General features: G+C 36.0%; 4 protein-coding genes across 8 annotated transcripts; 2 read left to right on the forward strand and 2 right to left on the reverse strand.

Moving 5' to 3' along the window:
* Positions 1 to 15,799: 15,799 nt before the first annotated feature.
* On the reverse strand, positions 15,800 to 38,230 carry aldh1a3 (aldehyde dehydrogenase 1 family, member A3). The gene is made up of 13 exons (XM_006628660.3): positions 37,639 to 38,230; positions 36,555 to 36,659; positions 35,299 to 35,439; positions 31,364 to 31,493; positions 30,101 to 30,162; positions 27,731 to 27,859; positions 27,280 to 27,393; positions 26,868 to 26,970; positions 26,382 to 26,566; positions 24,387 to 24,551; positions 17,857 to 18,014; positions 16,964 to 17,038; positions 15,800 to 16,470 (listed from the first exon to the last, which is right to left on the reverse strand). The coding sequence occupies exons 1-13, from the start codon at positions 37,732 to 37,734 to the stop codon at positions 16,398 to 16,400; spliced, it is 1,536 nt and encodes a 511-aa protein (XP_006628723.1). The 5' UTR covers positions 37,735 to 38,230; the 3' UTR covers positions 15,800 to 16,397.
* Positions 38,231 to 65,689: 27,459 nt separating this feature from the next.
* On the reverse strand, positions 65,690 to 81,349 carry asb7 (ankyrin repeat and SOCS box containing 7). 3 transcript variants are annotated; one of them, XM_006628615.3, is made up of 5 exons: positions 81,097 to 81,349; positions 79,163 to 79,265; positions 78,698 to 78,957; positions 74,251 to 74,856; positions 65,690 to 70,549 (listed from the first exon to the last, which is right to left on the reverse strand). In XM_006628615.3, the coding sequence occupies exons 3-5, from the start codon at positions 78,906 to 78,908 to the stop codon at positions 70,410 to 70,412; spliced, it is 957 nt and encodes a 318-aa protein (XP_006628678.1). In that variant the 5' UTR covers positions 78,909 to 78,957; positions 79,163 to 79,265; positions 81,097 to 81,349; the 3' UTR covers positions 65,690 to 70,409. The 3 variants fall into 3 exon arrangements, with proteins under 3 accessions (XP_006628678.1, XP_015198446.1, XP_015198445.1); XM_015342960.2 differs by lacking the exon at positions 81,097 to 81,349 and adding an exon at positions 80,920 to 81,001; XM_015342959.2 differs by lacking the exon at positions 81,097 to 81,349 and adding an exon at positions 80,443 to 80,754.
* lins1 (lines homolog 1) lies at positions 80,931 to 95,740 on the forward strand. 3 transcript variants are annotated; one of them, XM_015342955.2, is made up of 8 exons: positions 80,931 to 81,017; positions 90,570 to 90,695; positions 91,631 to 92,059; positions 92,382 to 92,471; positions 92,747 to 92,888; positions 93,011 to 93,595; positions 93,988 to 94,177; positions 94,574 to 95,740. In XM_015342955.2, the coding sequence occupies exons 3-8, from the start codon at positions 91,688 to 91,690 to the stop codon at positions 95,376 to 95,378; spliced, it is 2,184 nt and encodes a 727-aa protein (XP_015198441.1). In that variant the 5' UTR covers positions 80,931 to 81,017; positions 90,570 to 90,695; positions 91,631 to 91,687; the 3' UTR covers positions 95,379 to 95,740. The 3 variants fall into 3 exon arrangements, with proteins under 3 accessions (XP_015198441.1, XP_015198443.1, XP_015198442.1); XM_015342957.2 differs by lacking the exon at positions 90,570 to 90,695 and having other exon boundaries at positions 80,935 to 81,017; XM_015342956.2 differs by lacking the exon at positions 80,931 to 81,017 and having other exon boundaries at positions 90,415 to 90,695.
* A 79-nt stretch (positions 95,741 to 95,819) lies between these two features.
* Positions 95,820 to 121,662, forward strand: cers3a (ceramide synthase 3a). The gene is made up of 11 exons (XM_006628662.2): positions 95,820 to 96,650; positions 103,753 to 103,935; positions 104,357 to 104,474; positions 105,477 to 105,595; positions 105,844 to 105,901; positions 107,346 to 107,396; positions 110,836 to 110,928; positions 111,377 to 111,505; positions 112,071 to 112,177; positions 113,834 to 113,987; positions 119,498 to 121,662. Exons 2-11 carry the CDS (start codon positions 103,763 to 103,765, stop codon positions 119,633 to 119,635), a joined length of 1,140 nt encoding a protein of 379 aa, XP_006628725.1. The 5' UTR covers positions 95,820 to 96,650; positions 103,753 to 103,762; the 3' UTR covers positions 119,636 to 121,662.
* The last annotated feature ends 234 nt before the right edge of the window (positions 121,663 to 121,896 follow it).

The raw sequence follows: 121,896 nt of genomic DNA on the forward strand, positions 1-121,896 counted from the left end.
AAACACAACCAAGGCATCCCAAAATGTCTAGGTGTTATTTTCAACCTAACCCTAACCCTAGCCCGGACACTACTTGACAGGCGCGCGGCTTAGAAAAAATCACAAAATTGGGCCAAAATTCTATTTCGAGGAAACAAGAAAACAACACTCACCCAGAATTTCAAATGCAACCCTAAACACAACCAAGGCATCCCAAAATGTCTAGGTGTTATTTTCAACCTAACCATAACCCTAGCCCGGACACTACTTGACAGGCGCGCGGCTTAGCAAAAATAACAAAATTGGGCCAAATTTTATTTCGAGGAAACAAGAAAACAACACTCATCCAGAATTTCAAATGCAACCCCAAACACAACCAAGGCATCCCAAAATGTCTAGGTGTTATTTTCAACCTAACCCTAACCGTAGCCCGGACACTATTTGACAGGCGCGCGGCTTAGCAAAAATCACAAAATTGGGCCAAATTTGTTTCTCGAGGAAACAAGAAAACAACACTCACCCAGAATTTCAAATGCAACCCTAAACACAACCAAGGCATCCCAAAATCTCTTGGTGTTATTTTCAACCTAACCCTAACCCTAGCCCGGACACTACTTGACAGGCGCGCGGCTTAGCAAAAATCACAAAATTGGGCCAAATTTTTTTCTCGAGGAAACAAGAAAACAACACTCACCCAGAAATTCAAATGCAACCCTAAACACAACCAAGGCATCCCAAAATGTCTAGGTATTATTTTCAACCAACCCTAACCCTAGCCCGGACACTATTTGACAGGCGCGCGGCTTAGCAAAAATCATAAAATTGGGCCAAATTTGTTTCTCGAGAAAACAAGAAAACAACACTCACCCAGAATTTCAAATGCAACCCTAAACACAACCAAGGCATCCCAAAATCTCTAGGTGTTATTTTCAACCTAACCCTAACCCTAGCCCGGACACTACTTGACAGGCGCGCGGCTTAGCAAAAATAACAAAATTGGGCCAATATTCTATTTCGAGGAAACAAGAAAACAACACTCACCCAGAATTTCAAATGCAACCCTAAACACAACCAAGGCATCCCAAAATGTCTAGGTGTTATTTTCAACCTAACCCTAACCCTAGCCCGGACACTATTTGACAGGCGCGCGGCTTAGCAAAAATCACAAAATTGGGCCAAATTTGTTTCTCGAGAAAACAAGAAAACAACACTCACCCAGAATTTCAAATGCAACCCTAAACACAACCAAGGCATCCCAAAATCTCTAGGTGTTATTTTCAACCTAACCCTAACCCTAGCCCGGACACTACTTGACAGGCGCGCGGCTTAGCAAAAATCACAAAATTGGGCCAAATTTGTTTCTCGAGGAACCAAGAAAACAACACTCACATAGAATTTCAAATGCAACCCTAAACACAACCAAGGCATCCCAAAATGTCTAGGTGTTATTTTCAAACAAACCCTAACCCTAGCCCGGACACTATTTGACAGGCGCGCGGCTTAGCAAAAATCACAAAATTGGGTCAAAATTCTATTTCGAGGAAACAAGAAAACAACACTCACTCAGAATTTCAAATGCAACCCTAAACACAACCAAGGCATCCCAAAATGTCTAGGTGTTATTTTCAACCTAACCCTAACCCTAGCCCGGACACTACTTGACAGGCGCGCGGCTTAGCAAAAATCACAAAATTGGGCCAAAATTCTATTTCGAGGAAACAAGAAAACAACACTCACTCAGAATTTCAAATGTAACCCTAAACACAACCAAGGCATCCCAAAATGTCTAGGTGTTATTTTCAACCTAACCCTAACCCTAGCCCGGACACTACTTGACAGGCGCGCGGCTTAGCAAAAATCACAAAATTGGGCCAAAATTCTATTTCGAGGAAACAAGAAAACAACACTCACCCAGAATTTCAAATGCAACCCTAAACACAACCAAGGCATCCCAAAATGTCTAGGTGTTATTTTCAACCTAACCATAACCCTAGCCCGGACACTACTTGACAGGCGCGCGGCTTAGCAAAAATAACAAAATTGGGCCAAATTTTATTTCGAGGAAACAAGAAAACAACACTCATCCAGAATTTCAAATGCAACCCCAAACACAACCAAGGCATCCCAAAATGTCTAGGTGTTATTTTCAACCTAACCCTAACCGTAGCCCGGACACTATTTGACAGGCGCGCGGCTTAGCAAAAATCACAAAATTGGGCCAAATTTGTTTCTCGAGGAAACAAGAAAACAACACTCACCCAGAATTTCAAATGCAACCCTAAACACAACCAAGGCATCCCAAAATCTCTTGGTGTTATTTTCAACCTAACCCTAACCCTAGCCCGGACACTACTTGACAGGCGCGCGGCTTAGCAAAAATCACAAAATTGGGCCAAATTTTTTTCTCGAGGAAACAAGAAAACAACACTCACCCAGAAATTCAAATGCAACCCTAAACACAACCAAGGCATCCCAAAATGTCTAGGTATTATTTTCAACCAACCCTAACCCTAGCCCGGACACTATTTGACAGGCGCGCGGCTTAGCAAAAATCATAAAATTGGGCCAAATTTGTTTCTCGAGAAAACAAGAAAACAACACTCACCCAGAATTTCAAATGCAACCCTAAACACAACCAAGGCATCCCAAAATCTCTAGGTGTTATTTTCAACCTAACCCTAACCCTAGCCCGGACACTACTTGACAGGCGCGCGGCTTAGCAAAAATAACAAAATTGGGCCAATATTCTATTTCGAGGAAACAAGAAAACAACACTCACCCACAATTTCAAATGCAACCCTAAACACAACCAAGGCATCCCAAAATGTCTAGGTGTTATTTTCAACCTAACCCTAACCCTAGCCCGGACACTATTTGACAGGCGCGCGGCTTAGCAAAAATCACAAAATTGGGCCAAATTTGTTTCTCGAGAAAACAAGAAAACAACACTCACCCAGAATTTCAAATGCAACCCTAAACACAACCAAGGCATCCCAAAATCTCTAGGTGTTATTTTCAACCTAACCCTAACCCTAGCCCGGACACTACTTGACAGGCGCGCGGCTTAGCAAAAATCACAAAATTGGGCCAAATTTGTTTCTCGAGGAAACAAGAAAACAACACTCACTCAGAATTTCAAATGCAACCCTAAACACAACCAAGGCATCCCAAAATGTCTAGGTGTTATTTTCAACCAAACCCTAACCCTAGCCCGGACACTATTTGACAGGCGCGCGGCTTAGCAAAAATCACAAAATTGGGCCAAAATTCTATTACGAGGAAACAAGAAAACAACACTCACCCAGAATTTCAAATGCAACCCTAAACATAACCAAGGCATCCCAAAATGTCTAGGTGTTATTTTCAACCTAACCCTAACCCTAGCCCGGACACTACTTGACAGGCGCGCGGCTTAGCAAAAATAACAAAATTGGGCCAAAATTTTATTTCGTGGAAACAAGAAAACAACACTCACCCAGAATTTCAAATGCAACCCTAAACACAACCAAGGCATCCCAAAATGTCTAGGTGTTATTTTCAACCTAACCCTAACCCTAGCCCGGACACTATTTGACAGGCGCGCGGCTTAGCAAAAATCACAAAATTGGGCCAAATTCTATTTCGAGGAAACAAGAAAACAACACTCGTCCAGATTATAAAATGCAACCCTAAACACAACCAAAGCATCCCAAAATGTCTAGGTGTTATTTTCAACCTAACCCTAACCCTAGCCCGGACACTACTTGACAGGCACGCGACTTAGCAAAAATAACACAATTGGGCCAAAATTCTATTTAGAGGAAACAAGAAAACAACACTCACCCACAATTTCAAATGTAACCCTAAACACAACCAAGGCATCCCAAAATGTCTAGGTGTTATTTTCAACCTAACCCTAACCCTAGCCCGGACACTACTTGACAGGCGCGCGGCTTAGAAAAAATCACAAAATTGGGCCAAAATTCTATTTCGAGGAAACAAGAAAACAACACTCACCCAGAATTTCAAATGCAACCCTAAACACAACCAAGGCATCCCAAAATGTCTAGGTGTTATTTTCAACCTAACCATAACCCTAGCCCGGACACTACTTGACAGGCGCGCGGCTTAGCAAAAATAACAAAATTGGGCCAAATTTTATTTCGAGGAAACAAGAAAACAACACTCATCCAGAATTTCAAATGCAACCCCAAACACAACCAAGGCATCCCAAAATGTCTAGGTGTTATTTTCAACCTAACCCTAACCGTAGCCCGGACACTATTTGACAGGCGCGCGGCTTAGCAAAAATCACAAAATTGGGCCAAATTTGTTTCTCGAGGAAACAAGAAAACAACACTCACCCAGAATTTCAAATGCAACCCTAAACACAACCAAGGCATCCCAAAATCTCTTGGTGTTATTTTCAACCTAACCCTAACCCTAGCCCGGACACTACTTGACAGGCGCGCGGCTTAGCAAAAATCACAAAATTGGGCCAAATTTTTTTCTCGAGGAAACAAGAAAACAACACTCACCCAGAAATTCAAATGCAACCCTAAACACAACCAAGGCATCCCAAAATGTCTAGGTATTATTTTCAACCAACCCTAACCCTAGCCCGGACACTATTTGACAGGCGCGCGGCTTAGCAAAAATCATAAAATTGGGCCAAATTTGTTTCTCGAGAAAACAAGAAAACAACACTCACCCAGAATTTCAAATGCAACCCTAAACACAACCAAGGCATCCCAAAATCTCTAGGTGTTATTTTCAACCTAACCCTAACCCTAGCCCGGACACTACTTGACAGGCGCGCGGCTTAGCAAAAATAACAAAATTGGGCCAATATTCTATTTCGAGGAAACAAGAAAACAACACTCACCCAGAATTTCAAATGCAACCCTAAACACAACCAAGGCATCCCAAAATGTCTAGGTGTTATTTTCAACCTAACCCTAACCCTAGCCCGGACACTATTTGACAGGCGCGCGGCTTAGCAAAAATCACAAAATTGGGCCAAATTTGTTTCTCGAGAAAACAAGAAAACAACACTCACCCAGAATTTCAAATGCAACCCTAAACACAACCAAGGCATCCCAAAATCTCTAGGTGTTATTTTCAACCTAACCCTAACCCTAGCCCGGACACTACTTGACAGGCGCGCGGCTTAGCAAAAATCACAAAATTGGGCCAAATTTGTTTCTCGAGGAACCAAGAAAACAACACTCACATAGAATTTCAAATGCAACCCTAAACACAACCAAGGCATCCCAAAATGTCTAGGTGTTATTTTCAAACAAACCCTAACCCTAGCCCGGACACTATTTGACAGGCGCGCGGCTTAGCAAAAATCACAAAATTGGGTCAAAATTCTATTTCGAGGAAACAAGAAAACAACACTCACTCAGAATTTCAAATGCAACCCTAAACACAACCAAGGCATCCCAAAATGTCTAGGTGTTATTTTCAACCTAACCCTAACCCTAGCCCGGACACTACTTGACAGGCACGGGACTTAGCAAAAATAACACAATTGGGCCAAAATTCTATTTAGAGGAAACAAGAAAACAACACTCACCCAGAATTTCAAATGCAACCCTAAACACAACCAAGGCATCCCAAAATGTCTAGGTGTTATTTTCAACCTAACCATAACCCTAGCCCGGACACTACTTGACAGGCGCGCGGCTTAGCAAAAATAACAAAATTGGGCCAAATTTTATTTCGAGGAAACAAGAAAACAACACTCATCCAGAATTTCAAATGCAACCCCAAACACAACCAAGGCATCCCAAAATGTCTAGGTGTTATTTTCAACCTAACCCTAACCGTAGCCCGGACACTATTTGACAGGCGCGCGGCTTAGCAAAAATCACAAAATTGGGCCAAATTTTTTTCTCGAGGAAACAAGAAAACAACACTCACCCAGAATTTCAAATGCAACCCTAAACACAACCAAGGCATCCCAAAATGTCTAGGTGTTATTTTCAACCAAACCCTAACCCTAGCCCGGACACTATTTGACAGGCGCGCGGCTTAGCAAAAATCACAAAATTGGGCCAAATTTGTTTCTCGAGAAAACAAGAAAACAACACTCACCCAGAATTTCAAATGCAACCCTAAACACAACCAAGGCATCCCAAAATCTCTTGGTGTTATTTTCAACCAAACCCTAACCCTAGCCCGGACACTATTTGACAGGCGCGCGGCTTAGCAAAAATCACAAAATTGGGCCAAATTTGTTTCTCGAGAAAACAAGAAAACAACACTCACCCAGAATTTCAAATGCAACCCTAAACACAACCAAGGCATCCCAAAATGTCTAGGTGTTATTTTCAACCTAACCCTAACCCTAGCCCGGACACTACTTGACAGGCGCGCGGCTTAGCAAAAATCACAAAATTGGGCCAAATTTTTTTCTCGAGGAAACAAGAAAACAACACTCACCCAGAAATTCAAATGCAACCCTAAACACAACTAAGGCATCCCAAAATGTCTAGGTGTTATTTTCAACCAACCCTAACCCTAGCCCGGACACTATTTGACAGGCGCGCGGCTTAGCAAAAATCACAAAATTGGGCCAAATTTGTTTCTCGAGAAAACAAGAAAACAACACTCACCCAGAATTTCAAATGCAACCCTAAACACAACCAAGGCATCCCAAAATCTCTAGGTGTTATTTTCAACCTAACCCTAACCCTAGCCCGGACACTACTTGACAGGCGCGCGGCTTAGCAAAAATAACAAAATTGGGCCAATATTCTATTTCGAGGAAACAAGAAAACAACACTCACCCAGAATTTCAAATGCAACCCTAAACACAACCAAGGCATCCCAAAATGTCTAGGTGTTATTTTCAACCTAACCCTAACCCTAGCCCGGACACTATTTGACAGGCGCGCGGCTTAGCAAAAATCACAAAATTGGGCCAAATTTGTTTCTCGAGAAAACAAGAAAACAACACTCACCCAGAATTTCAAATGCAACCCTAAACACAACCAAGGCATCCCAAAATCTCTAGGTGTTATTTTCAACCTAACCCTAACCCTAGCCCGGACACTACTTGACAGGCGCGCGGCTTAGCAAAAATCACAAAATTGGGCCAAATTTTTTTCTCGAGGAAACAAGAAAACAACACTCACCCAGAAATTCAAATGCAACCCTAAACACAACCAAGGCATCCCAAAATGTCTAGGTATTATTTTCAACCAACCCTAACCCTAGCCCGGACACTGTTTGACAGGCGCGCGGCTTAGCAAAAATCATAAAATTGGGCCAAATTTGTTTCTCGAGAAAACAAGAAAACAACACTCACCCAGAATTTCAAATGCAACCCTAAACACAACCAAGGCATCCCAAAATCTCTAGGTGTTATTTTCAACCTAACCCTAACCCTAGCCCGGACACTACTTGACAGGCGCGCGGCTTAGCAAAAATAACAAAATTGGGCCAATATTCTATTTCGAGGAAACAAGAAAACAACACTCACCCAGAATTTCAAATGCAACCCTAAACACAACCAAGGCATCCCAAAATGTCTAGGTGTTATTTTCAACCTAACCCTAACCCTAGCCCGGACACTATTTGACAGGCGCGCGGCTTAGCAAAAATCACAAAATTGGGCCAAATTTGTTTCTCGAGAAAACAAGAAAACAACACTCACCCAGAATTTCAAATGCAACCCTAAACACAACCAAGGCATCCCAAAATCTCTAGGTGTTATTTTCAACCTAACCCTAACCCTAGCCCGGACACTACTTGACAGGCGCGCGGCTTAGCAAAAATCACAAAATTGGGCCAAATTTGTTTCTCGAGGAAACAAGAAAACAACACTCACATAGAATTTCAAATGCAACCCTAAACACAACCAAGGCATCCCAAAATGTCTAGGTGTTATTTTCAACCAAACCCTAACCCTAGCCCGGACACTATTTGACAGGCGCGCGGCTTAGCAAAAATCACAAAATTGGGTCAAAATTCTATTTCGAGGAAACAAGAAAACAACACTCACTCAGAATTTCAAATGCAACCCTAAACACAACCAAGGCATCCCAAAATGTCTAGGTGTTATTTTCAACCTAACCCTAACCCTAGCCCGGACACTACTTGACAGGCGCGCGGCTTAGAAAAAATCACAAAATTGGGCCAATATTCTATTTCGAGGAAACAAGAAAACAACACTCACCCAGAATTTCAAATGCAACCCTAAACACAACCAAGGCATCCCAAAATGTCTAGGTGTTATTTTCAACCTAACCCTAACCCTAGCCCGGACACTATTTGACAGGCGCGCGGCTTAGCAAAAATCACAAAATTGGGCCAAATTCTATTTCGAGGAAACAAGAAAACAACACTCGTCCAGATTATAAAATGCAACCCTAAACACAACCAAAGCATCCCAAAATGTCTAGGTGTTATTTTCAACCTAACCCTAACCCTAGCCCGGACACTACTTGACAGGCACGCGACTTAGCAAAAATAACACAATTGGGCCAAAATTCTATTTAGAGGAAAAAAGAAAACAACACTCACCCACAATTTCAAATGTAACCCTAAACACAACCAAGGCATCCCAAAATGTCTAGGTGTTATTTTCAACCTAACCCTAACCCTAGCCCGGACACTACTTGACAGGCGCGCGGCTTAGAAACAATCACAAAATTGGGCCAAAATTCTATTTCGAGGAAACAAGAAAACAACACTCACCCAGAATTTCAAATGCAACCCTAAACACAACCAAGGCATCCCAAAATGTCTAGGTGTTATTTTCAACCTAACCATAACCCTAGCCCGGACACTACTTGACAGGCGCGCGGCTTAGCAAAAATAACAAAATTGGGCCAAATTTTATTTCGAGGAAACAAGAAAACAACACTCATCCAGAATTTCAAATGCAACCCCAAACACAACCAAGGCATCCCAAAATGTCTAGGTGTTATTTTCAACCTAACCCTAACCGTAGCCCGGACACTATTTGACAGGCGCGCGGCTTAGCAAAAATCACAAAATTGGGCCAAATTTTTTTCTCGAGGAAACAAGAAAACAACACTCACCCAGAATTTCAAATGCAACCCTAAACACAACCAAGGCATCCCAAAATCTCTAGGTGTTATTTTCAACCTAACCCTAACCCTAGCCCGGACACTACTTGACAGGCGCGCGGCTTAGCAAAAATCACAAAATTGGGCCAAATTTGTTTCTCGAGGAAACAAGAAAACAACACTCACATAGAATTTCAAATGCAACCCTAAACACAACCAAGGCATCCCAAAATGTCTAGGTGTTATTTTCAACCAAACCCTAACCCTAGCCCGGACACTATTTGACAGGCGCGCGGCTTAGCAAAAATCACAAAATTGGGTCAAAATTCTATTTCGAGGAAACAAGAAAACAACACTCACCCAGAATTTCAAATGCAACCCTAAACACAACCAAGGCATCCCAAAATGTCTAGGTGTTATTTTCAACCTAACCCTAACCCTTGCCCGGACACTACTGGAGAGGTGCAAAAATCACAACCCTAACCCTAACCCTAGCCCGGACACTACTTGACAGGTGCGCGGCTTAGCAAAAATCACAAAATTGGACCAATCTGTTTCTCGAGGAAACAAGAAAACAACACTCACCCAGAATTTATAATGCAACCCTAAACACAACCAAGGCATCACAAAATGTCTAGGTGTTGTTTTCAACCTAACCCTAACCCTAGCTCAGACATTACTTGACAGGTGCGCGGCTTAGCAAAAATCACAAAATTGGGCCAAATTTGTTTCTCGAGGAAACAAGAAAACAACACTCACCCAGAATTTCAAATGCACCCCTAAACACAACCAAGGCATCACAAAATGTCTAGGTGTTGTTTTCAACCTAACCCTAGCCCTAGCTCGGACACTATTTGACAGGTGTGGGGCTTATTAAAAATCACAAAATTGGGCCAAATTTGTTTCTCGGGGAAAAAAGAAAACAACACTCACCCAGAATTTCAAATGCAACCCTAAACACAACCAAGGCATCCCAAAATGTCTAGGTGTTATTTTCAACCTAACCCTAACCCTAGCTTGGACATTATTTCACAAGTGCGGGGCTTAGCTAAAATATTAAAATTGTGCCAAATTTCTTCCTCAAAGAACCAACGAAACAACACTCTTCCAGAATTTCATATGCAACCTAAAACACTACAATGGTATTTCAAAATGTCTAGGTGTTGTTTTCAATATATCCCTAACCCTAGCTCGGACACTATTTGACAGGCACGGGGTTTAGCTAAATTATTGTAACGCAACGGGTGCTCAGGCGGGCGCCCTTGCCGCATCTGTTCAACCCCTGCACAGTCCGGGGCTCGAACCCGGGACTTCCGCGTCTCTCCTCAGCGACCTAGCCCCGTGAGCTAAAGAGAGATCTCTCCACAGCCCAGTAGCTGTTGTCCTGCTATCACAGGGAAGGGCGGTGACGTCACCCGCTCTGGTACGCTGGCTCTTACACACAGTGCTTGTCGGCCGTAAGCGTTACAATATCAAAATTGGGCCAAATTTCTTTCTCAAAGAAACAACAAAACAACACTCTTCCAGAATTTCAAATGCAACCTAAAACACTACAAAGGTATTTCAAAATGTTTAGGTGTTGTTTTCAACCTAACCCTAACCCTAGCTCGGACATTATTTGACAGGCGCGAGGCTTAGCTAAAATATCAAAATTGGGCCAAATTTCTTTTTCGAGTTAACAAGAAAACAACACTCATTCAGAATTTCAAATACAAACTAAAACACAACCAAGGCATCCCAAAATGTCTAGGTGTTGTTTTTAACCTAACTCTAACCCGAGCTCGGACACTATTTGACATGTGCGGTGTTTAGCTAAAATATCAAAATTTGGCCAAATTTCTCGTGGAAACAACGATACAACACTCTTCCCTTATTTCAAATGCACCCTAAAGTACAACCAAGGCATCCCAAAATGTCTAGGTGTTGTTTTCAACCTAACCCTAACCCTAGCTCGAACAAATCCACTGAGAGCAGAGACAAAGTCATTGTGTTCAATGCAGACTAGAGAGAATGGAATCGAATGGGTACTGTGCTTCAAGAAGTGCCTGCAAGATCTTTTGCATTACTATCAGATGGAGGAGCAGTTGAGAGAAGAAATCACACAGAGTTCCTAAAAACTCCTGACTAGGTTCTACAGTGGCTAAGAGGCCCCACCAGAGAAATATCAGACTCACCTAACAGGACAGATGGAATCCGAGGATGAAGTTTCGGTCAAAATGAATTGTCAAGAGCTCTGTCGGATACCAGATAATGTGCCTCTCAAGAGGTCAGGGAGAACTGTAAAAGCCCCAGAAAGACTTAATCTCTAAATAATAATTAAAAAAAATTCAATATCAACAGATGCTTGTGAAGGGGATTAAAAGTAGAGCACATTTTGACACGTTTGATGTTGTTTTCACTGTGTACTAGGTAATGTTACAGAACAGTCATGTTATATTTTGGATATAGTTCAAAGTTATTATTATTTGTTAATTATTATTATGTTATTGTTTGTTCCTGTATCTGCCATTGAAATATAATGGTTTAAGTGTTCCTATTTCCTTAAATTCAAAAGCTGTTCATTTGCATGTGTGCTTCAGTTTGTCAAAAAAAAAATGTGATATAGCCAAGATGTAAGGATATGAGTTAACATGCACTAAATGATCATCTTGGGTTTCCGTAGGGAGTATATTAAGCAAAGACAGCAACAGAATAAAGTCAGTTACTGAATAAATGCAACATGGCATGATGTGTATAGAACATTACAGTTACCACTAAAGCTTGTCTAAAGGTATTTATTTTATTTTGGTTTTAAATGGAAAAATTAAGAGAGTATAGCATGTAGACAATATGTTTTCAAACTTGATTTTTTTTTTCAAACCTTTCATTTTTAGCTATTTTTGACTGGCATGTGCATGGGTCAGCAAAAACTGCAAAATTGGGCCAAGTTTCTTTTTTGAGAAAACAACAAACCAACACTTTTCCTGCATTTCACATGCATCCTAAAACACAGCAAATGCATCATGAAATGTCTAGGTGTTGTTCAAACCCTATTCTTAGCTGGGACTTTCAGAGAACATTCATCTACAATACCTTCTAAGACATTGACCAAAAAGTTATCCAAATCAGCCAAACACATTTAAAGTCACAATTTTAAAGATTTTTAAATATAGTATGTTAGCGGTGAAAGGGTTCCAGAATTTCTTCATTTGTTTACTTACTGCTGAAATTATGTAAAATAAAAATGTTTTATGCTATTTATGGTTAAGGATTTTGTTTTGGTTTTAAATGCAAAAATTAAGAGAGTTTACCATGTAGAAAGTATGTTTTCAAATCTTTCATTTTTGACATTTGAGTTAGTGGCTGGAGCTTTTAGAGAACATTCATCTACATCTCTGCCTGGTAAAACTGTGGTCTAAAAATTACCCACATGACTCCATATTAGCCAAAAACAACTAAAGTATTTATAGCATTTCTTTTTTGTTAGGTGCTGCTGAAATTACGAGTAAATTAAGCATGTTTGGTGCTGTGTGCTAAACATAATTTTGTTTTGGTTTTAAGTGCAAAGAATAGGAATGTTTATTATGTAGAAAGTGTATTTTCAAACTTTTCCTATTTGACCATTTAGAGAACATGTATCTAAAACACTGCCTTATAAAACTGTGGTCAAAACATTTTTGTTAAATAAAAATGTTAAATAAGAATTGGTTTAATATTTCAGTAGTGGCTAAAAGACAGCAAAACGGGGTACTGTATGCCGCGTCCATGGAGTCATCCACATTCTGCACCACCTCCAATCAACACGGATCGAGGTCCACAGCCTTTAGTACAATGACAGTTGTAGGCAGTGAAAAATTATGACTACAGTAAAAGCATAATACCTCAAATCTTCATGGTCACAAGTGAATTCTAGTTTAATTAGTCTTCATTCTTTCACAGTGTCCTTTGCCTAGCGGTTCCCCCGGAAAACCATCACATTGTCACGAGGGCTCATGGTTTTCCAGAGTAGGGTTTGCTCCTGTGACCAGATCCATGTACATTAGCAATTTCCTACTTATTATTAAAGTTCCTTTTTTCTGTTTAGAGTCAATGTGCTGCTTTTCCTCACTGGCCGTACTGCTTTCAGTCTTCACATATCTCTGCTGAGCAAGACAGCACTTCAATCAGCGCAGAAGTTACAGCCTCAAGCCAGCTCTACAAACCTGTTTGATTCCCTTTTTCTGGAGGGTTGGTATTCAGTTTCTCCTGTACCTTAGGCTCCCTTGTTTTTCCAACCCACCGGCTGTGCAGCTGTTTTCTGTCCTTATATCCATCCGACTCCCTTCTTAGGAGGCTCACCATTCGGTTTCACCTATGCCCGAGGCTCCCTGTTTCTGACTGACGGACTGTGTTTGGCAGCAATTTCGGCTTTGAGACAGCACTTCACTCTGCTAAGCAGTTTTTGCCTTCAAGCCAGCACTTTGTTCTGTGCAGCAAGCACTGCAGCCTCAAGACAGGGCTTTGAATATGTCCGGCTCCCCTCTTGGAAGACTCACCATTAGGTTTCATCTGTACCCGAGGCTCCCTGTTTCTGACTGGCGGACTGGCATCAAGTAAGCCTTCGCTCTGCACAGCAGTCTCAGCAGCCCCTTGCCAATGCTCTGCTCTGCGCAGCTCTCGGTGGCACCCATTGCAGCAGCCCCAGCTCTAGAATCACCCAGCCTATGGGGTCTCAGCTCCTTGCCTGCTCACCACATCACCCAACACAGCAGCCTCAGATTCAAGCCTGCAGTCCATTCCGCATCTACTCTTTTCACTGTCAATCGACTGTCAAGGGCCAGATTGCCCCTTGAACTTGCCAACCTTCAGCCCTGGCACTCTTGAGGGCTGCCTTTCAAGCCCATTTGGTTCCCTTTTCAGGGGTCTCGCTATCCAGTTTCTCCTTTTTTCTGACCGATGGGCTGTGTAGCAGCCCCTTTTTGCCAGGGATGTAGTATGTCAGCTTCACCTGGGATTGTTGTGCCTCTACAATTTTTTTCTTTCCCATTATTGACTAGCCAGGACTGATTAAGCCCCACATGCTAGTACTCAATTATTTCATTATCGTCTTTCAGTTTTCACTCTCTGGTCTCTTGCAAATGAGTTCTGACAAATCACCACTCGCGCTGCTCTATCCAGTTGTAATGTTACACAAAGGCTTACACTTTTCTCCAGATTTAAAATTCGTTCTTTATTTGAAACATATTCTTATACAGCTCACTCTCTTTTCCTTGTTGTTCTCCCGCATCCATATCCCTTCTGTAATCAAGTAAACCGGTTTCTTGGCTTAATAATAATACTAATAATTAATAATAAACATTTAAATATAAAGTGCCTATAAAATGTCTTATATTGCATAGGTGCCCCTTTTAGCGCTTTGAAATGTGCTTTTATTCTCTACCACTGTTGTTCCTGACATATTTTTGTGACTGCAATAGCTTGAACTCCACCTGACTGGGTTCTTGTGGGTTTTTTGTCTGTAGTTACAACTTATGTTATGGCCACTTCCATAGGTTCATTTTATTTAGTTTAATATAGTTATTTTATCAAAATAAAATATAAGAGAAGAAATGGAGAAAAAAAGTTCTCAAGTTTGAACTTTATTTTTCACTAGGGTCATTGTCCTACTGCTGCTACCATCATCCTTTTGGCATGTTGAGGTGGAACTAAGCACATAAAATCCCTTGTTTAATATTGAGAATAATAATAATAATTGCTTACACTTATATAGAGCTTTTCTGGACAATCCACTCAAAGCACTTTACAGGTAATGGGGACTCCCCTGCACCACCACCAATGTGCAGCATCCACCTGGATGATGCGACGGCAGCCGTAGTGAGCCAGAACGCTCACCACACATCAGCAATCAGTGGGGAGGAGAGCAGAGTAATGAAGCCAATTTATAGATGGGGATTATTAGGAGGCCATGATTGGTAAGGGCCAATGGGAAATTTGCCCAGGACGCCGGGGTTACACCCCTACTCTTTTTGAGAAACGCCCTGGGATTTTTAATGACCACAGAGAGTCGGGACCGCAGTTTTACTTCTCATCTGAAGGACCACGCCTGTTTACAGTATAGTGTCCCCATCACTATACGGGGGCATTAGGACCTACATGGACCGCGGGGTGCTGGCCCCACTAACACCTCTTCCAGAAATATTTGTCCATGTATTAAAACATGGAAAAATATTTCTGAAAGTGATAATATGGGGCACAGAAAAAAACATCCCACTATACTCCATGGCAAAATATCACAACCCAACTAAAACCACCCTGACTACCACAAAGGGTGGTTGCACAGTTCAACCACTAGATGTCACCTGAACAATGAAAGTTCACTTAAAAATGGAGACAGACCAAAAATAACTTGTAGCCCTTCTACTGACTAGATTTATTTATATGTAAATGATATCCTGGGTGTGTTATTAGACTACTCTTCATTGGACCAATGACCTGAAGTAGCACATACTGTAAGACTACAGTACTACCTGGCACCTTATGATGTTTCTGTTAGGCTTCATTTTGTCACCTGGGTAGGGTGAAGTGGTTATGAGCAATGGATGTAATGAGTAGTGGAGAAAAGGGGATAAATCATGCACAGGAGAGAGGAAGAGGCCAGATAACAGAATTAAGAATTAAGCTAACTGTTAAATCTATCTTTAAATGCATTACTTAAATGAAACAGGTTACATACCTGGGTCACCAGGATGGAAAATTTGCTGATCAACTGATGCTGGGCTATATCACACTGATTAAACAGGAATTCTATTTGGTGCTAAAATGTTAAAAATGGACCAGTCTTATAATGCGAGTTTTCAGGCATTTTTACTTCTTGATTCTTGTCAATATTTTTAAAGAGGGTACTGATTGGTTACAGTAAATTGAGATAAATTAAAATACATTCTGTACAAAATAAGAATTTATATAACGAAAAAAACAGTTCCATAGCATTTACACTGGAATACCTAGATTAAAGAAAAGAATCCCCGTGAAGGCGGCACATGGTGCTTTTGATAACAGTAGTAATCACAGTTACTTTATGCTCCTTTGTCTTATATAAAGATAAAGAACAATTACTTTAAAAGTCAGCCCTGACATTCCTCAAAATAACCAAGTTAATGTTAAAATTATATCTCAGTTCAGGTCACCCTTCCAGGGTATATACATTTTATATACAAAAATAAAGAGTCTCATGAGCCTATGTGTTTGAAATCAAGAACACTGCTCTGGTAATAGATAACCTGTTATCATACAACCTTCATGATTTCCAAAACGTGGAAATGTATTTTCTTAACATACTGCTATTGTGTCAGTCAGATTGGTATTCCATGTGTCCATATTCCAAAGCAGATTGGAACATCAGTAGTTTTTTCTCCCATCATTCTAGCCATTCTTCTTTTAGGAGAGCTTTTCTGTCAGTTTGATGGTGACTGCTTTGACCTCTGAGTATTCTGCGAGGGCATATTCACCACTAAAAAGAATAAAAAAGAAAATATTCCTAGTGATTTTTAAAATTAAAAGATTTTTATTCTCTTTTCATATTAGTGTATTCATTAGTCAATTATTAGTGTATTCTACACATAAATTACATGGACATTTTAATATCAAAGAACATGCACTGGACAGCCATATAGTGAATGACTGTAAACAGAGTAACAACAGGAGATATTTCTTAGATACAAGAATATTAAGAATTATTTATAATGAATCAATGTCTACATATTGATGTATGTATTTCACATTTGCAAATGTAAGGGTGTGAAGAGCAACTTAATTCCAATTCAGTAGCAACTTAGTAACAACATAACTGAAACAGTAAGAGGTAAATTTAAAGAGTGGATGATGTTAGAATCCAATGTAAAACAGATTGCCTGACATAGTAGATGATTATGAATTATGAATGGATTATGTTATGAAGTTATTAATTAACCAAATGTTTCAAAATTAAAGCAATATGATCTTACAGTTCCCGGCCATTTCCTGACATTTTATAGCCACCAAATGGAGCTTGAGCATGAAGAGCATTATAACAGTTCACCCTGTAAGACAACAGAACAGATCAGAATCATTTCAGTAATTAAGTTAACTACACACATTCAATACTTTCCTCATCAGACATATGCAAATGTAACATTCGCAAATTTATTCTCGATTCAGTCTGGCTGATGGGATCTTGGATGTAAGAACAGAGCTGCACTGCTGACTAGGATCATGAGATGAATCTAGCTACAGTAGTAAGTGAGTGTCTTGCTGCCCCCTGATCATGTAATCATGACCCAATGACCCCATCTCATCATGATCTTGTTTTTGTTTTATAACAAATGCTTCCGGTTCTGTGTTGGCAGTATGAGGAATGTCAGGCTCACTGTCAGTTTTATCACGCTTTTCAATACAGTGTAGCATGCTAATCATAAAGGCAGAGAGAAAGTGCAGACATCCATTGGACACAGAGGAGGGATCGGTGTTGTTTTATTTTAGCTGATTAGTGGGAGTTTGTGATTACTATTGTATATTTGATAATTGTTATGTTCATTAACGTAAAACGAATGCATTAATACTTTAATTATCATATAAGGCAGGGTTACTTGTCTTTTAACCATGCACGCTATACAATATATTGTAGTACATTATGCAATGGTATAGAGGATCACTTGGTTATATGTAAATTTGGCTATTCACATTGGTTACATGTACTGAACCCTCATGAATGTCAAGATCCTATCAAAATTCATATCTTTTATAGACCATGATAGTGGTAGGCAATACATTATTTAACACTTATTTCTAAAAACTAGAAACTTATTGGATATATTTATATGATAAATCAGTAAGATTTAAAATGGAGTCTAAAACCTACCAAATGGTACCTGACTGCAGTGTTGAAGACAGAGTCAGTGCTTTATCCATACTTCTAGTGAATACAGCAGCAGCCAAACCATACTCAGTGCTGTTGGCTCTTTCAATGACTTCCTCTTGGCTTTTAAATTCAAATATGCATTGTACTGGCCCAAAGATCTGCAAAATAAAAAATCATGCACAGTGCTGCTTAGGAGCTGGAGAGCAGTGACAACCAAAACACAAACCCTATTCTCTGGCGCAGCACGTGCCAACTGTCTGGTTGATTTGGAAATGCTATCAAAAAGTTCTTCAAACCTTTTATTTCTCTCTATATTTATTTTATTTGTATTTGATCTGTTAACTGTACCCTCATTTGTATTTTATCTTCAGTTTTGGTAGATTATAAATTCAACATCAGCATTACAGGGTCCCTTGTGTTTCTTTGGATATTTATGACAACCATCATTACAGACTTGTTGATCTACTCAGGTTGGTAAATCCAATAAAGCTCTCTATTTGAATCACACGTCTTCTCCGCCTTGGAGTTTGACTAAACTATTGAATTGGAGTTTAAAACAAAAGTTGGGGAGGAGATCAAACTCTGATGCCCTCTACCGCCTGCCCTAACATTTCTGTTGAAGAAAGATGTGAAGACGGGGGTTTGAATTTAATCCTTTCTGTAGGGGGTATAGACTTCTAAGTCACAAGCTGGGGTTTATGGCAGGAAAGGGGGTTAACTGATAAGGATTGCAGATGCAAGCTAGGAACCCCCCTGGGTGTAATCTTAAACTGACCATTTGTCCAGAACATCGTAAACTGGCCAAATACCATGAACCCCCCTCTTTACCATCAGACCGAGTGACGTTAGAAACGGAGAAGAAAACACTATATAACCCAAAAGTTTGTACCAGTACGGTGAACAATACTTCGGTTTTGTTGTTTCTTGCGGGAAACAAGTCTTCGGCTTTATTGTTCCTTGCATGCAATAAACTCATCTGTTTTACTTCATCTCGGGATCAAGAACATTATTCGTTCTGTTACAACAAATTTGGCGTAGTCGGCGGATGCTCCAGAAGGCGCAGAACTTCCCGTCGGCAGGAGAGATGGTCAGCGCTCACATTACTAAGAGTTAAGGACTCCTCTTTTTAAAAAAAAAGTCCCGACTCTCTCTGACCGATTGGGAAGTCTCTGCTCCCTGCGAGAATCGCCCGAGATGACAGAGTAAACGTGAGTTCCTGTATTCCTCTGGCCCGGGGAAGACACCGGTGTATGTAAGGGGTTGTTTGCTGTAAGCCCAGAATTTTGTCTGGTAGGCGGTCCGCGGTATTGTGTACAGGCATTCGAAGCTGGTGTATGCCTTAATTGCGCATGGAGTTTTTGAACAGGTTTTGGACCCTTACCGCGAAGTTCAGGACTGGTGTGGGCCTTAATTGCGCCCGGAGTTCTGAAGGTCAGAACTGGTTTGGGCCTTAATTGCGCCCGGAGTTCTGAGACTCAGGATCGGTATGGGCCTTAATTGCGCCCGGGGTTCTAGAGCAAGTGGTGCATTAAATGCACGTAGTTCAGGACTGGTGTGGGCCTTAATTGCGCCCGGAGTTCTGAAGGTCAGAACTGGTTTGGGCCTTAATTGCGCCCGGAGTTCTGAGGCTCAGGATCGGTGTGGGCCTTAATTGTGCCCGCGGTTCTGGAGCTGAGTGGTACATTAAATGCACGTATAATCCAGGATTGGTGTGGGCCTTAATTGCACCCGGGGTCCTGAGATTAGCTATGCCTTGATTGTGCACGGATTGGCGTGGCGTGGTTTTTTGTTTTAAAGGAAACGGGAGTAGAAGAGATATATATGTATGTATGTTTTTGGTGTTTTCCTTGTTTGTGAAATACATATACACATGCACGACACTAACATAAACACACCTCATAATAAAAGAGCAAAGCATTAAGTAGCAGGATTTAAAGGAAGTTGAGACCCGAGAATCGCCCTGATTGAGCTCAGTGCGTAAGTCCACCCCGGGGCAAAAGCAGCGATGCTGGCGTTCTGAGGATGGTGAATTACTGATCAAGAAAGGGGGTTTTCGAGGTCTCGTTCCTTACCTGTGAACAGTGCGGTGTAAGTCCTCTCTAAAGTCTCGGAGAGGCATTTAGATCTGGAGGTAACAGACGCCCTTGGCTGAATGAGTGCAGGAATGCACAGGTTTTTCAAGTGAAAGCATCCCCTTACTGTATGAGCTGTTACCTCACACACGACAAAAGTAAAAGAGACCAAACATGTGTGCTAACTGATGGTTTGAGAAAGTGGTGGAAGGGTCCGTTTATATATCGGAAAAGTGTAAGTTGATGGAAAAGAAGGAGAAAAATATGGGAAAAGCTGAGTTTGTCAGAGGGAATTTGGGGCGAAGACGCCTGTAAAGAAAGCATATGAGTATTGATTGGCAAAAGCACAAGCATGTAGCTCCCACCCTGGTGCACGGCCGGCACCAGTGGTGGCAGATACATGAGAGAAAAAAAAAAGAAATTGGGATGTGACTTAAAAGTGTGTTTACGGGGAAAACAAAAACCCGGAAGAAAAGATACTTTACTCGCTACGAAAGAGTATAAACAAAAGTGAAAAGAGGCAGTGCAGGAGAATCGGAAACTAAAAGAAGAATTAGTTCCTGGTCGCATTGCACTAGTTAATGTGTTATATCCTGCTCTCCCATAGGGGAAAAGACAGGCAGGAAATGAAAATAATTGGGATCAATTCCCACAGTGACCATATGGAGACGAGGGGTCTGAGTGGGATGACACCTGGTACGAGAGTGATAGAGACGGAACAGGAACTCCCTTAAACAGAGGGCGCCCGCAGACCTGTACTCTCACCCTAAGTGGGAGAGGGCCTGATGCAGTGGGGGCTGGCGCTGTTGATGACAGCGTCACTCTAAGTGTCTAGCACCCCGTCGAGGGGGTCCACACTCGCACCTACCTTCCCTGATTCCCCCATAAGATCAAACGCAAAACCGGAAGATATTGACCGGTGGGTTAATGCACCGCACCCGAAATTAGAAATGCAGCGAACCTGGAGTGCGCTTCAGGAATTAAAAGGATTAATGTAGAAGTAATACAAGAATACAGCACATTGTAGTACGAAGAGAAAAATATATTCTCGATGTGTATGTGTGTTTTATGAATTTGTGTGCCGGCATTTATGTGTGTAACTGTGAGTTTTGGTATACTAAATGACGGTGTGAGTGTGTTTAGCCAGCGGGACTGGCTAGAGACGTAACTAAAGAGACTTGACGAAAATCAACTTAAGAAGATTGGAAAATATAAGAGCGTCTGAAACGTATAAGTACAGTACAGGTGGACGTAAAAGTAGTTAAACAGTTTTTGTATTTTTATACAATTAGTTGCAATAGTGGAAACAATTTGGTTTTATTCGAATGTCTCGAAACCAGACATGCTGAAACACTGTAGGTTTAGAATCGACACTGGGGAGAATAACGTCTTGTGAGAAGATCTGTTTACCTAACGATTAGATCCTGTAAATCCCTTGTAGCCTCCCTAAGTCTGTCCCAGTCCAGTGGTTAAAAATGTACTGTTAATGGAGTGTTGGTTTCTCTGTTAGGGGATACTAGAGCACTACTGTCATGCTTGTTTCACTCCTCTGTTCAACAGTGTGCTATAGATTAATGTATATGGGAAGACGGCAGGAGGCCACAGGAGTATTGGGACAGCAAGTTGAGTACCAGATTTTAATGGGTGGTTTTATTCCAGATCTATTGGGGTGGAATATTATGCATTACAAAGAATGACTATCCAGAACAGGGTATCACGTGGTTTCAACTGACTGTGATCGCTCAGTATGTTGATGGTATTCTGAGTGCTTCCCCTGACGAGGAAACCCACAAGTCTGAGTTGCTTCAGCTTTAGAGTGTCTAATAGAAGCAGTTATGATAAGGCCCTTTTGTGTCTAGCATTGTGAAATTTTAACAGGGCCTGGGTGCAATGTTTTTACGGGGTGAGCACAACTCTTAACAGATCTGCTTAAGGGGGGAGTGCAGTACAAGGACAAGATTGTCTTGGTTCCCGCAGCAAAAGCCGCCTGTAATAATTTGAAACAAGCTCTCTTACAGGTGCTGAGACTGGGGTTTCCTCAGATGGATCAACCATTCCTTTGTATTATTGCAAGTTGCTGACAGAGGCCACCCAAGGAGCCCGCGAGCAGGTCCTGGAGGCGTGGGGACCACCACCTGAAGGAGGGCACAACCTCATCCCAGGAGAGTGGGTGTGGATCAGGAAATTTCCTTCACAGGTTCTCCAGCCCAGGTGGGACGGACCCTACCAGATCCTGTTGACAACCTAGTCTGCGGTTCGAGTGGAAGGAAAAGATCGCTGGATCCACGTGTCACACTGCCGACGAGCCTCATCCCCAGTTACAGACTCAGAATGAAATCATTTCTGTAAATAACGATAATTGTTGCTGTAGGACTATGTTCCGCAGGGATTAATGATCATCTCTCCCACAAAGGAGAACATGGAATTAATTTCTTTTTAGGCCTCTCCTATCTGACAGCTAAGAAAACCAACCAAAGTGCCTGCTGGGTGTGTGCCGCATTACCCAAATATGTACAGGGAGGACTTCCTATGGGGGCCATTCCTTGGCGTCTCGAGGAAGTCATAGGCATGATCATTTGGAGGGATAATTTAGGAGATTTTAATATGACAAACTATGGGGGTTGCCATAACACGACTTTAACCTGCACAACATTACAATATCTACAGGAGCGAGGCTTAGAGCCCACAGGCTCTTATGCTCCTAAATATAACAGAAGCCATACACCACCATACCTGACTCTAAATAAGGTATGTGAGGGAAACATATGTTTTCAGCACACTAATGGTCTGCACTTGGTTGGATGGAGTCGTTGCAACCTTACCATCGCAAATATATCCACCTCTACCTTCCAAATTCCAGGATGGGATCGGCACACCCCACAATTCGGTATAAGCTTCTTATTTTCAGAGGCATGGGGAGCGCCAAACGGAACATACTTCATTTGTGGAAAACGAGCCTACCCATGGTTGCCAGCCCAGTGGTCTGGCTCATGTTATTTAGGATATGTGGTTCCTCATATCCGTGTTCAAACCCACAGCCCCTTCGGACCTAACCACAGACCACAAAGAAAAACTGGCTGATTAGGAATATTATTTAAGTATAATATTTCCACAAGCCGGCATGAACTTTCTGAGTCGAGAGTTAATTCAAATGGCCTCGACTTTAGAGGAATTAGCAAATTCTACCTCATCTAGTCTGAAGGCTGTTAATGATGAGATGGTAGCCCTTGCTACAGAACAGTGGCCAAGCAGAACCAACTAGCTTTAGATTATGTACTGGCGGCCCAAGGAGGAACTTGTGCAGTAATTGGCACTGAATGCTGCACATATATTCCTGATAATTCTGAGCACATCTCAGATCTGGCCCAACACATTTACAATGAGGACAGAAATATCAGGACTATTATGCTGAAAATTGGGGAATTGGGTCTTGGGTAAAGTCTGTGTTTGGGGCCTGGGGTGGAACCTTTTTACAGTGTTTATTTGTAGGAATAGTATTGTTTATATGTATAATTGTAATCATCACGTGCACAAAAACATGTATCACATCTTGCTATAATCGTGGAACGTACAATGTCATCGCAATACATACCTGTTCGCCAAGAAAGGAAAGATCTGCCCTGACATTGTATGTATAAAAATAGGCTACACTGACGTATGCCATATTTTATAAGGGGGGAATGAAGAAAGATGTGAAGACGGGGGTTTGAATTTAATCCTTTCTGTAGGGGGTTTAGACTTCTAAGTCACAAGCTGGGGTTTATGGCAGGAAAGGGGGTTAACTGATAAGGATTGCAGATGCAAGCTAGGAACCCCCCTGGGTGTAATCTTAAACTGACCATTTGTCCAGAACATCGTAAACTGGCCAAATACCATGAACCCCCCTCTTTACCATCAGACCGAGTGACGTTAGAAACGGAGAAGAAAACACTATATAACCCAAAAGTTTGTACCAGTACGGTGAACAATACTTCGGTTTTGTTGTTTCTTGCGGGAAACAAGACTTCGGCTTTATTGTTCCTTGCATGCAATAAACACATCTGTTTTACTTCATCTCGGGATCAAGAACCTTATTCGTTCTGTTACAACACTGTCTTGCACTTTTTGTTGTCAATTCCCTTCCTCCACCCCATCTGTGCCCTTGCAGCAGCTCCTATTTGCTGTATCGTCACTAAAAATAGGAGTTCTAGCCACTGTCCTTTAAAAGGGTCAGCAAGGTTTCCCCTGTAAAGCACACAGTTCCAATCACCTCTTTGCTTCCTTAATTAGGGTTTTAGCAAACTACTAAAAAGGAGAGATAACATGATCTCTGTATCTGATGTAAGAAGATAGACGCTTTGGTTATTTTACCAGTCCTATGGATGTAACGCATGCTTTTTACAATTATCAGATAACTTAATTTCCTAAAATACTTCATAAATGTTTCATGACACACTTGTAACAAACAGCATACAGTACCTCCTCTTTGGCAATGCGCATGTGGTCTTTAACTCCTGAAAATATTGTAGGCTGAATGTAAAGGCCTCTGTCTCCAATGGCATAGCCTCCATACTCCAACTTAGCACCTTCTCGCTTCCCACTCTCTATCAGCTCCATAATTTTATCAAACTGTTTCTGGTCAATCTGTGATAAACATAAAGAGGAAAAAAATACATTTTCTACCAATTGAGCAAGAAAGTAAAACAGAACTGAGTATAATGTAATACTAATGGTATAGGTTGTCCTAGAAAGAAAATTAACAAACCAATATTCCAACAAAGGCAACTCTTTATTGGAATGCAGAAAGATAAGGAAAATCTAAGGAAATGTTATGCTTTCATTGTTGCATAATACATATAATACTTTTGAAACAAATTAATAAGAACTTGGCATAAGTTGGGGGAATGTTAGCCTAATGTTGAAGATAATTCAGTATAATTCTCTTTCATTTCCATCTTCAAGGAGACACAAAACTGAAATTCAAAGTTTGATTTAGGAAACATGTGGGGACAAACCTATTTAAACTTAAAAATTGTAATTTGGAAACATTGCAAGGTTTTTCAAGGTACTCTATGAATAATAAATAAACCGATCTTGTGTACTCCACTTAAAAAAAGGTTCATCTGCCTTAGTCTTAAGAATGTACTTGTGCCTAATAATTTTCCTGTGAATTACATCTTGCCTCTGTGCAGAGATGAGTTTAATACAAAATAGATTCACTACATGTTGTTTAGCAGGACACTACTTTTTTCAAAGCACTGAATGCTAAAGCACTGACTTAGCATGTTATCTTGGGTATAGCACCATGGTTTCCATAACTATGCACATAATATTTGAATATAAAATTTAAATTTCTAAGAAATTATAATATTTAAATGTTTTTAAATGTTTGCAATAACTAAAGATTTTTTATTGTAATAGCACTGTTGCTGGTGTTAGTTTCCCTTCTTCTTGGAATAAGATAATTTAATTTAGATAATATATTGAAAAGCCTCATAATATCCAAATGAAAACAAAAACATTTTTGAAATCCTTGTTTTTTCTACTTTAAAATAAAACTAAAAAGGGAAATTATTTTAACAGACTGGAAGAGAGTTTTGCCTATTTTTTATGATTAGTTAAAATTGTTATTGTTAAAAACTATAAACAAAGTTACAGTAATAATATGCTAAAATATAAGGGCTAAATCCTTCCCTCCCTGTTTCTGGCTGCCTGGCGCTTATTGATTAAACTCCTGCTTGTATGCACCCGAACATCATATTTGACCACAACCACAGAAGAAACTTTCGAGGAGCCACATATATTTAATGTGTTTGTGTGGGATCCAATGAATCCAAAGATGTAAAAAAGGAATTGAGAAAAATATATCTATGCATCTGTAGGTTCCCTAGACAAGGCAAATAAGAATCAATGATATTTCAGAATTGTATCCCAGAAACTCAAATTCATATAAGTAATTCTAGACAATTTGAATAAATCAGCTACACTAGTCCAGATCCTCTCCTCATAGAATGGACAATTCAGAGATGCAATTACCTACTATCATGTTTTTGGGAGGAGGGAGAAAACCAAACTACCTAGAAAAAACACCGGAAGAGTATGCTCCACACAAAAGAGAGCTTGCCCACAATCAAACCCAGGACCTAAATATATTTATTATGTAGACTTATCTTGCAAACAGAATTTGATTCTTCTTCTCCTTTTTTTACAATGCTGAGAAAAAGTTTCCAAGTATTCAGTTATCCTTTGAGGAATAAAGCATTTAGAAAGATGTGAATATGTTACTATATCTGTTGTCTTATTGCATAATTTAAAGATATTGTTTCTGAATTACAGTTTCTCCACAATATCATACCACATTTTTCAAGAGATGGGTATCGGGATTTTACCTATAAGAAACATTCAAACATGATATGGGGTCTTTAAAATTCTCTAAGAACATCCACCACCTTTAGCCTGCATGTTCAAAATTACCTGTGGTCCATGTGACGTTCTAGGATCAAATGGGTCCCCAACAACAAGTTTCTTGGCATTGTCTACGCTACAACGGATGAACTCTTCGTAGATCTTCTCTTCAACAAAGACTCGTGATGCAGCAGTGCAACATTGGCCCTGGTTAAAGAATGCACCCTGTTGGGACTCCTGCACAGCCAACTGCACTGCAGGGGAACCAGTACATTATCAACTTGGTCTCATACAATGACTTGCAACTGATTGCAGAGTTCAGTGGATTTATCATCATGAAGTTGGTAGCTGTTATATTTTGTGGATGTTAATAATCTGAGACAGATCAATGAAATTTGAATCTGCCTACTCTGGTAACAGTTTTTATTTTATTTTATGCAAGAAATTGGTTTTAAAAATCACCATGTTTTTATCAGTTTAAAAATGTTATAGTATATTTCTTATCTAAAATTGGAATCAAATCTTTCAAATGAAAGGAAAATGAATATTTCTTACAATCAGCATCAGCGTAGACAATGCATGGATTTTTCCCTCCTAATTCCAGGGTCACTCTTTTTAAATTACTTCTAGCAGCTGCTCCTTTGATTAGTTTTCCAACCTGAAATGAAGGCAGTTATTTCCAGTTCTTCCCATACTAAAAACAACACTAAAGAAATCACAAAATAATGTTCTGTGACCACATGACTTTCAAAGGCATCATTGCATAATATGTTTTATTTTGTCAGTAATTAAAGAATAAAATCTGAAACAAATTCAAACGTGCACCTGATTACAATTATTCAAGAGATAAAACCACTCTGCAAGAGAGATTTACTTAAAATATGCCCTAATGCCCTAAACACAGCTGGGAGATTAAAACATAGATATTTTGAATAGCCTGTTATACTATCTGTTAAAATGTACCTACTTCTGTAGATCCAGTGAATGCCACTTTGTCGATATCCATATGGTTAGATATGGCTGCACCAGCTGTTGGCCCAAATCCTGGTAATATATTCACGACTCCAGGGGGGAAACCAGCCTGTTTGGTAGAAAAACAAAATGTGAATCATTAAAACTGAGTAATGGTTTTTGTAGTCATTATGTGTGATTAAAAAAACTAATCAGTTAATAAATCAAATTTATTGACGGGTCATATACTGTAGAAAAATTAAAAATACTTTTTAATGCAGTTATAAGTTATAAGAAATATTAATGATAAACCTACCTCTGTCATAAAGACATAGGATTATGTTAGCTTTTCCTGGCTCTTGGCTTTGACTATAATACACTCCAACAAAAACCTATCCAAGTCATACCTCAAAATAAACAGTTAAATGCTTAATGCTGTTGAGCTTAATACAATAAAGTAGACTCACTTCTTTCACCAATGCACCCATGTGGAGAGCTGTGAGCGGAGTTTGCTCTGCAGGCTTGATGACCACAGTGTTCCCGCAGCAAAGAGCTGGTGCAATCTTCCAGATGAACATTAATAAAGGGAAATTCCACTGCATGGAAAACATATATATATATATTACTGCAATACGAACAATAGCAGGGATGGAAAAACTGAAATATGTCAATTAAATAAGTACTTAGTCATGTGAAAACAATTTTTGATGGAAGCCACTTTAACAGTATTTATATGAGCCAGTCTTTTGAATAAGTCTCTACCAACTTGGTGGACCAACCAGCTTGGTGTAATTTTTGCCTATTTTCCTTGGCAGATTGGCTTAAGCTGTCTCATGCTGCTTGGGGATCTTTTCCCCAATTATCAGTAGGATTCAGATCAGGACATTAATTAGGCTAGTCCAGGACATTAATTTTTTATTCTTAAACTACTCTAGTGTAGCTTTGGCCATTGTGTATTATTATGATGAAAGTTTAATTTTCACCCCAATTTTAAGTCTTTAGCAGATTAAAATAGGCGTCCCCCTAGTTTCTGCATGTACTTTGCTCTGTCCATTTTACTTGAATCCTAAGAAGCTTTCCAGTCCCTGCTGAGGAGAAGTCCCCAAAGCACGATGCTGCCAATACCAACTGTAGGGATAGTGTTGCCTGAGAGATGTACAGTGTTGAATCTAACCAAACACAATATCATAGACCAAAATGTTTCCATTTGGTCCCATCTGAGCACAAAAACCTTTGAAAAAATCTGTAGTCAATTAAAGGCTTGTAATGATTTGCCAGACTGATTTTGCCAAATGGAAATGTTTTGTGGAGTGACTGCTATATTGCTGACTATTATTTTTAAAAGGAACTCATTGTTATAGCGCCATTTTCTACGTGGTGGTATGCTGGGGCTCTAGGATTAAAGCAGTGGATTCTAACAGGCCAAACAAGCTCATCAGAAGAGCAAGCTCTGTCATTGGGTCTGGCCTGGACCCCCTGGAGGTAGAGGCTGAGAGGAGAATGGTGTCCAAACTAGAGGCCATCATGGACAATGTCTCTCATCCCCTCTATGACATGCTAGTGGAAATGAAGAGCACTTTCGGCAATAGACTGATCCATCCACGGTGCAACAGGGAGTACTACAGGAGGTCATTCTTGCCTTCTGCCATAAGACTATACAACGCATCCACTTTGTGTCTGGGCAGAGACAACATTGACAGTGACCTGTTTCTGGACTGAACAGAAAACTGCTACATCTGTTCCTTTTCTTTTTCCCGTTTACAACCGTTTTTGTGGAAAAAAATATGCCAGGGACTTGTGCAATACATTTATATTTATATTGTGCAATACAATTTTTTTGTGTACTGTTCTGTTCTGGTTTGTTCTTTGTGTGTTCTGGACTGTGAGTAACTCTTCTTAGTGCACTTCTCACTGTGCTGATTGTATTGTATGTATTGTATTATTATTATTGTATCGTTCATTACACTGTTGCTGTGTTGTCTGTGTTAAGCTGCTGTTGCACTGCAATTTCCTTCACAGGATCAATAAAGTATCTATTTATCATTGTCAATTTTCATTTTCAATATAAAATACTTCACAAGAGCTTACTGTGTTTCCCCTTCTTAAGTCTTTATGTCAGTACAAGTATTCCTTTGCATGTAGGCTTTTTCAGCCTATGCATTTTGTAAACCACCTCTGGTATGTTTGATGTTCCTGTCAAGTGTCTGCCATCTTCTACAGTTAATAAACCAAAGATTCTGTTACACTGCAGTGTTAATCTGCAGTACAAGGAAACACCTGACCTTGACTCCCCTGTGCTTGCTTTACACCTATGCCACAGTGTGCTTTTAGATAACATCACTCTTATCAGAGAGCGGCCAATAAATGAAGTAAAGAACAATGATCAATGAATTCACAGACTCTGCCTATTGTTCATACAAAGGGAAAAAGGAAGAGATGTTAACAGTGAGATCATAGTCACTGTATCAAATGTTTTTCAACAAGTTAGTATTGTGATCTACCATATATTGGCACTTGCATTTTTGTACACACTGGCAATTAATAAAATGCATATATAATGCAAGATTTTACACTGAATTCACAGCATATTTATAAATTGGAATAAAGTTCCAGTGGCTTCTGAATAAGCCCACATCCCAATGTGTTGAGCTTTACATTCTGACCTGAAACTACCTACTGTATGTTCCTAAAACACAAGCACCCTGTTCCTAGTGATATGCAGCAAATTAATTTCCTCAGAACCTCATCTGAAGCATGTTACATCCACAGTCATGGCATATGCCACTACACTGATCAACTTCAACTTCAGAGAAAGGATATCTTTTACTTATACTTACTGGTATGATTGCACCACACACACCTATGGGTTCATGTTTAGTGAAGCACACAAAGTTGTCATCTGTCAGAAAAAAAACAGAAAAACATTACTTTCTCTTTCTCTATGCAGAATTCACCTGGAAGTGATTCAAGGTACTTTATGGTGATCTGAAGTCTAATTTAATTTTAAATATCTTAATTATATCCTGGGATAAAGTGATAAAGCACACTAGTAGAACACATACTAATGTAATAATTTTGTTTTTTGTAATTAACATCTCGGCATATTTTAGTACTCTGTAAACTCACTGTTTCAATGAATTGGAAATCTAAAAATGGCTGAAGCCTGGAGAAGGCAAATTCCACAAACCAGCTTGTGACTTGCTGTTTCTCCTTAAGATGCAACAGAAAACACAGTTCTCTTCCTCCATCAAAACACATTCTCTCCTTATGCACACAATTTAAGATATGAGATCTAATAATTGAGCACAAAAAATAAAATCATAATGATCCTTTTTTCACAGTTCTTTCAATTTACGTTTTGTAACTTAGTTTTGTCCCTAAATCACTTAGATTATTGTACCACTATTTTCCTATTCAAATTGTTGTCATATTTGTACACCACTAATATATCATACATTAAGTATTTGAGAAATGCAGCATTTTATTAAGAACAATTAAATGTTGAGAAAGATTGCACCTAGTATATAGAAACTGTTTGTTGCATCTTGATTGATTTATTAGATTTTTAGATTAGATTATTTATTTTGCATTGTCTTTTCTACCTGGACCCCAAAACCTGTCTATTGCATATGTTATAATAAATAAAATCCAATATTTCATATACTTCCTAAAGTGATTGTTTCTCTGTGATTACACACTTTGACACCTATACACAATAACTATTGTTTACATGTATTTTCCCATTTCTATAAGTAATCTAGAGTGATTAAAAGTTACAATAAGTATGGAATTCAGGATCAATTTTTGAAACTAACAATTAATCAGCTCAAAATTGTGAAAAAGTACTTTCTATAATAACGTAAGTTTTTCTTATCAGTTCACCTAATTTTCTTATCCATATATTAACTCATCACAAAATATGGCCTCTAAATAAAAATTTCAGGTGAGGTTATCATATGATCAGAAGTTCATAAGATAAAAAAGAAGTTGGTTAACTTCTTCAGATGATCTCCAATCTACCTATGCACCTATAACAGACAGCACAACTCTCTGTATTCTGAATACGGTCTTTATATTCATTTCTAGTATTACAGACCTACCCACTGCCATTGTCTTGCCGTGTATCTTATCAGCCCAGCCAGCATAATATCTCAGAGTTTTAATGCAGCCATCAAGGTCAATGAAGAACGATTGCAGGAAGGGTTTTCCAGTGTCCATTGTCTCCAAGGTCTGCATTAATTTAAAAATACATATAATAAGAACTCTGAATAATAAGAATACTCTAAATTCTTAAAAAATAAAAGATACCATTCATTTGGCCTGTGAAAAAATGTGGGTTCAGTATAATTGGCGCTGTTGTGAATGTGAAAACATGAAGAGGAATTGGAGCTCAAAACTCCAGAATGATGCCAGTCTTTATTAGACCACATCAACACATGCACTTACAGTATATATGGTGGACAATTAACAGACAATTAACCTAAACAGTATGTCTTTGGACTGTAGGCAGAAATTGGAGAACCTAGTGAAAACCATGTTTCCACAGGGAGAACATACAGTATAAACTCCACAAAGATAGCACACACCTGGCAGCAATACAATCTAGGTCCCAAGAACTGTGAGACAACAACCATGGCCACCACACCAGACAATAATAATTAAACAATAACAATAATTAAAATAAAAACTGAGGAAGAACATTCCTGAAGCATCCAGAAGCCTGAGCAGAATCAGCAGCAGCTATACCCTGACAGCAGGGCAGCAGAAAACAGCCTTTTGAACGTGTGCCCAGAAATGGAAAACTAGCTATTGCAATTGAGGAACAGCTCACTTTTGTAAATTAGCAGTAAAGTCTCTGACTCACTCTTGCAGACTGATACACTGTACATACTGTATACTTACTTATTCTTCATATCATGTATGTTTAAGACTTAAGCCAAACAAGTTTCTGTTTTTTACCTTAATATGTCAGTCTATTTATTCAGTAGTTCAGTACAGCAAAGTACTTAAGAAAAAGTACAGTAAATATATCTACTGTATCTTATATATTTTCTACTTTTAATTCAGATACATGCTTTTAGAATTCACCAGCTAAACAGTTATTTTAATACAGTAATCTCTCAGTTTAATTTACAATGGGGTAAAGGAGTGTGCTTTATTGCCAAATGTCTAATAAATCATGATGATATATATTTATATATATTTGAATCTTTTTACTTATTTTTTAACAATTAATATGAGTGATATAGAGTGATTTTAACAATCAGCACAGTCAATATTTTTTTCCTGTGCCATTTTGATAAGAAATACACAAGATTTTTCTGTAATATCATAAATATAATATATAAAAGTTGTTAAAGCACAGAAAACACATAATACAACCATCATAAATAATTATTAAATAGTTATTAAAATTACATACCCCTTATAGGGATCCACTGATAATTCTGAATTTTAAACCCGTAAAATATTTATTTTTACCATGATTTATTATTTGTGTATTTCTCCTAATTATAGGGAAGGTCTGATTTTTCTGATTTTATAAGAGAAAATTACCCTTTAACAGAATCTGTCCATTAAATCCGTAGTCCAGTAAGGCAAAGTCTGTTAAACCAGGGATTAACAATAATACTCTATTTTATATAGTGCTTTAAAAACAACCATCTGAAAGTAATTTGCATTTAATAAGAACATAATTTTAATACAAGGTTAAATATTTTTAGAGTAAGTGAATTTTTACTGAGATATGCAATACTAAAATGAAAAATATATATTTTTAAAGAGATACTGAGTAATTATACAAACTCAGTATAGAGACCAACTTGTCTTTAAAAATACAAATTAAAAGTCACTACAATCAAACACCTAACAGAACAATATCATTATATATACTGTATATATATATATTATTGTCAATCTAAAACACTTTAATGCACTAGCCATTAATGCTATTCTAACAGGTTTTATACATTTGAAAACCAGAATGATAATCCTTTAATTATCTTTATTGTTATACACAACTCACCAAATTAATCAAAGAAAAATAAAAGATACTTTGCAATTAGAATTTACATAAAACTGCATTAAAGCAATGTCAACATTATATTTTGGCAAAATAAGTACAAAGATACAATTCTTTACTATATACATCCCTTACCTGTTGTCTACTTTTATAGGACAGTTTGAGGGGACAGTCTGATCTAGGCAGTGTTTCGAAGTGTCTTTTACTTCTTAATGGTCGTCTTTACCATATTAAGCATCTTTCTTTAAATCCTTCTCCTGAACTGTGTTTTAAATTGTATATATACAATTTTATCCCTTGGTTGTTCTGAGAGCTCCATGACCTTTATGGTTGAATGGTTTTCAAGTCCTTCCATGGATTTTTAATAAAATTCTTTGGTTGAAATTCACTACCTGACTAAGGGGCTTTTCATAGATGACCTATGTGTATATATTGTAAAATAATGTGATTGACCATTATGACACACATGGAGGAGGTCACTCAACTAATTATGTGGCTTGTTAAAATAATTTAATGGACCTGAATTAAATTAGGCTAGTTACAGAAATGTGTTGGAATACTTATGTAATCATGGGTTTTCCATTTTTCATTCAGTTTAACTGTTTACTTCTCTATGCTTTTTCTTTGAATGTGTGGAGCATGTTGTGTATATACACTAATATGAAATGTCCGCAATGTTAAAAACAACAAAATGTGAAAAGTGAGCCAGGCACTCTATACTGCCATGTAAATTTTAGTTTAATGACCAATTACCTGGTTTGACAAGGACTCAAATAAACACTTCCATCTCAGAAATATCACTAGACTACGCCCTATGCTATCACTAACTGTGGCTGAAAAGCTGATCAACACATTTGTGTTCTCTCGAATTGATTACTGTAATGCTCTACTTGCTGGGGTATCTAAATCTACTATGAACAAACTGCAGTATGTCCAAAATTCAGCAGCAAGAATCCTGACCAGGTCTAGTGCAAATGATCACATTACTCCTATCCTGGAGTCCTTGCACTGGTTTCCGATCAAATTCTATGTAGACTTTAAAATCCTCATGCTCACCTTTTAGGCTCTGCATGGCTTGGCACCTCAATACCTGTCTGAACTATTATCACCCTACTCCCCACCTCGCAACCTTCGCTCTTCCAATTCTGCTCTCCTTACTGTCCCCCAAGCCCATCTACATTGTAAGGGTGACAGGGCCTTCTCCTTTTATGCCCCCAAGCTCTGGAACTCTCTCCCCAAGGATATCAGAGAGTCACCTTCTCTAAACACCTTAGAATCCAGACTCAAAACCCTCTTCTTTAGAAAAGCCTTTACTTAACTGGTTCCATTCTTCACCCCTCTGCTTTTCTTAGTACCACCATCCACGGTCTCATCTATATATTGTAATTGTGTTTTATCTTGTGTATTCTTTTTATTTATTGTTGTTGTCATTCTGTAAAGCGCTTTGAGAAGCCACCTTTAAAGGTGCTATATAAAATAAAGTTTATTATAATTATTATTACTTCATGGTTTATGATGTTTTCCTTTGTTTTGATTATTAAAAATATACTTTTAGGTTTTATCGTATAAAAGGACATTTGGGTGACACTACAAGATGTGTTATATTTAGATATGTGTAAGAACAAAACATACAGTGAGGTCCTAACAGGTAACAGAGTAGTTATTTTATGCAAGACATTATGCAAATACCTCTTGGAAGAACAATAAAGAGTTCAATAAAGAAGGAATGCAAATTGCAGTGCCATGCTTTACAAAAACTACCAGAAAAAGTCTACCAGAAAATTCTGACAGAAAAGCAAAACCTAGGAGTTAATAAGTATAGATGGAGTACCTTCAGAAGAATCACTTCTGTCCTTCTTGATGTGTGCTATTTTTAATGTGCTTATTACAAACTGAACAATGTTAACTGCAGGTATGAACACAACCCATGTTAAAGCTAAAAAGCATAACACTTTAACAAAGAAAGAAAGACTGGGAGAAATTTTAAAAAACATAACAATAAGAGGAACTTACAGCAAACACCATTCGTTCCCTTTCAATGAGATCTGCCAGTTTGTTTAAAAGACACCCTCGACTTGAGACATCCATCTTTCTCCATGGAGAGCCCCTCTGCCATGCTGCTCTTGCTGCATCCACTGCTTTATCAACGTCCGCCTGTGGAAGACATGTTACAGTGGACAGCGCTAAGACAGGTACTGTCTCTTTAAGTCAATAGTACTGTATGTAAAGCTTGTTTTAAATACTATGGATATTCTAAGGGGAATTAAACTGCTGTGTTGCAAGATTATTTGGATATGTGTATATTTGGAAAAGGTCTATTTTACATATTCAGAAGAGAAAAAAATCTGGCATTTTTAATGATAAACCCCATTCATGATAAAACAAAAATGTTAAAAATGCCATGCTTCCATGCTAAATTACTTTTTGTGCCAAAATCTAAATCCTGTTAGTTTTGTGTTTTGTTCCAATCTCTTTTTTTGCACATAATAAATTCTGGACATTGGTGTTAATCACTTTACATAAATTGAATAAAATAATCTTATGGTTTCTGTTCTATTTATAAAATATTTTGCAGCTATACTATTTAAAACTATTATATTTTGCTTCATAGCAGAGAACTTACTTAATGTTGATCAGGATGATGTTTGTCATATTAATTTCAAGAATTTACAGCGAGGTATCTTCTTGAGATGTTATTTACAAACTTTGTCACTACAGTAAAATCTAAAAAAACAGTGATAATATAACAACACAAAAACTTAAAGCACAAATATGTGTGTAAGAGGAATAATGATCAGCAGCAGTAACAGATAATTATTAATACAATTTATTTTCCTCTCAAGTTTTGTATCTGTAGGAAGAAAATACATTATTATGCATTATGTTATTTTCTGCATTACCTGTCCTGTTTAAGAACAAATTTGACAGGTTTTCATTACTATATTATTTTTATTGCAATGGCCATTTCTTGAACATAATATTTAATTGCAGATTAGTTTCTTTCCTAACACAATATGCATTTTAACATTGAGAAACATGAATCCTTAAACTTAAAATAACATTAAAAAATTACAATTCTAAGTAATTAACTCAGTAACCGAAATCTTACATATACCGTACTCTGTATTAGCAGACAGGTGTGATTTATAGACTTATGAAGTAGAAGCGTGCCTGTACTATCATGATTTCTACACTAATACTACTTTAAAAAAACAAATTTTAAAAGAAATATTAAAATCTTTAACCATCGTTAAGACAAATTCACATACCTGATCGGCTTCTTCGATGTCGCATATTTTTGCTCCTGTTGCTGGATTGTACGTCGCAAACTTCTTCCCACTCACAGACGTATGCCATTCGTTATTGATGAAAATCTTATTTAACACATAAAAACAGGTTATTTAATAAAATATGAAGTTGTCTTTGTCAGGTTTGAGTATTGTAGCATGACTTCTGCATGTAAATCAATACATGCCAACAATGGAGACGTGTGAATTAATCATGATTTAGTATAACGTCGCCGAACATTACATGTCGCAGTATACAATGTGTAGTTGTTAAAAGCAAACCGGTACATAGCAGGAATTAGCAATCCTAGAATCCTGGAGGGTCGAGGTAAACCGGAGTCTGACCAGGTACTGTAGGAACTGGGAGCAACGATGACCAGGAAAGGACCCTTGTCCATTGCCTGGCGCGAACACGGGGCAATTAATCGACACCAAACGAGTTAGCTTGTGTTTGGCTCATGGAAGGAGACCGGAGCAAGTCGGACTCCAAACCAAAAAAAAACCCCTGAACATTAATAGCCGATACTCCAGAAACAATTCAAAAACAGATACTGCAAACGGCTGCGTTCAAGAAGCCAGACAACTGATTTGCTTATTTTGATACTTACATTACCAGCCTTGGACAAGCTGGCATTAGATTTTTCACGTTAAGCGGTGTATTGTATATTTTCAGAAATGTGACATTAGCAAGAATATAAACCTTTTTGACATTTTAAGGTACAATCATCGGAAATAATTAAAAATACGGTGATTTAAGAACCTTTAAGATACTGACCATACTGTACCTGGAGATGAGTTGACATGATTTATGCACGATTAAGTCTACTAGAAATGAGATACCTGAATAAAAAAACACTCGACCAATAGCTGAGTTTAAATAGTAGATTACATCGCTTTCAAAGTTATAAAATGATTGCTTTAAGATCACCAATTACTAAAATATTTTCATGACCAAAAATAATTGATATTATGTAGCCTATTACATAAATTAAGATTTCGTTTTTTTCTCTTCTTTATAATAGTCAAAGTAAATGATGGTTCACAGGCAACATATGACACACCCTACCTTAGAGTATCTCACTTCTAGATTTTTAATAGGATGGGGAAGTGAAGGATTTTTTCTCTCTGGTTGTCCATTCTCTACTGTCCCGTTCGCTGCCATGACTGAAAGGTTGCTGGATGGCAATGAATCTGCTTGCTCCGGGTCACCGCGCTGTTGTCTGGATGTTTGTAATACAACCAGCGAGCTTTATAAGAAACCTTAGATCCTCCCATCTTAGTGGAAAACTGCTGAGAACATGAAAACTCCGCCCCTATAGCATAACCTTCAGAGTGTTGTTCATTCATACATCTTGGATATAATATTTAAGACTCCGAAGTCTGACGTTTTTTAAAAAGGTATTTGTAGAGCCGTGACTGGTAAGTTATGCTTTTAACACTTTAAGGGTTAAAACACAACAAACAAAACAAATAAACCAAGACGGAAAATGTGCTGTATAAGTTCATTCTTGCCACCTTTTATAGACCTACTTCGAAAGAGTATAAACAATCCATTATAAATGTAATGAAGCTATGAATGATTTGCAGACTAATCTTGCCTAATTCCAGGAAATGGGAAATTTAATAGATTCCTGGTCAAGTACAGTAAGCCTTAGCTCACAATAAATGTCACATATAATGTCAAATGTAACATGAAACGTTATCACACTTTTTTAATTGATACTGTAGGAAATATGATGGAATCCCCAGATGAGAAGAAAAACTAATCGCATAGAACATCTGTACTTGACAAGCAATTGTACATTCATTTGCAGAAACAAGATTACAGCCATATCATGCGATGTAACTTTTTAAAAGTATACTAGTAGTGCTTGCTTATTAGTCCAATACAGTTACGAGGCTGGGAGAAGTAAATCAAATTGTGTATCTGTCCATGGTTTCAGCGCTGTACTCTATCCCTCTAAACCTTCTGCTGTAGGCCAGTTACCAATTATCTTTACATTCTCGTGCTTACAAACCCTTAACATATTCGAGCTTAAAATGGAAAAAAGGGCAGGATTTTCTTTCATATGCATTTACTTAATACGCCTGTGTAGTCGCAAATACGTGTCTATACGTCTATACGTATACAATATCTGTGTTTAAAAACAAAACTGGGAAATGTAAACTCCTATCTTGGACCATAGCCTATCCCTACAGTATTCCTACCGCTAAGAAATAGAAATTGGAGTTCTATGGAACATTTTAACACCAATAACATTCTAGCACACCGCCGTGTTAAAAAAAATAAGGCTGTTTCTAATTAACTGGAATTACAGTCATGTAATAAAAGTAGTAACTGTGAATTTCATTGAAGTATAATATTTATATTGAAATAGACCACCTTTGATCTGTTCCTTGTTGAGGGTTATGAACTGATTAGGAATGACTGGGGACCGTTCATCAGGCACGGAAAGGTGCGAGGAGTTGTGATGTTTTTCGACAAGTTGGTTTTTGCACCTGGGTCTGACAGAGTTTAATAGAGTTTAACATATGCAACCAAATGCTTTTGTTCAGATGGACAAAGACTTTCCCATCTCTGGGCTCATACTCAAACACTGTTGGCATTGTTTCCTCTCCATTGCTTCTTGTCACTCTTCTTGTCAAAGTTTAATGAGGACAACGAGCTTTCGCAGGCATATTTCTCACTTCAGCAACCTCCTAACACTTAATAATGAGATAGCGACTAAGAGTGAGCGAGAGAGTCGAGGAAGTGGGCTGCGAGGGAGAGGCAGAAGGGGAAAGGGGATAATGGATAAAGTAGTCTAGAAGACCGGAACAAATAAAGAATGAAAGAATTAGAATGATTAGAATTAGGATGATTTAACTCTTAAACTAAGGATCATTTAAATTAGCTATAACCATTAAATAATTAATAGAGTCATTAAATAATAGCTGAACACGGTAATATTTCCGTGAAAAAATATCTACAATGCAATCAAATACACTGACCTAACATTATACGCTACTAATAGCATAGATCGATATGAGATTAACTGAGATATAAGAATTAAAAAAATAATTATCCTGTCTTATAAATACCTTAAAACTTTCAATAATTACGATTTTTAAACAAAATTCAACATACAAATACAATGGCTAATTTTTGTTGTTATTGGTTTTAATTTAAAAAAATTAAATGCTATGTTTACACGAACCTATCTCAATATTAGTAAGGGTCTCTTTCCGTGTTTACGTAATGAGTTTCTGAAAATTTCTTTATCGAAGATCTCTAGAGATTTGTCAAAATTAAATGTCTTACTTACCTACCCTGTTTCACAAACCATTTTATCTTTTTTTAAGAATTATGATCGCAATAGCTTCCACCTGTACATAATAATACATTTCAACCCAGTTCAAATGAGAGCTTTTCATTTTCTTCCTTGTTGGGAGAATCAGGCGGTGGGAAAGTTGTGGCGAGGTGTTTATCTGTCAGGCAAGTCTGCGGGCACTAGTTGATTGCTGTTCCGCACCTTTCATTAATGAAGAATAATGCACCTGGTCCCACTCTGTCTCAATACAACGAAATTACTAAAGTAATGAAATACAGCATACTAATAGTAGTAATAAGTTTTGCTTTTGTTTCGCAGACAAACATGCGATTGTGACAAGAATGTAATATTTTGTCATTTGTAAAACAACATCATCATCACCATGATCATTATTTTCTGAAGTATTTTATCTTAGAAGTCCCACTTTAATATTACTTTGACATTTGTAAGCATTAATATTGTATTTTGGTTTCTGTGGTGATATATGATGCTTATATGATAAGCATAAGAAACGTTTTAAGCACCTTTTCAGGTTTTTGTTGGTAACATTACTGTTGGTAATAGTATGTATTTGAAGAAGTATAAGATCAGAAGCTAATTTGAATACACCTTAAATTTCTTAGTTTTTTAAGTTCTTTATGTTATAATTACATAATCTACCTAGTAATCTTATTTTAAGTAAAACTAAGGTGAAGGACAATTGATATACAGTTGCAGATGATACTCCATATGACGATATGGATTCATTAACAACTGAATGTTTTTTAAGAGACATTTAATTTAAGCAGAAATGTGAACTAAACAGAAAAAATGTGTGGGAAGCACAGTGGTTACCATTGCTGCCTCACAGCACTGGGGCCCTGGGTTCAATTCCCAGGGTGCTGTCTGTGTGGAGTTTGCATGTCTACATATTCACATGGGTTTCCTCTGGTTGCTCCAGTTTTCTCTCATAGTCCAAAGACATGCTGGTAGGTTAATTGGATTCTGGAAAATTGTTTCTGTGTGAGTGTGTGTTTGCCTTGTGATGTACTAGCTGCCCATGTATCCTGCCTAGTGCCCGTGCTTGCTACTATAGGCTCCAGTTCCCACTAAAACCATGTATTAGTTAAATTGGTTTAGAAAATGGATGAATGGAAAAAAATTATTACAACTTCTGTGCATGAATGACTTATTGGCTATTGTTCAGCGTATTAATCCTCAGGTGGGTGTTTCACATTAGTGGTGGAGGAGGGGAGTTCCCATTACCTGTAAAGTACTTTGAGGGAAGTGTAAAGATGTTATTGTGCATGGTCATACATCTGTATAATTAATTCTGTAGTTAAAATTTTACAAGATTCTAAAATTTCAGTTTATTGCTTCCTCCAAGTAAAATCCCTTAAGAAATGTAAACAAAAGGTCAAGAAGCTGAAAGATTCTAGGACTGGAGAATATGTTTTCAGAATCTCAATATCTATATGACAATTAATAGAGTGAATAGGGTAATGAATTAATAAAATCATCATCATTATCATCATCATTATCATTATAATTATTGAAATAACCAACATTTGTAAGTTTAAAATACTGAAGAAAATCTCACACACCTGAAGAAGGGTTCAGAGTCAAAACAAATTTGTTCTTTTCCTTTTACCTTTTGGCATTGGATTAAGCTCTGTTTATTCTGTAATACTCTGAGACTCTGGCACTCTGACAGTCTTTCTGCTAATTGAATCAATTTCTGCATACATTACCCAATGCTTCTCTCATCATTAATGCTGTTTTAACATTTGTAAAGTGCATTAATTAATACAAGTGGCAATGGAAGCATTGTGGTGAGCTACCTTGCAGTGCTGGGGCCCTAGGATCAATCCAGGATCTGGTTTGTTAACTGAGTGGAGTTTGTATGACATCCTGGTAGGTTGAAGGGGAAACTGCAGTCCCAATTTCTCGGCTATTAAATAAATAAAAATAAATAAATTCAATGATTATATAGTAAAAAATACAAATTTCTAATTAAGCACAAAACAGTGAACTTTGTGAAAGTACTGTAAGTCGCCTTGTTGTCGCAAACCCCTGGTCTCGCCACCGGTGAGAGCGAGAGTTCCAATGAATTGTGACATGATGCAGCCCTTCCCACTTGCTAGTCACTGTAATAACCAATGTAATGTGATGTACAAGTGAATTAAATATAGGTTGTGCAGCACATATTTCACCACAGAAAGTTTCCAACGTGATTTGCATGCAGAGTTAACAAGTAAGTTCCATTTATCCGCAAAACCATCTTGAAGTCGAAAGCAATAATTCAATTGGATTAAAAGAGATGTATTCACAAGCCTGTTTGTTTACAATGTAATAGGACTGCTTCACATCACCACAAGTTTTGTTGCCTCATTCTGAATCACAGAATATGGTGCTGCGCATACTGTACCTGGAAATCTTGTCTATTTTGTCATGATAATTGGAGGTTTTACAAGTTTTTGTATACATTTTACTTTTACTGTAGTTTGAAATGCACTCATCAATGCTGATTCTTTCTAATCCCGAAATATAAAAATGGAGTTGCAGTTCCCATTTAACTGACTTCTGGGAAAATTAGGCCTGGTGTGAGTGTTCCTCTTTGTGTTTGTGCGTGTCCTACAATGGAATGGCATTCCATCAAGGGTATATCCTGACTTTCTCCTATTGGTTGCTCTGGCTTCCCCACGGCCCTGTATTGGATAAAGCAGTTAGTAAGGGGACGGATGGATTAATTAACACATAGTTGTAAACAGTGGAATCAAGAGCAGCCCACAAAATTAAAATGTTGTCATTCTTTCCTTTGTCCTGCGATGTATGAATCTCTTCAACAGTGTAATAATGGGAAAATAACTTTTGAGAAGATGCTTTGCTTTTTGTGACAATGACAACACTGAGAGATGAAATGCAGTTTTTTGAGGCCAGTGTGATCATATTTGCACTGTTTTACCCTATAGCCCAGACACTATTGAGCGATCTGACTCCAACACAGCTGTAGTGTGATGGCCTGAGAGCACGAGCTAGCCTGAGATAACTCCCACTCCCAGGTGTTCAGAGCATGAACAAAGGCTCTTTTCAGCCCCCTCTGAGGATGAAGAAGCTTCTCATTTGTTGCAAACTACACAAAAAACCTTCCCCAGATGCAAACATACCATTACAGTTAAAAAAAAATCATTTTGAGCAGATGGTGATGGGAACAATATAATTCAATTTTTTTTCTGTAAAAACCAAAAATGAGTTTGAGGTAGCACTCAAAAATGAGTTTGAGGTAGCAAGTAACAACACCAATTGTCCAGTACATTTTCAATTCAGGGAGACTGTAGCTTACACTAAACGTGACAGAGCAGGATGAAGCTCACTGTATATCTTTTTGTACAATGGCAGCAAAGACTTAAGATCCCATTGTGAGAAGAGAGTTGTCTCTATTTAACTACCCCAAGCTTTTATCAAGTGGATGTACAATGTTTTTAGAAAGAGTCTTTTTTTACATTGATAAGCATGTGTTATAATTAAGGAATTATAGATTTCCAGATTCATGGTACTGATTCGCACTGGTACTACATCATATGCATGTATGAAGTAACATCACAGAACCTCAGACAGAGAATGTCTACGACTAGAGCAAGGGACGTAGAAGGCCAATAGCCACCTGTCCACATAGCATATCCCTCGGTTAGAAAAGAGAGTGGTTGGTTTAGGCAATATTTGAAGAGACTGCTCTGAGTGAAAGTAAGTTGAGTAGGAGAGGAGCAAGGGTTAGCTCTTCTCATAAGTAGCTCTCATTAGGTAGGAGCTCCTGTCTTTTATACTGGTTGAAACGAATGTGACTCTTTGATGTAAACTATCCCAGCGCTATCATATTAGGTACAAGGACTGAGAGACCAATAGCATGAAATGGTAGCAAACTCAGTAGCTGTTGTTGGACAGCCAGTTAATTACACGTGATGGTACAGTGGTTCAAGTCAAACAAGACCTACAGAGTAGTGGGTTATACTGCTGTGCGTATACAGGATAAATACAGTTCTCCCCACCCCAGAAGATGGAAAGGTTACACTGGTTATAAATCCTGGAGAGTGTCTGGAAGAGAGAGAAAAGCCGGTGTGAAATATCAGTCTTAGTCAATGCACTCCAGTTTAGGTTTAGAGCTATACCTCAGTTATAGGGTAGACAGACTCCATTATGTATGTTCTGAAGGGTGGTGCCAAAGGAAGGGAGGACTTGTAGGGGGAACAGCATGGGTTTTGAGCTTCAGTCTGTTCCTGTGGATAAGGAAGAAGCACCTCATCAAGGGGAAGCTGTTCTAGCGCCACCAGGTTAGGCACTACTTTTCCCATCAGAAAGAATCAAGACAAGAGTGTGAAATAAGCTATTTCTCTACACTGGAAGGAGATAAGTTAAATTAAATCAGTTTTTGTTTAATTAAACTTAGGATGTGGTTACAAAGGGAGTGTGGGGTAAACAGGGCATGTGTCGTAGGAAGAGTAAGAAAGGGATAAGCTTTCTCAGTCATAAGTCATATGCTGTCAGCATCCCAAAGCTGTGAGTATGTAAGTGAAGGGTTCAGGTATCCTGCATAGGCAAGCCTTCATGTAGTGTGAGGTTGTAACAAGGGAATACTCCTGGTATGAGTTGTCAGGGAAACATGTAGCTCAGCAGGTTTACTGAGCGTATTCCCAAGAAGGATTGATTCTGTTGTAGTAAACAACCCAGACAGGTTAGGGTGTTTACATTCAGTATTTCAAGCTCAATTCCACATTTAGCCCTATGTCTCTATATTCGTATTACTCCCTTCACTCTATGTGCCATGGCATCCAAATGTCACCGACCAGCATAAGCAAGTGCTTAACGGTTGCCATAACATTTCCACATTGGGATGACGAAAGCCAATGCCATACTGTACTTGCTCACTACTCCTTCTGGGTTAGCACAGCATCTTTCACTGCAGGACATTCCTCAGGCCAAGTTTGAATACACTATATTAAGGTCTGTTGTCTCATCACATTAATTAGAATTTGACTGAACTACTGAAATTCAGTTTGTTAACCAAAGCTCAAGAGGAGGTTAAATTTTAATTTTACCTGCTTCTGCTTTCTTGCATATAAATATCTTTTATATGAAATGGTATCTTGCCTATTGATCCACTTTGTGTGCATTCTCAAACCTCTTCCTCTGCCCCATCTTCACCCTCGCAGCAGCTCCCTGACTCATTCCTTCTTCGCGAGTGAGGGGGGTTTTGTCAGCCTTGACCTTATAACCAGTCAGGTGGATTACACTGAATTTCAATACTGTAGCCCTAAAAAGTCTGTTTTTTTCATCTCATTAGTTAGAATATTATCAAAGTATCAAACCATAATTAAATTGTAACCGAAGGAGGCTTGCTCTTCAAATGTTTTTGAGTATACATGTAAACAAATATGAAATCCTTCCAGCCTGCTTTTTGTATCTCAATAAAAAAGCGCAAAGAAAAGGCACTATTTACACATTATAGGCATTATTTTCAAAACATTTAAGTTCTTAAATCTCTGTTGCTTCTTATGGGAGTTTAAGCACCTGAAGGATTTATTAAAATAAGATTATTTTGATAAGCTCATGAATAAAGTACACTTTATTGCCCTTGAACCTTTTATAAAAAGGCCCTATAGGTTTTAATATATGTTTAGTTGTTACATTTTGCTATTTATTGTAATTTTTTCTATTGTGTTTATGTTTTATTTGTGTTAACTATTAAAGTAATACATTTGAAGACTTCCAGAAAGGTTTTATTTTTTAGGGAAGTCTGACTGAAAGAAATACTGTACAGGATTTATCTTAATTACAGATTATGCAGATAATTTAATGAAAGACAAAGTCAAATAGTAACTGCTCCAAATACCTAGAATAATGCTTCCTTGTACTCGATCATTCAGCAGAGGTAATGAGAAGTCTAATTATTCAGTTACATAGACAATTTCATGTACAGTATGTCACAAACTGATCTGTAGTAAACAACAGCCACTGGACACTCTACCTCTATTGAGAGTTTTCAGATCCAGGTGTCAGTTGTGATATATAAAATCATAGCATTTGTGACCACAGTACTCTGTCTGACAAAGACACCTTGATTTCATTATGGCCTAGAATTTTCTTACACCTTTCTGAAACACAGTAAACCTGAAATAAATTTACAAGGAAGGATGTTATAATATGCATTCTTATCAAGATACAACACTCCTCCCTTAAGTACAAAATAAAAGCTGATATTGGTCTTCATTTCTGCAATTAAAATAATAAAACCCTTCAAAGGAATCACGTACAATAATAATGTTTCATTAAGTGTTTTTCACTTTCCCTTTATCTCTTTGCAAGATTCTGACATGGACCTCACATGCCTATAGCTGACAGGTCGGAAGTCACTGCCTTTGATGTTGTAAAGGAGATTTTGTCCCAGGCATCTCTCACCAATTCATTTTGTATTCAGGATAATAGTCTTACAATTAAAAGAGGGAGAGAGTGCTTTGTATTTAAGATCAGAGCAATTTGCAAGCATACTGAAGAACAATACTGAATAAAAGAAATTTAGATTCCATACAGAATCAATCAACACCCTTTACTGCTGGCAGAAGATCAAGTTTCAAATCTGATCTAACCATAAATTGTCCAGACAGCTAATGTAAAATCTAAAGAGAAGCACAATATGTAGTATCATTGCTGGTGAAGGGTCTGAAAAAGACTAAATTTTAAATGTGAATCAAAACAATGACTTTAAAAGTAAGAAACTGGATATACGGAACGCATAAACTTTGGAAAAGTTTGACAGTTGTCTTTTTTACTCTATGATGTTGTACTATGTAAGTTAAAGAATTTATTAACATTTATAAACTTTCATTTATATGATGAGCACCCTTATCTAGTCTAATATACAATATATACAAGGTTTACATTCAATGTAAATACAACATAAATGAGAATATGCAGGTATAGCCAGCCATTATCAGTAAGGCAATGGTAGAGGTTGTGGCAGTTCGGAAACTATACTGGAAATATAGGTTGCAAGGTACAACTAACACTGGACTGGACACCAATCATTCACAGGGTACTTTGACACTGGGACAATACAGAGACACAACTCCACAGAACCAGCTTGTTTTTGGATGGTGGAATGAAACTAAAGCACCTGAAGACAACTCAGGAAAAGTTGTGAAGAACATGCAAACTCCACACAGAATGTGTGTCAATCCAGAGCTCAACCCAGGAACCAAGAGATATGACACAGAAGCATTAACATCCATGCATTCATGCAAGTCCAATGAAATAAAAATACCTTAATAAAATAACAACTAATGAGGTCTCAGAACCTAAGTAAATTTAAACCTGGGTGAGTTTCAGAGAAAACCAGGTTGCTGCTACAAGTGGTGTTGGTGGACCAGTAGATGGTACTTTTCCTTCTGGATTTGAATTTCTTCTGCCAATGTCTACTATGCTGATTAGAGACTAATCTTAGAGACTGATTAAAGGTCCCACTGAATTTTTCGAGTAGTGGCATTCTGGCTAAATTCCACTCTGGGCATGTACTTCATGGCCTTTGTAAATTTCCTCCTAAATTCAGTTATTGAAGCAATTCCTAATTTCTTTACTTGATCTGATGTGTCCAGGTGGGGCTGCACATTGGTGGTCCCTTTGCATTCAAGGGATTATTATCAGCTGTGGAACTCTACAATCATTGGCCCTGGTGCAAATAGTTTTATAGGCACTAACCCCAGACATTACATACTGTAGTAGCCTAAAAACCCATTTAAAATCCGTTCTCTGAACTTTCCATTTTGCAAAGCTCTTTGTCCACTTGTCAGTTGTCCATCAATTATATTTTCCATTAAATGTCCCCTGTTGGTCAGTTATAGTAACTGGAGGGAAGATTAGAATTTAAAATGAATTATATTATATAACATCCTTCAACCATAGGCAGCCCTAACTAGGATTATAGTTTAAGGAAAAATAGTCTGAAGCAGCAGAAAAGCAGATTCTGAGCCACAGTTTAAATGCTAAAACCATCAGGGCAATGCTTACACGTTTGAGGAGATTGTTCCACAATTTAGGGGTCCTGTAAGTAATGATCAGGGCCACAGATTATTGTGGGAATGTGCCATGTTATTGAAACAAATACCCTGGTTTCTTTCAAGAAAGAACTTATGCTTCTTGGATCAGTTACATTTAGCTATTACCAAACAGGCTTTTTTCTATGTTCTTCCTTTGTTCTTATATGTATAATTAATAAATACAATTAAAATATTGAAAAAAGGTATGGAATAAAGACACTATTATTATCCATTTTCAGATAGTGGTTTCTTATACCGTAAGCAGAGAATGGGAGGATTTTCATTACAGCAATCTTAAAGATATTTTGAAATGGAAAATATATATTTAATTTTTATATGTAATATGGACTGTTCCTTACCTGGTCTAGTGAATATAGACATAGCAGCCATGTTAAAAATAGTTTCATGATTAGAATGTTTTTGTGGACGCTCAGGAGGCCTCCTGCAGTTTGATATGTATATAATTAAATAGTATAACAATGGTTTGATTGATTCTCACAGTACTGTTGAGCCAACTCTAAAGAGTAATAGAACAGGCTTGTATATTACAGTCCTACTGAAACCACAAAGGGTGGCACTGTGGTGTGGCAGCTAATTTAGCTGCTTCATAGCTCTTGGCATCCTGGATTCAATTTTGGATTGTGGCTCCTTCTGTGCAGAGTTTGTACATACTGTCCCTGTGTGCTTGTGTGTGTTCTTTGTGATAGACTGGAGTCCCATCCAGTATATAGTCCCATTTTAGAACTTTTGCTTCTAGAACAGGCTCCTTGTTGCTGCCACCTTAATCAAGAAGTAACTTGCTGACAGTAGGCGGATGGAAATGAAATTTTATTGGAACCAAGCTTTAAATGCATTTCAGATGTCTTTGATATATAGCCACAGTGCAATTCAAGTAACGTACATTATATTGAACATTAAATGTTCAAGAAGCTACTGGGACCATGCTCTTTATGCCAGGAGATGTCAAAACAGCAAAAACATTTTACCGGTATTTGAAAAATATATTTTACAAGATGCTAAATATTTCTAAAAATTAGTTTCGATATTTTGTGATCCATAGAGCCTCATAGGATAGATATGAAATATTATTACTACATTTATTTTTCCATCAATTAAGAAATATTTTGTATTTGATGTGATTCCTCACAATGATTACAGTATGTACAAATCTGCAAAGAAAGTATACTTTCTATATTACTATATACTATATAATAACCAATTAATTAATGGTGTTTTTTGACTATTCCAGTGCAATAGTCACATGTGATATTTGATTTTATAAACTAGTAATAAAATTCCTACACAGAATCTACATTCTACTTATATTTAGAAAAAACAAACCTGCTCAAAATGATTAAATCTTCTCTGTCCTGGTGATGAACTAGGATGAACTAGATGAACTTACCATCTAGAATCTATAGAGAATGGATGATTCAGTCAGTTGTTTCAGTCTGAAAGTAATCTGATATCCTGTAAATCATCAAAATAAATTAACCCTCATGGGCAGATTGGCATATGCTGTATGTAGTGGCATGTAATGATATTTACACATCCTTTTTATTGTGAACCTCACATGTAAAGTTAATATACAAAAAACATCACAGAGAAGGTGTAATTTTAAATGTGTGTTTGAACACCTCCCTCCTCAACCATTTGGGTCTGTCTTCTCTGTCCTCTATAATTTTGATAACTTTGAATTTATGCATGCAAAGGGTGGAAAAATAATTCTTTATATACAGTTCCACTCTCCTCAGCATTGTAAACAGCAAGAGTTAAATAATGTGCATCCCCATAATATACATTACATACCATCACAGTGCCTTGTAGGAATAGCAATAAAACTATTTTAAGTTCACAGCCTGGTGTATCACATCACTGCCTAGATGTCCCGTTGTATTAACATGTTTCATTTTAGTTTCACATCCTAAAAAATATAAACTAGTTTACTGTCAAGCATTTTACAGGCCAAATAGTCTAACAAACATGGTGTGGAAGTAATATCAGACCTTTCAGTTGTTAAAAAATCTAGAGTTCTTTATATAATCAACATAGACACTTAATTCATGAGTACATGACGTATTTCCTTTAAATTTGTATAAAGCTCTGAATGTATACATGATTTGTATCTATGTAGACTTTATAAGAATATTTGTTCAAAGGTTTAAATAATAAAACATAACAAACAACAGAAGTGGCAGATGTATTGTTGGAGTGATAAAGCAGGAATAACTATGCAGCTGCACTTGGCTTTGATGTGAGAGAAGTAGGAAGGATGGCACACAATGGTAAGCTCATCAAATGCACAATGCTCTATTCAGTTGAAAGCTATTATTTTTAAGCAGTTGGCTGATTTGGGAGTGTTGGGAGCAGATGAAGGGTAAAAGACTGGTTTTGCTTTCTTCTCCTGGTGCTTGGCTTTGCCTAGAGGGTGGGCTGAATGTGGCATGCCTGGCTGTCACAGTGGCCAATTGTTAAAGTGAAAAGCAGTCTGTAAGATTGTGTGTCACTTGGGAAGTATATCAGCATCCCATCTTAGAAAAGCGGAATGCAACTGCATTGTGAGAGGATGCAGGGATCCTTGTCAAAAGCAGTGCTCTAATGTAGAGGATTGAATAACTGAACAATGTTTACATTTCCCCTTTTGGCCTACGTGGATTGTTAGTGGGGCACCAGGAAAGCTTGAGTGCTTTCAACTGCAAAGTCAATGTCATCTTTTGTTTTACAAAGCACTTAGTATGCACAACTTTGTCTATATTATTACCAATACAAGGGCATGGTTGTAATCTAGTTAAGTTAATATTTCCCTCTGCAGAAAGGAAGGAGAAACACTGCTGCAGTATAACTCTTTCTGAAAAAAGAGAGCCTTTATAATTTTGATGAAATCCAAAACCATGTTTTTTTTAATAAGAAAGGTTGAAAGCTTTATGACATGCCAAGGGATGGTGCCAGTTATTGAAATATCTTCTAATCTCAGAGGATCTCTTTACAGGTTAGTACCACAAGTTTGAATTATGGCACCTAATACGACTCATGAAAGGGTTTACATGATATTTCAGTGTGTAGTTGTAAAGACATTATGGATGCATTTTATGACAGTTTGGAGACTTTTCCTTTTTGTGATTCATCTTTTAAATAAAGTAACTTTTATAATGATATTATTAACACAATCATAACATCTTAAAAACATTACCAAATACAGTGCTGCTCTGTGCAAATGAAGAACTTTTTAGCAAACACCATAGCGTTCTCATTGTCACAGACCAGAGAAAAATTGAAATTTAAATGAATTCAACAATACTCACATATTACAGCCTGAAGGGAAATATGCTTTTCCCAATTGTATTACAATTCTGCTTGAAAAGAGAAAATCAGAAACCATCCTTTAATAATATGCAAAGAATGATACTCTATTCCAGAGAGATTTGCATCATGACAAAAGAATGCATGCCCTAAGCAATTATAAAATTTCCAGAAGCACATGGCCAACATTTGGACATCAGATGGGAGTTGAAATATAGATGTCAGAAAGCACTTGGTACAGTATGGTAATTAAGAAATGCAGGAGAGCTGCCAGATTATCCTGTCTGGTATGCAAAAAACAAGAAATAGGTGTGAGGGTAAGGCAAGGTATTGTCTTTAAAGTGATCAACGTTATCAATTTTTTGACAACCTTGTGTTCTGTAGTTAAAGACTGCAGATTCTTAATAAAAATTAAGTATAAAGAATCCTATTATATTAATCTAAAAGAGGGAAATGTTAAATCAAAGAAAGAAAGCTAAAACAAAGTAGACCAAGACAGAGCTGATCTGCACATTCAAATGTATGATAATGTATGCAGGAGCTCATTGTCCACAACATGTAAAAGTAGAGACACAAAGCATAAAATAATAATTTCAGTAAGTAACACTTTTTTTCTGCTTGAACAGTGCTTATGACTATTAAGTGGCATATTCAAACAATAGTATTACAAAAACTGTGGTGCAATATAGAATTGTACATATACAAATAAAAAAGCATTGACATTCACAGTGATCTTCTTTTAAGCACCTATGTATCTTATTTTCCATTCAACCAAGCCATCATGGATACAAATGATGGGCATACTATTGTCATGTCCATGATAAAAGATTGTTGTAGTTTAATTTGTCTGTATCAACTTCCTATGCCAGACAGGAAATATGGAACCTCACACATTTTTTACATTTTAAAGAAAAGTGTTTTTCATTTGCCAGGGGACACTGTAAGGTGGGGTGTTTTTTTAAACTGGTGATTATTACAAAAAAATGGATAAATACTTATAACACTGTATGTGTATTCATGAAAACAGCAGCAAGTCCAGTAACTTCATTATATTGTCACCAACCATAAAACATTGGCTATTCATTTTATTATAGATGTATTGTTTTTAAAAGGTATAAGTGTCCCTTTCCATATAAACGTTTCATTTTATAAAAAGACCAAGATAAAGCACTTCCCTGATAGCTTGACAGTCTAGGTGGTTACAATATCATTCTGTTTAAAATAGAAAAAAATATATACAGAGAAACACCTTGATAAATATTCTTATCTTAATGAATCATTTCAACATTTGTCCACTATAACAATAGAAACACATTCTATTGTTTTGAGAGTCAACTGAACTTTGTTTTTCCATCTCTACACAAAGTAACAGTGATCTTAATTCAAAGATATTGACATCTTAAATTTAAAACCATCTAAATAATAGGAAGTTAAAATCAACCTTGTACCAACAAAACTGTCCAACAGATTATTATTTACAATAATAGTAGTGTGTTATCATGATCAAATCTTTATTCATCAATATCAACTTGCTTTGGGCAGCAAATTCTTAGTCAAAGAAGATGAAGAAATGTAATTTTGTCAGAAAAATATTGGTTTATTCTGAGCTTTGCTTACAGATCTGTCATGATATCATGTTAGTCTCACTGCTCAATGTTATGTGGATAACATCTTTAAACCAGATGAACCTCTACTGCTACTGCAACCTGTTAGGTACAGACAACTCATTTTCCAACACATACTATGCCGTTAGAGAGTCCAAGATACACAGGAATTTTTGTTCATGTTTTGTTTAACATCTTGGAGTAGAGTTACTTTTAATTCCTCTTAAAATGTGACCATTCGTGATAACTTAAGGACAGTGAAACAGTGAAAGTAAAGTAAATTATCTATAACTTTATGAAAGCCATGAGTACTGTCTAGAAAAACTTGGTAACACGATGAGTGTAACATCGAATGAATAGCATATTGACAGGAAAATATGTTTGTTGGAAGGCTAAACAGTCTCCTGTCTGGAAAAATTAAGCTATCCAGTCTATCAATATGGCATTCCAGCTCTCCCAATATTCAGAAAGGACTCATTTACCTGTATAAGCTAGTGTCCTTGACAAGGGCTCTTAGAGTGCTTTGTCTGTCTGGAGATCTGTTGAAACTCATCCAGACCTGATAGCCCCTTTATCCCACTGCTAAACCATGGCTGACACTTACTGAACTGCAATGTCTCCACAAAGGAATTGTTTTCGGTCTTGTCCAATTGTGGTCATTTTGGTCATTACAACTCATATGAAACAACATTGTATTTACAGATGTGCACCGCTAATTCTAAATGATTTTATATACAAGTAAGCAAGCATTGATTTCTTTACATTGTGAAAGAAAATGTTAACGTAAGGCAAACTATAATAAACTCACTTTAACTATGGTCAGCTCTTGGCAAGCCACAAAAGCACCAGAGTAGATTTAACATTACTTTCTTTTGTATGAGAAGTCATTTGATCGCCAAAGAAAAGTGCCTTAAATGACAAGTGGCACAAAGACAGGAAAAAGAGTTTATGGATGGCTCTGTCTGTGGTAGAGGCAGATCTGACATTTGGTAGCATTTAGTGTGATTCTGTATTATATGAAATGGGGGGTAGCTTACAATAGAGAGAAATGTACTTGGATAAGGAGATGAAAAGTTGTGGTGGGGATAAGTGTCTGAACGAGTAGCAAAATATGCCAATACTAGGGACATATTTTGTTTCTATTTATATCCTCTGACAATAAAACAATTTTTTTGTGCTAATGGCTGGCCAAACTAGTTTCTGCTCTGGAAAATACTGTTTCAAGAGGTGCTTTTTAAGGTTCAGTCAAACAAAACTGTCAACCCAACTCTTCAATTATATAAGCAACGTAGATGCTTTTGAGGAAAAGATCATACATTTTCATATGTTTCTGTGCTGTAACTTGTTATGCATGAAATTTCTCTGTATGAAATTAATTTTTTACCTGTTTTCTAATTCCTTCGATGTTTTCTATTTCTCTATATATTGCCTTCACATTTGTTCAGTTTCTGGTGCTTTTTGATTTTTCATTTAGAGTACAAGATAGTTAGCAATACTTCACAATCTGCTTTTATCAATAATGGGATAGAATATGAACACAAAGTAAAACATGACAACATCAGACATCTTAATTAAAAAACCCTTGCAAAGTTAGTGACCACATTATCATGGCTGACATTAATGCCAGTACACACTAAAATGTTGAGTAGAATAAATTATGATACTATGCTTAAGATACTGAGAGGCATTAAAATTGCAACAAATCCTATTGGCCCAATTCTCATTTGATGTGTTTTCAACACCTCTCATTATATTAATTAAAACAGTTTTACTAGTGTTAACTACTGAATTATGTTCTAAATAAGAACCTTATTGTGAGACTGATGTATAAAAAATCCCAGAGCTCCACTTGACATTTCATGAGTCTTAATTAATTCTCTCTTTGCATCGTCATTGCATTATTGCTTTAGCTCAAGTCTTCATTCTTTGATTATTTTGTTAACAACCAATCATTTGCCCATGAGCAACTCAGTTTTACTTTTTCAAATGCAGACAGACCATAGGCGTGGCAGTCTATCTGTTGAAAACAAGATACACAAACCATGAAATGAAAATAGTTCCTGTGTGTGAAAGTACTGTTTCATGGGAAATGACAGCCTCAAAATATTTGGAATTCTAAAAGTAAACAATATAGAAATTCAAATAGCTATTTCAGCACATATCTGTGTTTCCAACTACCAATAAATTATGATAGAACATCATATAAACAGATTCAGTTTAGTTTATTTAGAATTTTCTCTATAAAGTGTGGGCTCACCCACACTTTTTAGTACAGGCTGGGACTGCCAAATCCACTGATGGATAAACAAACCTAATGTGCAGTGCCAAACTGGATACAAATAAAGTTGAAGGATTGTTTACAACTACTCTTATGTCTCCTCCCTGAGGATAGACGGAAATATTGGAGGTAAAATTGCCACCCATGTGAGGGTTTGGTGGAAAAGACAGTGGACCAAGTTAAACCCCAGTGTAAACCACAATCCATGTCAAGAAGTAAAAATGTTTGAAAATTAATAACCTCACTTGCTTTGAATACCATTCTTACAATATCTCCATGGGAAGTAGCTTTAATGAATAAATAGCTTTATTCTTCTTATTCTAAGATAATTCAGCACATGCTGATTTGTAAGACTAAATAAAATGTCATATAGTGACACATTCTTGAATTTAAAGTCCATTTTGTTATCAAGGTCTTATTGTTTATCCCTTTCTATCTATGCTCATCCACCCATCATAAATTAATTTCTTTGATCACATTTTTAACTTTCCTATGTAAAAAAGAAGAATGTCATCCATCAGCAAAACGATCAGACTGTTATACAATGATGCTACTGTTTACTGAGTAATTCTGTACCACCGGTAGGTGATTTATTGAAAGATAGATGCATATATGTTCACAATTTATATGCTTTTTATTTTGTCAGTTACGTGAAGGTATTAGGTTCTATAGTTTAAATTTTAAAGGAGTAGAGTTATGTTTATCCATACATGTCTAGTACTGTATATTTTCTAATGACCTCATGGTGCCTTTTATCTCTGATTTGCTGTATGTGAGGCTTTCATTAGAACCCTTCATTATAAAATATAATGGTTCTTTTCCACACAAAGCTAAAAGGCTGAAAGCTGCTCAACAGCAATATTGCCATAATTACCAAACGAATCACTGGCAGCCTGAATGGAGGGTGTAACTGCAAGTTGCCCTACTCCTTGCATTGACCATGCCTAGGCCATTATCTGAGTAGCGCAGAGCTCAGCCCAGATATTTTTCCACTCTGAGTTCTAGTTTAGTCATAACCCCCCTTTTGCCAAACATGTCATGGTTTTTTACCCATTATCCTTAACATTATGTCATTGCATAGATCAGCATAGTTTTATTGTTATTGCTCTATAGAGACTTTATGTGACTCATTCTCTAATGCAACATCACAAATTCTTATTAATTCTTACATTAAAATGTTAAAAATTATTTTCTAAAAGGGTGAACTTAAAGCAATAGAATTGTAGTATGGTAAATGGTAATAGGTATTTATAAAACATAGTTTTATAAATAGGTATATTTATAAAACTTCACACTGTGAATATATCAAGTATGATACTGTTGTAATTGATTTGTTATTTTTCCTGGGAAAATGTGGTTTAATGCCACATTGGCTAACTGTTTTGAGGAGCCTGTTGTATCTGTGATTTTCCTTTTTCACATGGGTCTTAAATATCATCATAACATCACTTTCAATAACCATGTGTCCGCTTCAGGGTCAGGGTGGCAGCCTATCCTGGAAAGCCATGGGCAGGCAGACAGTCAAGACTGGACACACACAAGACACTAACACTCCCACCAGGGCCAACTTTACAGGAGACAATTAATCTACCAGCATGTCTTTGGACTGTAGGAAGAAAACAATGCACCTGGAGGAAGCTCACGCAAACATACATAATACAGTACATACAAACTCCTCAAAGGTAGCACCCGAGGAACTGAACCTTGCCATCCACCTCTTAAATAAATAATATTTATGTACTTTATAAACATGTTTTTAAAAGGATTTGTAGCATATTATTCAGCTTTTTCAAACAGACCTAAACTAATTACTTTCTTTTGGCAAGAAAAAATTATGAAGCAAGAAAGCCTCCAAATGTCACTGACCTTTAAAAAGAGGGATGGAGTGGGTGATAATAACATTGAATTGATATAAGCATTGAAAAGCTTGAGCATAACCTAGATACGAATTACATTTTTTTTGTAATATACCTTAATATAACTTTATGTTTGCTTTTATATTGCCTTGCAACACTGTTCTGATGTGGATACATACAAATGTACATGTACACTCAGATCCCTTTAATCCAAAGCTTCCTGCAGCTCGGAAATTCTCATGTAATGTGTATAGTGTACGTCTACTACGGGTGTGGACCACTTTGTACTCATAAATGCTTAAATTGAATTTCTGATGTGTGTTCCCAGTCTATGGTTTTGTCCACGTCTCCAATATTATTCCCTTGTATCAATTTTTACTTTTTCTACTCCCAGAGTTTTTGTATCACCTACAAATTTAGTTTGCCAGCTATATCAGAGTCTAAGTCTAGGAAGAGTATCAGGTCCAAAGCAGGTCCCTGTAGCACACCACTGCTTACATCTGCCCAGTAATAAGTTTAACAAGTAAAATGTTGCATTGTTACGTGTTTCTTAGCCAGGCCTTGGTTAGGATTCCTGTGGCTTTTAGTTTGATAATCAGCTTTTTTATGAGGAATCTTATCAAAAGTTTTTGGAAGTCTAAATATATCCTATCATGTGCTTGAGTTTTTGTACTATTTGAACAATTCTAGCAAGTTAAACAAGACCTTCCCTTTTTAAATCCATGTTGGTCATTTCTTAAAATGCTAAAAATGTGATAAAAAATATCACACTTTTTTAGCTCTTCTTATAATTTCCAAAGATCTAGCTGTTGGATAGATGGATAGCAATTCTATCCATCTTTTTATAAATTGGAGTTACATTTGCAATTCTGCTATCTGCTGGTACTGCTGCATTTCTAAGTGTGTGTTAAAATATACCATCTAGAGGTCTGTGAATAGCACCTCTCATTTCCTTGAGTATGAGTGCGAAATAGTTGTTTTTCTTGTCAGGATCTTGTGATTGTCTAGATTTTATCTGCTCAAGCACCTGTAAAATCTTAGTGTTAATTATGTTAAACCACTTGAACTTGTTACTCTTTACAGGTTAAAACCTGTGTGAAATATTCATGCAACATATTCACTATATGAATCTTCTTTTTGGTTTAACATATTTTTTATACAGTACATATGTGACCTTCACCTAGTCCTCACCAAGTCCTAACAGTAAAAGCTTTATTTGACAGTGCAATCAAATTCTTATTTGCAATTCAAAATTCTACTTTGTCATTATTTATTTTTTTAGAAATTAGTCAGCATTAAACATCTTTGTGTGAAAAAGTAAGTGTACCCTCAGTTCTACCAACTCAGTTAAGACAGTGTGGAGAATCAGGTGTACCAAATCATGTGCAAATGATTAGTTATCATCAGGAAGTAATTTCTCCTGTCTATAAAATCAGAAATCTTTTCATTTTGGTCTTAAGCATTCAAGTGCTTTAGTCCATTATTCCACAATAAGATGATGTTAAAGTGGAGAAAACTCAAGATTTAAAAATTAACATTCCCATTCTACCCAAGAGTGGTCATCCTAACAAAATATTAAGATCTGAGTGTATGATGCTCAGGAAAAGACTGAATATGAATGGCTTTAATGGAAGGATAGCCAGGAGGAAACCCCTGCTTTCCAAATAGAGTATTGCTACACAGCTTAAGTTTGCAAAACATCACTTGAATGGAATGAAAAACAAGATGTACAGAACAATGTGCTTTGTACAGATCAGTCAAAAGCAAACCAGAAGTGGCCATAGTGCTAAAGATCATGTTTGATGAAAACCAAACACTGCCTTTGACCAGAAGAGGCTGAAACCAAACATCAACCAAGCACAGTGGTAGTGAGGTGATGGTTAGGGCATGCTTTGCTGCCTAGGGACTTGGAAACCTTACGATGATTGAGTCTATCATCAATTCCACACTTTATCATATATTCTATAGGAAAGTGTGAAACCATCTGTCTGAAAGCTAAAACTGAACCAAACGTTGATCATGTAACAGGACAGTGATCCAAAACACAAAAACAAATCTGTGATAGAATGGCTATAAAAGAAGAAATTCAGGATTTTGGAAAGGCCAGGTCAAAGCCAAGACTTAAACCCCATAGAAATGCTAAAGTAAAAATGTAAAGAGAGCTGTGCATACAAGAAAGCTCACAAACATTCCAGAATTGAAGCAGTTCTGACTATTTACTCCTACTTTAACTACAAATATTGTAGTCAAATCCCCATGCTGAAATATTTCAAATAATATTTTGATATAAAAGAAATATGGCAATTAATACCATTTGTTTGAGTAACTTCTTATTAAAACCACTGAGGGAACAAGCACTCTGCTACTTAAAAAAATAAAAAATAAACAAATATCACAACCATACATTCAGAAAAGATACCTGATCTGCCAATGGTCCAGTGCTCTGTTATTGAGCTTCCTTTCAAGTCACGAAATTGCTTTCAGCACAACCAGTCTGCCTAGAGAAGATTACCCTGCCAGATTCAGCCCGACTGTCTGACCAGACTCAGAGCCAACATGCTATTCAGCTTCTTGTCTGACTCCTGTCTCAGCTCTAAACCAGTTTTGTACCAGACTAGCAGCTTTGTGCCATTTTTTCATCTTATTGCCAATATCAACATCATATATATGTTTTACTTATACTAAAATATGTTAGATGTTAACATATATTATGTGTATGGTACATATATAATACAAATATACACTGGTGTATTCTATGTGATAACATTTAATCATAAAACTTTATAAAGGAATAATACAAATCTGCAATTTAATGGGTAATTTAACTGTACAGTAAGTCAACTTACAAATTATCTCTAATTATAAATATTTTGTTTCTGTCATTTATATTAACCTTTCTGTTCAAAATTGTTTATAATAGTATGTGTTGAAGGTCTTTAAGACATGCAAAACAAGGCCTTCAGAAGGAATTCCATTTCTGTGATGTAATTGTGATTCAAAAGCAGAGCTAATCAAGAACTTTCAGAATGACTGCATATGCTTTGTGTGCTTACTGAACAAACAGTATACAAGGCCTAAATCTACTCTATGTTTTGGATCAAATCGTTAGGCTTAGGCTATTAGCTTTACTTTATAATTGAGTCTTTTGTTGGTGTAAATAAAATAAAATTAGTGAGAGTACAAATCACGAGAACAAGATTTATAGCTGCCCAGATGTGAGTTAATCAAAAAGCATAAACCTTCCTCCACTCCTAACCTTTATTTTTACCATACATTCAACTACTCATACTAAAACAAATCTGGAATTTTGAAGAACACACTGAAAACAGTAATGTCATGAAGGAATGCACAAAATATGTTTAGTTAGGAATACCTTACCTGGTTGTGTATACTCACTGGCCAAAGTATTAGGAACTTCCTTATTTGTTGGGGATTTCTAAATATTTTCACCACGAAATGTATATTACTACAGCAATGGATATACCTGGGGAAACTGAATGATATTGTACATTGAGTTGTACAGAACAAAATGAATCTTACAAACATTACTTGTACAGTAATATGCATTCTTAAAACATAAAATGGAAAATAAGTATCAAGCTGAGGACTAAACCAGTTATTGAAAGTTCTGTAGCAGAATGATTCTACCTTTTCATTTTTTAAAACATCAATAAATCCAAGTTTTTAAACAAGTTTAAAACTTAAATGTGACAAAAAAAAAACAGGTAAAGAAAAACAACAAGCTACTACTGAGACAAAAATGACTTATGTTGAAGTAATGAAAATTCAGCCCAATCATAGATGGGGTCAAGAGGAACTATAAATCTGACCTGTGTATTAAAATAAAAGCTATTGTTTCTAAAATACCTTAGTAGAGTCCTGCCAGGATACTTTTGTGGTATATCACTAATTGGTCAAAACTATTTTTATAACTATAATGACATATGGCACACAGGTGGCATAAAAAAGCAAGCATGCTTTGATCTCTTTAGGTTCTCTTCAAAACTACATGGACAAAGTCCCTATTATCTGAGAACAACTGTTCTATAATACACCCATTATCAACCAGAGTGTACTGTAGCTTCATTCAGAGAGGAAAGGAGCATGATTTATAATCTACTACCTACCTTATAAGGACATTTTAAATTAAATGTTCCTGTGTGTGTACTTTACCATTCAATTTTGGATTTGCTGTTCATGAGGTAAAGTACATCTGCAGCACCTAGAGTAGTTGAATATCACTTGAAGAGTTCACAAAGAATGAATAGAGCCGAGGGAATAATCTCTTCTTTCTTCAATGTTCTACATTTCATAAAGACTACAAAGACTACAACATATATATGGAGTAGTAAAAGACAATAACTGAATTGAATTGGAAGGTAATCACTGAAGAGAGATGTTTTATTTTTGCTGAAATCTTTAATTTTACTTATCTTATTTCAAAATCTTATATCACATCTCTCTCTTTCATATAAACCGTCTTTTTTCCACCTTTGAGAAGGTTTTTAGTTCTCTAAGCCCTTGGCACACCTGTAGTATATTCCGTAATCCCCATCGGGGCTTTACATTGCAGCACACAATGACATACAGTATAGTAGAGAAGTCTGTAACAAGACAATCTAGCTGTAGTGTAGATTATTATATGAGTAAGCCAGCAGGAGGGAATTCCACAGTCTGCCCTTCAGATCGTCATGCATCAGTGCTCTGTACATCTGGCAGAAAAACTAGGTGCTTTCAAGGGAAAATTAATATTTGATAACAAATGTTTTATACACACAATATTTCCAGTCAGATAACAACAGCTTGGGTTTTTCTTTTATTAAGTCACAGCATTAAGCCACAACAATTCCCAGAAACTAAGACTTTGAGCCGTGTTTTTAGTTGTTAAATGAAAAGCAAACGAATGCCTTATGAAAGCCTCTCAGGATACGGGAAACAAGAATGTCTAATATCTCTCCAGTGGAATGTCCCTTGCATGGAAAACTAGAAGGAATGAAAGGAATTCCTGGAACATCTGAGCATTCGTTTTACAAGAAAGGAAATACATCTTCACTGGTCTTGGTCTTAAATACTTGCTTTACAAACAAGAGAAATGTCTTTATTTGCCTATGTCAAACTTTACCTGACAGAGAAAGGCAAATGCACAAAAAAGAGTAAAGAGAAGTATTAAAGAAAGTAATGTGACTTAGAAATAACAGATGATTCCTCCTGATCTCAAACGTGTCCTGTCTCTTCCATTATGAGGACAAGCACCTATCTGCAAATGCGACATTTCTTAACAATTCATTCTTATTCCAGACAAGACACATGCAACTGCAAGATGTTAGTTGTTTAACTACATACAAAATGTAGGACCTGACCTCTGCATCTGCATCGTTTTTTACACCTACTGTAAAGCACTTTAAGATTCAATTGTTAAAGGTCTATAAAGTATAATAATAATTTTACTTGGAGGAAGCAATCAACCAATTTAGAATCTCATAAAATGCTAGCTGCAGAATAAATTATAGAGATGTATGACCGAGCAGTTTCTCTTATTTTGCCTAAAAGCAGGAATATTCTACCATGTGATGTAGTGGCATAGCAAGGCTCAATACTGCCTTGGGTATGCAGTTGTGTTCACTGTGGAGATTACCTAGTCTTCACATGTTTGTGTAGGTTTTCACTTGGTTCTCTGGTTTCCTTTCAGTGACATACTGTATAAGTTTGGGTTGAGTGGCTGTTCTATTGTGCCCTGGTCCCTATGAATTAATTGAACATGGCATGATCTTCTGCCTCCAAGATATATGTATCTTTCACTTAATTATCATTTCTCCCTTCTTCTGTCTGATGTCTTCCATCAGCACCCCCAGCACAGGAATTGGCTATCTGAACTTGGCACTAAGGAAACAGGCTTTTTTTTTTGAATGAGCAAAATGTACAAACTGTACATTGCTGTACATTGCAAAATGATTTTATTAATTTTTGTGAATTACACGGTAATTTTGTACTCAAATTCAAACTCTTTTTGGAAGTGGTCTAGCACTTTTCCACACTCATACACGTTTGTATTTTGCTGTAGTCATGTGTCAGTGGTGATGAAAGTGAAACTCATTTTTGAGCTGTTCTTTCAGCTGAATGAAAAATGTGTTGCATTTTTCATAAGAAGGAAAGTGAAAATGCATGCATGTCTATGTCTATGTGGAAAAAGAGGACTCTTTGTTCATGAAAAAAGAAACACACAAAATACCCACTTTTTCTTGAGATGATGCAGACCTCTGTAAAATATTGAAAACCTTTGTCATGAATTAAGATTATGAAGCTACAAAAGGGATGAGAAATTATACTTTTAAGATGAAATACCAGAATCCAGCTACCATTATATAGTACACTGTACACTTTTTAATAGTGCTAATTGTGAAAAATCTGTTGTGATTGTGAAGAGAAACATTTCAAGGAGTTTGAACTTTGTAATGCACTAACAACTTTCTGCACATACCTTTAATAGATGGTGGAGGTCCAATTTAGTCACCCGTGTCACCTGATCTGAATCTCTGTGATTTTTACCTGTGGGGATACCTGATAGCATTTCAAGCTAAAACACATGCTGCTGAGGATTTAAAGGCAGAAAACAAGAAAGTCTTTTCAATTCCTACTGGCCTACTTCAGATTGGATTGCAATTTGACTGTAAACCCTGTGGAATGTGACACAAAGGAAGACATGTTGAACATGTTTTGAAATTGTATGACAATTTCTAAAATGTCTGGATAATATACAACTATTTTGCATCCAATGGGCAGATATCACAGTATTTCAATTAATAAACTTTAAAATATTTCTTAATGTTAAGAGTGACTGAACACTAGCTGAAAGAACTCCACAGTAGCCCCATAAACAAGATGTTGAAAAAACATATTTCACTCTTGAGAATTTTATGCACAGACAGTAATGCTTAAGTACATATCCTTTTACTCAAAAAGGTAGTAAATAACATTAACATAATAGCCAAAATAAAGATACCTATCAATTGAAAGCATACATCCATAAAAATTGACTCTCAAGAAGACTGAGAGGCAAAAGGTTTGTAAACAAACTGAACATAATCAAACACAGGTTTATGGTTAGTATATCCAATAGTCAATTTGTTTAGAGTCCATAGGACCAATTTCCATGACAGTAGTAAAGGCTGTAACCACCCTAAAATATTGCTTAGGTCAATGTTATGCTAACACTAACATGCTTGTGATTAACAGAGGTACAAATTACAGAGCCCTATAACCACTCAACACTTATTCAACATTAAAATGCATCAATATACTGACATGCAACATTTTAATTCAGTGCTGAGATAAAAATGCCCTTTAGTCATATTCCCACTTTTAGATTTGCATTTTCCTTTTATTCTCTGTTCCATATCATATCATTAAATCAGTCCAAAGGTTACCAGCAGTCTTTGTAAAGGTTTTCCTGTTGTCTTCTACACAAGCTTCCCTTTTGAGTTTTGGTGATTAAGCTTTTCTCATTATAGGTAACAGAAATCCCATTGTCATCAACGCATCATTTTGCATAGCTCCAATCTTGCCAGAACCTTACCATTTAGCTCACAACATACAATTCATATTTATAAAATGGAATTTACTCCATTAGATAGGTATGGTTATCTGTTCAGATTTACCTAGGGAGTTACCTTGATTGTCCTCCAGTGACGTTATCAGTATTTTTAGAAACAGTACTGACATAATTTCTTTCATACCCAATAGGCTTGGAACAATACAAGCTTTGAAAAGTTCTGTGGTTGAGACCACATTATCTCAGAAAAATGTTATTGTTTTCTCATGTAATATTACCCATGAGTCACTCAATGAAACCACCTAATTTTTTGTAAAGCAATACGTAAATAAATCTTCAATTCTATTAGGTCACTTCTGCCAATATTTGGTTGGTTATATGTTGGTGCACACTTTGAAGAAATAAGAAACCTGTGTATTCATGACCACATTCCTCAGAACTAGAAAGGAAAAACATCTATTGTATGCTAAGGGATACTGGCCGCGAAATGTTCTGGAAAATGTGTATGCTTTTGTGAGTTTTCATAGCAACATATCTGATGGTATTTTTATGTCATACCAAAAACAAAAAAGTTTTAATTACTCCTAGTGACTAGTAAAAATATTTAGAAGTTAGCTTTCAGTGGTATCTATGTGGCAAAATTAGAGTTGCTGAAAATTAGTGTACAGTACTCCAATTACTCCTTGGACATCACCAGACATAATTCTAAAAAGAGAGGGTGGAAATGCAAAGAATTAATGAATATGTTAAAAACCAAAAAATGTTTGCTTTTGTTTCCTTTAAATTCAGTCTCTAAGAAATAACTTCTTTTTTAAACAAAATTATACTGGCATTGGATCAGATTGGATCTTCCAGATGAAATTTAAGATAAGATCATTATGATAAAATTAGTCATTATGATGACTAATCTGGTATCAAAGAAATCAATTTATAGGGAAAAAACTGGATTTAACTGTGCAGTAATATTTTTCTTATAGAAAATAGTAGATACGTTTTTCCAAATCTGCAAAAAAAGTAAGAATATGAAAAGGGGCATTTTTACTATCCCAGTATAATTAGCTGTCATTAAAAATACATATTTTGAATTTGTTGTGTTTTTAATGCCTGCGGGTATTTATAGATATATCCACATTTCCGAGACACAGAAGCAAGGTATTGTAAGTTCCCTTTTTTATTCACAGATTTTTACATTTTACAAATGATCAGACAGTTTTCAGCACTGTTTATTTTTTTCCCCACCATTCAGCAGTTGGTAGTTTGGAAGACTCTGGAGGTGAACAGAAGATGTTTCTTCTTTACTGCTGAAAAGAATCTCTATACAAGCTAAATTAGACAATTCTCTTTCAAAATATTTAATATGACTTTTTCTTTATAAATTAGACGGATATCTAAGCTTGCGACAGCTGATAGCAATGGCTGCTTTTGGAAAAGCATGGATAAAGAGTGCTGCATAATTTAATAAATTGTAATATTGATACAGAAAGTTTAATGCTACTTTTACCAATAAACTACACTTAAAGACAAATGGACAAAAGTGCCTTTTGAAGGCTGAACCAATTTATCACCACTTTGTTGTACAGTTCTGTGATACTCTTCAAGAACTGCAATGCACTGTGAAGACCAGAACTATTTTATTGAGAAATTAATTTAGAAGCAATTATTTTGTTAATAGATGTGAAAACAGTAATGACCAAAAAGGATATTTAAGTCCCAGTACAAAGACCAAAAAGGATTATGAAGTTCCAAGTACGTAGTTGTATCTGTGTCAATATGTGCTGTATAGGCTACAAAAGGACAGGTAAAGGTTTATTCCATGTTTGAAAGTAAAAGAAAAGAGACAGAATGTTGTTTGTCAACCTTTACCTGTTCCAAAAACTATTATTCTTGTTTTCAGGGGATTCTTACATATGGATAGGGGAAAGGAGCTAAATTACTTCACTCTAGAACAAAGGTGGTTGAGGACATTTTATCTAAGTATATAAAATCCTAAAGCTTATGGACAATATCAACCCAGAGCATTATTTTAGAATCAGTGAAACAAGGACAGAGGTTGACAACTGGAAACTAAAATGTAATTAATTTAAGATGGAGAATAATACAATTCTTAACACAAACTGTTGGCAGCATTAGAGACAGGCTTCTCATTTCAGATGGCTGTGGCACAAACTCTGGAATCATTCAAGAGATGTCTGAACACAATTTTAGATTCAAACAGCTACGAAACTACCAAGTGAGCAAGACAATATGCAAAGAGTGTTGCTCTTTCTTAAGTGATCAATGTTTGAAAATATATTTTTTGCCTCTGGCCAATAATAAGTGATTTACACAACTCTTAAGAGAAGGCTGAATACTTGTTTTTTATAGGACCATCAGTAACTAGACCTAGGGCTCAAAGAATCACATTTCCTATAGCCTTTCACCTATGTTTGAAAAAAACAAAGGGAAATGTCACAAAACATTTCTATATCATTCTGTGTGATTAGCACCATTCAAAACCAACATTTATTATATTTTGTCAAGTTAAAAAATCAAAACACCACTGAAATAAGTTATATTCTGGAAAATCCAAAAATTAATATAACAAAGTTTTAAAACTTTTCTTTATCCATTGTCCAATTAATGTGGAAGGACATTACCAAAGGATACAACCTTTGCTGAAGATGTCTGGTCTTATCATACACTTAAGGCATGTGTTTAAGATACTGTTTAAGATACAGAAACATAATTAAACAGGTGCAGTGCATTTTTGCTCTTCGGGTCTGGCCACTACTGTTCGCCAACTCCTTAATCCCTCATCCACTGTACCCATTATGGATCAAACGAATTCCAATCACTCTGGTTAAACACAATGGCTTCAATCACTTCAAAGACCTCAGCACTGTGCAAACAGACACTGAAAAAGCCACATCAGACCAAGCACAATTACTTTTTTCCTTATAATGTTAGAATGAAATATTGAAGCTTTAAATAATCTTAAAAAAATATCTGCTGTACATTTATAATACAAATATTTACATTTCTGTGATAGGATTAAGTCTTTCATTTATACATAACAGCAGACTCCTTGAAAAATGCTTTCACTAATCAATATTACACCTTCTGCTCACTAACCGCTATTTAAAATACTCCTAGTAAAGAATTTGTTTCTCTTAGCATTTTTTTGTGCATATTTCCCCATGTACCACAACGCCAAGGTTATGTCTTTGCAGTGCCTTTTTCCTTGTATTATTGATGTGGAATTAAGTAAAATGTTGCTTTGTTCAAAAGAACTGCGTATAAAACTGAGCCATAAAATGGAATGTTTAAATCAGTCTAAGGTAGAGGAATGCTGCGCTCTCAAGGACAAAAAAAACTAAAGCCTTTTAGTCTTAAACAGAGAGGACAGAGATCCAATTTAAATACTCAAAATGCTCAAGGGCATTAACAAGTTCAACCCATGGGATGACTTGAGAATCAGTGATGAAATGCAAACTAGAAGACACAAATGAGAAGAAAGGGGATAAGCATCTAAAACTAGGAACAGGAGGCACTTTTTTTACAAAGAGGGTTGTGGGAGTCTGGAACACTCTACCCAAATGCGTTTTCAAGGCTGTTCCCTAACTCTTTTCTTATGTTCTTAAACTTTGCTCATGAGTGGATAAACAGTCCAATTCAATTTAATTCTGCATTATCCATACTCTGAAAAAGTTGAGGGATAAAACCTTCAGAGAAGGAAAAAAAAGTTTATATAGTGTTTTGTAAAAGTATTCACCCACCTGCCAGTATCATCACATTTTGATATATTCCAAGAAATACATACTTTTCTTTCCCACATCAACCGTTTTATACAAAACTATAGCTATCAAACTGAATGCTGTCATATTTGATAAAACCAGAATGTTAGGGAAACCCAGAAAAAAGATTCAATTCAACAATTCAATCCCAAGTCAGTGGAAGCACCATTGGCAGGAATTAATGCTGTCTTCTTATGTCTCTACCAGCTTAAAGCAATGGAAAAGGCCTGTACTTTACACTGCAATCTCCAAAGCTTGCCATATATTTTCTATTGGATTTTGTGCCACTCAATTAATTGCTTTCCTGTAGAATACACTTGTATGTGCTCAGTCCCTGCTGGTAAGAAGTATCCTCATAACATGGTGCTGCCATGCTTGACCTTTGGAATGTGCTGAAAATGTGATGTGCTGTGTTGGGCTTGCACCAGGTGTATCACTTTACATATAGACTAAAAAGTGCCATTTGTTTCTCGTTTCACCCCAAAACTTTCTGCCACATGTCTAATATGAGATTAAGATAACTATTTTCCCATAAAGGCTTCTTTCTTGCCACTAAATTAGTGACTCCACTGTTAGACATAGAACTTGATTGATATATCACATCACTAGTGAGTTGCTGCTTGAAATGCAGTAAAGGTCTAAGGGAATTTAGACAGACATACATATTTACTCTTGAGTCAAACATTTATGCAAAGGTTTCAGTGTGTCATCAAATTCTTCCACATCTTAATTGATTAAGGGTTGCATTAGCAAAGGTGTTGAGTACTTATGTAAATATGAACATCTAAATTTTTTAAATCAACTTTCACCATTTTTTAAATCAGTTTATGGATTGTTAATCTTTTACCTATAAAGTCCTATTTGAAAGTTTCCCGGTTGTAAGCTGACAATAACATGTGTAAACTTTGCAGGAGGGTGAATAATTGTACAAGCTACTGCATGTTCTCAAATTAATCCCTTCCTGTGACAATATGAAAACATTTTCTTTTTCATGCCTGGTTCATAAATTACTTTGCTGCTTTTCTTCAAAAATAAATCTAGCTACTTCAAGCCATCCTGCTTACATTTTGTCTATACCAACAACTGGTGTTGAAGGGGAAGCCTATATTGCACTGTTCTTTAAATTTAATTAAAAGGTCAGGCTAAGTTAAACTCAGATGAAAACAGTTTGGCAGACACGATGTCCACACACTTTATATTCACCCTTGATAAAATGACCTAGGAAAAGCTCTTGTGACTGGGCAGTATCTGAATATTAATCAATTATTCCCAAATACTGAAAGAAATAATTTTTCAATCATTATTTAAACTTTTTATATCCTGCTTTACAAAACAATGTGACATCATTCTACACTCCGAAACCATTGCATACTGCCAAAACTAGACATAGTCCACATGACAAAAAAGTATTTGGTTGGAAATAAGCGAAAGATTGTAATGCCTACCCTAAAGCAGTCAAGGAGGTTGAAATGTGAATAGCCTTCAGATTTGAGACTTTTCAGTATTACAATTACTTCTCACAAAATTGCTGAATTGGAAAATTACGGTTAGACTCAGTTTATAATAGGTAAAAATTTGTGTCCATAATTTCAAATTACAAGGCTAACATTTACTTTCAGAACACACAATCTGAGAATGGTTACTCTGAGAAAACCTTACTTTTAAGAAAACATTTTGAAAACAACTTGTTTAACAGAGCATAATGCTTCATTTAAATTTAAAAAAAACAATGAAATTCATTTTTTTTAAATAGCATAAAGTAGCAAGTTTCTCAATAACATTTTCCCACTTTACTGCTGCCCTCAGGAGCCAGACAGATACCACAATTTTTAAATAATTTATATAGCCTATAGAATAAAGATTCAGAACTTCTGTTTTCCCCATGAGCTGTATGAATATTGTTAAAATGGAAAAAATCTTCATAAAAAATCTTTAATAAAGCAAATTTTCATGAAACCTGGGGTGAAAAACAAAGGTAAGACTGCAGCTTATACAAAATCTAAGTTTGTTCAGAGCTTTCACATACAAAAGTCAGCACTTGCATAGGAGTTCATTGAGGATGTAAGTCTGCAGTCATTTTCTTTGTGTAGACTGTACGGATCAGATGCTGTCAAATTTGTGTTTTAAATAGTCTTTCATGACTTTGGCAATTGGCAAGTCATCAAGAAGTTTTAAATTCTGAAGTCCTATACACTGTCGAATTTTTATTCTGCACAAGTCCTGCAAATTTCTTGGTTGTCCTGAAAGAGAAACAGAAATAATGTACAGAGATAAAATTACAGTTCAGATAACCATTTAGAAATAGCTAAAAATCACCAGAAAAAAACCAAACACTTAAAGCTATATACAAAACATTCATAAACTATTTTAAAACCTGAAATTATGATAAATTATTAAAGTAGACATGCCACTAAAGTGGTTATATATTAATAAAAAAAATTACAAACAGTATATTTTTAGCAGGTGTCAATTTGTAAAGAATCAAAGGGATTTTCCAAACATCCTGGTCCTCCTTACAGGAATTGCTAACTGAAGTCTAAGGTCATGCCCGAAAATTCTTTGGTTACTTAAGCAGCTGCCTTTTATTACGGTAGATGTTGGTGTCTACAGAGCTTACTTATTCCTGATTGCTTCTCAATAAATATGGGATTAGAGCCTGCCCTTAAACAAACCTTTGACTTAAGTTGAGAAATCCTTGAATAAAAGGCAAATCAACCACATTGAAACTCTGTATTTAATCCTCATGTTCCCAGGCAGAGGTAAAATGATAAGAGCTGACAATGTTCACAAGCTAAAATAAGAACTTCAAGCAGGCACTCTTAACACAATAAATGGTCAAATCCTAATGATGTTTGCTGCAAACGTAAAACATTTAGTCAATAATGCTGTTTAATTGGGTTATTGGGTAATGTCTCTATTTTATGAGCCACACAGTAAAAAATATGCTTCATTCCTCTGTACATTAAAAATCTGCATTTTCTGCTACCCTTAGGTACTTTAATCAACAAGTTTTGTGATTCATTCAGGGAAATTGATTTTAATAGTCTTTAAAAGAAATTCAAATTAAACCAAAGTTTACCTACAGTCTGCTACAGTCCTATTAAAACAGCAAAACAAGAAACTCAAAGTAATTCACAAGAGGCTGCATTTACTTTTCACCTACATAAGCAAAACATTATTGGATTAATGGGACCTAAGCCTCCAGCATTCTTTTGTATTGGACATAGTCAAAAACAAACATTGTCTCAAAAAAACACAACACAGACTAAGTTCTGCGCATCTGCATGCCTGTCATGTCACTTTAACTACCTTTTCTATTTCTTTAAGGGAAATGCAGATCAAACAAAGCCCCTGTAGTGTCTTCCTCTAAAGCAGGTGTTCAATACAACCTACAATGATGGGATGAAATAAACAGCATTCGCAGTTAGGCTACTGCGTGTCTTAATATGTAATCCATAACCTATCTGAAACCCGATCACAAGGATCATCCAGTTCCAAATGGGTTTGATTTAACACTGCAGCCTAAGACAAATCTCTTTGATATCTTGATATCAAAGTTCAGTAAATGGAAAGGAATGCTGGTATTGTGCTAAGTAAATCATTACTGCTCCAGGTAAGGCCGTCTCCTTTTCATACCTTTCATTGTTGTGTAAGTGAATACTGAATCACACACTGATCATTATAATGTGTTGCATATGAGAACGTTGAAAAATCCCTGTTCTATTTTTTGTTTGTAATTAGACCTTTTAGTATCAGGTCTACAACCTAAATTATAAAGTAATTTCACTCTTTATGATGAGAATAACATTGTAATTCTGTTTTGGGAGTTCTGAGTAGTTGATATGGGCGCTTTAGACTTTTTCCCTTCAAAAAAGCAAGTCTTTTTCATAACAATGACATCTGCAGATTAATATTTTTAAAGTTCCACTTTTCTGTAAATCAAAAGCCAAGCACAATTACAACTAAGTAGATTCAGCAAAATTAAACAGTGCAATTCATTCTGCCATGCCAACGTCAGGTACCCTCACCTTGCTACAGGCGGTTCCTATTGGAACCTTGCCGAGATCTGAGACATGCACATGTAACACTGCTGCTCCCTACTGCAACATCCATTATTTTATTTGTACTGACTTATTTTATAAAGAAACAACAGATCAAATGCACGTGTTTGATTGTTCTACACAGTCCCTAGATGGCAAAAGAAAATTGACTCTGGAATGTCAGTGGTATTCTCAGGAGGGATTCAGCAAGTAGGCCGAATCAAGGGTGATACAGAATAGCTGATAAAAGATTGAAGCTTTCCTTTACAAGTAGTTTTACTACTGTTTGGGAAAATTATTCCAAAACTAGGTTTTGGGTGTTAAGGTCCATATACTGAGCACTGTAGTGCACTATATTTGTAAGTTTGTGTAAAGCCATTTTTTAAAGTAGGACAGTACAAAGGCCCGCAAGTGTGAACAAATTAATACAGCAAATGTGTCACAGTATCTGGAGCTTGATTCAAGTTCAGACAATCTAGTCTGATTCTAATCTACTGTACCTGCAGAGAGTTCACTTTGTGAGTTTTCACCAGTCTGCGCTTCCTTGTCTATAGGAAAATGTGCTACTGTAGGAAGATCTACTCCACAATCATATTTATACTACATTTGAATTTTATCAATTATTAATTTTAATTTAATAGAGAAATAGTTCATAATTTAAATCATATACGGGACTTTTGAAAACAAGAAAACAGTAATATTCATATATAGCAAACATAAAGAAAGATTTTATTATTATTTTTAGGGTAATTATCAGAAAATAGAAATTGCTATTAAAAAGCTGCTTGTGTCTATTTCATTTGCCAGTAACACATGCTTAAAGCACACACTATTTAAAGAAAAAATGCAGGGATTTTAACCCTGCACTTACCTGTGCTAAACACTTGGATTTGATAAAATTGTTCATTTAAACAATGTTTGTCTTTGGAGAGCAGAAGTGCAATACAAAATATAATAAAGTACTATAAAGAATTAAAATGTTTCCTGTTCCGGACGGGGGATTTAATATCTAAATTTAACATTACTTACAAGTCAGGCAAAATCCAAATATAGTCTAGGCTGTTTACATTGCAGCACAATATCTACTTTTGGATTAAGTCATCATTTTTAAGTCTCTATACTTATTCTTTGCTGCCACTGTAATAACTGCCTTACAGGAAAGAATAGGACTGACAAAATGCTGAAATGTGCACATTGTTAAATAGGTAAGGTTAAATAGGTAAGGTTGCTGGCTTGTAAACACTGTTCTTTCTAAATTTCCCCCAATATTCAAATTAAGAAATGTATCCTTTCTTCTCCTGATCTGTTATGTAGGGAGACAACTGGCACAGAATGCCAGGTGGGTGCTGAACTTCAATACTGGATAAAGCGAGCCATCACCTATTCATGAATTGCAAATATTAGAATTATTGTTTCTAATTGTTTTTCGGGCACAGTGAGATTCTCCGGTATGCAACACTGGATTGAATTGTTAGGCAGCTGTTTCCTTAGGGGAGCTCTTTTCCTTTACTTAAGTTAATCAGGCAAGAAGGTCTGACATACGCCTAGAAATCTGATTTCGTGATAGGCACTGCATAACAAACACTATTACATTACAGTCAAATCTTGTATAAATAGATCTTGTACCTTTGGGTCCTAAGAGAACCCATTAATTCTAAAAAAAAAAAGTTACTATATTGTAGGCCTCTACCCATTTTGAGGTCAGTTCTAGTTTTTTTTTTAATTCCAATTCCTTGTTTCAAACCAATTTCAATTCATTTTTCAAATTCATGTAATTGAAACTACACAGGTTTTGATTTCTATGTGCTTTTTTTAACAAAAATGTTTTAAATGGAAACATGACTTGCATTAAATGAAAACTTAACTTTTTATAATAAAGCACAAAAATAATAAAGGCATACTTGTGACTTCTTGTAGGAAATCCAGACAGGGCCGGCTCGTTCCAGACATACTGACAGACACTGCCACTGGTGTCTGCCCCTCATAGTTCCTGGTGTTAGTATCTGCCCCGTAAGTGTACAGCATCTGAGCACAGAGAACGTCATCCCTGAGAGCAGACAAATGCAGGGGAGTCTGTCCATCTTCCAAGCGCCCCAGATTTGTGTCTGCCCCCCTCTGGAGGAACATACGGCAGTAAGAGTGGTTGCCTTTGATCACAGCATAGCGTAAAAGGAAGCCATTCTGGATGTCAATGTTGGCATTGTGGTCCAGCAGGATTTTCACACAGCTGGACCTCTCCCTGATAATGGCCAGCTGAAGTGGTGTGGTGCCTTTATCACTGAGTGGATCGACCTCAGCTTTGAACTCCAGGAGTAGCCTGACAAACGAGTCCCTACCATAATGGGCTGCCACATGGAGGGGAGTCCAGCCATCATTACTCTTGGCATTGATGATGTCACTTCGGTACTCTGACTCCAACATCAAACGCGCAATCCGTGCCCGGCCATGCATAGCCGCATAGTGCAGAGCTGTGAAGCCACCTATTAAGTCTTTCACCGTTGGATCAGCTTAAAAAAAGAGGAAATAAACACAAAATAAGAATCCATCAGAAAGGATTAAGTGAATGCATTGAGACAATACAAAAGTAACTATGCGTATGTGTGTAAAAAGACCATTAGTTAAATTATATATATATATATTTTAACTTCTCTTAATGAAAAAGAATAATGCAACTTTTAAAAACTGTCAATGGTCCTAAGGGTGAGTTAGAAAGTGCAAGCTGTCAACACTCAAGACAACAAGCAACAGTGCACTGTTATTCCCAAGACACTTGATTGTATATGTATTAAACATACAAGATTAATAAAGTAATATATCATAATATGCGCAGCATATTAAATTGTTTTCTTGGATAAATACACTTAAGGTGGTCTCCATTATAAGTTGACCTGCACTATGTTGTTTTGCACCAAAAGCCAGGAACATAGGTGGTATGAAGATAATTATGTTATGGAAATTAAAATATATTGTGGAGAGCAAAATCTAATAATTTGTTTTGTTGACAATGGTATTGTACATGACTTAGATTATGAACCTTTAGGCCCCATTCAAGACATATCTCTGGCTAATAATACTATTCCCTATGGATATTAATTCACTTTCTAAGTCATTTCACTGCAAGTTGCATTATTTAGGAATGTAACTTCTACTTAACACGACACTCTGTACTGTATTTGCTTAGCTACAAGTAAAACGCACTCTAACTTATGGTCCCTAGCCTGACTCGATTCCATTAATTCTTATGATAAAACCATCCCACTAAGTTAGAGGAAAAGTTGAGCAAAATTACACTCTTAAGGTCATGAAACCTTCACATTTACATTGTTCTTGAGAAGAAAAATTCTCCTATATACAGTATGTAATGAAATGACATATTTCAACTCTCTGGTCCTTATCCCCAATATATATCGGGGACGACGAGATTTGCTTAAACTTGATTTGGTTAAAATTGTTAAACTAGGTTACCATTTACTTTACTTTTTTAATGCAAGTTATTAATTTTACAGAGGAACCTATAAAATCACACACAATACATAATTTACATAAACTTTATTAAAGTTGTTTATTCTAAGTGATATGCTGCCATCTCTTGGCAAAAAACATCACTACTGCTCTTCTTATGCATATACAGTATCTGCAGAGAGATGTGTAGCAGTAGCACTTTTTTCCCTTTGAAGAGCTTATTTAAAAATGTAATGCTAAATTAAAATAAGTAAACATTAAGCTGTTAAATCCCTCCTCAATTGTAACTGTCCCAGAACATTCAATTCATGATAATGATCATTAACACAATTGCACAAAAAAAATGTAATTGTTATCCAAAACAAAATAAGAGAGAACTAAGATTGTGAACCCAGCTGCCATCAAAACTGTTAAAGAAGGAAAATATTTTCTTCTGTATTTTATTTGTCCTTCAATTGCATCCATTCTTAACGGAAATGGATTAGTTCTTTCAATGTTTTTTCTGTTGGAAAGTTCAGCCTGAGGTGTTGGAATTTTTAAATATGTATATTAGTCATATTACTAAATATATGTTTATTACATATTATTACTGAATATTGTATATGGCTAATAAAGTGATCTTATATGGCTGCATTTAAGACAGATTCTGTAAATCAGTGATAGCTAAGATCAACATTGCTAAATTACCATATCCTATGAACCCATTGTCCAAATTTCATAGTCAGCACTATTTTTTCTTAAAAGCTGTGCAAACTTTTCTCCATTCATGCTTCAGTTCATTAGTGGAGAAAAACACATGGTCTGACACAGCCTAAACAGAATAAATGTTATCAAAACACTTTACTAAGATTAATCAGTTTATTTTACACAAAGTCTAACAGCTTTATTTTGAAAGTGCATTTGCTTGACAGGACGTTGTTCAAATAAATTTTCTTTTTGGTTACATTAACCAATTAGAGGACCTTGTGATTTATTCTTCAAATCCTTGTATAATATATATTTGGGCTTTCTAGAAAATTTTGCTTTAAGCTTTATGTGTAATCTTCCACTTCTATAAAGAGTTTAGTTGTATTTACAGTTGCAAGAAGACATTTGTGAACCCTTTGGAATTACCTGGATTTCTGCATTAATTACTCATAAAAATGTGGTCTGATCTTCAACTAAGACACAATAATAGACAAATACAATCTGCTTCAACTAATGACACACAGACAATTGTACTTCTTGTCAGTACTGAAGACATTGTTTAAACATTCACAGTCCAGGCTGGAAATAGTATGTGAACCCTTATGTTTAGTAACTGATAGAACCTCCTTTAGCAGCAACAACCTCCACCAAACATTTCCTGTAGCAGCTGACGAGACTTGCACAATGGTAAGGAGGAATTTTAGACCATTCCTCCTTACAAACCTGTTTCAGTTCATTGATATTTTTTATCCCTCTATGACAGCAAGCTGTCCAGGCCCTGAGGCAGCAAAGCAGCCCCAAACCATGATGCTGCCTCCACCATGCTTCATGGTTGGGATGAAGTTTTGGTGTTGGTGTGCAGTGCTTTATTTCCTTCAAACATACCGTAGCACTCCGCATTTCTGCCAAAGAGTTCAACTTTTGTCTCATCCGTTCACAGAACATTGTCCCAGAAGCATTGTGGAACATCTAGGTGGTCTTTTGCAAACTTGAGACATGCAGCAATGGTTTTTTTTGGAGAGCAGTGGTTTCCTCCGTGGTGTCCTTCCATTAACAATCTTCTTCTTCAGTGTTTTTCTTATAGTGGACACATGAACAGAGACTTTGGCAAGTTCAAGAGATTCCTGCGGGTCCTTTGCTGTTACCCTAAGGTTCTTTTTCACCTCCTTCAGCATTGCTGTGCTCTTGCTGTGATCTTTGCAAGACGCCCACTCCTAGGGAGAGCAGCAACAGTACTGAATTTCCTCCATTTGTAGACAATTTGTCTTACTGTGGATTGATGAACACCCAGGCTTTTAGAAATGCTTTTGTAGCATTCTCCAGTTTTATGCATCTCTAAAATTCTTCTTCTAAGGTCCTCTGATATTTCTATTGATCGGGGCATGATTCACATGAACAGCTCTTTCTTGAGAAGAGCAGACTCCACCTGTAACCAACCTTTGTGTGCCTTTTTTATAGGGCATTGATTGGAACACCCGACTCCAATTAGCATTTGGAGAAGTCATTAGCCTAGAGGTTCACATACTTTTTCCAACCTAGACTGTGAATGTTTAAACGATGTGTTCAGTGCTGACAAGAAGTACAACTGTTTGTGAGTTATTAGTTTAAGCAGTTTGTGTTTGTCTATTATTGTGACTTAGTTGAAGATCAGACCACATTTTTATGAGTAATTCATGCAAAAATCCAGGTAATTTGAAAGTGTTCACAAACTTTTTCTTGCAACTGTATTCGTCTAGTATTTAAAATTTTTAAAGCAATAAAGTCCCTTTATTGAAGTGTCTCGATATGTTTATACCGCTATGCATCCCTTTTATAACATTCTGCAGCTGCTTTCTTGTCTTCACCATCATCTGCATTTAATATCAATATCTGTAAGTATTCACTATATATTCTTCCTAAAAATGTTTATGATTACTGAGTAATTCTGCTTGGAAAATGCATTGAGATTAATGGTAAGGAAAACTCTCACACATGGTTATTTTTGCAACATTTGATTCACTGTTGCAAACACTATTTCAGATATTTTGTTCTGAGACTATCAGACAATACCAGTACGAACACCTAGTGATGTTAACATTAACTCAGATTCTCTTCAAATAAGATTATCTATTGATATGACCTAAACTATTCTCAACTCTATTCACCTGACTTATTCAGAGTCAAATTAAAAAATTAGGTAAATTTTCCCACATTTCCCACCTCCATGTTCCAGGAACACTCGGACACATCTCTCCTTCCCTCTTGCTGCTGAAAAGTGAAGCAGGGTCCAGCCATTGGCATCACGGCCATTTGGAGAGTAGCCCTGCTCCAGCATTTTGCGCACCGTATGGACATCTCCTGCTGCAACTGCAGTTTGAATCTGCAGCTCTTCTTGCAGTTCAGGGTTCCTTCGACAGTGGTGATGAAGCATCCTGTTACATCTCGTTACAAGGGATTCATCAGGACTTTCAGATTTTTGTCTAAAACAAGAAACATCATTACTAAGTGCATAATTCACATTTATGGACAAAACATCCATAAATGCAGTCTACAATATTATTAATGTAGTATACAACACATCACATGCTACCTAGGTCAAACTACACTAGTATTCAGTGTGCAATTCTGACATCAAACCTTAGTCTTTAACCACTTTTTCTGTAATTAAAAATTTGATCATATTACCTTGTTTCAAAGCTCTTGATGTGCAACACAGTTTTTTAGCCCTTTAAACATACTAATGCATCTTCCAGAGGTGATCATCATTCAAGACAATTGACACACATATCTAAAAAAAAGACCACAATGCATAATGTCAATAAGAGTTCATAGACAAGGGAAAAATATATCCTTTATTACCAACTTCATACTGAGAATGCTCCATAAAAAATAACTTCTTTCAAATAAAAAATAACATGTCTGATATCTCACATTATCCTCACTTTTCAAAAGTGTTGTAAATCTCTAAAGTTCAGAGCATAAGGTACAAACAATGGCAACAACTGGGGATATGTTGAACACCAAGTAAATTGAAAGTTAAAGCTTCCACATGTGTAAATAACATCCCAGCATCCTTAAGGCCAGGTACACAAGGGCTGTCCAGACCTTGGCTGCCTATAATTATGGTTAAGAATTGACCTCTTGCTTTAAAAGTTGAGATGCATTTTGTAGGATTTTCAGACACCAAGGCAGCTCAATTTACTGATGTTTTAGGAGCAACTCTCTACAGAGATGTCAGTATGGAAATCTCCGAGCAAGATAGTTACTGCAAAGGGCACAAGTAGAAGGAAGCGCATAGCCCAGGATTGTTGTATCTGTGCATTAATTTGAAGTGGGAGGCAAAATAGGAAAGACACTGGAAAACTCTACAACACAGCACATACAGGCCATACTGGCTACACATGGTGGCCCAATGTCCTATTAAACAACTACACATGTTTTTGTTTTTTTTTCTTCGTTTTTTGTCTGCTACCTTTGTACTATATATTGGCAATCAGCGGAATTACAACAATATGGGTCTGGTCCACTTACCACTTAATTCTTGCAAATAAATTATTAATGAAACACCACTAGCATTTTCTTTTAGGAGAGATTATTATGCTGGCTATGGTTACTGTTTAAGAATATTTTGCCACAGTAAAACAATTCTCAATTAAGAAATAAGCCAGAAACCATTACAAGTTGTCCATAAATTTGCATTCTTGACTGAAATTTTAATTTAATCAGTTAACACCTTTTTATTTGTGGTAGTATGGGACATACAAATACTTGATTTCTAGATAGATACTCAAAAGAATTTAGAATGTAGAACAAATGGTTCTACAGTATGTATAATTACTTTGTTTACAGAGTATGTACTTTTTCCTTTAAAGTTCATGGTTTCAAGTCCAAGTTATGGTATACAGTACAATAACTCAACATCAATTATTTCCAAATAGTTCTATAGCTGATGCTAAAATACTTACCATTGATGTGTTTAAGTACTCAATGCAACAGTCAACTAAAAAGCCGGTGAAGCTGTAAACACTGTCTCTACCTTTGCCTCGTCAAAAGGGACTACCACCAATATCAGAGAGGCATATACAATTATCGAAAAAGCGCAAACTTACACCTGATTTAGTCTTTAAACATAACTTTTAGGAGCACCGTGTCTAATAGTAATACTGTTTCGTTAGGATGTTGTTCAGTTTAAATGCGTAATAGCCAAACCCAAACCTAGAGCATTACAATATTGTGTGCGCTATACACTATATGCAGACCTGTGCTCCTACTGCACTTGTCACATTGTTTTGCAAATAAAATGTCAATATTGTATCCGAGTCACTCAAAGGATAGCCCCTGATGTCATAGAGCTGCAATTATATAACTTCAAATTTGTAAAATAACAATACAAGAGTTCTGAAGTGAAGAGGACCATTATTATACAAACAATAGAGTGTTACCTTCCAGGTCTCCCCTTTTCAGACTTCCGTTCAAATTGAGCAGTTTTATTTTTGTTTTGTTTTAATCTCCTCACCATTCGATAATCCGGATTTAACTGGTAAGTGTGTAAAATACTAAACTTGAAATTGTGCTACGAAAAAGGATAAATTGATTACTGAAGCAGAATTAGACTTTACCTTCCACAGGACTGTATTTTAGAGTTTTTCCCCTGGTGTTTCGAACAATCGAAATAAAGCACCGGCGCCCATATTTCAAAACGCCGGCTCTATAACGTTGTGGTTGCTGTTTTCTTCGACACAATTGATACAATAGATTGTTTTTTAAAAATAAAAATGAATAATTGATTCAATTTATATTGACTTTACTGAACCAACCCAATTCAGAAGGGTTACTGGGAAGGAACCATCGCATGATAACCAATCAGCATCAAGAAACATCAGTTTTCGAGCTGCCGTAAATTAGTTGGACAAACTGCTGCAAAAACAGGTGACCGCCAGCGACGTCGCGACAATAGGTCTAGTTCATTTGCGGACATTAAAAGAGATAAAAGAACAGAGGGGAAACTTGCTTTTCATTGCTGCCTAAACGAACACCCCACTGGGAGTTTGTGTTATACTTAACGATTTTTAAAAGATTACAAGATTTTTTTTATTTTCTCTTATCAGGAAATATCTGACGTTTTACAACGTGTCGTTATTTGGTAACCTAAACTAAATGTTATCAATAATGCAGTATTGTATAACAATAATATGCTAAGCTATATAACGGCAGTAGTATATTGTAAATAGTTAAAATATATATTTAATACTTTTCTTAGTATACAGACTATCAGCAATGTTGGCGCTCTTTAAGCACTTTAGGATCCAGTATCTCCATTGACTTTCTTCACCGATCCGCCGCTGTGTGTTGGCTGAATTAACAAGTAGATTCTCGTACACGTTCCTATTTTCACACTGGAATCCATTTTAACTAGTATCAATAAAAAAATCAATTCGTTTTCGTTCCTTGCAACACTCCACGATGTATTTATTTTTTCCTTTAGGCAGATATACAGTAATCCGTCTTGCCATTATGAGGTGATATGCGATGTACTGGAGACCGGAGTGCATTTGTATTTCTTTGTACACCTATTTGAGGGTACCAATAATGCATGCTAAATAATCAATAATTAAAATTCTCAATTTAAGATTTTAATAATTATTTTAATTCTGGTTAGGAAAATAATTGAAAATCAAACATTTTTCAGTTTCAGAAAACTTTACGATTTCTTAAATTTCTGTTTTGGGGTCAGGATACAATGGATAAATTGACATATTTGAAAATAAACATTTCAGATAAATAAGTGACTTTGTTTCAGTTTGTCAACCTGCAAAGTTCGAAACAGACTTTTTCACCTTCTGCGGGATCCCTGTCGAAGCTCTCCCATAGACTGGGTAAAACCCGGAACGACGGAACGCTAAAGAAAACTGAACAGGTTTTAGTATTTTAAATAATAACACTTCTCGTCTAATTTTATACTTTTTATACAGTGTTTGCTTAAAAAACAATTAGTATTTGCAACCAAATACTTATATAATTTTACTTCAAGTTAATGTGTACCCAATAGCTCACCTACCCCAGGCGGGGGTGGGACACTACTAATAAAAGTGGTCTAAAACTTTAAAGCATATATTAGTAGAAATACCCAGAAATAAAAAAAAGATATTATTGACTTTTGTCTTTTATTCATCTTTAAATCTAAACTGCTTGAGTATACAGCAAGAATAGCCATTTTTACTTCACGGTCCCAATTCTTATGATGTATATTGTAACGTTTCGTGTGCCTCTTTAATTCCTTATCCGCGTTGAAAATGTAAATGATGAAGCAATCGATTTTTTTTCATAAGTTCTTCTAACTCTGCGTTTTCCATTTTGTATTTATAGCTCAGTTTTACCAGCTGCACTTGTTTACATTATGCATCGTCTACCACATACTGTATACCCGCTGTTTTCCAAGTCACGAATCTTATCAAGATCTTTTTTAATTTAATTTTGTGTTTGATAATCCACCTATATTGGTATTATCTGTAAACTTGACATGTTAGTAGCTTTCATGTACTTTTGAATTTCAGCACGTTTAGCAACGTTTGCAGTACACGATTACGTTAATCAGAATAACTGTGTAGGTACTGTATGCAAGAAGTCGCAGGGCCGTTTTCTTTCGATTTGAAAAGAGGTTTACTCTGTTACAAAAGGCATCTTCGGAGAACAGTGTAATACTATTGTCTCTTCATTTCTGGTCAATACTGTACATACAGTACTTTAAAACAACTCTCGGTTACCATAAATTAAATTCAAACATTATTATCACCTTGGAGAAATGTATTAATGTATGTCCAACAAATCAATACAACAATAAAACAAACATCTCCAACAAAGAATCTCTTAAATGGGAATAATTGAAATTCACACTCCAAAATGCTCTTAGGCTTTTTTACAAACCTTAGTTTGTAGAAAACATTTAGGCTTATGTGATGTGCTACAATAATTGTATTGTTATCGTCACTAATTTTCCCAGCCTGTTACAATTTATGGTGTTGATGTTGCCACCAATAAAAGGCCATCTGAACTCTTTTTTACAGTAAAGTAATGAAAAGGGGTGGACACTTGAGAGGCGATTCCTTTTCCTTGGAGTTGAGTCCGATACAAAATTAGTATTTTAATCTAAGACACCTGTACCAGTCAGGAAAAAGTGAAACGGTTCTTGGGCAAAGATCTTTAAAGATTGGGCAAAGGCCTCTGAACCCTAATACCTTCAGTAAACAGTATGCTGATTACTTTCCCCCGTAATTGTGCTGCAGGACAAGAACCACATATGTTAATATGATTAATATGTTATAATAATAATATAGAAAATTACTAAAATCTGTTCAGTTACTGCCACGGCATTTCATTGTTCCACCTTTCCAGATTTTAACCAACCCTCTTGATAGATTCTGAGTGCAGGTAAGAATGTTGTCACAAATCACATGTACAATAGATCAAAATCAAAAAAGAAAAATCTTCAGGCATCTGCCATGTTAGGAAATTGTACATTTGGTCTATGAGCAATAGATATATGGCATGTGAGACTGTGTTTGGAGTCTCTGACACTGCCCTCAAATGGTTTAAGTCTTACCTCACTGATCGCTGTCACTTTGTCTCTCTCAATGGGTACAGGTCTGAAATTGGTCTTGTCAAGTCTGGTGTCCCTCAGGGCTCAATACTGGGCCCCTTGCTCTTCAGCATTTACATGTTCCCACTTGGTCAGCTTTTAAGATCACATGGCCTCAGCTTTCATTTTTACGCTGACGATACTCAAATATACATCCATACCAAACCCGACACTGATGTGGCTGTCTCTATTCTATCTAATTGCATCTCTGACATAAAAATTTGGATGACTCAAAACTTCCTTCATCTTAACTGTGACAAGACTGAAGTCATGCTTATTGGTACCCCCCATCAACTTCGTAAAGCCAGTCCTGCAACCCTGTCTGTAGATGGCTCTGTACTTGAGCTTCAATCAAAATTGAAAAACCTTGGGGTTATATTCGATTCTGGCTTAACATTCGACCCACATGTACAGCATACTGTCAAAACTTTTTTTCATCTTAGAAATATCGCAAGACTACGCCCTATGCTATCATTAACTGTGGCTGAAAAGCTGATCAACATATTTGTATTCTCTCGAATTGACTACTGCAATGCTCTGCTCCCTGGGGTATCTAAATCTACTCTGAACAAGCTGCAGTATGTCCAAAATTCAGCAGCCAGAATCCTGACCAGATCTAGTGCAAGTGTTCACATTACTCCTATCCTGGAGTCCTTGCACTGGCTTCCGGTCAAATTCCGCGTAGACTTTAAAATCCTCATGCTCACCTACAAGGCTTTACATGGCTTGGCACCTCAATACCTGTCTGAACTTTTATCGCCCTACTCCCCACCTCGCAACCTCCGCTCTTCAAATTCTGCCCTCCTTACTGTCCCCCAAGCCCGTCTACATTGTATGGGCGACAGGGCCTTCTCCTGCTATGCCCCCAAGCTCTGGAACTCCTTGCCCAAGGATATTAGAGAGTCACCTTCTCTAAACTCCTTCAAATCCAGACTCAAAACCCTCCTTTTCAGAAAAGCCTTTACTTAACTGGTTCCATTCTTCACCCCTCTGCTCTTCTTAATACCATCTTCCACGGTCTCCTCTATTGTTATTGTTGTATTGCTGTAATTATAATTGTGTCCTGTCTTGTGAAATTTTCTTATTTATTGTTGTAGTCTTCTTATTTATTGTTATTGTCATCCTGTAAAGCGCTTTGAGAAGCCACCTTTAAAGGCGCTATATAAAATAAAGTTTATTATTATTATTATTATTATTATTATTATTATTATTATTATTATTATTATTATTATTATTATTATGTGTTTAACCTTTAAGAAAAATCATTTTTTATCCAGACAGATTATGTTTCAGAGTTCACAATGTTTTGCTTCCCTATTTTTTTTTCCTGTGGTGCAAAATATGAAGATACAATCAATGTTACTATCAGATCACACAAATTTCTACAGGTTTTTAAAAAATAATAAATACACATGTAAATAATAATAATAATAATAATTGCTTACACTTATATAGTGCTTTTCTGGGCACTACACTCAAAGTGCTTTACAGGTAATGGGGACTCCCCTCCACCACCACCAATGTGCAGCATCCACCTGGATGATAAGGTTGATAAGGATGATAAGGTAAACCCTGCTAATGTCTTAATGCTAACCATTCTAGAAGGAGACATTGTACAGTAGCTGACGTTTTGTAGTGGTTATGCTTTAGCATTTAATTAAAAGACAATATACAGTATTCTATGCTATCTAGTACTATAGAGAACTAGAACCTCTCAATTCTTTGTCTGGAAGTTCCAAAAGTACAGGGTTCTTTAATTTGGTGAACAACTGTAGCATCAATGACAGAGAAGAGACATACTGTATAATTTAAACTCACAAGATTTATTTTTAAAAGTAATAATTGTTTACAGAGAATTGATCAAATTCCAAAGAAACTTTACATGCATACAATACATACCAGTATGCACTTACAGACATTTTTACTCACAGAAACATTTCAATATCATTTAAGTTGTAGATAATTCACCACATTTAAATAGTTATGACAAAAAAAAAACATTGCTGAAGCTAAAATACAAAGACCTAAAACAAAACAATCCAAATCTAAAATGGAAGACAGACTTTCATCTATATATTTTCTAACCGCCTCATCCAATTCAGGATCATGGGGGAACTGGCTTAACAGCCAACCTGCACCTCCTTTAGCTTCACCCGTAATGGCTACATGGACATACAGTTTTCCCTGTACTCTGCATACTGCACTACTTGGACATAATATATTGCACACACCATGGACACATAGCAGCTCTATTCAAATTGAGTTTTATTCAATTTCTATTACATTATTATTATGTAACCTTATTTTCGTAACGATAATTTTGTGATTTATGTTATTCTTGTGATTTTTGTGAGCTCACAGAAAAGACATTTCATTGCCAGCAACTACTGCTGCACGCTGTATTGTTGTGCATTTGATAAATAAACTTTGATTTGATTTGATTTTGATTTTGATTTGAAACTGGAGCCTATTACCATTATCCTGTAGACATATTCATTCCTATTCCTGGATAGATATATCTATAGTATATACAGTATATGTCTTCTGAATGGTCATTATATGTGTAGTAAATGAGGTTCCAGGTATCCAGAATACACCATGAGGAAATAATTGTGAGCTTTGGAGCATGCACTGAAGAAATACCATATCGGAAAATTAATTAATTTCTTAGTTAGTGCACACACTTTCTTATACATAAATCTAAGCAAAATCATTATTTTAATGACCTCTCTCGACTTCGCACCACCTGAGTGGCCACTCTGCCTCTCCCCTGCTCCCGCCTCCTCCACTCTCCCGGCTTTTGTTTTCCTATGCTTTATAATCTTTGCTGTCTGCCCTGTCTTTCTCACACCTGAAGAAGGCTGCACAGCCGAAATGTTGTGTTTCCTTTCTTCTCTTTTCAGCATGGAATAAACCTATTACTTGTTCCTTTGCAGCCTACGCATGCTGACGCAGCTACCCCTTTAACTATTTAAATGATGGTTGATACTCCCAATTACTAGCTTTGAGACTGCAAAGTAATGTTTTGCAGATATGTCTACTTTTTGATTGGCACATTGTCCTCTTTTGCTTGATATGATACATACTGTATGGCTTTTTTACACAAAAGGTTTTTTAAGAAAGATATTAATGCCACCATTATGGGACTATTATGATCCAACACTTTGTGCAAGCTACCATCCTCTATAAGATCTATATCACAAAATTCGCTTATTGTGATTCACTCTCACTGGGGTATTTAACTTGATTAACTGTCACCCAATTCTCAATTTTTACACTTCACATTATTCACTTAAACTCACCTTTTCACTCTCACTCTTCACTTAGCCGAGGATGCCTCTCTATAACAAACATCTGCATTACTTACACAGCAGCAACTCTTGGAGACCATGTCTGCTTATGTTAAGGCAAAGGGAGTGTGGTGTCTGGATTCCTTTCTCAGCTACCTTGGCAGGTGATGCTCCAGTCCTTCAGGTGCCAACACTTCCATGCATAAGTCCTGGTCCAGCAAGGTCCTACTGGTCCTACTACCCTTGACTAATCCGTTACTAGTTAGTAACTCTCATTCTCCTTTCTTCAAGTCCAAAGTGTAGAAAAAATACAGCCTGAATGGTTTAATACAGGACAGCATGGTGGCATGGTGGTTAGCATAGCTGCATCACAGTGCTTGTTCCCTAGGTTTGAATCCTGGGTAATTTTTGTGGAGTTTGTATGTTTCCTCATGGTTTCCTCCAGGTGCTCCACTTTCCTCCCACAGTCCAAAGACATACTGGTAGATTAATGGGCTTCTGGGAAGACTGCCCCTAAGTGTGAGTGTGTGCATTTTTGTATGTCTGCACTGTGATGGACTAGAGTCCCATTTAGGGTGTATCCTGCCCTGTGCCTGTTGCTTGCCAGTATAGGTTCCAGCTCCCCCATGATCCTAAATTAGATGAGCATTTAGAAATTGGATGGGTGGATTCCAAAGTCATTCAGCAGTTATTTCAAAACAGCAATGCTTAGATTACTCGCTATTCTTAGTTCTTCAATCTTTATGCGTGTGGTACTCTGGAGCCTATGTAGCGGAGCGCTGCGGGGACCTCAGGCGCCATGGCTGAGGGAGGTCTCCTTTAGCTCACTCGGCTGGTTCCCTGTTGCGTTTGACGGAGACCCGGGTTCGCGCCCAGGTGTTGTGCGATGAATCGGTGGGGTGGATGGGCGAGGGCACGAGCCTGCGCGGAACCGCAACGGTCACACCTACATACACACTAAAGGACACTTTACTGCTGCCAATTAACATAAGATGCATGGAATACCCATACAGACAAGGGAAAGCGTGCAAAACGTGTACAAACATGGCAGGATATTACCCAGGTCATAGAGCTGTGTTAGTTTGTTAGTGTGTTAGTGTAAACACATTTCCATGGTTGTGGTCTACCTTTCCAGGCTTGTCTCCTTTGTGTCACCATCACTTGCTTACACGTCAAACATAAAGTAAACAATTATGTATTAGATAAATACATGCAAATATAATTTATCCATAAGCTTGACAAACTTTGTGTAGAAAAGAAAATGTTACCATGCTTATGTACCAAAAATAATACATAATAGTGCTGTAAAATACTGTCTGAATTTCTTAAAGAATTAAAAAATTCTACTGGAGAGTATACTGTGCCTTGTATTATTGGTATCCATTTTATTTGACATTCAGGGTATTCACAAATGTGCAAATGTACATCATTGTAGTATTTTTAACTACTAAATCTCTTTTTCGGCATGGTGAATTATAGTTTTCTGTTAATGACAGAAACACATAAAATATAAAACTTACCATTTCTCCATATCTGATGCCATTCCTGGCCAGTAGTAATTGTTACAGTAGGTATTGGTTCTTTATCACCCCAGTGTTGATCAAATCAGAATGAGCTCCTATTGTATTGGTATCAGACTGACTAATAAGATTCTTGTTGACCCGATTCCGGGTAAACATTTTTTTAATTTAAGCTCACCTTCTGTAACAATAAAAATCAAACTAGAAGCAAAATAAATCTTCCAGGGAAAAGGGAATGGTTCAGACTTAGAATGGATTACTCAGGTTTCAAGAGGGTGTTTTTATTTTATTCAGGCAAGCAGGGGAGAGTAGCTTTGGGAAAGTGCCATAGTCGCAGAGGGTTACAATTTTACAAATCCATTACACTTTTTCTGACATCTTAATGCCAAGCAGAGTTTTATATTCTGCTCAGTTAACAGAATGCTTTGCTAAACAAAGATAGAAAAGTAAAAAAAAAAATACAAAAACAACTTGTTTAGAAGAAAAGGACCTTGAGCAACTGATAATAGCTAAGCAACCCCTACTTGCAGGCTCTTCTTATCAGTAAGAGGGAGTAGACTTCACAGCACAGCAAGTGAGACATAGTACACAATAGAAATAATATAAAATAAATATTTGATCATCCTCTGTATTTCTTCAGCAGCAGTCACCTCTCTTGAAATCGGCAGTGGATACCAAATTGAACAGTCAGACATTGCATCATTAGCAGATGCCTAATACTGTATCCCCTAAGTTTCTTCAGGGCAAGAATGAAAGGCGGATATGTACTGTGAGAGATGGGGAGCACGGCTGTCTGAAATGTGTGATATTGTTTTTTGTTCAAATTTACATATCTTGAAATATGCTTGGAAACCAAATGATACAGATACAATCTCTTAGGTGAAAAGAATATTAAGACACCTTATCTGTCTTTGTATCGAAGCATACATGCAAATAAGCATTTCATTGCACGTGTGCATATGACAGATAATAATAATAATAATAATAATAATAATAATAATAATAATAATAATAATTGCTTACACTTATATAGCGCTTTTCTGGACACTCCACTCAAAGCGCTTTACAGGTAATGGGGTCTCCCCTCCACCACCACCAAATAAACTTAACTGAAGGAAAATACATTGAAAAGATTCTCCTTTGCTACAAGAACTCTCTTAGAGGAAGTGCTGTCGAATTACTGAGGACTTATAAACATAGTTGTCAAGGGGCGATTCAAGCACAACTGCAAACCTCAAACAGAAACCGCTCTTTAATCACTCCACATTTATGTCTGTACCAATATGCATAAACAACCTATAAATTCAAACCGCACTTCTACTAGTAATATATACATAGTAGAAATAATTCAAACGTGTTAAATGGAGTCGCTTTAAAAAGAAACGTATTTAATATGAAACATCAGTTTTTACATTGTACTGTAAGTAGATGACATTCTCAGCAGCCACTCAGCAGCGGAACTTCCTCTCCCATGATGCGCCGGAAAAGAAAGTCGGGCAATGCATTTCTCTTCATCTGTCAGACACAACAAAGATATTGTCCTGTAATGTAGTAATAAATGTAATGAAGAGTGGTAGTTTCTATTTAAATGGAAATTAATTATGCGGGGCTTCATAAAATGCTTGTTTCGGTTTTTTTTTATGAAGGTAGAGGCCATTTGTAAAATCCTACGTTTACTACAATACCCATGAAACACATATGAATGAGCAATGAAAATACAGCGCATGGCGATGACGACATAGAGGAAACAACCAGGGCAGGTGTGATTAGAGGTAGAGTGGAGTGTTCGTACTGTATGTAAACAGATATTCTGACGGTTTTGGTACTGTCAGTTATTTGAAATTGTATATACTGTATAGGCATTTAATAAGTAATTGCTAGTTCTTCAGAACGGAAGCTGTGTTCATAAGTAAATCATGCACTCGAGTTTTTTTACAATGGCCTCTAGTTGTTACTGTGTAATTTCAGCCAATTAATGTATATTCATACTATTAAAACAAGTTATCTAGTACAATACTTTAATATAGTTTAGCGACATGTGGTATGAGGGGTTAAACACATAAACAGATTTTTTTTATCGGGTCTGAAAGAGGTTTTTTCTGTTTTCACATATTTACTGCATCCCAGTATAGTGTGAAAAATTTGCCAAAACCGTACGTATTTAGGAGGGGGGGAACTGGCATGTAAGATTCTCTAGAAGCAGTGGATAATACAGGGGTCCAAATCCGAATGGCCTTTGAAGTTAGAATATTAGAATATTGAATTAAGATTATGTGCTGAAATTGGTTGTCTGAATCTATTAATAGTGATTAGTATAGATTAGTGAATGCATCTAAAATAATGTAAATGAAATGAAAAATTGACTCTAGATCACGTTTTTATTTACATATTTTTTATGAGTGCAAGATATTAAACATACACAGTAGATGGGGAGACAACTCGGAAATTTGCCTCCAGTACTGAAACAGTTCTCATGCTTGAAACTAGATGCTTAACATCTGCATGAGGAAAGTATTGAACTATTACAAACATTTTTTGGAGATGAACAAGAGTGTTTTCCTGTACAGTATGTGTTTAATTTATTAATGGATTCATGTTCTGTTAAATGTACTTTGTATTGTGTACATCTTTTTATCTAGCTGTAAATCAGAATTTCCACCTGGGACAATGAAGTAAGAAGTTCTCTTGTCATTGAAATGTCTTTCAGCATAAGATCAGTAGTTCACCTTGGGAAAACGCGTTGGAGAAGAGACAAAAAATTGAAATGGATCACAGTTTTTTAGTTTTACAAGACATATACAGAAGATTGCTAGCAGGAGTGACCTTGGACAAGGGGGACTTTGATGTAGCATCTGTCATTTACAAAGGCATTTCTGACCACTGGCCTGAAGCCTCAGTTAATTCTCTTTCGATCCAGCACAGCAACAAAAGTGCACAGCACATGTCATTTGCTTGTCCAGTCACCTCAATGAATGAAAATAATCACTGTGAAAAACAAATGGAAATGATGTGCTTCGTGCTGAGTTTAATAGAGATAATGAGCTCGAAAGTGCAGTCTTGTATCAGCCGAGAACATAGCAGTCTTTATGATATCTTGAGAATATTACTGGAAGAAAAGGACCTCATGTCAAAACTTGTGAGTCTCTTTTATAACTCTCTCTCTTTCCTAGCGTTAATCCCGCATCAGCAGGTGTACATTATTTAATTGTATCTATGAATGTGTTCATTTTTGTACTAATGCAAGTATACAGTATTGTAATATCATGTTTAAACTTCTGAATAACACTAGTAAAAAAGATTAAGTATGCCACATTTTGCTACAAAATCATAGTTTACAGTATCTATTATTATGGAAGTTAAAAAAGCAAGAATAAAAGGATAAACCTTCACTTAATGAAAATGTTTTGTTATGTCATTTGGTTTGTCATTTTAGGAAACATGTTTTGTGTTTTTTTTAGGTTTCTTTATTTGGGATCCAGGACAAGTTATTATCACACCTAGCCGTGAAATGTGCTTCATCACTTGTGCTTTTTCAGATTGGCTCGACTGTGAGTATTATAATGTCCAGAAGGTATCATAGAAAAGTCAAATGGGCTTATTTCATTCTGTATTAAAAAAAACATTTGGCACATTTTGTTTGAATATAGGGTGCTGTTAAGTAGTATTTGCAGACTGTACTGTACATGTCATATATGGTCATTACCTAGATCCCTAGAAGCAATAATGTATTAGCTATTTATTGAATGTGTAGTTTTGGCTTTGTACGGGCTTTCAATGTTTTAGTCACTGACAGTGTAACACAAGCCATGCTCTTCTTTTGTAGAATTCGTTTGATCTTCACTGGCAACAGATGTGCTTACAGACACTATTGAAACGTTGCCCTGACAATGAGATGAATGGATGTTTGTGGTCTCTTACATTTGTAATAAAGGGTCTTTTGAGAGGAGTATTTCAGCAAAAAATGGGTATGGATGTTTTTAGTAGTATGATATCAGTAGAACTTTGATCAATTTCATGATGTTACACATACTGTACATTTATTAATTATAAATTATGAATGCTAATGTTATTACTTTTTCATTTCCAGAAATTTTGGGGAAACTTTTGACTTCATTAGACCTGGTGTTCCCTGCCTTGCATTCAATGATGTTTTCTTTCGCTGACTTCAGTCAAGAGCTCTCAACTTCCTCAAAATATGAATTTGGTTTTGAAACAAGTTTGGCCTCCTTCATTGACTTAATTGAAGTTCTCATTGCTGCAAGAACCAAGCTTAAGACATTGGCTTCAAGTCAAAGACTTTTATTCATTCAGGCATCATTGGCCTTGCAGCTAGTTGGTTCCCCTGTTCACTGTTCAGTGAAAAAGAAAATGCTTCTCCTTTTGAAAAGATGTCTGCTCCAGAAGGCTGGTGAAGATTTTTCTATAGGACAAGTAAAGGGTTCATTATTGAGAGATGATATTTTGGACAGTGATATGTTAATGCTGGCAACTGCTGTTTTGCAGTCACCTTTTTCAGGTTGGCTTCAGAGTGTCTCTGTGAGCTCAAATCCCAGTTATTTTGGAGGAACTAGTATCGTAGGTGAAAATGTTTTGGGAAGTGCAGATTGTGTGATGCTCAGGGCAGCAATCTTGACATTGATCAAGTCACTGGAATATAAAGTCCTGCATGCAGGTGAGACAAGAGTTTTAAACTGAGTTTCAGATTTATCTTCAAAATGCTAGAAGGAACTTTCTAAAAAATAGAGACTCATGCACTTGTTATGCAACAGAGGGCAGCCACAAGGTAATCAGATTCAGGCAGAACTGTGACAGGAAATATTTGTTTAATGTAGAATTTGAACATTTTTAACTTAGAGTGTAATACGTAATCCCTCTTGTTAGGGTGGAAAGGCTTTTTAGTATGAATGTCAAACAGATTTAGTCAGTAATGTTTACATTTAAGATCTAGTTGAGAATTACAGAAATGTAAAAAAATAGCAAAATTGAAACACCAGTTCCATTTATAATACCCTTTAAATTGAATCTGGATTTTAACATTTCTCTGTAAATCCTGTGTTTCTCTAGGCTCTGTACCTGGTTTCGAAATTCAGGGATATCTGCCCTCATTGATGCTTTTCCTGAAGAAGCATCTAAACGCTACAGAGCAGCAGCTCTGTCACCCCTGCTCTTGGGTCTCTGTGGTGTTTCTGGATCAGGATGATGACATGATGGAGGCAGCAAAAGCCATGCTTACCTTGTATTTGCATTTCAGAAGGTAGGTTTAATGCGGAACTAAAGATTTTTCTCATCTCATTTTCTACCCACTTACTCCTGGTGAGGGTCACTGTAGTAACAGGTTGAGCAGGACAGACCTGACTTCCCTTTTGCCAGCAACAGTTTCCAGCTCCTCCTGTTCATGGGCCTGCCCCAGGGACTTTTCCCAGGAGGCTGTGCCAGGGAACAGCCTCACCAGGTGGTCGAACGACCTCAACTGGTTCTTTTGATTCAGTAACAGGCGTGAACAGAACAGATCTGTACTAATAATTTTATATAATATAATTTCATATTCTAATTTTAAGAATATATTTTCACCCTTTGTGAGCTAAGCCCATTTACTAATATTTTGGTATTTAATAGGAGATCTTTCATTTGTCTTTATGTTTGGTTACAGAGTGAGCAACACTGAAGTTTGTGATGCAGAACTTTTTGTTCAGTTGACCCATGAATATGGCTGTAACCCCCACTGCCATTTCTTATTCTTTCTGAACAGTGTAGCATTTGACCACACTGTTCTCCTGGACTTCTTAATTTCCACTGAAACTTGTTTTTTGGAGTACTTTGTTGGATATTTAAAAATTCTCCGGGAAAACTGGCAAGATTTCTGCTACATTTGTCAGCACTTTGAAAAATATTCCTCACAACATGCTGTTAATAAATTTACCAGTGGAGAACATTCTGCAGCTTCCTTATATTCTGGAAGTATTGAACCTGTTTGGAAGATGATGTCCTCAGTGGATCCTGCTTTGAGCTCAGAAAAAAATGATGCAAAGTGGAATGATTCTAAATGCTCAGTCAGTGGGATTATCACATCTTCACTTGGTCCCTTGGTTGATTATGCAAGCTCAGAAGAGTCTGAACCAGAAGAACTGAACATTTCATACTCCTCAACCAGCAAAGAAACAAACTTTGAAGAGTTTAAAAGTACTTGCATTAAAGGAAAGAAACTGAGCTCATCAAATCTTTATGAAGTTACAAAGGATCCAAGAACTTATTTAAGTTCATCCCTAGGCAGTCAGGAGAAACTGCAGAAGGAACATCAGGCCCTTCCTACAATATTCAAGAAAACTGTTGTGTCTCTCATAAGGCTTAGGAAAGTGATTTCCAGGTTGGAAAGAAGACATCTATTTCCTTACAAGCCCAAATTTCTTCTTAAACTCCTAATGCATATTGAAGCAAATAGTGGATGTAGTGAATGAAGGACATGTTCAGAAAGCATTTACCACAATGCCATGTTTACACTGTTTTCATTTTTCTTAAATGTACAACATAACTCACCTTGAATGTTCATTATTTTGTCATAGATTAACATTACTAAGTTAGGAGTCCGTATCAGAGGTTTAAATATTTCACTTTTTATTTTGTAACATCAATCTTTATATTAGTATGGCAGAAGTGTTTTCATTAATGTTTGTGCTTTGTATGCTTTTGCTAAATTTATACAATATATGTGTGACCCATCAAGTAAAGAGCTTGTATATTTATGATAAAAGGCACAGACAGAATTTGTATTGACTGTTGATTGCAGTTGTTAATAAATAAGAGAAGATCCATAAGCACATATACAGTATATAGTATATATTCTAATATAATAATTTGTTTTGGGGGTGAAAAAAACTACAATGAAAGACACCCCTTCCCCCTTATTGGAGTCCATTAAACTGAGGGTTTACTGTATAACTAATTCTATTAGCATATCAAAATAATGAAAAAACTGTAGAAAAAAGCAAAAACAACATAATGGGAATTTTATAACATCAGGCATTAGTTATTCCGAATCTTAATGATTAGAATTCAAGAGGTCTTAAAAAACAAGAAAAAGTTTGGAGATTAGATACTATAAACAATAAAAAAGTGATTTATTGTTCAGGGAAGATGTTCCATTTATTATATTCAGCGTCCTCTTTGAGCAATGACTTAATTTCAAGAAAACCTTTCCTCCTCCTTAATAAAAAGGTACCTGATTGTGCCATTATTACTAAACCCAACAGACAGTTTGACAGTTGGAATACATTTTAAGAGGGTTTCATTGTTACTTCAGTTAAGACAACTGAACTTTTAACTTTGGGGTGAGTTTTTACCTTTATTCTCTGTCCTTCACATTATTTTTTATTATCTTAATTGCTATGAAAATGTGTTCCCTAGAAATGTTGTTTTTTACTTTATCATAAAGCACAGAAAGTTAAGTCACAGTGGTTTAATCTGGGCATGTTCTCCTGAAGGTGAGGCAGAGCCATTAAGCAGTATTAGCTAGCTGTGACGTCACACAGCTGGTAACCTAAAAAACGTGAATTGCAACTTAGCTGGGTGTGACTTTAAAGAATTTCAAACAAAGAGTGGCCGGGTGTGTGCAACTGTCATGCTTTCCTGGTTTCTCATTATCAGACTCTGACCTGACACTTTAAAACCTACTCTCAACCTGACTTGCTTCTTGTCTGCCTTGTTCTTTAACAGGATTTGACTTTTAAAAGGTAAGTAAACTTTATGCTGTCTCTTGCTTGTGTTCCAAATAGGTAATAGTATCGGTAATAGGTATGACTGATGTTTATATCATCCGAAGTAAGGCTAGGAAACTTTTATGACTTATTCAGAGATCCTTGTGTTTAACCAACTCTTGAAGGTTCATCCAGTTTGAGATGTCACTCGGTTTTGAGATTGATAGACATAGTATGTGTTTTTTACTTTATTGTGGTGCAAAATATTCATTTCATTGAGAGAATACAGATGTTTAGTACTTCCTGATTGTTTCAGGTAAAAGTGGTATCCTTTTCGCCTAAAAGGAAATTAATTTGTCTTATTAGGGGAGGTAATTTTTATGTTGGTATTTATAAATTATTATGAGTGGGCAGTAACTTCTGCTTTAGAGCAATGTCTGAGAAGCTTTTGTAAGTCATTCCTTCCAAGATAAAACAGGTGCTTTGGCCAATATATTCTCTGCAGGACTACATTCCTATTGCGAAACATTATAGGCTGTTTTAAACAGTGTCTGCTTTCAGAGATCAAACATTAAAATAAAATATGATTTAATTGTCGGCCCCATACTGTATGTTGACAGTCTTTCCAACATTGTACAATTCCTATGTGATTAAATAAGTGCTGATTTGATTTTAACAGTATTGTATACTGTAGCTATTGGTAATACTTTCCAAACGGTTGAACTTGCTTCTTTATAAAGCGCAGATCCCCATATATAGTTAAATACTGTATAATATATACAAAGTAAACAGTCATGTACGTTTGTAATGCAAAATGTTATAAGCTGAAAATCAAGATGTTTTACTTTTAGATGTTTTCTTTATCAGATTTATAGTAAGTATATTTTCTATGGTGATGGTTTACCTTTGTGTCTTCTCTTAAATCTCAGAGAATGCAAATGTATTCATTCAGAATGAATTATAAATTGCAAATGTATATTTTACTATTGCCATTAGTTTTGCTTATTAGTTCAGTTCTCCTCACGTTCTCTGAATTAATGTAATGCTTGCACAAGATGATGGAAATTTAACACTATGACTACATTCTACTATTTCTATGGAAGGGAGTAGGAAAATGATTTAGCAAAATTGTTCTATACTCCCATGTATACAGTTTGTACAGTATATACAGTATAACATATTGCATCAAATGCTTTATCTTAACTTACTGTACAATGGTGAAATGGGAAATTGTTTCTGAAATCTTAAGAAAGATCCATCAAATCCTTAAAATAACTAGTCACAAAAGCTAAATTGCAATCAGTCTAAAATATCAGAATTATGATCTGAGTAGGAGACTCATAATGAAACTCTGTTTCATAGTGATTTCCGTCACAGATTTATAATAAGGGAATACAAAGAGCAGCCAAGTTTTTAAAATAAAAAATGCACGTAATTTATTCTTTATTGTGTAGTTGTGTCTGAAGTGTTTTTTTCATGCTTCAGAGTTAGGACAAAGATGACTCTTTATTTTATGCATTATTCTAGGTCTTGTCATATTTAAATGTTTAAACAATTATATGTTTAAAAATAGATATAAAACATCTTCTAAGCACAGTCTGTGCGTAGAAGTGTGTGTTTCTGCAGTTTCGCAATTCAGTTGATTTTCAAGTTATACCTGTCTTGGAAGAATCCTTGTAGTTCCTCATTTTTCTGTACTGTATATGGTGAGGTGATCTCATCTTCCACACGTCTTTCTGGCTGTCTTTCTGCAACATCCATTTTCTTCTGCCAAGATTTTGCATTACATTTGGACTGCAGGACTTTCCTGAGAACAAAAGAAGGGTTATAAATAAGGAATACTAATTAGATCATGTAGTTGTTTTGTTTTTTCATTAGTTTATTCAAGGTTAAATTCCTGCATGCTAGGTGGCTTATTCCAAATTCACACAACCCTTGGTAAAAAGTAGGGCCACCTGTTTTCAATTTTAAATGCTCTTCCATGTACAGTAGATTCCAATGTACGTGTTTAAAGACATTTTAAATAATTGCCTTTTTTATTATGATTATAATTTTAACTATATTTACCTGTGAAAACCATCATTAATTGACATGTTCTGTAGTTAGTAGGCACTGTTGATTTCCTGAGATGGTTGTCTTTAAATTGGGAATAATATAGATATGTGTATATTGCTATGTGTATAAATTCTACAGCAAACTCAATAAAGAAACAATGACAATCTAATAATAAAATTACACTTTGATCTAGACATATATACGGTATATGATTTTTTAACACAGTACAGTGAAGAGGTTTCTAACTTGGTCCTTTAGTAATTCCTCATTCATCAAGATGATCTCTGAATGAAATCAGGTCAGTATTAACCCCATCCCTACCAAAATATTCATCTTCTCTTTCCTGTCCTTATAAGGTTAACAGGAAACCATACCTCACCTTTCAGCCACGAAATACATGAAACAAAGCTCCCTTTCAAAAGTTATCCACTCCAATGTTCAGCAGCTTGCAAGGAATGTTGTAATTCAGTAGGCAAATAGCTGCCATGTCACATTTTAATAAATTAATTGCAATGTAGGATGCACTGTGAAAATGAGTCAACTTTTATTTTAAAGGGAGGTCAGATTATGCAAACCCAGAGTGGTTACAAATGAGAGCAGAATATCAGATCAATGTAATTGATCCAAGGATCTTAAAAGAAGCCAGGGTATTGCCTTCAACAGCATGGCAGAGTAGCTTGTTCCACACTACATCTCTCTTTAGGTACATTATGGCCCCCTGTTCTCAGTTCTAAATGCATTTTTCTGTAGTATACTCTGATATCCTTTGGTTCTTGTTTTACTGTTCATTCTGAAGAATTCCTGTGGGTTGATTTTGTCAGTGGCTCTAAAGACTTTGAATACTTACATGAAGTCCTCTTGCAGTCTTCTTTGTTCAAGATGAAGATGGTTTAGTACTTTAGACACTCCTCTAAGCCCTGGGATAAAACTGGTTGCTGTTCTCTGGAATAATTCTAGAGCACCAATATATTTTCTATAAACTAGTGACCAAAATTGCAACAACGTTTTAACATACCGTACAAAAACATTGTTTACCATATTAATTGTTGCCCTACATTATTTAAAATATTCAAATTATGTGGTTACAAACACAATGTTCTAATAAGCAGCCTCTACTGTCTCAGTGATTCCCATTCTGAATAGTATATGTTTTTCCTTCCTGTATGTGACTTTTTTCTACATTAAACATAATCTGCCAGGTGTTTGCCAAGTCTTGTTTATTATCTAAATCTTTTTCAGTTTTTCTTTTCTATCATATTAGTTTATCCTAAATTATTATCATTTGAAAACACCCCTAACCTTTATATAATACATCTATTTAGTTCGGTCAGTTTAAATTTTAACCTGCAAATAACTGTACAGTATATAACATGTTAATGTTTTTTATAAACCCAATATTTAGTTTCTTGCAACTGCCTATTATAAAAGGTTTGCAATGTCAGTTTCTCTTGCTTCCACATCTAGAATCTAGAATTGGCTTTGTAGTAGGGTCAAGGTGTGGTTAAAGCATAGGAACAAGTTTATTCCTTTATTCCTTTGTTTATTGTTAAGTCTGCTGAGTTTATTAATGACCAAAGTTTGCACGATAGTAACTATTCCTTAGGTTCAGGCTACTCTGATGAGGGTTATTTCTAATTTGGATCCGCTCATAATGAAAACATATTTTCGAAAAAAAGATTTAATCAGAATGTACAAGAACTAAACCTTTATATGAAAATGTATGCAGGGAAGAATGAGACGTACTATAAATGAGACATATTTATTGATGTAAAACAGATTTCAAACTAATTTCTTACTAAGCAGCTGGAAGACAATAACCTTTATTACTTTGTTAAGTAATTTAACATTTGAATTGGTGAATTATTTTTTAAAATCAGTTTGAGGGCATTACATGTATGGTTTTCTCATGCATAATGCAAGAGGTTTCATGGAGGTTATCCCTAACCCTGGGCTATGACGTGCTACTTCAGTGAAGCAGGACCAGTTCCAAGGACTGTTCTGAGACTCCCGTTGTCAGAAAGGTTTTACAAAACTATTTTTGCTTGTAAAATAGAAAACTCTTAATACCACATTCTAACACTGCATTATGTTTTCATAGGCACAAACCTCATTCTTGTTTGATTATTTTTCTGATTCTGTTGTCAGGTTCAGCTTTGCACATATGACTTGTTTAGACAAGGAACTGTGATTTATATCTTCAACAAGACTTGATATTCACTATTACAAGTAAATATTGTTTCTGTTTGTATGAAAGTTGTGTTAGGGCTTCATTATCTATGAATCATGTTTAAAGACTTTTAAAAACCTTGGCTTTATATGTAAATGTTACAGAGTTTCTTTTTATTTTCTCTCAAAATCTCTCAAAAACTGATGAGAGATGTTACATTTGTTTTATTTTTCAGAAATAGGCATCCTTATGTCAAGGTTTATTGCAGTGTTCATATTAGAACACTGAAAACAAAAATGTAAGGTGTTCTGCTTTCCACCTTAATTAAGGTGACATTAGCAGTATGTCATCGAGATTGCAGGAGCAAGTGAAGTACGCACAAGTTATGAATAATCTGAAACCTATAGCTGCCTGTTTTCTTCAAACTGCAATGCAAGCTTGTTGAATGACATTTAAACACTTTTAAATGATATTAAAGATAAAAGATAAAAAGATAATCTCTTCTGTATGGGTTATTTGAACACGCCCTTTCATATGATAGATTCACTCTGTGCAGGCCGACACACCTTGGTTGGTGTGCCATAACGTGATGTTTGAGATAGGCGGGCCCAGGAAAATGGGCACAAACGTAGCCGTAAGGTACAAATCAGTGCTCTTTATTGACAGTGCAGGGGACACAAACCAAGCTCCTTTTAGACCTACTATCTTCTTCAGTGCTCACCAAGTAGGCCATGCAGCTCTGATGCTTACCAACTTTCAAAACAAACCCAAAGTCTCTCTGAGACTCCACAAAAACTCAACTGGCAGGTTCCACAATTCCATTGACTCACAGTCGGTAACCTCCTTTTTCCTTCACTCCAGTGAAAGCTGAACACAGAGGACCTGTCCTCTGTGCCCCAATGACCCCAAATTACCAGAAACCAACAGTTGTTTTTAACTGTCACCTGACCATTTGTCTTCCACCAACTTGTCAGTTGACTGAGGGCAACAGCTTATTCCCCACAGCATTCTGGGAAACATAGTTCAGACACTTTTGCCTGAACCTACTGCCCTCTTACAGCTGACATACTGTAGCATTACCTTCAAACATTAACCATGCTTATGTGTTCATGTGCTTGACCCTGACCCTGTATGCAGTTATTATGTTTGTTTTCTGTACATTCAAACACAAGGTTAATGTTCTTTTGTTCTAAATTGCACATCTGAACATTTCATTTTGAACATTTACTGTAGCTTATCCCCAGTATGGCTGAAAGTCATTTTGTCAAAACAGAGTTGGAGCTGTGCAATTCACTCTGCCCAGCCCTGCATATAATACAAGCCTCCAATAGTTCGCAAACAAATATGCTGTGCACTGTTTGTTTTACCAATCTTTTTTTAGTGTTAACACTGTACAGTACCTTGGTGAATGCAAGTCAATAGTACTGTATGTAAAAGTCCCCCTTTCCTTATTGCCATACTTATGTTACCTAGAGCAAGATGTGCATACTGAGAATACAATTTAACATCCATGTTAAACATCCATTGTGATGGTTGTTTTAATTGTTTCTGTTGTTTTGCACATACAGAAGCAGTATCCTTATAGTTCAATCCCTCTTTTGCTAAGTCTCATGCTTGGTCTTTATTTCTTTTCAGTTTAAAAGGGCAACTTGGAATCCACTTGAAATGTTTAGTAGTGAGAAAATGGCTACCTCATGAAGGTCTCAATTTACTAACTATTACAAATAGAGAGTAGCATCTCACTCTTGTATGCCAATCTCCTCAGATCTGAAAAAGTTAAGCAAGGCTGGGCTTAGTTATTGGGAGACATCTAAGAAAAAAACAGCTGTAAGTGGTGTCATTAGACAAGTAGCCTTGCCACACCATGGTGACCAGGGACACAGTTCCATAGGTATGCAATCTTTAGATGAGATCTTAAACTAAGGTCTTGATTGCTTGATCATTAAAGATCCCATGGGACTTTTTCAAAAGTAGGAGTGTTAACCCTGGTGTTATAACTAAATTCTATTCTAGATTTATATAATCTAATTGTTTTAATTTAAATTCAAAATTAATCCCATTAATTAAATTAATTTTCAGTTCTCCACCTTTGTGAGTGCTTTACTCACATTGCATATGTTGATCCTCCAATATGTGAAGTGTTTTAGATTCATTGCGATGAAATGTGGTATACACATGCAAATTCTTCATTAATGTTATAAAATGCTAAGCCTGAAAAAATGGAAAAATAATAAATTAAAATGCACTTTCAAAAACAATGAAGAAATTTTTTAAGCAATGTTTTAAACAATTGTATTAAGCAGTGTTGTTTTTCTAACTTATACTTTTTCAGACCAACAGAAATTATTTCAACAAAACTTGAAATTATTTTTTCTTACTTTATTTTCACTGTTGCTCAGTGTTTTGCTTTCTCATTTTTACACAATTGGCCAAGCTGTTATTGAAAACTATATGTAGTAATCAACTACATCTGTATAACTATTATTAACTACATTAATTGTATAACTACAATCACTAAAATTCAATATTCTACACTGAAAAAGCTGAAAAAAACTAACAATAAAAGAGAGGTGATTCATTTGACCCATCTTATTTGTTTGGTAATATAAGAGTTAAGATAATCTAAAATATGTATCTTAATAGGAATACAGAGACCAAAATAAATCCCTTCTGTGTAAATTTAACACTCCAGTTAATGGGAGGCTTATTTAGCATCAAGGAGCAAAACGTTTCTTTAGCTCAATGGATGAACATATTTTTACTAAAGAGCCCCTTGCATTTGATTTAAGAAAGATAGTTATAGTGTTTCTTTCCCTGAGCCCTTTTTCATGGCTTGACATATATATTCCTGTTTGACTATATCATCACACTTGATTACAAGTAGTCATGTGGGTGTCATAATTTGCTTTTTCGCAGTGTTAATAGGATGTTCCAGACCATACATGAGTGGTTTTGGTGGCACCGCATTTGGCTTCCAGTTAATCTGACGTGGGCTGATCTTGAAGACAAAGATGGACGTGTCTATGCCAAACCATCACATCTATACATCACAATACTATATGCAGTAGTTTTCCTTATTGTTCGACATGTCTTTGAAAGGTAAGATATGGAAAGGGAAGCATTTTGAATGGCTGTCATAACATTACTAGGTAAAAATTAGGCCAAGTGCAGAATAGCCATTGATTTAGATTTAGAAATTTTGGACAACACTACACTGTGGAGTTTCTACAATTTAGTTTGTTACAAGAGCAGGTATTTTGTTCTATCCTTTTGCAATAACTAGTCTATGTTGTACTTTGTCACTATGCTGTAACTGTGATTGTCTGAAGAATGATTGATAGAGAAAATATAATTGAAAGCTGACTGTCATTACACTTTAAGCATTGCCTTTATTTGCAGTGTGATAAAAACCTGTATGTGTTACAATGCCACCTTTTATTGTAGTAGCCCTGTTACCACATATTTTGATGCAGCATCGATGTCTTGGGATTTCTCTCATTTCTGTTTTTATTTCCTGCAGGCTTATAGCTACACCAGTAGCAAAATGCTTCGGAATCAAAGATACAGTCAGACTGAAGGCTGTCCAAAACCCTGTCCTAGAGAAGTATTTCTGCTCTAACTCCAAGAACCCAACACAAGTAGGTTTCTGAGAACTGTAGGGTTCCACACCAAATTACTGATAGTTATCATGATGAAGCCCCCCTTTTATTGTATTGTACTGCAATATTGCACTATATTGATTAAGCTGATTTACTGAAGCTTTTGACAAGGTCAAACACAAAGAAAAGAAAAAATATTTTACCCTATTGAAACAGAAAACTATTAGCCTAGGTGATGATGGATTAATCCTTCAAAAATAAGAACTAAGTTATAAGCAGTAACTTGACTGCTGGAAAAACTACTTGTAACTGTTATCCTGAAATGTACTGTATGTGTTTTATTTTGGAATATGATATGATGTGTTTTGGGAAAAAAAAAATTATGCAGTGTTTGACCAGGTCAAGTATTATAAATAAGACTATGTTTTCAACTAAAATAAAGGTCTTAGCGGGTGGATTCAATGCCTTTCTAAGCAGCGCATCATTGATGGCTGAAAACACATGTAAACCTAATGCATGAGAGAATATAATCACTACTCATAAAATTTTTAAAGTAGTCTTTTTAATTATGGTATCCATGCAGATATTCTAATAAATCAAGCTGAGTCATGATTTTCTAATTCTATGATGTTCACAAACACAAGAGTTGAGTTCATATGGATGTTCTCTATGGTGGATTTGGTATGGTATTATGGCCTTAATCCCTCTGATCAGATTCTTATGTCTTATTTTAGCATCACATTGCATGGATTTTATTATACCAATGTTCTTTTCAGTCTATGCAGTTTCCTCATAGAAATATAATTCAATGTCTTAATGTTGCAATGTTTCAACAGGATAATTTCATGCTGATATGTAACTTCAGTACATACACAATAAGATCATTAGCAAAGTCTGGGGAAAAATACAGAAGAGCAGGAAACTCAGCTCTTTTTTAAACTACCTCTATTTTGAAATAACTGAATATAATATTTTCATACAAAGTTCATGATTAGTTTTGGCCCTTATCTGACATATACAGTATATATATATTTCATACAGTCAGAAATTAATGGCCTTTCAAAAAAATGCAACTGGTCTGAGAGACAAGTGGAAAGATGGTTTCGGAGGAGACGCAATCAAGAAAGACCAGGAATATTGAAGAAGTTTAGGGAGGCCAGGTAAGAAAACTGTCCTAAACATTACAGTTATCTTGCTGTAGACATGTGACAACACTGTGAAGAGGAATCTTGAAGGGAATGTACAGCATGCATTCTAGACAGAGAAAGTGTGGGTACATTCAAACTGAAATTGCATAGGTAGCCTCATTAACATAAAAACTCCTTCTTGAGCATCAGTATTTAAAATAAATATCAGTGCTATATTGTAATTTCAAAACTTGTAATACATATTTTCTCTGTCACTGCAGTTGGAGATTCACTTTTTATTTGTCAGCATTCATTGGAGGCTTAGTGGCACTTTATGATGTAAGTACTGCAACAAAATGTTCTCTGTTAAGGTTTGTCTTTCAGAAAACAACAAGAATTTTGTTTTTATAAATTCTTAGAACAAGCCCAGGAGCTGCAGCAAGGATGACAATGGGATAGTGAAGAAAGAAAAATGAACGAAAGCTAAACAGTTAGTTCTGGAAAAACGGAGTGTTTGTTTACCTATATTTTAGACAAGTAATGTTGAAAACAACATTGATAAATGGCAATCAAATTAAAACATAAGAAATATTCTGAACTAAACATTTGGTATATGTGTCTTTTTAATTATTAGTAGCTAATTGATCCTCGGATTTCATCTAGCCATGTCTTGAAAGAAGCTAGAGTAACAACTTTGACAGCTTGACTGTGCGGCTTGTCCCAGACTCCCACAAACCTTTGTGTAAAGAAGTGGCTCCTGCTTTCAATGCTAAATGCACTTCCTAATCCTTTCTACTTGTGTTTTCAGATTTGTGTTTCACTATGCAGTTTGAAGAAGTCCATTATGTTAATTTTGCAAATACTTTTAAGTAGATCAAATAAATGAATCAGGTCCCTTTGTTGTCTTCTCCAAGACTAAAAATATTCATTTCTTTTAGGCTGGGAATGTACTTGGTCACTCTTCTCAGAACTAATAAAAAAAATGTATCTTTTTTGTAAAGTGATGACCAAAACTGTAGATACAGTGACTTGCAAAACCATAAAAACTGCTGTTCCTAAGCAGTTCCCAAGCAACTTGAGAGAGTTTGATAAAGCCTGGTAGAGACTTGCAGGTATAATTACTGCCTAAGGTGCTTCTACCAAATATTGAGTTCATGAGTCTGAATGTTTATGCAATTAACATATTTATTCAGCTTTTTCTGACCTTACTGTAATATAATAAATTATTATGTTTAAAAAATGTGTATTCATCTTTTTGTAATTTCACAAAATGGGATACCATAGGATAAGTTTGGATATTTTTGCAAGGCATCTGCTTCATATTTATTTTGTAACTGTTGCACCTTGGAACTGCTTATGTCAGGAACAGGTTTTATACTCACTGCCCTTGGTACGCTGTAGTCAACACAGCAGTGAACAGAATGTGCAGAGTATGTCCCCTCTGAATTGAAAAGACTTAAGTGCTGCGCTTTAGTACATGAACAGGTGGAATCAACATTAAAAAACAGGAAAAAAGAAGGAAAGATGCCCAATTTCAGAGAGAACAGGTTTTCTCTGAATTGTCTCCTTCTGGGTTGGTTCAGGCTTTGTGCTGGCATGTAAAGGATATTAAGGAAAAGGAGTTAAATAACAGCTGCAGATCCAGACTTTCATGGGGTTTTTTTTGTTGATACCATTTAAATGATATGGTGAAATACAAATCTTTTTACTATCACATATTTGTTTATATGATTATTTCAAAAATTGTGTTTGTAACTATTGCCTATAATTCTCTTTTCTTTAGAAACCATGGTTCTATGACATGCAACAAGTGTGGGATGACTTTCCAAAACAGGTGTGTCTATCCCCATGTTTTATGAATATTAATAACACTGATATCTCTGACAGAATCATAACGGTTAGGTTAGCTGTCCTCCACTGCAGATATGTAAACGTGTTTTTTGTATGAAGTCAGGAATATATGTGTTTTACTTATAATGTACAGGCATAGATGGTAAAATATTCGGGGCAAATAGTTTTTTTGTTCACAAATGCAAACCCAGTATCTCAAGTACTCTGATTCTGTTCTTGAACTGTTAGTTCTTTATTATGTATATGTTATCAACACACATACAGTAGATACCACTAGCTCTCAATGTCTGTAGTGGAGAAAATGAAAGAAATTATCCTGAACTTCTAAATCAAAGAGTTAAATATTTTCCTTCCCTGACATTTTGATGCTATACTTGATTTTGCAAAGTGGTAAGAGTTTTACTAAGGATGACAAAGAGTATAAAGGTAAACGAATCATTTAAGACTAGCAGAAATTAAGCGGTAGGATATCTTAAAGTAAATAGTTTCTTAATCTCTAAAGAAGCACACATTCACTAATATTCGTAATTAGCTACTAATTAGTTAATGTTTTAAACCTTTTGGAAAATCAGGATCTTGCATGACATTATTTTTTACATTTTACATTTGTGATCTGATCTTTGTAAAAGTAAAATTCTCTCTTATAATTTGACAATTCTAAATTCAGTTTTCATTAAAGAGTATTGAAACAATTAACTTCCCCTGATATATGAAATGTTCAGGGAGAATACAGAAAGTTCACTGAAAATTAGAATCAGCATAGGGAAAAGGATTTCTTAATAAAAGTTCAGGTCTCCAAACATAAGGGAGCTATGGACTGTCCTCTACTGCTGCATCCACCATAACTTTATATACTGATCTTATTTTGTGTTCCATTTTTGAGCACTAAGTTTATTTCATGGGAGAATGAATTTAGGAAATTCTACCAACTTCAATTGGGGTGTTAAAAGCTAGTGTGATCATTGTGGCCCGCTGTTGATTATAACCAAACCTTTAAGAATGTACTTGTCTCTTTAGTTTGCCTTACTTATCATCACACTTGCAAACACTCCTAACAAGTAGCAGTTAACTGTATTTTGTGAGATTCTTAGTGATCATTTTTTTATACTGTTTGTTAGAGGCTACTTTAAAGGGTGTCCTTCCCCTGTGATATTATCTAAAATAAGTTTTAGGATCTGGAGCAAAATTTATTTTATCCCATCAGTAGAAGATGAGGTGGGTAATCTGTTTAAAAGTTTGTTTTAGCAATATTAATAATACGCATCTGTTGTGAGGTTTAGAGTCAAAAATTGCCCAGGTTTTATCCCTGAGCTGTCAGTTTTATTAAGCAAGATACTCTGTTATTCTAGACAGCTATAGTCTCTAAGAATCTCACTGACTGGCTTTCCTTCAGACAAATTAGAAATAAAGGAACTTTGAGAGTTCTAAATTAAATATCATACATATGAAAGCCATTAAATCTTTGACCTGTTTAACAATCATAAAAGATTGTGACTGATTAATTGAAAGCAAATCATTACACTCTCATGTACAAGATTTAATTACAGAAAGTATTACTTAAGAAAACAATATTGTGGCTAATAAAAAAACTTTAACTTTAAAATAATGTCGATTCAAGTTGAAATAATCATGGTACAGAGTCCCTTCAGTTTAACGGAATATTGAGTTAGAGAACTAGAAGTACTTATAGTCTGCTGGTTATGATGGTATTAAACTAGTTTTATTACACTTACTGTTCATATAATATCCAATCTGCTGACCATCTAAGATCATTAAAAAGGTAACAGTTCTTTGTTATAACTTGACCAACTATATTTAATTTCATATGCTGTCAGTTTTTTGTTCTGCACCTGGATACAGTATCCGCAAATGTTCATATAACAGCTCTAAAATCTACTCTTAGAAAACGTGACCCTAACTTTATAGTTTTATAAAAGGCTTTTTGTTTGTTGTTTATATAGGGAGTTTGTCAGTTTTCATAAGCTTTCCAGGCTTTCTATAAACTGAGTCTCCTGCTAAACTAATAAAACTAAATATATGGTGTTCAATTAAAATAATTCAGACTGTTTAAAAATGATTGGAAGATATTTACTTCATAACAAAAGCATGTTATGGTTTATAAATATCTAGGTATCTGGATGGGCATTGCTTTAACTTTCAAGACCTGCATTAATAACTTGATTTCTGTCATCACAACAAATGTTGTTTTACGTGTTCCTCCAGTTCAAATTTCTCTACTCTTGGATTATGGTAATTTTGTTTACAGAATAGCCACTAGAGTTGCTATTGAAAAATTTGATGTCATTTTGTCATAAGATTGATCATTTGTGCCACTATCACATTCATCACATTCATTCTTTGATTAATTGGTCCTCTGCATACTAGGCAAATGCACTGGTTTCAATTAATTTTCAGATTTTTAAATGCAAAACACATAATAACATACTTCTGCATTGTTTTCACTATCAGTCTTCCAAGTGCACTCTGGTTTATTATTACAGTTTACCATTTTTAATCATTTATTAAGTAAGGTTCTCTGGACTATCCTAAAATTTAAGATACTGTACACTGTAGTACTTTTGTCAAACTAAACATTCTAAGAGTAAACTACCAACTTAGGGAGCAAGTCATTTCAATTTGCTACTGACAATTACTGGAACAATCTGCAGAGCTACAGTAGTCGAAATTGGGCATCTTCATTTATAGGTCTGTTCAGTTGTGTGATTAAACCTTTTCTGTCTTACACTTGCAGTTGTTACCTTTCCTTGTTATGTTATATGCCTTTTATGAATTGTTCTTTCCTTTCATCGATCTATTTCCTGAACCACAATGTTGTCATCCTATTGGCTCAATCATCATTTTAGTTTAGAATTTAAAAAATGTTACAACGTTCATGCTAAAGTTCAACTAGCTTAAACAAATACACAAACTTATATATATTGATGTTTTTTTGTCTTAAATCAAATGCAAAATTGATTTTTCAATGTTTAGCATTAACAGCATGAATGAAATACTGACAGGTTTGACAAGTTTCATGATAAATTTGATAGTGTTTGCAAATCACTACATGGGTCATTTACACAGCTTTAATTAATGCTTAAAGTGACAGTAAATATTTATTCCTTATTTAAAAGAAAAACAGAACTAATCTCAAGACTGCCTAAAGCTTAATCTTAAAAGTGTAGGAATTCAAGTCTGGGGCTTAGGTGTTAATCAAGTATTTTAATTCCACTACTGAAAATTTATTTCTCATGTCATAAATACACATATTTTGTTTAATACAATATTCTAATGGAATTTTCCACATTTTGGCAACAAAATGTGATTCAGAATTATATTCCTGCAAATTTATAACAAACATAAGAGTTTTGGTGTTATTATCCCTGATAAGTAGTATATTGTTATTGTCTGTGTTTTTGCAGTCACTGATGGAGTCCCAGTACTGGTATTACATAATTGAGATGAGCTTCTACTGGTCTCTGCTCTTCAGAGTTGCTTTTGATGTCAAAAGGAAGGTAAGTATGATTGTAAAATCTTCTGAATGTACCATTCTTATATGATAAGATAAATGTAAGCCTAAATGTTACAACTTCAGTTTGGGAAGCAACTATTTTATCTATTATTATACAGTTTATCAGAGGCTTTTTAATTCAACATAATCTCTATTATGTTTTAGTGTCCCCTAAAATAAGGGAAAAGCAAAGCTGTGCAAGTAAAAAAAACAGTATTTTTAAAAGTACTTATTTAGAGAAGTTCCTTTGTTAGTCATCGGTTCCATTTGTAAAATAATACAATTTCATATAGCATTTCAGTATTATATAAAATGATTATGCAGTTGTTGAGTTTGAGATACTTGCAAAGGAATGATTGCCCTGGTGAGCTGTTTAATCCCATTTTTTGTGAGCTGTCCTTTTTTTGACATTTGTCAACAGTTTGACTTTTGTTTCTCTTTCTAATGGCAAGGACTTTAGAGAGCAAATTGTGCACCACTTGGCAACACTTCTTCTGCTGGGCTTCTCCTGGTTTGCCAATTACATTCGTATCGGGACCCTTGTGATGGTTACACATGATGCTTCCGATGTTTTACTGGAGGTAAGTAATGTTGACTTGGTAAATACACCACAGTATCCTGTTAATCTATTAGGCTCTTTTTCAGCCATCATAAGCTGTTTTGGCAAAGCTGTCTGAACACAAAGACAATGGAAAAAATATAAGCGGTATCAGTTTTGACATAGAAACATGAGTGTCTTACATTTTTTTAATTACTCCTTATGAGTTCTTAATTGTAAGTTTCATAATACCAGAAGTAAGCTTCTGGTAATATATAATTATATTCTCCAAATAGATAGTTTTTTAAACAACAAACTCAGCTCTTTTTATTTATTTTTTTATTTTGAGGAAACAAGCAAAGCCATGTGCATTGTTCATGGTAACTTTTGATTCTGGCTATAGTGTTTCAAATATTTCTACTAAACAAAGTGCAAATCTTGGACTTTGATAAAGCTCTATTGCAAAGCCAAGACTAATTGGTCCATTGGACTGCAGCTGTCTATATGTAGAGGAAGAGCACAAGCATGAATATGAGCTGTGATGTGATAATTAATTCAGATACTATTTGCATGTCTTCTAATATTTTTTTTTCTATTTCTCATCCTAGTCAGCAAAGATGTTTAATTATGCCAAATGGACAACAGCTTGCAATTTGCTGTTTGTGTTATTTGCTTTGGTATTCTTCATCACCAGACTGATCATCTTTCCTTTTTGGTAAGACACAAATATTTCTGGTTAGTTCACTTTTTATTTTTAAAAACATTAACTTGACTCATTTCACTGAAAATATGTATGTTATAATGTTTATAATGTAAGTGGTTTTGTCAAAGAGCTTATATGTGTCCTGTCATTTCTATTAGAGTAGATCTGAAGGGAACTGTATTGTAATGTCAAGAATTGTAAACAGAATTGAAGTTCAGTCCTTGAGTGTATTTTTAAAATGCACAAGTCTTAGACCCTGTCAGGTCTTAACATTGTTTAAAAAGATTGCTTTCTATATTGTTGTTAGTACAGGTTAGTTTAGTTTAGAAGAAAACAAACCTGTCATTTTCACTTTTTAAATAATGGTATTGATTTTTTGTCAACTTTTGTTTTATTTATGTTCAGGGCATAATTTTACCAACTTTTATTCAAATAACTAATTTGATGGAAAACATATAGATTTGGAACAAGTAATAGGTTAATTCCATGCTGAAAAGAGAAGAAAGAAAACACAAAAAATGTTGTGTTTTCTTTCTTCTCTTTTCAGCGTGGAATAAACCTACTGTATTACTTGTTCCTTTGCAGTTTACGCATACTGACGCAGCTACCCACCTGAACTATATAGATTTGGATACTGCCTCACAGTACTGAGTTTCTGAGTTCACTTCCTGGGGTGTTGTCTGTGTAGTTTGTATGTTCTCCCCGTGTTCACATGGGTTTTCTCTGGGTGACCTCCCACATGGGTTTTCTCCCACAGTCCAAAGACGTAGTGGTAGATTAAGTGGCTCCTGGGAAAATTGGCCTTGTTGTGGGTGTTTGCTTGTTTGTGTCTGTCTGTCTTCCCTGGCTCCTCTGTGACAATGTACTGGACAGAGCAGTTAGTAAATGGATGGATGGACACATAGATTTGGATGTATTAAAAGGTCTTCACAAAATTATGGACTTTTTCCAAAGCCTTTTCATTAGCCTTAAAAGATTTACTGAACTGAACTGAGTAATTAAACTACAAATAATAAATACTGATACAGATGTACAGTAATGACAAACATTTATTTCTATCAAACCCAATTAAATATTAGAACTGTTATCATTGCTTTGCCATTCTTGAATGGTCAAAGATTTTTTTCATTCACATTGTAGGCCAGAAGACATTCTGAAACTCGGCAAAAACATCCTTTATGTTATGTAATCCAATGTAATCCACAGCTAACATCACACAATACACTTTGTAAAGATAAATGCCATTCCAATTTGTTCATCACCTTATTCTAAACTCTTAAACAAAGCCCAGTCCTCATCCTTTTAACTGAAGCACTATAACATAGCAATGCAAACAAATGTAGCAATATGTTTCATGACTGTTGTTGTTGTTTTTTCACACATGAACAATTTATAGAATTATTGGTTCAATTATCAAAATCAAGGCGCACATTATGAAATATTTATGTTACTTAATTTAGAAGTGCATTACCATATGTTGTATTTTAATAAAACCCAATGTACTGGTGCCATGAGACTTTTCATACTGCTATTTATCTGCCTTAATTAGTAGGAGTAATATAATATATGTATTTTATATTACAAAAACGTTTTATTAAAAAAATATGTAAGTGCAATAAAACATACCATCTCCGTTACTCTTATTTATTTCCCTTGTTTTCTCTCCAGGCTCATCCACTGCACATGGGTCTATCCAGTGCAGAGATTCCCAGCTTTCTTTGGCTATTACTTCTTCAATGTGATGCTTGTGGTCCTGCAGCTCCTGCACATTTTTTGGGCCTATCTCATTCTGTGCATGCTGAAAAAATTCCTCTTTGGAAATGTAAGTACATCTACATTCAATGGCCTTAGAACTTTCATGTACATGTTTTTTGTTTTTTGGTTATTATATTGTTGGTCAGTCCATTTTCAAACGAACGTCTGCTGATTATTACTAAGCAGCTCAAACTCGCCTGAAGAGCGAGTGAAGAGCATCTTTATCCAGGTTTGATCACAGCACTCTTACATTTCTGTTGCCTTTCTTCTATTGTTTCCTCCTGTCAGAAAAGGTTTCCAAGCAACTGCATGCCAATGGAGACCATTCTGTGCTAACCTTTCTTGCTCTTCTTGAAGAAAGAACTGTTCTTGCCATAAAGACATTCACAAAGAGAATTTTGTTTTTTTTCTCTCAACCACTTCCCTTCTCAACAGCCCCCAAAACACTATGTTCTCTTTAGGGTTTTATGTAGGCCACTGGATGAAATGAAACTGTACTGTACTTCATGCCGCAGTCTGAAGAAATGAATAGCCTTATTTAGCTAAAAAAAATGCCTATCATGTATGATATCCTTTCCAGGATCCATAGTGTTCAACATACAGTATTGTTTCAAACTCACAGATTGTAGCATGCCTGGACTTGCATAGTTGTAAGGTTGTTTGGTTACCAATTACATGTGTCACATAAACACAATACTTTTTTAGGTAACACTTCATTTTTAAAACAGGATTATTCTACTACAGTATATGCACTTTGCATTCTGTCTTCTTTTTCCATAATTACATCCAATATTGTAAATCTTAGAAGAATTATGCAGTGTTTCTCATGCAGGATGTATCTCAATGCATCAGTCTTTTTTATAAAACACTGTGCTTGTGTCAGTCAACCACGTTTCCATGACAGGTTGGCAGTTAGAATGCAGTGGAAATATCTTGAGCTTTGGCCAGTGCAAATCTTTTAATTCTTAAAGTAATATTAGCTTGTATATTGTAGGTCAGTTTCATTAGATGAACTCTCTGTCTTTTCTTTTCAATAGGCAGGTGTCATGTGACACCTTCAACATATTAATGTATTTAAATTAAAGAGGAGTTTTCTGTTACACACTGTAAATGAAACCTGTAAGCTGATGCAACTACTCATATTCTCTGTCAAACCAGTTTTATTACTTTTCCTTTTCATTATTCTTTTCATTGAAAGTGGATTATGTTCCATTTCAAGTAAATATATAGTCAACACTAAAAGGTAATTTCCTTGTATTTTAACACAAGTACTAGTGAACTAATAGGTTTATTCCATGCTGAAAAGAGAAGAAAGAAAACATAATGTTTCGGCCGTGTAGCCTTCTTCAGGTGTGAGCACCCACCTGAACCAGTGAACTTGTGTCAGTCAGAATGGGACATGAGAGTACCAAAGCTTCACTGAACGATTACTGAAGGAGAGACATTTACAGGAAGAGCACATTCAAGTCTCATTGTTGTGTCAGTCAAGACCTGCACCAGTATTTTGGGGAGAAATATATAATCTCATGGTATTTTTGGGGAAATATATAATATCATTTTGAATGTGGATTTTCGGAAACTAAATTGTATCATATACAACAGAACCAATCTGTTTTAGAGGTTAGCTGTAGACTAGCTTTTGCAGTCAGATTAAGTGAGTGTTTCAAGAGTCAGTGAGTTTTCTAGTCCAACTCAGTTCAGAAGACTCCAGCTGGATCACATGTGCTGTTCCTGGCTTTTTAAAAGATTAATAGTACAAGGCTGGATTCCACAACTGTAAATACTTGAATAATAAAAATGTTATTGTGCTTCTAATAAACTGCACATGAACATTGTTGAAAATATGGTTGCTTCTCTCACCATAGACAAGCAGTTTTATTTTTCTTAACTCTAAAGTTAGAATTACTGTGCTGAATTCTGGAACAATGTGAACATGCAGCAGTGTGGAGTAGTGGTTAGGGCTCCTGTATAGAGAGTCATGAGTTAAAATCCCCAAATGTCTTTTCTTTCTTAGTTTTAAATTCACTTCCAAGAATTCTCAACTTGCATTAACCAGTTTGTGTACACTACTGAAAATGTCCTTTGGGTTGACTTTGTCAGCTACTTTGAAGATTCTGTTTGCTTAAATCAGGTCTACCTCAGTCTTTTATGTTCAAGAATTAAAGGTCATTCACTTTAACCTGTCAATGTAGGACATTACTTTATGTCAGGAGTGTGTCAGAATCCCTTGCTCTTGAGTGATTCTGGAGTAGAAATCATTTTTTGTAATGCTTCGATCAACTTAACAATATTAATATAACATCAAATTATTCTATGCTTTCTATTTGTCCTACCATTCTATTAACCTTTTTTATTTTCTCAGGTTTACTGGAAGATGTCAATAGAGTGTCAACATAAACACAATTCTCAGTCCATTTCATAAGCAGCTTCTTTAAGTTCAATGTTTCCTATTCTGTATCAATAAGTTGTACTTTCTATCTACATTGCACTTGTCTAAATAAGATTTCATCTGCCAGGTGTTTGCTCGGTCATGAATTCTAAATTTTATTAAATTTCTGTTTTAGTCACCCAGTCCCATTCTACATCTCTTTAGCTATTTCTCATTGGTATATAGTACTGGAACCAATACTCTCTCAGGTTTTTAATTCCTCTCAGATAGTTGGGATTCCCTATTCAGAGAATGTTGAACCCACAAGAAGTTCAAAACACCTTGGTCCTCTATTCCTTGCCATCACAAATTGAGAAACAGTCTTGGAATTCATGCTGAGTATCCAATTACCATTGATTGTGAATTTCAGTAATGCTTAGAGAGGTGAAGGGAAGGAGACTGAACTTTTGATGGATAGAGATGAAGCTATTTCTTGAGTATAAAAGGCTTATCCGTAATGGAAAAAGATTTCTACAGCCTGAAGCAGAAATACATGTAATTCTTTCAAAATACATGGCAAGAAATTCACTTGGGTTTGAGAGCTACTATATGGTAACTCAGTAACAGAAGTCCTTAAATTCCCATTAACTCTTCTAGTACAGTAGCTGGGCATAGTATTTGTGGAAATTGCATCCACAAGCACAAATTGTAAACCAAGTTATTGTCCATGTGTGTGATTTTTAAGATACATCTAGACCTTCTATACTGTAGAATCTACAGTATACTGTATAGTCACTAAAACGTAATCTCATTGTGGCTGGTCAAGAGCTTAAAAATCCTTGTATCTCTTTCTGGATTCTCCAATGTAGGGTGAAATTGAAAAAAAAAAACAAGAAGAAAATGCCTTTGGTGTCTCAATTTCAGACCTATCATGACGTAGATATAGATAATAAAATTCATATCAAGTTCTAAGAAAAGGGATAATTCAAAAATTAATTTAGCCAAAGAGTTTAGAGCATCTAATTTCATGGTTGAAAAAGCCAAAATACCAGTTCAATAAGTGGGAATTCTATTTATTCCAATGCCAAAGTCTGGCAAATTGTTATCCGGAATACAAAGTAAGTATTGGAATACTGTTACAGTAAGGAACATTTGTATAATGATGCTAAATAACAGAGAAACTGTACGTACCAAGATACAGTTCATACTGTGCAATTTAAAGGAAGAACTCTTGACTCCTTCCCCTGGAAACATGCTCTACTCTAGCTGATGCAAGCCCAATTGGTCTGAACAAATCTCTGGGCTTTGTTCATAATGAAGGGCATCAAACATGTGCAGGTTTATCTGGTTGCCATTTTGTGTACTACATTCAATTCAAGATAGCAAGTACTCATATTTTGTTGAGAAAATTAATCATTAGATCATCATTTTAACAAAGTATATTCAGTTAATAAAATTAAATGCAATACGAGCTGTTCTGATTTTTTAAAATGTTATGTTATTTATTGCTTTATGATGAAATTATTTCTGTTAAGATGAAAGGTAGGAATGTTGCAAGTTTATTTGCCAATTTACTTTATCTTCAGTAACTTCAGTATCTCCACCCCTACTTTGTAAAAGGTGTCATTGTAGAGAAGCTGCCATACAGAGTAGATAAAAGAACAAAAACTATAGTTGTTTGTCTGGAGATTGATACATTGCCACATATTGTGAACTCATTATTTTGGCCACTGGATGGCACTGTGTACTGAAATTAATATTTGTAGTGTGTGATTTGCAGTATCCAACAGAACTGCTTATAGTCAAAATAATCATCTGTGTTATTTTGTGGACATTCCTATATCCACAAAGTCTACAATCACAATATCTATATTTGACTTTAATTAGATACATTTGAAGTAAAAACAGAAAATATTACACAAACATTAATGATAGCTCTTAAAGATAAAATATTTTATACTTTAAATATTTTTATTCTTAAACACTGATCAATCAGATTAAAGACATGACAGAGTAGAAGAAAGAATAGGCAGGCTAGCTGTTTTTCTTTTCAGCAGCATTTCCTTAAGAGCACAATGCAGACTTTTTAAACATCTTACTGCCCATTGCAAAACAGCTGTGCTCAATAAATACTGCATTACTACATTTCACAAAGTAACTTTCCAACTTTTGTGGACAAAAAAAGAGTGTGTGAAATTCCTCTGGAAAAACCATCCTGCCATTCTGTTTGTTCTCTGTTCTCTGTTTGTTCTCAGATGCCATAACAGACCAGCCTGCTTAGATCTGCAATACATAAGCACAGTATTTTCAGGCATGTCTACTGTCAGCAGACTTTACTTACTCCTATTTTACAGACGATGTAAATGACTCAGTGAGTTTAGGGCTTTCTAATTACCGTGGAATTGCCAAGGTGCTTGTTTCTTGATAAATGTAATTGAAAAGGTGCCAAAATCAATTACCGGACTTAATAAGTTTATTAGCAGCCCGTTGATTCAAGGCACATAATCTTGAGTGATTTAATGAACGTCATAATTCACAGAACTACAGTTCTCAAAAGTTTATTTTGGCTGATCACAATTACTTGTGTTTTACTGAATGTTTTAAGTTAAAAATTAAATGTTTTAATATATGTAAGAAGCCTTTGGGATTTATACAGCTGATAAGGACAGATTAGCTATAACATTTGTGTTAAACAAAAAACATTATTTTTTAATTTCATTTCATTTTCAGAAGTCTGAAGTAATTACTTCTAAAAGTATAATTTGGCAATACTGAGGTTAGAGTATGAAAGAGCAGGACTTTTGATACCTACGAGGAAAATATAAAGGCATAAACATTTATAGCATTGTGTTATCCTTATTTTAAAACGTGGTTCCATTTATATTCTATATAGAAATGATGGCTGGGTTCACAGTAACGTTGTTGCATTCTGTACTCATATGATAGGATGGAATGTCATGTCCAACAAAGGGATTAAAGTCTTGTCTAGGGAAGCTGAGAGAAAAACATACTTTTTTCAGGAAATTAATTTCAAAACACTGGCACAGGATTTTGAAAGTTTAAACACAGCTGAGTTTAAACCCACTGTACAGAAAGTCGACAGGACTTCACTTCATTAATCTCTGACTTAATTATAAAGCTGTGATGATTTAAAAGCAAATGAGTGGGTTAATGAGGAATCGTCTTTTTTCTTGACTCCCTGATTCTAGCTGGTTGGCGACGAGAGGAGTGACCATGAAGAGGAGGAGGATGTAAGCGATTCAGCAGAAGATGAAGGACATGGAAAAGTGAGGAATGGCGCAGCAGCAGTTGGAGATGCTGCTGTGGACAGTCAGTGTAACCATTAGCACTGATGCAGTCCCACCACCTGCAGCTTCTCAGAGACGGTCCTGGAGAAAGCCCACAGAGCCCCAATGAAGTGTGAAGCCTTCTGTCAGAGACAAGTGTCGATGAGAAAAGACAAGAACAAAACAAATTATACGTACTTGATTTATTGATGGAAGATGTGACGCAGGACACCTACAGTACCACATTACAGAAACAAAATTGCTTAAGCCATCAAAGCATGTCAACAACTTTTCATAAAATTCACACTCAGATTCTAAGTTGTCAAGGAATTTGCTCAAATATTGCTCTTTCCTACAGATGTTCTCATTCATTATGAAACATAATTGAAGAAGATGCAAATTTTTACCAAGGTTCTACAAGGTTTCTTGTACAAAACAAACCGGGAAATAAAAGGTTTACTTGTTTATGTCTGCATCCTCATTGCTGATATGAGCATGTTTTTTTAGGAACAAAAAAGGTTTAGTGTTTACTCATGAGACCCAGCTTGATATTAGTGGTAGCTGTGGCAGGCTAGCTGTTACTCCACTGCTTCAATCTTGAATTTCTCATTGAAAATAAATGTGATGAAATTGCTGGTTCTTATTTATACATATACAGTATGGTTCTATAGCTGTTTTTTATCATCTGAAACTCATCTGAGAATTCCCTCCAAATGATGTGATTGTATGTAGGATTACAGGAGCAGTGCCTTTTATTCACTTTTTACTATATGGACATTGTGTTGTATTTAACATGGGACAGTATTATGATTTACATCTTTTTGAGGTTAATATTTAGAAAACAAATACAGTTATTATGTGAATGAGTTTCTAAATATACCAATGATAATGAGATTGTTTTACCTTTTTTCACCATAATAATATGAAACACCAACTTCAGTTATGAGAAGTTGCTGATTGATTTGTTCCATAAACATATCATGTGTGTGGGAGGGGTCACTAAGTTTAAAGCATAAATATATCTAAAAAAATATTTACGCAAAAATGGTTCTTAGGTAGCCTTATCATTTTAATGTAGTACAGTAGGTTGTAAATGTGTTTGTGTTTTAAATAAAGGTCAAGAGCCTTTTCTATTTTATACAGATTTTTTAACATAGTAGTGATTTAACTTTAAAACTTAAAGTACTGAAATATGAAAAATGTATAGTAAATGTATTCAAGACTTCAATATACAGTATATGAATATTGAATGTTAATTGATTAAAACAAAATGATTTAAATGGCTAATTAAATGGCAGTTTAAATACAATTAATCAATCATCACAGCATTAAAATAACTCTTGCAGATCCTAGTGATCCATCTTGGATTGTCCATCCATCAGAAAAAGAATCTGATTAAGCTGATTCACTGACAATGTTTTATATATAGATACATCAAAATATATATTTTTTGTTCTAAAAGTACTTGAACAGTGAACTGACACCATTAAACAATATTTATTGAGGTAGGTTAATGAAGACGTTATTTGGAAATCTTGATAAAATAAACAACATGAAATAAGCATTCAGGTTTAACTGGTGTAGATGTTACAAATAAACTCTGATTATGTATGTTTATATTCAGGAACTTGCCAGTGTTTTGTGTTTCAATGACCATACAGTAGGCATTACAACAAAGAAAAGCTGAGTGCATGATGGGTTAAAAATTGGTTACATTGGAGACTAAGTAAAGATTTATGATAAATTAAAATTCTTTGATATGCAGCAAACATAAGCTTGCAGAGTTACTGTAAAATGAGTATGGACATCAGAGGTACTTTAACTCTAAAATTGCTACTTTGAAGTATGTATAAAATTGTAATTTCTTATTACATTGTATGTCTTTATTCCTTAGAAAATGTGAAACATTGTGAGATTTAATGCACTGCAGTAATATTGTGATGTATAAAGCATATTAGCCAGCTCTGTATGATCATTGTTAGCATGAAAAATTATTTTGTCCATTCCACAGAAAGATAATTTGTGTGACAGCTTAGTAAAATAAGTAGGAAATAGAATCCAATTAAATACCTTTGGGAATGATAAAATGCCTTTCATTATTTTAAAGCCCAGGGCTCATGGGCTTGTTCAAGTCCACTCTCTATCTCTGTGTACTTTATTTTACACTTTTTATTCAAACTTTGCATATATAAATTTCACATTCACAACCTGCTGAAAGGGTTAATTTTTGTTCCGGTAGAGGTAGCATACTGATCTATTTGATTGGTTTTCGCATGGTTCTGCATTTAGTAAGAAAAATCATTCTCTTGCACATCATTGTT

This window comes from Lepisosteus oculatus, chromosome 5, assembly GCF_040954835.1.
Source record: "Lepisosteus oculatus isolate fLepOcu1 chromosome 5, fLepOcu1.hap2, whole genome shotgun sequence".
Lineage (NCBI taxonomy): Eukaryota > Metazoa > Chordata > Actinopteri > Semionotiformes > Lepisosteidae > Lepisosteus > Lepisosteus oculatus.

What these genes read in the sequence shown, in the direction of transcription:
- asb7 (XM_006628615.3), bottom strand. Translation starts at nt 78,908, where the DNA reads ATGCTTCATCACCACTGTCGAAGGAACCCTGAACTGCAAGAAGAGCTG. An exon ending in AGTGTTCCTGGAACATGGAG is followed by an intron (nt 74,857 to 78,697) that starts GTGGGAAATGTG and finishes TCTTTTTTTAAG; the next exon opens with CTGATCCAACGGTGAAAGAC. An exon ending in TTTCCTACAAGAAGTCACAA is followed by an intron (nt 70,550 to 74,250) that starts GTATGCCTTTAT and finishes TTTCTCTTTCAG; the next exon opens with GACAACCAAGAAATTTGCAG.
- lins1 (XM_015342955.2), top strand. Translation starts at nt 91,688, where the DNA reads ATGGATCACAGTTTTTTAGTTTTACAAGACATATACAGAAGATTGCTA. An exon ending in TTTTTCAGATTGGCTCGACT is followed by an intron (nt 92,472 to 92,746) that starts GTGAGTATTATA and finishes CTTCTTTTGTAG; the next exon opens with AATTCGTTTGATCTTCACTG. An exon ending in TTGTATTTGCATTTCAGAAG is followed by an intron (nt 94,178 to 94,573) that starts GTAGGTTTAATG and finishes GTTTGGTTACAG; the next exon opens with AGTGAGCAACACTGAAGTTT.
- aldh1a3 (XM_006628660.3), bottom strand. Translation starts at nt 37,734, where the DNA reads ATGGCAGCGAACGGGACAGTAGAGAATGGACAACCAGAGAGAAAAAAT. An exon ending in TAGAAGTGAGATACTCTAAG is followed by an intron (nt 36,660 to 37,638) that starts GTAGGGTGTGTC and finishes GTGTTAAATAAG; the next exon opens with ATTTTCATCAATAACGAATG. An exon ending in ACATCGAAGAAGCCGATCAG is followed by an intron (nt 35,440 to 36,554) that starts GTATGTGAATTT and finishes TGTCTTCCACAG; the next exon opens with GCGGACGTTGATAAAGCAGT.
- cers3a (XM_006628662.2), top strand. Translation starts at nt 103,763, where the DNA reads ATGTTCCAGACCATACATGAGTGGTTTTGGTGGCACCGCATTTGGCTT. An exon ending in AAGAAGTTTAGGGAGGCCAG is followed by an intron (nt 105,596 to 105,843) that starts GTAAGAAAACTG and finishes CTGTCACTGCAG; the next exon opens with TTGGAGATTCACTTTTTATT. An exon ending in CTGATCATCTTTCCTTTTTG is followed by an intron (nt 112,178 to 113,833) that starts GTAAGACACAAA and finishes TTTTCTCTCCAG; the next exon opens with GCTCATCCACTGCACATGGG.